A 144,179-nucleotide genomic window follows, 5' to 3' on the forward strand; every position below is an offset into this window, starting at 1 on the left:
TCTATTGCCATTTACATAAACCACAATAAATATCAATAACAAAACAAACCACTCAAGCACATCCACGCATTTACCATAGTATACACGATCAAACCGTATTCACAACCGATTAGTATTTTCAATCAAGCAGAATTTGCAGCCCAAACAGTAACCACATGCACACAATAAATCATAATCCTGCAGCACTCGTAACCATTTAATTATGAAAGTTATTTTCCATGCCACACGATTTTTCCCAAATACCATATATTTAATTAAAATCATCCTCGATCCAAAAATCTAACCATTTAGAAAATTATACCTAACTATACAAAAGTTTATACTGGAATTTAACCGGTTCAAAAATTAATTAAAAGGCTGCTATAACGTTTTCCCCTTACCTGCTCCTCAACTAAACGAAAACAAGACCTTGTATTCCAAAAATATCAACTTACTCAAATCTCAAAAAAACACTCATTTAATACTTTCTAGGTTCCATATATTTCAAAATAATAATAAAACCCTAAAATATCTCACTTACCCTGATTTTGGGATGGTTCCCAAGTACTCCAAACCGGAAATCTACTCCGCCTATGTTCTAGAGAATCTTCCCAAGAGTCTAGTGGTAGCTTCTGATCATCGAATCGGGGTAAATCCAGGCTGAATTTGAAGAAAATAGGTACGAAAATGGATACCCAAAGAGAGAAAATGAGAGAGGAGAGAGAATTTCGTAGAAAGAAGTGAAGGCCTATTTATAACCAAACCCTCGTCGACGAGACACGTGGATACATCGATGAGCTCAAGAAGAACATTCGTCACCGATGTCAAAATTGTTCATCGACGAAGCGTTTAAAAACCCAAATTTTCCCTACTCTTGGTAATTCCTCAACGACGAGACACATGTGCTCGTTGACGAAACCTAGAAGAATGTTTGTCAACGAGTAGAACTATTTCGTCAACGAGTCCCTACTCACTACCCGTTTTAAATCTCTTCCCTTCTCTTATTTTCTCTATTCTATTTATTATCTTCCTTATTATTTTAATAGTTATAATTTTTTTTTCCAGGTCGTTACATTCTCTCCTCCTTAAAAGATTTTCGTCGTTGAAATTCGTAAATTTCATATTTTCACAATCTTAGGAACTAGCTAACACATTCATACATTTTAATTAATTCAAATATATGTAGCATCAAATCACTCAAAGTCAAATAAGATTATTACTTATGCAAATGTAAACATATTACCTGCACCTTTAGCATTGTCTCCCTCTACTATACCCAGCATATAAACACATGTCAGACTACCACCGCCACGAGGCATCGGGTTATTCCTCCGATTTTGATATGGAACAAGTGCATTGTTCAGCGGTTCTCGACACTCCTGGGCCATATGGCCATATTTGCCACATCTATAGCACACAACACCCCTACTCTGGCATTCTCCCCAATGCCTTTGATTGCATCTAGAACAGTGGGAGTGTGACGAATCGCCTTGTCGTCCTTGATCATTTCTTTTTGACCCCTGACCTGCAGCATCTCTGTCTCCCCTCCATGACCCTTATCTGAAATTTTCTTGGGGACGAGGAGACACGGGTCTCCTTCTTTGTTCTAACGCCTCTACACCTCTCTGTAAACTCAACTTTGCAACAATGGCTTTTTTCACCAATTCTGTGAAATCCTGAATATGCAAACACACCATATGTTCATGAATCCTCTAATTTAGGGCTCTTTCAAACCACCTCGCCTTTTGGTATTCATCTAGAACCATGGAAGGTGCAAAGCAGGAAATTTCTAGGAACCTAGCAGCATACTGCTGAACACCCTTTCATTTTACAATACAAGCAAATTTTATATGCATGTGACAGATTATGCTTATTTGTTATATTTTTCATTTGACAAGGTATGACAGTGGGATTTGTGATATGAACCCTTTTTGAATGATTTGTTTCCTTTGGCTCTTAAGGGTTTATTATGATTATTCTTTTCATTTTCAGTTTTGATTATAACTCTAGAATAATCATCTGTTTCTTCCTCTAAATAGAAAGTTTTCAATATCTTTTCAATCTTTTTCTTTTCAAGGATGGCATAATGATCTTTTAATTCGTCTAATTGCTTTATTATCCTTTTATTCTCATTTTTCAAAAATGATTTTTTCTTAGATAACTTTGCTAGAAATTTATTCATTTTCAGTAAAGTCTTATCTAGCTTTTCATACAAAGGCATGCTTTCATTTTTCAATTCAGAACATGATTCATTACAAGATATATCACAATTATTATATGAATCATTGCATGCAATAACATCATCAGTGAAATTGGAATAGCTTCCTAAGAGGGGGGGTGAATTGGGATTTAAAAATTTTATTCCCTTTTGTCTTAGTTCTTTTGAGTTATAACAATAACCAAAACTTTAAACACAATCACAAAGTTTATCAAAATCAAAACAATATAATCAATCACTCAATCCTTGTAAGAACAACCCTGTATCAATATGAAAATTTGATGAACTTGTTATAAGCCCTGTATCACAATTATTATTCTTCCTAATGTTCAGCTTTTAAATAAACTTTCAGATTAATAAGTCAAGATGATCAACCAACGTAGTCCCTTTCGGTTTCCGCAATTAATGCTGATCATTCCAAAACAAATTACCTTCTGGTCTATTTAACAACCAAACATTTAGAATTGAATTTTAAAGCAACCACACAGATTATATCTTTTGCTGAACAATAAAGAGTAGGGAAGAGAAAGAAGAACGCAGGTTTTTTTACGAGGTTCGGCTTCAACACAGCCTACGCCCTCACCCTTGGAAAAACCACCAAAGGATTCACTATCACCGTTCCTTTACCAGGTGGAACAATACTAGTTACAACACTCCTTGAGTAAGGCTAGAGCCCGCCTTCTCCAAACAATATCCCCTTGTTTGGTCCAACGATTCAGCACTCGAACCGTCAATCAATCTGTTACAAAGATATAAAATAAGGTGTACAAGAACTTGCTCCTCAAAGAGCTAATTAGTACAAATTGAAAACTATGTACTTCAGTAAATTTAGAATATGAATTTCAGAATGAAGCTCTAGAAATTTATCATCGTAAGTATCTTTTAATGAATGAAAGAATCAACAATCGATGCACAAACTCAGTGAGAAACTCAGCAATACTTCAAAGATTTTCGTGAGTGATGAGAGCAATAGAGAGCTTTTAAAATTTCAGTAAGCTGTGAGAGAGTATGAGGGCTAAATTGATTTCTTGGTGTCTAAAACAATGATCCTTGAGGGTATTTATAGAGGTAGAAAGACTTCTTGCTTGTTCTCCAAGTTTACTTGGAGTAGGGTCCAAGTTTTAAATTTATTTAAGCTTCAAATAATTTAAATTTCAAAAATATGCCCGTTGGAAATTTTGAAATTTGTCGCAAGCCAGACAACTGTGAAGTCCTGGAAGTCGTCTGTCCATATATAACGTTCATATTTTTTCCAGACAAAAAGGTGTCAGTCGGCTGTCCTCATGTTGGCAGTCGTGTGTCACTTGAATAATTCAATTTTTAAAATAACTCAGGAGGGTGGCAGTCACCTGTCCTTAGTTTGGTAGTCGTATGTCACCAAAACAATTCAATTTTAAAAAAAAACTCAGAAGGGTGGCACTCGTCTGGCAGAACACACGCAAATGACTCATTTATTACTGGCAGTCGTCTGTCAATTGCTTGACAGTCGTCTGTTAGGCTTCTGACTTGTGCTTAAAGTGTTTTGAAAATATGCCAGTCGTCTGTCTATTTACAGACAGTCGTCTGTCAACTGGTTGTATGTCATTTTTGAATTCTCTCTCTTTTGTTTAATTAATCTTGGAATTTTAACTTGTTTTAACTTTTGAAAAACATGTTCCAAGACTTAAACTAAAGTTTTTAAGTTTGTATTTGCATAATGAGCTTCAATATGAAAATTCATATTTGAATAAACTTAGAAGTACTTACAAAGTTTGTTCTATAAACACATTTGACACATATTTGCTTTTAGTCCTTTCAATGTTGCTCTTCAATCTTTCAAACTTCTATGAGCTTTCATAATGGATCTCTGGCATTCATATGTGACTTTTCTTGTTCCTTGATCCTTGTAAGCTTTCATGTTAGGGTATGTGAAATTTGAGCAAATTCATCTTTGCCTGAAATAATATCACTTGAAAATTCATTAAATAAATTTACTTTGTTATCATCAAAACCAAGAGTTTGTACGCCTAACTAGGCCAACAATCAGAAACAATAGATGATTCATCATAGGTTATATCACAACATTTTTCATATGAATTATCACATGCATTATCAACGGAACTTTCATAAAATTCAATAGATGATTCATCATTTAACATATCATAACATTCAGCAACAGAATCATCTATAGAGGCTGAGATAGGAACATATACCTCTCTGTCTATTAATGCAATTGCCCTATTATTTACCACTTCCTAAGTGGTGGTCTCATTCTCCTAGGACTCTCCATATCTCTTTTCTAGCTCAACCCAGATCTCCTGTGCACTACTACATGCCATAATTTCATGAAGAATATCAATATCTAAAGCATAGTACAATAAGTCCATGGCATGTGAATTTGCATGCATTAAATTAATATTTTTTTCTATTGGCATACAAATTCCCTTATCAATCACCTGCCAAGCCCTCCAATTCATAGATTTTATAAATATGCCCAATCGAATTTTCCAGTGGGTGTAGTTTACACCACAAAACAATGGAGGACTGGAAGGTGATTGTCCCTCACCAAATGGGGATACACCAATGTGAGTCATCTCAATCTTTTAGTAAAAATGTTTAAGTCAATGTTACAAGGCTCTGATACCAATTGTTGGAATTGATGTATTCCCAAAAGAGGTAAATTATAGCCATTGGGGATACACATGGTATTATTAAATTTTTTTTAATATTCATTAAGAAAATTAACCATGTTTACTTAATTTTAACCACGGTAAAAAAAATGTCCAACCCGAGAGCACCGGTCGACTGGACGTGAGGTTCAGTTGACCAAGTGACAAAGTTCGATCTACCGGGAGAAATTTGAATTGAGAGTTCGGTCGACCAGGTGATTTTGAACTGTGAAGTTTGGTCGACCGAGTTGTTGGATTCTCCCACGTGGGGGTTCGGTCGACCAGGGCGTTGCCTTAAGGTTTTGGTCGGTCGACAGTGATATATTGACTAGGCAGGGTTCGGTCGACTGTGCTATGGTCAAACTTGTAACGTCCCTCAATTTCTTAACATAAAATGTCACATAATAGATCAAATGGTCAACCCGAACCCATGGGTAGCGGGGACACCTGTCAAACACAGCGGAATTCTCCGCAGCAGTAAACATAAAATCCAAACATCCATCCAAAAAGCATAATACCAGAGCTTTATATAACATTATAAAACTGTACTTCTATACATCCTCATATACATCAAAATATCTCTAGGGTTGAACACAAAATAACTCTGGCCCTATTACAATATCTTACCCTTCTCACAGGGTAATCTCACTAGCTCAACGGCGGCCTTGACCCGCCAGTCTCTCAGGGGCTCCTGAAAAATTAATTAAGTTTGGGGGTGAGACACTTCTCAGTAAGGGAAAATAAACTAAATACAATTGTGTGGCAACATGAATATTTAATGCAATTATACGTATACAGTACATTTCAGATTTCGTAAACATTCATCATATCATACTAAATAATCACATGTTTTCATATTTTCTAGTAAGTCATATCTTACATAAAACATCTATTATACCGGTAATACTGAAAACATATACCCAGGATGAATAGTTAGCTGGTGTCATGTATTACCCTCCATGACGGGTTGTGCAGCCCGAAGGTGAGACCCGACAATGGCTGGCCGACCACTGCCGAGTCAAATATGTCTGTAAGTACGATGAGCTAGCCACACCCTGGTCCGGACTGCCAGGTGGACATCCACACTCTACTAAAAGTCACATCGACTATCCATCTCCTATCCCCTCGTGGGATGGTTAGCACTAATCTGACGTAGATATCTGATCTATAATATAGCTGCGGTACCGAGCCCCTGAACTGAACTAAACTAATATCATGGTTGTGATAACATATAATACATGATTATATATATAACATCATTACGGCCTTGTGCCAAAAATATAGTAATTACGGCCTCGTGCTGAAATAATGCATAAATACGACCTCGCGCCGATATCATAAATACGACCTCATGCCGATAACATAAATACATGGCCTCGTGCCAAAATTGTTTCAGGTATATATATATATTCTAAAAATAAATCATTTATCATATATTCGTCAAATTCATCACAACATAACTCATCTTTTCATAATACCTGAAATCATACTTTGTTCGTAAAATCCTTCATATCATAATACATTTCACATAAAATAATATTCATGCCACACATATGCTGTTAAAAGTCATACTTAATATTCTAAAATTGTGATTTTCCGGCACCTCATACATACATATATATTTTAATCATCATAGTAGTATTTTCCCAATCGCACATTTCATTCATAATAAACAATATAGCATATGCTTTTCTGAAAATAAATTTACTCATAATTAATAATAATTTGTATGAAAAATAACTGCTTTAGTTTATTCCCTTACCTGGCTACTGAGAAATTCGTTAGGACCCAAATCCTACGCCCTTGGCGCCCGAAATTTAACTCCTACAATTTACATTTTCCACAGATTAATTAATCTATTTCTCCAAAATAATACTCATCTAGCCTTCCCTAAGCTCCATATACCTCAAATTAATATTTTAACTATTATTTAACATCCCCACTTAATTTTCTAAATTTTTCCTACGGGTCCCAAAATTACACCCGCAGCGCTCACCCAAGCCCTAAATTCTAGAAATCCTACTTCAATCCCAGATGTTTAATATTTTAGCATTTCTAAATTAATGCTAATTAATTAAAAATAAGCCCCTTAATAACCCCCGTACCCCAAATTTGGGGTTTTGGCCCAACACCCCCACGAGAATTCTGTCCCACTAAACTTGTAGAGAATCATCCCTAGATTCTTGTGGTGGTGTCCGTTCGTCAAGTGGACTTATATTTTGCAAGAAATTAAATAAAAAAAGGAAAATGGCTTACCCCAGGGAATACACCTACGCCGCTCCTACCACCGATTCGCTCCGGTAGAAATGACGGCAGCAGCAAATGGAGTCCAGTGGTATCTTTGGATTTTCGATCGGATGAAAATCCGTCACGAAATCGAGGAGAGAAGAAGAGAGAACGTAAGGAGAGAGAGAGAGAGGACCTGCGCTTCAGGAGAAAAGAAAAAGAAAAGAAGAAAGAAAGAAAGAAGAAGAAGAAGAAGGAAAGTAAAGTAAAAAAAAAAACAACCTCCTAAAGCTTTAAGGAAGCTTCAGGAAAGAAATAATAATAATAATAATAATAATAATAATAATAATAATAATAATAATAATAATAATAATATTTAATTAATATTAATAATAATATATTTTATTAATAAAATAAAAATTAATTTTAATTATTTTTTTCTTCTTTTTTTTTAAATCCGTTTAATTAATTTATTTTATTTTATTTTACTTTTTGGAAATCATTCCACTAATTTTTTATATCTCTTTTTGGGGTTTTTACAAAACTGTTGACCGCTGACTGGTTCGGTCTACTGACAGATTTACACTATGAAAGTATGATCGACCGAATATGCATTTTAAATGCATTTAGGTTCTATTTCCTTATGAAATCACCCTATCCACATAAGCATATATGTTTATGCATGCATGTGGATCCTAGGGTCATTCTAGGTCTTTTTGAAGACATCAAAAAAATCCGGCGTCGGTAGACCGAAGGGTGATCTCTAAGGTCCATTTATGGTCTTAAGCTTATAGTCCCTACCACGCATGTCATGCATTCATTATTACAAACCTTTGAATTTATTACAGACTCGAAATGAATAAAAGAAAATATACTAATACAACTGAAAATAAAAATCGGTTTTCATGCGCTACTCCTTTGCAATTCTATGGAAAATGCTGGGGTATGCTTGTTTAAGTGCTTCTCGACTTCCATTTCTTATTTGTCATCCGTGCTTAGAAAAATAAACCTGTTCAAATAATCAAAGCATACAGATGAGATACCGTAGTTTGTCATAATCAAAACAGGAGACAGAACCAAAAAGTCAACACATTGCTTAGACTTGGTTTATGTCTCCAATTGTTAGACGAAAGGCGGTCCCAATCTACTGTCCTAGGTGGATCAGCAGGTTATACTTTCATATTTATACTAAGTGGTGAATATTCTTCAAGGTAGATATTGTTGGACATGTGGCTCATATTGAGTGGAACGCGTGCGCCGAGAAAACTTCGTGAAGTAAAGAACAAGGAAGGAGGCTGCAAGAAGAAACCCTCAACGGTTAGGTCGACAGTTGCATCAGCAATTAACTCTTAAGAGATAACTATCAACGGTTTTGGTTAGGTTTCGGTCTTTTGGATTTCCCTCGATATTAAACTGTCGACTATATTGTTCGGCGTAGTGCACAATTTTTGAATCGAGAGAGCAATAGATTGAGAGATTTCAGAAGATGTTCCTTTAGGGATTTCTACAAGAGTGTTTTAGATACACTCTAAGTCTTCTGTGCATGTAGGATTGATATATAAACTATATTTTGTAACCCTTGACGTAAGCTTGACGAATTGATAGTGAAAATCAGCCAGTTGCTCCCTTCGACGTAGGAACATTTCCGAACCACGTAAATTCTTGTGTCTTTGATTATTTGATTTCCTTTATTCTCTTTGTGATTGCTTGTTTCGTATTGTTTATCGTTGCTTGCTTGCATTAATTATTATGATTCAATTTGTGGTTTTTTCTATGCATTGGCATTCAACCACTTTGCATCAATAGGTAAGAAGTTGAGCATCTTTTTTTAAGACCCATATGGGTCCCAAAATATTGCTCGAGTAACTTAAGTTGACTTTTTTGTCCACTAATTTTTATTTTTATATTTTTTTTAAAGTCGAGACGACTCTTGGTTGTAATAACACTCTCGACAACACACAAGTCCCCTTATGTTCATAAAATAGAAAAAATGCCAAAACTTATAAATCATTTTTCTATGTTGACTTAACATATATTTGTTGTTTTTTGTCCCACATTGGTAGAATAGCTTCACATTAGTATAAAAAGTTGTTTTGTATTTTTTGTATTATTTGTCCCACATTGGAGAGAAGTGTTTTTTGGACTTGAGGTTAAAGCTATATAAAGAGCTCAACTCTTCATTTGTAAAACACACCTCAAAGTTGTACTTTGTCAAAGAAGTAGTGGATTGATCGTCGGCACCCAAGGACGTAGGTAATTCTATATCGAACCTCGTTAATTTCTTGTCTTGTTCTTTTAACCATTTTATTATTAGTTTGTGCATTGCTTTAGTTTCTTATATATCCAATAGCAATAGTTGTAGTAATAGTGTTTGGCACAAGTGGGGTGCCAGGCATAACAATTGGTATCAGAGCTAGGTTGAATAGTATTGATACAGAGGTGTACCTCTATTAGGATCCTTAATTCCACGTTTGATGCCTAAGAAAGACCTTGTATAAGCGAGTGCTTAGAGACCATTGCGGCTCAGTCGCTCCCTAGAGGTCGGCCTAGTCAAAGTAGAATTTCATAAGATAAAACAGAGTAAACACAGTTGGTACGTACTATTCATCCTAGGCCTTTTTGCTTTGTTAGTTGCTATTTAATATATAAAATATGGCAGAAACTAGTGCAGCAGTAGAAGAAACTTTGTCCACATGAACTCCAACCCCTTCAGCTTTGACATCATCATCAAAGACGATAGCTTATGCTTGATTTGAGGTGGAGAAATTTGATAGTACTAGGAATTTTGGTTTGTGGCAATATGAGGTGATGGAGATCTTGTATCAGTAAGAACTAGATATTGCTTTAGATGATAAACCAGTAGATATGGATGACAGAGATTGGGAAAAGATTAATCGTCAGATATGTAGTACGATTCGTTTGTGTCTCACTAAAAATCAGAAATATTGTGTTATGAAGGAGACATCTGCAAAGAAATTGTGGAAGACGTTGGAAGATACATTTATGACCAACAGTCTAGAAAATCGGCTCTATTTGAAAAAGAAATTGTTTCACTTCCAGTATCAATCAGGTATTTCGATTAATGACCACATAAATGCTTTCAATAAAATTTTGGTCAATTTGTTAAATTTGGATGAAAAGGTGAAAGATGAGGATAAAGACATATTGTTACTGAATTCTCTCCCTGATGAGTATGAACATTTGACCACCACTTTATTGTATGGGAAATATAAAGTTACTTATGATGTTGTTTATACTACATTGATTAGTACTGGACGCAAAAAGAAGGGTCAGAAGGTCCATAAGGAAACAACATAAGCATTAACAATAAGGGGACGTTCTCAGAGTCATATGCCTGGAAGGAAGAGTAAATCTCATGGGAGGAGTAAATCTTGTGGGAGTCCTGCTAAAGATGAATGCACCTTTTATCGTAAGAGAGGGCATTGGAAGAAAGATTGCCCTAAATTACAGCAGAAGAATAAGGGCAAAATACATTCTAATGCCAATATAGCCAATGATAATGGAAGTGAGTCAGATTTTTCTTTTGTTGGAACATCTTCGTCACATTATTTTGGTGAGTGGATTTTTGAATTTTGGTTGTTCCTATCACGTGTCCCAATAGGGAATGATTTTTTAATTTTGAAAAATTAGATGGTAAGGTTGTTTTTACGGTAAATGATAATACTTGTAAAACAACTGGAATAAGATCAATACAATTGAAATGTCAAGATGAAACTATTAAAACTTTGACTGATGTGAGGTATGTTCCAAGCCTAAAGAAGAATCTGATTTTATTGGGTGCCTTAGAATCTAAAGGGTTCACTATAACTTTGAAAGATGGAACCTTAAAGATTAAATCAGGTGCGCTGTTGGTGATGAAAGGAATAAGGAAAAATAATTTGTATTATTTTCAAGGAAGTACAGTTATTGGCTCAGCAACTGTTGTTTCTGAGAAAGATGCAGGTTCTGATACAACCAGGTAATGACATATGCGATTAGCACATGCAGGAGAAAAATCTTTGCAACAATTAGCTAAGCGAGGTTTGTTAAAGGGTGTGAAGGTGTGCAAACTTGAATTTTGTGAGCATTGCATTCTGGGAAAACAGACTAGAGTGAAATTTAGCACTGCAATCCACCAAACTAAAGGTATTTTAGACTACATCCATACAGATGTATGGGGGCCACAAAAATGGCTTCGTTGGGTGGTATGTATTATTTTGTCACTTTTGTTGATGATTTTTCCAAAAGAGTTTGGATGTATTCTATGAAGCATAAAAATGAAGTGTGTGATATTTTCCTTAAGTGGAAAAAATTAGTTAAAACTCAAACTGGCAAAAAGATTAAACGGCTCAGATCAAATAATAGTGGTGAATACACAAGTGACCCGTTTATGAAGGTATGTCAGGATGAAGGTATTGCTCGACACTTCACAGTTCAAGATACACCATAGTAGAATGGGGTGGCTGAGCGCATGAATCAGACTTTGCTGGAGAAAGTTCGATGTATGTTGTCTAATGCTGGGTTAGACAAAAGGTTTTGGGTTGAGGCTGTTAGATATGTGTGTCATCTCATCAATCGTCTACCATCATCTGCAATAGGGGGGAAAACACCCTACGAGGTATGGTCTGGAAAGCCTGCTAGTGATTATGATTCTTTACATATATTTGGTACTATGACTTATTATCATGTTAAAGAATCTAAGTTGGATCCAAGAGCCAAGAAAGCAATATTCTTGGGGATAAGCGCAGCAGTCAAAGGATACCACCTTTGGTGTCTAGAGATGAAAAAAAAAATGATTTTAAGTAGGGATGTGACTTTTGATGAACTTGCGATGATGAAGAAAACAACAAGTAAGGAGTCACGAGTTGAAGAGAAGACCAGTGGTACTCAACAATAGGTGGAGGTTTAGACAATTTTGGGAAACCCAGTGAGAAATGAGTCTACACAAGATAACTCTACAGTTACGGTGGGGAATAGTTTACAAGAAGAGGAGGTTTCAATTCGAGAATCTTTACAGCAACAAGAATCAATTGTTTCTTAGAGGCCAAGACGAGAAATTCGAAAACCAACTCAGTATACTAATATGGTGGCCTATGCACTTCCAGTTGTGGATGATAATGTTCCTTACACTTTCAAAGAAGTAATGAGGAACTTTGAATTAGACAAGTGGAAAAGAGCGATGGATGAAGAAATGCAGTCTCTTCATCAGAATCAAACTTGGAAGCTAGCCCAACTGCCCAAGGGTAAGAAAGAAATTGGTTGCAAATGGGTTTATGTAAAGGAAGAAGGATTTTTAGATGCAAATAATGTTTGCTTCAAAGCTAGATTGGTAACTAAGGGCTACATACAGAAGGAAGGCATTGATTATAATGAGGTATTTTCTCCAGTTGTTAAACATTCTTCCATTCAAATTTTGTTGGCTTTGGTAGCACAATTTGATCTTGAACTAGTTCAGTTCGATGTAAAAATTACATTTTTACATGGTGATTTGGAAGAGGAAATCTATATGACTCAGCCAAATGGATTTTAGGTTGCTGGAAAAGAAAATTGGGTATGTAAACTGGGTAAATCGTTGTATGGTTTAAAACAGTCTCCAAGACAGTGGTACAAAAGATTTCATTAGTTTATGATGGGTTAGAAGTACATCAGAAATAAACATGATCATTGTGTTTATTTTCGCAAATTATAAAATGGATCTTTTATACATTTACTCTTGTATGTTGATGATATGTCGATAGCTTCAAAGAATAGGGAAGAAATCAACAAGTTGAAAAGTCAGCTAAATCAAGAGTTTGAGATGAAAGATCTTGATGAAACAAAGAAGATACTTTGCATGGAGATTCGCAGAGACAGAATGAGAGGAAGAGTTAGTTTGTCTCAGAAACAGTATTTGAAGAAGGTAGTACAAAGTTTTGGCATGTCTGAGCAATCAAAACCAGTAAGCACTCCTCTTGCTCCTCATTTCAAACTTAGTGCGGCTTTATCTCCTAAGTCAGATGAGGAACGTAAGTATATGTCACAGGTTCCTTATGCAAGTGTTGTTGGTAGTCTGATGTATGCAATGGTTTGTACTAGACCTGATATTTCACAAGCTATTAGTATGGTAAGCAGGTATGTGCATGATCCAGGTAAAGGACATTGGCAAGCTGTGAAATGGACTTTGAAATATATTATGAATACAATTAATGTTGGTATAGTATTTGAGAAAAATAATACTATTGATCAACGTATTGTTAGATATGTGGATTCTGATTTTGCAGGTGATTTGGATAAACGTCGATCAACTACTGGATATGTTTTTACATTTGCTAATGTTCCAGTGAGTTAGAAGTCTACCTTATAGTCTACCATTGTCTTGTCGACAACAGAAGCAGAGTACATGGCAGCTTTAGAGACTGTTAAGGAAGCTATTTGGTTACGGAGTTTACTTGAAAATTTGATAGTTGTTCAAAAGCACATTGTTGTATTCTGTGATAGTCAGAATGTTATTCATTTGGCAAAGAACCAAGTCTATCATGCAAGAACGAAGCATATCGATGTTCGGTTTCATTTTATTCATTTTATGCGAGATATTATTCATGGAGGCAAGATACTTCTTCAAAAGATTGCTACAACTGAAAATCCTACTTGTATGTTAACCAAGATTGTGACAACAATCAAATTCAAACATTGTTTGGACTTGATCAATATCCTGCAAGTCTAAATATTTTTTGAAGGCACCGATGATGTGGAATTTCAGAAAATGTTGGTGACTGAAAAATTTGTTGAATTTATCATCAAAGTAGAGATTTGTTGTTTTTTGTCCCACATTAGTATAAAAAATTGTTTTGAATTTTTTGTATTATTTGTCCCACATTGGAGAGAAGTGTTTTTTAGACTTGAGGTTGAAGCTATATAAAGAGTTCAACTCTTCATTTGTAAAACACACCTCAAAGTTGTACTTTGTCAAGAAGTAGTGGATTGATCGTCGGCGCCTGAGAATGTAGGTAATTTTATACCGAACCTCGTTAAATTCTTTTCTTGTTCTTTTTATAGTTTTATTATTAATTATTTACATTACTTTAATTTCTTATATATTCAATAACAATAGTTGTAGTATTGGTGTATGACACAAGTGGGGTGCCCGACACAACAATATTAAATAGAGAGTTGAAGTCCAACTTGCTAATTGAATTTGGATTACATTTAATAACCAACTTACTCACTTAACATCTTTTTTCATGTGAGTCTAAATGCTCAATAAATGTTACTCATTTAAGTTAGGTTGACTTTTAAGTCATAATATATTTTTCTATATACAAGTGTATATATTAAAATTGGGCTTGTCTTTTAAAAAACATTCTAGTAATTAAAACTTGTAATTTTTATATTAAAAGTTTTGAATTCAAATTTTTAGAAGTGTAAGGCTTTAGAAAGGGTCTAATTGTATGAGAGGGATAGGTTACCGCTTGTTTTGTAATTCATTAGAAGTGGGCTTTCCTTTTTTTATATTAAAAGTTTTGAATTCAAATTTTTGGAAGTCTAAGACTTTAGAAGGGGTATAATTGTATGAGTGGATAGGTTACCACTTGTTTTGTAGTTCAATTCCATTGCGAGTCTGTTTAAAAAAAAAAAAAGTGAGTGCAATTCAGTTTGATTCAGTTTCACAATAATAAGAAAATTTTAAATGATTCGAATTTTGAATTAAAAGAAAAAAAATGAAATTGAATTGTAAATTGTCCAAACCATAAATTCTTAAACCAACATTCACAATTTGGGTCGATTCAGATCCATAATTTAGACCTTAAATTTGAATATTAGGAGGCATTTTTTTTATGAACGGCCTTTGAAATTTTTCACTTATTTAGTCAACTTGTTAGAGATCAAAGTATTTGGTGCAATTCTAAATTTTCTAAAAATTGCATTGATAGAATCTGATATGAAAATGTGTTTGATTCAAAATCAAAGGTTTCTTTGTAATTTATCCCTTATAAAAAAAAATGATGAAAAGCCGAATATCCAAATGATCAAAATTAAAATAATAAAAGTACAACAATAAATTAAATTTTTATTTATAAAATATATTATATATGTTAAATTAAAAACTTTAGTTTATGCAATTGCTTATTAATTTTATCAAATATCTAACTCCTAAGCACTAAGAAGGTTAAAATTGAAAAATAACATATATTCTTATATTGTATACCAAATAGTTATAATTTGGATTTTAGATTTAGAGAGTGGTCTAGATTCAATTCAAAATTGATTCATAAAATTATATTTAAATTCAATATGCAAGGAATTAACACGAAATTCTCAAATCCTGTGAGAAAATCAAATAGAGAAAACACACACGATAAAGAAAAATAATCTCACGTACAAGACAGTATTTACGTGGTTTGACAATTTTTATTACGTCCATGGAATTGTAGAGATTTCACTATAATTAGGAAGAAAATACAGAGATTGCTGCAGTATAATCTTTTTCACTCATTCTCTCTCAAACTGCAACGGCTCAAACCCTAATCGCCAAAAAATAATAGTTTACATCTTGCGCACAAGATTCACTATGGGCTACAAAACGTACCCAAAATTTTTTTCCCGAGGGCCCATGAGTACGGCCTGGGCCGCTTAGTCTATGAGCATTGTGGCTTGGGCTTAGACTAAGCCTTAGGATTAAAATCTCTCATTAAAAACCACGCAACATTAATTTGGGTCGGGTCATCATCCACACACAACTAGGCTCCACAAAGCCTAACACAATATTTTGCACTTAACACTTAATTTTGCTAAACACTTATTAATTATATTGGACATGCAAAGCAATTCAATATTAAAGATAGAACACTCTACATAATACTCTATGGCCCAAATACACAAAACATTATAGTGTTCCTTATATAAAATACCAAAATAATTAATGTATATATTATTGTTTTGAAAATTTGAGTTGATTTTTGCATTTTTCAAACCGAAAGCCAAATTGAATCGTTGTTTTATTAAAAATTTTAGGTCAAAGCCAACCGAACCAATTGAATTGAACCAAAGTCATGATTCAGTCACTTTTCCGATTTGATTATTGTTTGTGTAGACACCCAAAACAGTGTGGACCTTATGTAACCAAAATAAAATGCATTTCATTTATTTCATGAAAAAATATAAATACAAAAAAAAAAAGAAAATAAAGGAAAAAAGATACAAGGAAAAGGGACATGCTGAGAGTCAAAATTTATATAACAAAAAGAGAAAAAATACAATAAAAAAGAATAAAGAGTAGATGGTGGGCAGTGATAGATTTATTTATTATATTGAAATTATTATTATTGATCGTTCATATAGGTCAAGGATAAGATAGACATCTTTATGAAGTGAATGCTATATTTTTATGTTGAAGTAAAATCTAATATGACATCTTGTGTACATTTTTTAAAATCTTAAAATGCGAATGAAATAAAAATAGCTCTATAGATCTAGTATCCCATTTCCTAAAATGATAGTTCAAAGAACGTTTTAAATTTTACAAATCAACGCTACCTAATTGTTACTAAATTTTGCAATTCATCCTTTGTGATGTCCAGTACTTTATGTGCATTTCAATTCAAAGTTTAAATCATGTCCAAACTTGCTGATTAAAGTTAGATTCTACTTGATATTGAATAGGATTTTAATGATCTATTAAACTTATGCTGTATTTTTTAGGTGTATAAGTTTTGGATTTTGGATAGATTTATTTAGGTTTGAGCGGAACACAATACAAATTTGCATTGAGTTCATTTACACAAATTCAAATTTAAGACTCAAAGTTCATGTTTCTTAGGAGAAATCTCAATAATCAAAACTTATGACATCTTTGCTGAAGGTCTTGAGTTCGAATATTGGGAATGATGGAAAGAAATATGAGATGGAGTTCGATGGGCTAGCTTGAAAAAATATTATAATTATTAAAATAAAATTAGAAATTTAATTGCATTGACCAAATAAACCTAAAAACTTTCAACCAAAGGCATATAAAGTAAAATTTGAGTCCATCATTCGAAATTCTTTTTGAGGTTCGTGTGAGTTTAACTTATATAAATGAAATGCATTGACATTTAAAATTCAACTCACACCCAACTTGATGGTTGATTTTATGTAATGGGGCAAGTCAAATTATATAGTGTTTAAGTGTATTAACTAAGGTATAAAATAAAATTTTAATTTAATATTTGAGATCTCTTTTTAGGTCTTGTACTCTTATGTGAGTATTGTAAATATTAGAAGTCTGACTTGTGTCCCTATGATTGAATTTTTGGATTCATTCAACATCTAACGAGACTAAATTGACTGATCAAACTTAGAGAACTTTAAATGTATTATAAATGAATAAAATAAATGCGAACTTTAGCTACATTGACAAGAATACAAAATAAATTTTAATTCAATTTACTCAATTTTGGACATTCTTCTCAATCTCACACAAATCATGTGAATATTATTCATACAGATCAACTTGAATTTTGCTTTTAACTCACATATGTACAAGTATCTATGATATGCTCATCAAATAATTCTTTTTTTTTTTTTTGTATTCAATTAAAAATTCATACTAAACCTCAATGAAAGTCTGATCCAATCCTCTTCCTACAACCATAAGATTCGTGTATGGACCTCTGACATAAAAGTCATATTCCTTTTAGTTAGCATCCTCACAAAATATCTAAAATATCTAAAATAAAGTTCTTACAAAGTAGACCTTTTTGATGATGAGCAACATGATTCATTCAGAATGATATTTGCTTTCCGTACTTATCGCGTATAAAATAGATTTATTCTCTTTGTTCCTCACATTATTCCATTGTTACTAATTGAATATTTGATAAATGAATAAATACAAATTTACTTTTTCTCTCTACACACTAATTGAATATTCCATCATGAACTCAATTGACCTAGTCAATTTTAAAAATTATTTAAAATAATCCAATGGAGGCTTAACTTTGTAACTAAAAAATCAGTAGTGTTTGAGAGTGTAGTTCAAATCTGCATAAATTTATAATAAATTCAATACAATTTTATATTATACTTTATTCAAATTCATGTAAATTCAAATCAAAAACATAAATTTCGTACTCTTTTTTCTTTTCTTTTTTTTATTACATAGGAACTTCAGCCACCAACAAGCCCTTCGGATCCCCCTGGTGCTGTACCAAACTTACGGATCAGCGTCCTCCCTTAGGTCTCGCTGATTAGCTAAAGTCTGGAATGCGAACACGGCTTTCGTGCATCAGTTAGACGTTCAGCCAACCCGACCCCTAAGACACATATCTATTACCATCCACAGTTTCCGCTGGCTCACAAAGAACTCTCACCATCCACGGTCCCCTCTGACTCACAGAGCGAACTCTCACCATCCACGATCCCCGCTGGCTCACAGAGTAAATTCTCACCATCCACAGGTATTGTTGGCTCCGTGAGTGTATCTACCTGGAATTGAACCTCCAATACTCCTTCTTACATGCTGATATCTTTCCACCGTGCCATGCCCGTGAGGGCCTAAATTTCATACTCTTAAATGTAGGGTTACTTGTCGACATGAAGCCTCCATTGAATTAAAAAAATAAAAGTAAAATTAGAAGGTTAACTAGGATACACTTGATGCATTCATATGATGTAAAAATAAATCGTAATCAGTGTTGGATGCCTTTTAGAACTCTTTTGGGTCATGTGAGGGTTTTTTTGGTAAAAAAAATTGACTTTCAAATATTTACAAAAGAAGAGATATGATTTAGAACTTCTTAATTAGAGAATGCCATGAATATCAATTTTAATGATTTGGGTTCTTACCATTTTAATGTTGATATAACATCTTGTAATTGGTGACTTTAAATTCAACGTGAAGAAACTACTCCTAATGAATATGTCTCTACAATAACATTCCACAATACACATATTCATAATATTTTTCACCTAATAATTCCAATTTTACCAAGTTTGACTTCATGTTTTGTAATGCTCATTTTACATATATCAAATTAAAATTTCAACTCATGTCTAACTTGCTAAATAAATTTGAATTCCATTCAATCTCCAATAAAAAATTAATTGATTCATTCTTAACTTAGGTAGTGTTTGGGAATACTAATTTTGAGCATTGAATTTTAAATTTCTTTGAATTTAAAAAATACTTAATATAATTTTATAATTTATTTTGTTTAAAATTTATACAAATTTAAATTTAAGATCTAAATTTTATGCTACTAAACATAAAATTAAAGTATTTTAAAAGTATCAAAAGTATCAAATTAAATTAAAACTGAAGTTGAACATTGCTTTTTAAGACCCATATGGGTCCAAAAAGTCAAGATACTCTTGGTCGTAATAACACTCCCCAACACACAAGTGCCCATAATATGTTCATAAAATAGAAAAAAAAAAAAGTTTCCAAAACTTATAAATCATTTTTCTTTGCTGACTTAGCATATATTAAATAGACAGTTGAACTCCAACTTGCAAATTGAATTTGGATTACATTTAATACCCAACTTGCTCACTTAACTTATTTTTTTTCATGTGATTCTAAATGCTCAATAAATGGTACTCATTTAAGTTAGGTTGACTTTTAAGTCGTAATATTTTTTTCCATATACAAGTGGATATATTAAAATTGGGCTGGTCTTTTAAAAGACATTCTAGTAATTAAAATTTGTAATTTTTATATTAAAAGTTTTGAATTCAAATGTTTAGTAATGTGAGACTTAAGAGGCTCAATTTTGAATTCAAATGTTTATTTAATTAATATGAAAATAATTGGTATATTTGTATGAGAGGGATAGGTTACCGCTCGTTTTGTAGTTCAATGGAATGAGCCTCTAGTTAAACTAAAAAGGAAAATAAAAAAAGAGGTGAGCACAATTAAGCTTGATTCAATTTCACAATAATAGCAACACCAAAATGATTGGAATTTTTAATTAAAAGAAAAAAAAGTGAAGTTGAATTGTAAATTGTTCAAACCATAAATTTTCAAACCAGCATTCACACTTGGGGTCAATTCGGATCCATAATTTAGACCTTAAAATTAAATTTTAGGAGGTATTTTTTTTTTTATCTAAATGACCTGTGAAATTGTTCACTTATTTAGTAAACTTGTTAGAGATCAAAGCATTTAGTGCAGTTCTAAATTTTCTTAAAATTGCTTTGATAGAATCACACATGAAAATGTGTTTGATTCAAATTCAAAGGTTTATTTCTAATTTTATCCCTCATAAAACAATAAAAATGATGAAAAATTGAATACCCAAATGATCGAAATTAAAATAATAAATCTATAACAATAAATTATATTTTCATTTATAATTATTAATTATATATATGACAAAAAAATATTATTTATATTAAATTTAAAACTTTAGTTTATGCAATTGCTTATTAATTTTATTAAATATCTAACTCCTAAGGACTAAGAAGGATAAATTTGAAAAATAACATATATTCTTTATTGGAGTAAGTGGATCATATTGAGTGGAACACATGCACAGGGAAAACATGTTCAAGAAAAATAAGGAAGCTGGGTTGCAAGAAGAAACAGTCAACGATTTAGCATCGGGAGGAAACCGTCGATGTTTTTCCTAAAACCATCAACAATTTTAGTCAGCGTAGTTTTTGAATTGGAAAGACCAGTAGGTTGGGGATTCAGAGGCAACCTCTGGGGATTAATACAAGGATGTTTTGGAAACTTTCTAATCCCTTTCTATGTATAGCGTTAACATATAAACAAATTTGTAACCCTTGGTTTGATGATTGATAGTGAAATTTTGCCGCTTACTCCCGTGGACATTGGCACATTGCCAAACCACGTAAATTTCTTGTGTCATTATTTATTTGTTTTCCTTATTATATGTGTGTGATTGTGTTTTCATATTGTTCATCGTTGGTTGCTGCATTGCACAAACCAAAAGATTTTCTCCCATGCATTGATTTGCACAAAAAAAAAAAATTATATTAGAGCTATTGGTTCTGGTGGCTGGGATTTCTTTTGTGCAATTCGACATTGTCAAGTTCGATGGATCAGGAAATTTGAAACTTTGGCAGATGAGGGTTAAGGACTTATTAGTGCAGTAGGGTATGGTGAAGGCATTATACAGAAGGCAACAGGAAGGCATGGATGACATGAGTTGAAAGGAATTGGAATCGAAGGTTGTAGCGACTATCAGGCTTTGTCTAATTGATGACGTGATGTATCACGTCATGGATGAGGAATCACCAGCGGCAATTTGGCTGAAAGTGGATAGTGGGTATATGTCTAAGTCATTGACGAACAATGTGTATCTTAGCAAAAACTATATAAGCTTAAGATGTTAGAGGGTTCGGATCTTAATCTACACATCAACGTATTCAATCAGATCATCAGTGATCTAAAGCAGGTCGATGGTAGGCTCGCCAACGCTTGGGTCCTTAACTACCAAAGATAAAATTTATAAAACCTAACTAATCCCAAGTTTAGTAGAACAAGGAGTGAGTTGGGTGTCGATCTCATGGACTCTAGTATAGCGGTTTACCAATTTAATCTAGTTTACTATGCTTAAATAATATGAAAGATGGAATTTGGGTTTTTCTATTAAACTACAAAAGCAATTAAATTGAATTAAAGTTCTTATGGAACGCAAGTCTCTAGTTATGAATCCACCCTAGTTGATACGCGATAACTAGGTTCGTTTAATTATCCATACGAGGGTTTTAAAGATAAGTAATTCACTAGAGTAGCATAGGGTAGTCGGGTTCGCACCAATAGTCCAAAGCACAATCGGGAGAAGACTATATACCCTATCTAACAAACACGAATTCCTTTTAGCGTAATCCGCTCGAGTGGCGTAGCGTAGCCAGGTTTGCACCAATCATCCAAAGCACAATCGGAAGAACGGGGTATACCCTGTCCAGCAAACACAGATTACTTTTTAGCAATCATACCCCATTATGCATAATTGACTGGATCCTAGCTATACTGTTCTAACCTAGGATTTCATCCCAACTAGAGAACTAAACAAGTTAGCTACTCATTGTGCATGAAAGTAAAGACAAGGCATTGAAAAATGAAATTGAAAGCATGGCTTTTATTGAAATTCGAAATTAAAATAAAGCAGGAATTGAAATACAATTGAACTTGAAACTTGAAATCAAACAAAGCAATGTAAACGGACAAGTAAAACTAATATAAATGACACCTAATGGCACTCAAGGTATGTCACTGGACCAAAGAGGAACCAAAGGGGAACCCTAATCACCTATTCAAAGTTTAATTTTATGCCTCGTAGGGTTTACACATGATTGAATTCAAATCAGGAAAGTTTCGCCCAAAATCTCGCACAGCAGATTTCTAAACTTGATAGCAATCGACTTGGTCGCACCCTGAATTCTCTTGGTCATGCCCTGGTTGAGACATTTTGGAAAATCTTCAATTTATTTTTTGTTCAGCTGATGGCATTGTTGACCTATTTGCACTTCCAAAGTCTCTTTGTTGCGCCCTAGTCGAGGCATTCTGTGAATCTTACTTATTAGCCAGCACTTTGTAGTTTTCTAGCTGGACTTGGTCACCCCTTATGATTACTTAGTCGCACAACATGATCAAATAGGGTCATGCTATTTTAGTTGAATCAAGGCCTTAGAGACCTAGTCGAGCACTTGGTCGAGCCTTGTGCTTCCAAGTTGCTTCCTTGACTCCTTGCACTGCTTAACTCCTTGATTTAAGCTCCAATTTCCTGAAACATGAGGCACAACATGTGAAACTCCAAACAATGATAAGAAGGGATAATTGCAACATAGATAAGAACATAGCATAAGTAAATAGGGGCCTAAAATAGCATATTTAAGGAACACATCACAATCCCCAACTTATACTTTGCTAGTCCCTGAGCAAAGAAAAACTAAGAAAAACCTACAAAATATAAATAAATTCCTAACTACCTTCTCTTTTGTAGGGAACACGATTGCATTTACCGTATGCAATAATGTTTTAAACACCTAGGTGACCCTAGTGGATGAGTTATAGTCTCATGAGGGTTTCTAGGGTGATACTCACAAACACCTATCCCAGTGAATGTCAATTAAAATCAAACAAGTAACACAGTCATACCACTTCACATACAGATATATGGCATCATTACAAATATGCTCCTCAACAAATAACTCCATTATAAAGACAACTCCAATGCAAATCACCCATACATGCCTCAACAAGATATAGCCATCAAGAAATCATAATCCTCAGAGAATCAATCAATAACTCATATTCAGAGTTAATAACATCATATAAATATTAGTATAAACAAGTATAATCACAAGGCACGTGTAAAGTAAATGATTCATTTCACTCGGATAATCCTAGTACACCTACAGAATGGTTGTCTTGACTCAGCCTCTCCGGTATACTCTCAAAAACACTCATGAAAATGGGTTCACTCTCGTATGTGAGGAAAAACATGCATAGTCAAACGTCTCACATACATCGAAGAACCAACAAAGAAATTGGAGTGAACTAGTCTCACGAGAATGGAATCCAGCCCAATATCGAGGTGTCGGGTCCTTCACCCGAGCACCTTCTCACCTATTCACCACATCCTACCAAGACCACCCTAGATTGATAATTCATAAACCAATGTGTGAATCCATTAATATGCATCGGAACACCCGAATACACTTGATACTTGTAGGAATGTGGTGTCCCTAGCTTGGCTATTCTATTTTTATCAACTTTCTTTTTTTATTTTGTTTTTAGAGCAGACATCTATATTTTTTTTCATCATTTTCTCTTTTTCTTTCTTTTCTGCTCATCAATTTTCTTTTCTTTATTTTTCTCTTTTCCATGGCTAGCAGGAACAACCAATACAATTTTATATTGTCCTAGTGCTACCGATAGGGAACTAAACTCTGAAAGAGAGTTCATGAATTATGCTCATCTCTAGGGGTGGCTTAATATTCACGACTTGAGTAAGTTACAAGACTTAGGTTTATATCTCTCCACTAGACATTCCCTCTTGGCTAGCAAATGAAAATACCGAGACTAGCATAAAAAGAATATCCTGAGAAGAATAGTTGAGTTTCGTAAACTTTAGAGTTCACGTAAATAACTCACAAAAAAAAAAAAAAAAAGGCTCAACAAAATCCTCACAAGGTGTTATAAACGCCACAGTTGTTCTCTCAGTGCTCACAAGGACATTTAAGTGAAACAAATCATGTGTAAGGATGACTAAGCCTTGTAATACACTATGTAAATACCAAAACTTATATAACAACATTAAAACTAATGAACAACAATTAACTCTCATTGAGTTGCCAAAAAGAAAAACTGGCTACACCTCATGAAACTATACGAACAACTCACTTCCTCGTTAGTGATCATAATAAAGCTATTTTAACATATACAACTTGAAGTTGTAACAAAAATGCTATATAAAAATATGTAAAAGCCGTAGGTGGTGTTAACATGAAATACTACATATATTGTTCACTAAAATTTTAAAAATATGTCATATGTGTGCCCTAAATGCAACACGTAGTGCCTTTCTAACCCTACAACCCCCAACTTAAGACTTCATGTCCCCACTTAAGTAAAGAAAGAAAGAAAACACTTGGAAGGCGGGGAAGGGAAGCATTGCATGAGGACAAGAAAAAAACATGTTTACATGCATATAAACGCACCCAGCATAAAACCAGAATACAGTAATGAAACATCAGTACACAAGGCACATAGATAGAAATAAAGTCACCATTCATTCTATTATGCTTCAGGTAGTATAGTCTGATATGAAATACAATGAAAAGCAACAATACAACCAAAATGATATGAAAGGTGACTAAAAACAAGCACGAACTAACAAATAGCACAGTTTAGTACAAAACAACAAAAATACAATGAAATATAAAATAGGGAAGCTGTGCAATCAAATGTCATCTTCAGTAGAACCGCCAGCAACATCATCAGAGTCACCAAGCCCCAAGTCTCCAGAATTATCACAAGGTGCGCGAGCATCGGCGACTTCGTCCTCAGACCCACTATCGGCATCAGGAGGTGCACTAGCAGAGTCCACATCGTCCTCATACTCACTAGCACCAAAAACAACAGGTGACTCGCTAGCGGCGAAAGAAAATGGTGGTGGGGTGGGTGTGGGCCGTGGAATGAAGCAGTGGAGAGGAGGTGCAGGCATGCACTGGGGAGTGACTGTGGTGGCAGTAGTAGGTACAGTGGTAAACTCTACCACCATGTTGCCTGTCATTCGATCAACTATGCGCTGAAGGGAAGAGATAATGGTGGTGTCGGTAGTGCTATAGCCAGAGGGCCAGAAGAATGGTCGGCAACATCGATAGGTATAATGAGCGCGGTCGTCAAAGCTAGGGTCATGGGAGGGTCTATAATGACGCTTTCCATTTTCGGAGGCGTTGTGGCAACAATCAGGGATGATGGAATAGAAGTTGGCTCTATGGGTGGCTCAACAGTGGGCGCAAGACGCCTCGTGGGGGACTCTGCCTCGCCCATAGAAGTAGCAGCTGGTGCGGTAGCCTCCTCAGTCGGAATCATCGTCTCACTTGCGCTGGATGTCTCTATAACCACAGGGCTCGCCGACGGGGTTTTCTGTAGAACAGGAGATGAAGGGGAAGGCTATGGAACTAACAACAGAGGGGCTGGAGAGGGTGAAGCCCCATGGGTAGCTACAATTGGAGATGGAGGGGCTGGAGAAGCTGAAGGCCCAGGGGTAGTGGCTACTGGGGCCTCAGTCGGCACACATGGGGAGACGATGGGTCTGCAAATCTTGGAAAAATGACTGAAGCTAAAGTGTGCAGGAAGTTATCCCCTGCCTGAGGCATAGTAGTGGGGAAAGCTAAAGGAGGAGGCGCCATCTCTGACGGGGCAGCACTAGATGTGGAGGGTGCATCAGCTGCCCTTTTCTTCTTATTGGGAGCTCTAGGAGGTGGTGGAACCAGATGATGTAATCGCTCCTCGGGCCCAGGGTAAAACTGGGGTACCTCAAACTTTGCCCCCAGGGTGCCCTTAACGGTTCTCACCTGTTAACCCGCAATCGCATTGTGGCCCCAGACTCAGACTCTCACCCCAAATTTTTTCATGGGTGACCCCTCTAAAAGTTGAGGTGTAGTTTAAGAGGGGATGAATTGGATTATTAAAATTCCTTTTAATTTCTTTTATGAATTTTTAATTTTTTGTTTATTTATTAAATACACAGCAAGTATTTAATTAATTATTTAAATCACAAACTAAAACTTTACAAAAGTAATCAACTCAAGTAAACCAAAATTTAAACAATCATTCAACCAATCCTTGACTTAAAGTAATCAACCACTTAATATAAATTGCAGCTCTTTAGCAATTTTAGCTTTTGCAAGAGCTTAAAATATTTGTTTGTTTACAGCCCTGTGAATATATGTAAGCCATGTGGTTAATTGATTTAATTTCTCAATTTGTTGCACAATCAACACTCTTTCCAAAAGTTTAGACTTTAAATAAACTTTCAATTAATATGTTTTGGGTATTGAATCAATTAACATACTCCCTTTCAGTTTCTAAAATCCCAAAAATAAATTAAACTTCAGTTTATTTAATTTCCAAATTACGTAATATTTATGATTAAAAAATTAAATCATCCATGCAGTATATAGGTATGCTGAAAAATAAAGAGAGTAAGGGAAAGAAAAGGAGGCCAAGGTTTTTACTAGGTTTGGCTCATCCCCAGCCTACGTCCTCACCTTAAGCAAACCACCTAATGATTCCACTATACATGTTCCTTTCCGAGAGAAAAAAAACCTTACACACTCCTTCAATAGGTTAGAGTAATCATCTCTCCAAGTGATACCCCACGCTTGGGCACTCCTTCAATAGGTTAGAGTAATCACCTCTCCAAGCGATACCCCACGCTTGATCAACGATCCAACAACCTGGAATTGTCTAAGGAACTACAAGAAACAAGTAATGATCACTGCATACAATAACACTCTCACATAGAGCAAATTAGTACAAATTCAACACTATATACTTCAGAATTAAAATATCAAGATGAAGCTCAAGTATAGAATTCACCAATTCCTTCTCTAGATGGATATCAGGAGTAGGAACTAGATTTGAGATTATCAGTACTTCTATTTCTCAGCAAGAGTATTGCAATGAGTGAGCGAGAGAGAGCTTTTCAAGAGCAAGTTGCTTTTAGCAGATTTTTCCATTCTTTCTTTCTTGGTGTAAATTTGATTTTAAAAACCATGTATTTATAGGCTTAGAAAAGTGTTTTTGTGATGCCCAAGTTTACTTGGAGTATCTTCCAAGTTTTTAGTACATGCAACCTTAATTTGAAATTTAAAACATTTAAAATTTCTAACCGTTAACAGTGTTCGGACGACTGAACTTTCAGGTTCATTCTTCTAAAGTTCCTTAATGCTTTAAAAAATTGAACTAGACACAGGATCAGACGTTTGAAGTGTAGGTTTAGACTTCTAAAGTTCCTGTTCAGACGACTGAACTGATCGTTCAGGCATATGAAGGTATTCTGTCTGTTTTGTGTTTCAAAAAAAAAAAATCTTCAAACTTCTGAATTAAATTTTCAGACTTTTGAAGAAATTCTTTAGGTGTTTGAAGTAAAACTTTAGTCGTCTAAGGTACTTCTTTATACTTCTGAGGATTCTCCTCAGTCATCTGGGCAGACCACTTTCAAAATTTTCATTTTACTTTTCTAAAATCTTTTTTGCTCTCTTGCTTTATTTTGTTATAAAACATTTTTCAAGTTTTGAAATTAGGTCTCTAAGTCAATATTTAAACCTAGAAGAGCTTCAAACATATTTCCATAAGATATTTAAAATATGAAGTACTTAAATAAAGACTTCTTAAGACTTTGACATTCTAAGTGCTTGAGTCTTCATGCTTGTCTTTCTTTGGCTCTCTTGTCTTCAAGCTTTAAGCTTTTAGCAAGTTTCTCTTTAGCATCCACACTCGCATGATCTTCAAGCTTTAACAAATATCATCTTTGAATTCATGCTTTAATGTTCTTTAAGCTTCGTTTGATCATCATTTTTTGGCGTATAAGCTGTCAATGATTCTTGTGAACAATCATCCTTGTATTCATATACTTGAATCCTGAAATATCATTACTCAACCAACTATGTTAAATTTCTTTTTTTTGTTATCATCAAAATAAGATTTTAAAACCTTGTAAGGCCAACACTCTCCAATCTAAATGTGCACGTCAGGGTCGCTCAAGTTGATCTTCTTTAACATCAGAGTAGCCATGAACAACTGGTCGTATGGAATGAGGGGCTTGGGCTCCCTGGCTGGTTGGCCTTGCACCGACCTTGGCTATGGCCTCTTCAACTCGTAGAATGTGAGCATGTCCTCCAATATTAGTTGTGGGATGTCAATATATATATCCCGATAGACGGCATAAAGCACCTGCATGTGGACACCCCGTCGCTTTGAGTGGTGCCTAAATACACAGATGTTGCACTATAGAATCAGATCAAGCAATAACAGGTAATCCGGCAAGCGATTCCGAGCCGTGCATATCCCCTTATGATAATCACCAACATCATAATACGATCCATGTAACATATGGTGGATAATGTGGTGGACGTTGACGGAATTGATAGTTGGCCATGGGATGTCATCTACCTCATCGTACGACCAAAACTTATTAATCAAGCCGCCATCAACTCAAACAGGATTCCCTGAACCTTAATGGTCCAAATTTCGATGTCAGGATCATGATGCAAGTGTATATACAAATCTCACACCAACTGCGGATTATAGAAGTTGGCCAACAGGGTCATGTTGTGATCAAATTTCCTCTTCTCTAGGATTTGGATGCAACATTTCTTTCTAGGATGGGTTCAGGTCTCCTTGAGCCAGAATGTGTACATCATCTTGAAGTCGTAATCAGCCAGAGTCATTCGCTGGACCCACTTGCCCTTTCCTTTCTTGGCATGCTCTTTCTACGCCACCTAATCCCTTTTTTGGGCTGGATTGGTGGATTCCGACCAGAATCGAAAGTATACTCTTCCTTGGGTTGATCCTCAACCCGCTTTTGCTTAGCGGGGCAAGGGAATACTGGGGCTACATAGAAGCTGTTTGGGAATCAGTACGATGTATCATGGTTCGAAGCTTCTCAGAAGATGATGATAATGGTGCAACGGTGGTGGAAGATGAAGAGACGAGGCTGCTCTGACAAGGCACTTGGCACGTAGGTGAGTAAAATGATGAGCAGGGATGGCTTGGGCAAGCTAGAGAAGGTCGTCGAAGGTGGAAAAGATGCCGGCGAGGATCGCCAGAGGTGATTGGAGGTGGGGAAGACTTCGGCAACCTAGTATAGAGGTGGAGCGACGAACGAGGATGCTGAGAAGCAAGAGAGAAAGTGTTATGGCTTCATAGGAAGAAGGGGATTTAAAATATTTTTAAAAGTTTCGACCAGGTCGCACTAGCTTGGAGCTAATCGCGCCCTTGGTCGACCCCCAACTTAAGATGGAAAATGGGTTGTCGACTAGGTCATGCCAGAGTGGAGTGCTGGTTGCACCTTGGTTGAACTCTTTTAGAATTTAGAAGGTGAACAAGCACTCAGAGACTCAACCAGGTCGCACCTAGTAGAGGTGATGGTCCCTCGATGGTCGAACCCTTCTGGAAAATTTTGGGATTCTAAAGGTTTTAGGATCCAGAATGGCAACCTAGTCGCACCTGGTGGGCTTGCTAGTTGAGCCATGGTTGACCTATTCTATGAAGAAGGCCACATTTCCCTAATTAAAGACCATGAGGGGCGGACCTGGTCACACCCACTGAAGCCCTAGTCACACCTTTAAATGAGACACTAACCTAAGATCTACTCTAAGGACTCTGGACTCTAACATACCCTACAATGTACAACCTAAAGACTCAAAAAAAGAGAAAAACAATAAAAACAAGTAGGTTGCCTCCCTGAAGCGTTAAGTTTATCATCTTCAACCAGACGCAATGAATGCTCATTTCGAACTCACCCGAGTTTGATAATAGGAATCTCCTCCACTAGTCCCTCACTAACCCTCTTCTCATATGTCCAAAGCCTTCTCTTTAGCCTAGAGGTCAAGTCATAAATAGCAGAGATATACTCATACAGGCCCTCTAGACCTAAGAAGGAGGGGTGATCAAGTTGCAGCATAGCCTTAAGGGGATCCTTCAAAAGAATCAATGGGGCAACCTCCTCAATACATTCGTCAATCATGTCCACGTCCATAGATTGGACATCATAGGATGGGTGTTAGGAGGCGTGAAACACATTCATCTGAAGCTTCATATTGCCGAAGGATACATCCATGATCCCGGTCTGACAATGGATACAAGCATTAGTCATAGCTAAGAATGGTCGACCTATAAGGATAGGGATCGGATTTTTGGTCGAGCTAGTAGGTTCCATATCTAAGACAATAAAGTCAACTGGGTAATAGAACCTATCAAACTTTACTAGGACATCCTCAACAACACCCTGGGGCCTTTTCACAAATTGGTCAATGAAACTCAGAGTGACCGAGGTGGGCTTAAGTTCTCCTAAACCGAATTTTTTGTAGATCGAGTAGTTCACACTCGCTCCCAAATCTAAAAGGGCCCTATTGATATTGTAATCATCGATTACACTTGAGATGGTGTGTAGTGACCCAAAAAAATTTATACTACTATAAATATAAAAATGCTCTAATACCAAACTATACTAACCCGAACCCGAAGTGGGGTATCAAGGACATACTTGTCCATAAATACATACTAACAATACAGTAGAATCATAATATACATAATCCTCATATACAATACCAGAGTTCTAATGTTACCATAAATACATACACATTTCCTAAAAAATCCCTAATGCATCCCGAGAAATACAAAACATATCCCTATCTCAAATCACTTACCCTGAACTACAGTACCTAGGCCTCCTCTATCGACTGCCTAGATTTCCTGAAATGTTTAGGTTATTGGGAGACACCTCTCAGTAAGAATGAATAGATTATTATCAGTGTGTGACAACATGAATTTTAATGTAGTAAGAAAACATCCATTAAATACTTAACTTTAACTGGTAAATCATGTAAATTTGAACTCACACTTATGTATATATATATTTGAAAACACATATTTCCTTTTCAAAACATGTCATATTATAATACATAGTTCTCTGCACTAATTAAATCATTATATATATATATATATACACACACACACACACACACACAAGGAATTTTCCTCTGAATGGACGTTCATATATCATCATGTAATAACCCCATATGATCGAGTTCTGCGGCCAAAAGGCGGGACTTAGCCATGGCTGGCCCACCACCAGGCTAATTCAAATTTAACACATCTGTAGTACAATTTGCCTACTGCAGCTTGGTCCAAACCCAGAGGTGGTCAACATCTTTTCGCAGGCCAAATCGACTTCCGTTACCAATACTCTCCCCAAGTAGTGTGGTTGCACTAACTATCATCATAGCTGCGATACTGTGCTCTCAGTCTGAACCAATCTGAGTCAGTCCATCAGAGTTCTACTACCATATAGTACGATTCATATAATATAACCGTATAAAATTTGACATGTTCTCAATTTATTTTGTATAAAATCATATCATATCATATCATATCTTGGCATGAAGCCAACTGAACTCGACGCACAACCATCAATAATCATATCTTAATTCCATAATTTTTACAACATTTTCTAAAATCGATATATACTTATGCCACATAATTTGAGTAATAAATCATAATTTAATAATTGTCTGGAAAATATATACATTTCGCTGAAAATTAAATGAATCATCATCTTTTAGGGTTTAATCAATTCAATGTACCCATTTTCCTGAGAATATACTTATAATAATTATAATTCAGACCCCTCATTTCCATATACCAGAATATCCAGAAAAAACATATAAATAATTTTTGTAACCACATATTATAATTTAATCAGTTAAATTTCTAAAAATACCTAACATAATCTATTCCCCTTACTTTAGCCGGCGTGGGACCTACGACGTCTTAACGATGAATCCACTCCGGTTAAAATATTCAAAAGCGAACCTAGGACCCAGATATGGTGTTTATTTTCGATTCAGCCAGGAAACGGAGGAGAAAGCTAGAGAGAGAAAGAGGGTATGAGGAGAGAGAGAGAGAGAGAGAGAGAGAGAGAGAGAGAGCGTTCACTGGGAAGGGCGGTTTCAAATTGAATCCTGAAGTTGGTAAGCTTCAAGATTCATTATATATGTAAAGATAATATATTATAATATTATATTATTGTATTATATTATATTATATTAATATATTATTATATTATATTATTTGATTAATAATAAATATTATTTAATTAATAATAATTATTTCATTTTTCATTTTTTTTATTTTTTTAGGATCACTACATCTTCCCCTCATAAAAATTTCGTACTCGAAATTTGCTAACTTAAGCTAGAGAGAGAGAGAGAGAGAGAGAGAGAGAGAGAGAGAGAGAGAGAGAGAGAGAGAGAGAGAGCGTTCACTGAGAAGGGGGGTTTCAAATTGAATCTTGAAGCTAGGAAGCTTGAAGATTCATTATATATGTAAAGATAATATATTATAATATTATATTATATTATATTAATATATTAATATATTATACTATATTATTTAATAATAAATAGTATTTAATTAATAATTATTATTTTATTTATTTATTTATTTTTATTTTATTTTATTTTTTTAGGATCACTACACCCTCCCCTCCTTATAAAAATTTCGTACTAGAAATTTGCTAACTTACACTTATCACAACCTCCACTAGGAATTACTGAAATGTTCACCCGACTCTAGGAAGAGTCGGCGGCCACCCACATAGTGGGCCCATCCCAAATTTTATTAATAATCCTCACTTATGGCAGAGGAATACCGTGATTACATGAACGACTCTAGGAGATTACAAATAGCCCAAACAAAAGCTCTCCCAAAAACCACTCAACATAAAAAACCATCACATTTATATTTACAATTAATTACACTCAATTAATTAACCTGCATAAAACCCGCTAACATACAAACGAATACTTACCTGATCCATTACATTTTCTAACTAATGTCGGGCCCCACTGAATAAATATGGGTATCTCTAACGCATTTCCTCCTCTAACTCCCATGAGGCTTCCTCAACTGCGTGGTTCCTTCAAAGTACTTTTACTAACAGAATTTTCTTAGTGCGCAATTCTTGCTCTTTTTGTTCTAGGATCTAAATTGGCACTTCATCATAAGATAAAGTATCTCCAAACTTCAGTGCCTCATAACTTATTACATGTGACGGATATGGGACGTACTTATTCAACATAGACACATGAAATACGTCGTGGATCCTAGATAATGCTAGGGGTAACGCTAATTTGTAGGCAATTGGACCGATTCTTTCTAGTACCTCGAATGGCCCAACATACCTAGGGTTTAGTTTACCCTTCCTTCCGAATCTCATAACTCCTTTCATTGGTGCAATTCTCAAGAATACATTATCTTTTACACCAAACTCCAACTTTCATCGGCGGTTATCTGCATAACTTTTCTGTCGACTTTGGGTTGTAGGTATTGAATCCAACTACCCTTAAAATCCACCACACAAGCTCGCACCATCTCTTCCAGTATTTGAATGGTCCTCTCTGTCTATCCATCGATTTCAAGGTGAAATGTCGAGCTAAAAGTCATTTAGGACCCAAGACTCTCTATAAGTTCTTCTATAACTAAGATGAGAACCATGGGTCTCGGTATGATACGATGGACACAGGTACTCCAGAAAGTCTAACTATCTGCTGGATAGATGGTTGATAGTAGTAGTTAGAGCTGGTGAGACACCAGTTATCATATTTTGTTATTTTGGGTTGTATTATTTTGACAGAAAGATAATATGTGTTTTTGGAGACAAATAGAACTCTAGTAATGTAATTGAGGTGTTTTCTTCCATTGTATGGTTTTATTTTTAGTTATGACAGGACCACCCAGGTTTCTTATGTTAGAGTAGGTGGAGTAATTATGGTATCAGAGAGTTTATTTTAGTACTTTTATTTTAACTAGCACCTCGAGCCCTATGATAGAGTATGCAAAGTAATTATGGTATCAGAGAGTTTATTTTAGTACTATTATTTTAACTAGCACCTCGAGCTCCACTTTCGGCTTCGGGGCATTACAAGTGGTATCAGAGTCTAGGTTACTAGGTTCTGTAGACTATGTCAGATGATATTTCCAGAGTATATGTTTAAATTAGGATGAGGATAGGAATGGGTAGAATAGGGATTTTGAGTTTGTTTCGTAAGCCTGAGGCAGAAATCCCTTGACGGACTTCTGTGTTTTTTTGAATCAGTTGATGGGTTTAGAAAACCATGGCAATCCATCAATGATTTTGTTTCCGAGCAGAGGAGCAGGAACTTGAAAACTAGAACAGGAATATGAAATTGGCAGAGTATGTCGTCATTTAAGGGACATGATTTAGGCCGGTACTTGAAATTTACTAAAGTGAGTCTTTTAGTATTATAATAGCACCAAACATGTAGGATATTAAAATCTAAAATCATCTCGGTTATCTCTTCAGGATGGATCCCAAGGATAATAATACAAACGCCGATGGAAGTAGTAACAAGGGCATGTCGAATAAGGACGACAATGACTCTACATTGGCGATTCAAGACTTTGCCCAGCAGTTCATGACCGAGGTCATGTGGAGTTCCATAGGGTAGGACCATCCCATCACTGAGCTAGGGCGTACCATCGATTAGTTCACTCATATGAATCCTCCCACATTCGTGGGAAGCGTCGACTGGATCATTACTGAGAATTGGGTGTGGGAAATCAAAAAGATCTTGGTCATACTACATTGCACAGATGAGTAAAAGGTACTCTATGCCACATTCAAGTTGACTGGAGAGGCTGAGAGATGGTGGTAGGTGGTACAACTGCTAGAGGAGTAGAAACTGGTAATCAAAAGTGATGGCTTGGAGTCGCTTCAGAGAGATTTTCTTTGACCGATATTTTTCAACTTCCGTTAGAAACACTAAGGTGGAAGAGTTCCTGAATCTAACTCAAGGATAGCAAATTGTTCAGCAATACGTCACTCGATTTGTGGAGTTGTCACGTTTTGCTCCCTATATGGTACCTGACGAGTCTAGGAAGGCTTGGAGGTTCAAGAGGGGTCTAAGGTAGGAGATCTTGAAGTAGGTGGTTGTGTTGCAGGTGCAAGATTTCTCTACACTAGTGGATAAGGCCACCGTGGCAGAGACGAGCCTACAAGGAGATGCAGGAATTCCCAAAGAAGAGGCCTATGTCTTCTAGTTCTCACACGAGTGCAAGGCAAGGCCCTTGGAGGAGGTATGGTAACAGCGGAGGCCACCGATGGAAGATAGGCGGTGAAGCATTCCAGGGTAACTCATCTTACCCTGCTTGCCCTATATGTGGCAAGAGGCATCTGGGGGAGTGCAAGGGAGGATCAGGTGGCTGCTTCTGGTGCGGTAGGCCTAGACATATGGTGCGAGATTGTCATGTGATGTTGCACAACGCACCTTCACAGCATCACTATCGGGGAGGTAACCAAGCACAGTGCAGGAGCTACCAAAGGGGCACGGCCCAGGTGTGGGTGTATTCGTTGACTCCTGGCGACGCCAAGAATGCAAGATATGTGGTAAAAGGTAAAATTTATGTGCTTTCAAATAGAGCTATTGTATTGTTTGACTCAGGAGCAACGCACTCTTTCGTATCTCAAGGATTCATCAAATTATGCGAGGTAGAGACACAGTTGTTAGATGCCAAGTTAGATGTGGCCACACCGACAGGGTCTGTGGTAGTGTGTAGCAAAGTGATTAAAGACTACCTAGTGGTGATTCATAGGAGAATACTACCTGCTAGCTTGATTTTTTTTGACATGCATGGTTTTTATGTCATTCTGGGAATGGACTGGTTAGCATCCCATTTCACAAGTATTGACTGCCACAGGAAGGAGGTAGCATTCAAACCTCCTGGGAAGCAGGAGTTTAAATTCATCAAGTCATATGTGCGCTCTGCACCATGGATTCTTCCAGCCCTTCAGGCAAGGAAGCTACTTCTGGAGGGATGTCAGGGGTACCTAGTGGTCATGGAAGAAGTATCGAGGGAAGAAATTAAACCGAAGGATATCTCCGTGGTAAGGGAGTTCTCGAACGTCTTTCCTAAGGACTTACCAAGATTGCCTCTTGATCGTGAGGTGGAGTTTGTCATTGATTTGATTCCAGGAACGGCACCGATTTCTAAAGCTCCATACCAAATGGCTCCAGCTGAACTAAAGGAGTTGAAGAAGCAGCTATAGGAACTACTTGACAAAGGGTTTATTAGACCGAGCGTATCACCATGGGTAGCATGGGTGTTGTTCATAAAGAAGAAAGATGGGTCGATGAAGATGCGCATCGACTACAAGGAAATTAATAAAGTGAAAGTAAAGAATAAGTACACGTTACCTCGTGTTAAGAATTTGTTCGACTAGTTACACGGCACATAGATCTTCTCCAAGATCGATTTGCGATCTGGGTATCATCAGGTGAAGGTTAAAATGGAGGTTGTACCAAAGACAGATTTTTGTACTAGGTATGACCATTATGAATTTTTGATTATGCCTTTCAGATTGACAATGCTCCTGCGGCATTCATGGACCTAGTGAATAGGGTGTTCCACGTGTACTTAGATCAGTACGTGGTTGTTTTCATCGATGACATCCTGGTTTATTCAAGGATCCATAATGAGCATGTGACTCATTTGATATTGGTACTTCATGTACTTAGAGGAAATAAGTTGTTTGCTAAATTCAAGATATGCAAATTCTGGCAGGAACAAGTTGCATTTCTGGGACATCTAGTGTCCAAGGAAGGTGTTATAGTGGACCCGAACAAAGTAGAGGCGGTAGTTGATTGGGCAAGATCGAGGAATGTGCTTGAGGTTAGAAGTTTCTTGGGTTTGGCAGGATATTTCTGCCAATTTGTAGAGGGATTTTCTAGACTATCAGGTCCTTTGACACAGCTTACAAGGAAGAACATGAAGTTTAAGTGGACTGGTGAGTGCGAGTACAATTTTTAGGAATTGAAACAATGACTAGTCACTGCCCCAATATTGATCATTCCATTAGGAGATGGTAGATTCCTAATCTACAATGATGCATCTCAGAAAGGACTCGAGTGTGTCTTAATGCAGCAGGGAAAAGTCATCGCGTATGCTTCTCGCCAACTCAAGGAGTATGAGAAGAACTATCCCACGCATGACATGGAATTGGCAGTAATAGTTTATGCATTAAAGATCTGGAGGCACTACCTATATGGTGAAAGGTGTGAGATCTTTACTGATCATAAGAGTTTTAAGTACTTTTTCACCTAGAAGGAGTTGAACATGAGGTAGTGGATATGGCTTGAGTTGATAAAGGACTACGACTGTACCATCAGTTACCACCAAGGAAAGGCTAATGTGGTAGCTGATGCTTTGAGTCAGAAATCAGTGGATGCGTTAGTCTTAGCAATGGCAGTTCAGCATTGAATCATGATGGACTTGGAAAGCTTGGATGTGGAATTAGTGGAAGGAAATCACCAGGTGTTTATTGCTAGCCTAGTAGTTCAACTAACCTTATGGAAAAGAATTCGAGCAGCTCAGATAAAAGATACAGAGCCGGTAGAGATTGTGAACGATGTACAAAATGGTTCGAGGAAAGATTTTAATGCCTCGGAAAATGGGGTGTTGAGGTTGCACGCCAAGATATGTGTACCAAATGATTCAAAAATTAAATGAACCATTATGGAAGAGGCACATCGCTCCCTCTATACTGTGCATCCGGGAAGTACTAAGATATACAGGGATTTGAGAGAATCATTCTAGTGGAATAAAATGAAAAGAGAGATCGCCCGTTTTATAGAGCAGTGCCTAACATGTCAACAGGTGAAGGCGAGCATTAGAGATCAGCAGGCCCGTTGCAACCACTTCTCATTCCTGAGTAAAAGTGGGAGCACATTTCCATGGACTTTGTCACGGGTTTGCTATCAACACATCATGGACAGAATGCTATCTGGGTAGTGGTTGACCAAATGATGAAGACTACCCATTTCGTTCCGATTGAAGTCAGTTAGTCCATGAATAGGGTGGCAAAGCTCTATGTTCAGGTGATAGTCAGAATGCACGAGGTGCTAGTGTCCATCGTTTTAGATAGGGATCCGCATTTCACTTCGAGATTTTGAAAAGAGTCTATAGGAAGCATTAGGATCTCAACTCACTTTCAGTACTACATTTCACCCACAAACCAATAGACAATCCAAGAGGATCATTTAGATTTTAAAAGATATGCTATGGGCGTGTGTTTAGGATTTCGGGGGTAGTTGGATTCAATATCTATTGTTAGTTAAGTTTACATACAATAATAGTCACCAGGCTAGTATCGAAATGGCGTTGTATGAGGCATTGTATAGTCGCAGGTGCCGATCTTTGTTGTATTGGGATGAGATTGGTGAGCGGCAATTTTTGGGGCCGGAACTTGTTTAGCAGACCTCTGAGAAGGTCAAGCTCATCAGGGAAAGGATTAAAGAAGCATAGAGTCGGAAGAAGAGCTATTCAAATACACACCGGCGAGAACTAGAGTTCGAGATAGGTGATGTAATATTTATAAGGATTGCTCCGATGAAATGAGTGATTAGATTTGGAAATAGGGGTAAGCTAAGCCTTAGATACATCAAGCCATTCGAGATTATGGAAAGAGTTGGTGGACCAGCGAACAAGATAGTATTACCCCAAGCATTGTCTAGGATCCACGACGTGTTCCACGTGTCCATGCTGAGGAAGTACGTCCCAGATCCTTTGCATGTGATCAGTTATGAGTCCCTAGAGATTAGGGACACCTTAGCATATAATGAAATACCAATTCAGATTCTAGACCATATGAAACAAGAGTTACGTACTAAGAAAATTCTACTTGTGAAGGTACTTTGGTGTAATCATGCAATCGAAGAAGTTTCATGGGAATTACAGAAAAAAATACGTCAGAAGCATCCACAGCTTTTTTGAGAGGCTCAGCGCTACACAAGTCAATATGGCAGCACAGGTAAGTACTTGGTTTTGTATATAGGTTGCTTAGAGTAGGTTTGTTTAGTTTTATTGGTTTGTTTATGGTTTTAGTATATGGGTGGTCTTTGGGAGAATTTTTTATGGGTATTGTAATCTCCCAAGACATTATGTGTAACCACGGTATTCCTCCGTCATAAGTGAGGGTAATTGATAAACTTGGGATGGAGCTGCTATGTGGGTGGCCACCCGCTCTTCCTAGAGTCAAATCAGCAGATCAGTGATAATCCAATGGATGTGATGAAAGTCAGTTAAGTTAGCAAATTTCGAGAACGAAATTTTTGTAAGGAGGGGAGAATGTAGTAACCAAAATCAATAAAATAAGAAATAAATAAAAGAAAAGGGAAAGGGGAAGAAAATAGGGAAATTTGGTTTGGCATAGGACCAAACTGTCAACGGTTTCAAAGAGTTTTAGAAAAACCGTTGACAGTTTTCCTACAGGGCTAACTACCTAGAGCATTACGCGAGAAAATAGGTTTGGTAAGTGGCCAAATCGTCGATGGTTTCAGGAAAACTGTCGACGGTTTCCTGCGGGGGCAGAGTCTAAAAGTTATGTTCTTATATTATTTTTTCATTCCATTCTCACTCAGTCTCTTGCTCTCTCTAACCTTGGGTTTTTGGAAGCTCTCTCTCTATCTCATCACTCTTCTCTCTTAAGCCTCCTGGATCACTTACGAGTACTCTGAAATCCTCTCTCCCTCCTCCCAACATGTAGGTCATTGATCCTCGACAAATTTGAATGATTAGGTTTTGTGATTTCAAAGGTTTTAGGCAGTTTCTTTAGGAACAGATAGGGGGATTAGATTGTGTCAGTTATTTTTAAAATATGGATTGATTAAATTGCAGTATGTGTTTATAGAAATGGTACATATGATTTTCTGGACAAATCAGGCATATGAAAATGGTTGTTTTGACTTTTATACATTTTTTGGGGAAAACTAAAATGAATGGTTTGAACATCTCCTATTTTCAGTAAAATATATAGTTTGAGTTAAATTAAACCCTAGAGATGCTCATACCCCTGTCTTCAGCAACTTGTATGTTTTCTAGATAGTTTATTATATTTATGATTTATCAGATAAAAATTATGTGGCATGAAAATAGTTTAAAATGGCATAAACAAACAAAAAATTTATACAGTTATGATACAGCATGATATGACGACAATATGTCGAGATGTGATATGACGGTTATATGCCGAGATGTGATAGGACGGTTGTAAGCCAATATGTGATATGACGGCTAGATGCCAAGTTTTGATATGCCGGTTTTATACTAAGACAGTATATGATAGGTATTTTACAGAATTATAAACAGCGTATGTTTTATACAGTTTTATGAAAATGAATTCATAACTACAGTTTTTAGTACGTAAATTGTCATATATGATTTAAGAACCCTAAGAATGAGATGTGATATTATAAGCACGGCACTGTAGTTATGTTTTATCCAGTGAGTGCAATCACACGGGGATGGAAATGTGATGCAGGAGAGTCGATTTGTGGCCGAGGTACAATATTACTCCTGATGTAGCTCCGAGGGACCCCTTTCGATGTAGTTCCAGGTGACCCTCCCGATGCAGTTCCAGGTATCGAGTAGGCACAATCATACTTACTACCTTTTTCTGACTTGGCTATGGTCGGCTGACCATATGCTTCGTCCAGTCTTCGAGCCGCACAACCCGTCATAAGGGGAAACTTGTCGATGGGAAAGCATGATGATGTTACTTCAGCAGTACAAGATGTTTTCTTTTATGCATATATAGGAAAATTTACTATAAAGGGGCTATATTGAGCCAATAGTATATTATTCAAAAATTATATATTTTTCGTATTACAAATCAGTACAGTTTTAAAATGTCATTTCAGATACAGTTAAATAATGGAAGTTTTATATTTACAGGAAAACTCATGTTAGCCACACACTGATGATAGTCTAATCTGCCTTACTAAGAAGTGTCTCACCCTATTATCCATCTCATTTTCAGGTCCTACAGGGAACCGTGCCTAGCTTACCCTGGGGCTAGGATTAGACGGTTGATAGTAATAGTCAGAGCTGGTGAGACACCACTTATCACATTTTGTTATTTTGGGTTGTATTATGTTGACAGAAAGATAATATGTGTTTTTTGGGACAGATAGAACTCTGGTAATGTAATTGAGGTGTTTTCTTCCACTGTATGGTTTTATTTTCAATTATAACAGGACCACCCTGTTTTCCCATATTAGGGTGGGTGGAGGTATTATGGTATCAAAGAGTTTATTTTAGTACTTTTATTTTAACTAGCATCTCGGTCCCCTCCCTTGGGTTCAGGGCGCTACATAGGATCTCAAAAAGAATCCAAGTTTGTGAGGAAAGTACCTCCACATGATCCATCGACCATGGATCTCTCATGCTCAGCTAGCCCCTCATAGAATGTTTGAACTAATTTCCACCTAGGAACTTAATGGTGTGGTAATTTACGCAAAAGGTCCCTAAAATGCTCTCACATGTCAAAAAATTGCTCAACATTTTTCTATGAGAAACTAGTGATAGCCTTCCTAAGCTAGTTAGTCATCCCGATGGGGAAGTACTTTTTGAGGAATTCATGCTACATGGTGGCTCAGGTGGTCACCAAGTTCGGCTCTAAAAAATTTAGCCAATAATTGGCTTTATCCTTTAGAGAGAACAAAAATAGCCTAAAGCAGAGGGCATCATCACCAAAGTTGGGTATGCGGATGGTGGAGCAATTTTTAAGGAACTCATCCAGATGCTTATATGGATTTTCATTTGACTTCCCATAAAAGTTAGGAAGCATCGAGATGGTGGAAGTCTTGATTTCAAATTGCACTGCCTCAACATCCAGGAACCAGATGCAAGACGACGAGGTGTATGCATTAGGGGTGAAATAGTCCCTAAAGAGCTGAAGAGGTTGCTTCTCCACTGCAAATCAACAAGGAGTGAGAGGTTCTGAGTTTTTGTTTTGATTATGGAAAGAGGTACCGGTTGGTGTTTGGCCATGGCTTTAGAATTAGAGAACTTGGCTAACTCTGGACTAGAAGTAGATTTCCTAACCGACTGACAGGATCTCTCAATCTCAAGGTCTATAGGCACTAATTCGGGATCCAGAAATCTCAAACCCAATATATAACAATTTAGCACAAAATCAAGCCTTCAAATAGAAAATAAAAATTAAAACAGAAGAAAATAAAAATCACGTAGTAAACTACACTAAGATTTGGCTAACTACCATAATTAAGTCCCTAGCAATGACGCAAAAATTTGGTAGGCTCGCCAAGACTTGGATCCTTAACTACCAAAGATAAAATTTACAAAACCTAACTAATCCCAAATTCAATAGAACAAAGAGTGAGTCGGGCATCGATCTCAGGGACTTTAGTGCAGCAGTTTACCAATTTGATCTAGTTTACTATGCTTAAACAATATGAAAGATGGAATTTGGGTTTTTCTATTAAACTACAAAAGCTATTAAATTGAATTAAAGTCCTATGGAAAGTAAGTCTCTAGTTATGAATCCACCCTGGTTGATATCCATACGTGGGTTTTAAAGATAAGTAATTCGCTCGAGTAGCATAGAGTAGCCAAGGTTGCATCAATTGTTCGAAGCACGATCGAGAGAACGAGGCATACCCTATCTAGCGAACACGAATTCCTTTCTAGTGTAATTCAATTGAGGGGCATAGCATAGTCGGGTTCACACCAATCGTATGGGGCACAATTGGGAGAGCGTGGTATACCCTATTCAACGAACACAGATTACTTTTTAGCAATCATACCCTATTATGCACAATTGACTGAATCCTAGCTATGTTGTTCTAACCTAGAGTTTCATCCTAACCAGAGAACTAAACAAGTTAGCTACTTATTGTGCATGAAATTAAAGACAATGTATTGAAAAACAGAATTGAAAGCATGACTTTTATTGAAATTCGTAATTGAAAAAAAAAGCAGGAATTGAAATACAATTGAACTTGAAACTTGAAATTAAAAAAAAAAAAAAAAAGCAATGTAAATGGACAAGTAAAACTAATCTAAATGGCACCCAATGGCACTCAAGGTATGTCACTAGACCAAATAGGAACCAAATGGGTTCCTAATAACCTATTCAAAGTTTAATTTTATAACCCATAGTGTTTACACATGATTGAATTCAAATTAGGAAAGTTTCACACAAAATCTCGCATAACAGATTTCTGAACTCGATAGCAGTCGTCCTGGTCGCACCCTAAATTCTCTTGGTCACGCCCTAGTTAAGAAACTTTGTAAAATCTTCAATTTCTTTTTTGTTTAGCTGATGGCATCGTCGACTTGTTCACACTTCCAAAGTGTCCTGGTCGCGCCCTGGTCGAGGCATTCCGTGAATTTTGCTTGTTAGCTAGTACTTTGGATTCTTCTAACTAGACCTGGTCGCCCCTTATGATTACTTAGTCGCACCACATGGTCGAATAGGGTCATGCTGCTTTAATTGAATCAAGGCTTTAGAGACCTGGTCGGGCACTTGGTCAAGCCTTGTGCTTCCAAGTTGCTTCCTTGACTCCTTGCACTGCTTAACTCCTTGATTTAAGCTCCAACTTCTTGAACCATGAGACACACCATGTGTAAATTCGAACAATGAAAAGAAGAGATAATTACAACATAAATAAAAACATCGCATAGGTAAATGGGGGACTAAAATAGCATATTTTAGGAACAGTATTTTAGGAACACATATGTTGATGTGAAGTTAGAAGAAGAAAACAAGGCGTTGATGTTACTGAATTCCCTATCTACATCTCCTACATATGAAAACTTGATTATGACCCTAACATAGGGAAAAGAGACTCTGGAATTGGAGGATATCATGAGTTCTCTTTTGATTTATCATCAGAGGAAGAAAGCCAGTGATAAGAATTCACAAGGTGAAAGGCTTGTGGTGAAGGGTAACCAGGATCGTGGGAGAAACGAGTTCTAGAGCAAACCGAGTAACAATGAGGCTCGCTCCAATTCCATGAAAAGGGAGGACGTACGGTGTTTTAAGTGCAAAAAAAAGGAGCACATAAAACCATATTGTCCGTAGAGGAAGAAGGAGAATACAGAAAATAAATAGGGTTTATCAAAATTTGCGAATGTAGTGAAGAAGGAGACTCGGAGAATAATGATGGTGATATGGTTTTGGTTTAATCTAGTTCATATGGTCTCGTGGATTATTGGATTTTAGATTTGGCGTGCTCCTATCACATAACAGCAAACAAAGATTGGTTCACCACTTATAGGTTGGTAAATTCTGGTTCTATTTTGATGGGAAACGATGCTTCATGAAAAATTTTCAGAATAGGGAATATCAAAATCAAAAATGTTTGTTGGTGTTGTGAGAACGTTATGTGATGTTAGGCATATACTAGAGTTAAGGAAGAATTTGATTTCATTAGACACTTTAGACTGTAATGGATTTAGTTACAAGTTTGCAAGTGGGGTAGTCAAGGTAAGTAAGGGCGTTCTGACTGTGATGAAGGGGCAGAAAGTACTAGGAAATATCTATACACTGCTAGGAACCACAGTTGTAGGTAGAGTTGCAGTTGCAGAGTCTGAGTTAGATAATATTGTCTTGTGGCATATGCGGTTAGGGCATATGGGTAAGTGTGGGATGATCGAGCTTCATAAGAGAAATCTTTTGAAGGGTATCAAAACATGCAAACTAAATTTTTACGGGTATTGTGTCCTTGGAAAACAAAATAAGGTGCAATTCATGACAACCACACACAAGATAGAGGGAATCCTTGACTACATTCATTCAGATGTTTGGGGGCCGATAAGGGTAGCATAACGAGGAGGACATATGTACTTCATGAGTTTTATATATGATTACTCATGGAAGGTTTGGGTGTACTTCATGAGGCACAAATCAGATACGTTTGCCAAGTTCAAATTATGGAAAGCTGAAGTGGAAAACCAGACCAGGAGGCAATCAAATGCCTCAGGTCAAATAATGGAACTGAGTACACTGACTCGAGGTTCATGGAGTTGTGCGAGCAGCATGGCATTAGGAGACATTTCACAGTACGCAAGACACCACAACTAAATGGTGTGGTGGAAAGGATGAACCAAACCATAACTAAAAGGGCTCAGTGTCTCAAGTTGAATGCAAGGCTTGCAAAGAACTTTTGGACAGAGGTAGTAAATATGGCGTGTTTCTTGATTAACAGATCACCAAAGGTGACACTAGATGGGAAAGTTGCATAGGAGGTGTGACAGGTAGCATGGTAAACTACTATGGATTGAGAGTATTTGGGTGTCCAACCTATGTGCATGTTTCTAGTGAAAAAAGATCGAAGCTTGATGAAAAGTATAGACAGTGCATCTTTCTAGGGTATCATAAAGGGTTTCAATGGTTCAAGCTATGGAATTTGAAGGCAACCTGGACAAGAACACTTTGCCTGAAATTGAGGAAAACACTTTATGGGTTGAAGCAGTCTCTGAGGCAGTGGTACAAGCTGTTTGACTCAAACAATTGGCTAGAGGAGATGTGAGTGTGATTACTGCATGTATGTGAAGAGTCTAGATTATGATTCACTTATTTTTTTTCTGTTACTTTATGTGGATGACTTTTTGATGGCTACGAGGAGTTTGACTAAGGTTAACAATTTAAAAACCTTGTTGAGTAAAGTGTTTGACATAAAAGATTTGGGTGCGACCAAGAAGATTCTTGGGATGGAGATTCGCAAAGATAGAGCTTCAGAGAGATTGTGGTTATCTCAGGGTAGCTATGTCAAGAGGGTGTTGGAGAGGTTTAGCATAGACAATGCAAAATCGGTGAGCACACCGTTGGCGAATCAGTTTAGGTTGTCTACGACTCAGTGCCCAAAGACATACGATGACGTTTGTGACATGTCAAATGTCTCATATGCCAATGTAGTGGGGTGTTTGATGTATGCTATGGTTTGTACAAGACCGGATCTAGCATAAGTTGTTAGTGTGGTAAGCAATTTTATTTCAAATTCAGGTCGATGGAATTGGGATGCAGTCAGGTGGATTTTCATATACTTGAGGAGTACTATAGACTATGGCATCATGTTTAGTAGACAACAGAGTGATCCTCCAATGGTAGGTCATATGGATGCAAACTATGCAAGGGACTTGGATGACAAGAAGTCTACCACGGGGTATGTATTCACCCTTGTGGGAGGGCCTATTTGTTGGAGGTTCATGGTATAGTCACTTGTTGCTTTATCTACTACTAAATCGGAGTATATGGTAGTGGCTGAGACTACTAAGGAAGTGTTGTGGCTTATAGGATTAGTCAAGGAACTGGATATTCAGCAAAGTGGAGTTCAGCTGCACTGTGATAGTCAAAGTGTCATTTATTTGGCGAAGAACCAAGTGTACCATGTGAGGACCAAGCACACAGATGTGCGGTTTCACATGATCAGAGAATTGGTTGCTTCTAATGAACTATTGCTTGAGAAAGTTCACATGTCAGAGAATGCAGCATATATGTTGACAAAGCCTATTAGCACGGACAAGTTCAAGCATTGCTTGGACTTGATCAACATCTCCAATTGCTATATGGGTGGCATCCCAACCTACTGTCCCATGTGAAGCTACAGGTTATGCTTTCATATTTCTCCTACGAGGTAAATATTTGCCAAGATGGAGATGTTAGAGTATGTGGATCATATTGAGTGGAACACATGTATAGGGAAAACATGCTGAGGAAAAACAAGGAAGCTGGGCTACAGGAAGAAACAGTCAACGATTACATCGACGGTTAAGCCTCAGCAGGAAACATTCGATGTTTTTCCTGAAATCGTCAACGATTTTAGTCAGCACAGATTTCAAATTTTGTATTAGGAAGATCAGTAGGTTGGGGATTCGAAGGTATAACCCTTGGGGATTGATGCAGAGGTGTTTTGAAAACTTCATAATCCCTATGTACGTGTAGGGTTGGCATATAAACAAATATTTAACCCTTAGTTTGATGATTGATAGTGAAATTCAACCACTTTCTCCAGTAGACGTAGACACATTGTCAAATCACATAAATTTCTTGTGTCATTATTTATTTTCTTTCCTTATTATCTGTGTATGATTGTGTTTACGTATATCTCATCGTTGGTTGCTGCATTGCACGATCTAAACAGTTTTCCGTTGCGCATTGACTTGCACAACATTTTGATATTATATATGAAATAGTTATAATTCATATTTTAGATTTAAAGAATGGTTCAAATTCAATTCAAAATTGATTCATTAAATCATGTTTAAATTCAATATTCCGCCATTAATACTTAATTTTTCTAATGCTTATTAATTATATTAGACATGCAAAGCAATTCAATATAAAAGATAGAACACTCTACATAATACTCTATGACCAAATACACAAAAACATTATAGTGTTCCTTACATAAAATACAAAAATAATTAATGTATATATAGGTGTTATTTTGGAAATTTGAGTTGATTTTTGCATATTTCAAACTGAAAGCCAAATTGAACTATTGTTTTATTAAAAATTTTAGGTCAAAACCAAACTAACAAATCAAATTGAACCAAAGTCATGATTCAATCACTTTGCTGATTTGATTATTGTTTGATCAGGTACCTTTTACGTGATGATGTAGATTTAAATGAATAAATGGTAACTGGTGGATAGTTGTGAATGAACTCATTATATTAATTCTCATCAAAAGTGCAAATATAGGGATCAAGAATGGTAGAAAATGTAGGAGAGAAAAAAATAAAAAGACTAATATTAGGATAGATAACGAGAGATAGAGTGGGAAGATATTAAGAAGAGAAATTGAGAGAGAAAGAGATATAGAGAAAAAAGGATAAAAGACACTGAGATTTGTTTGGTATTGGACTATTGTTTTATATTTTTTGAATTAAGTTGAAAATGTTTACAAGATAAGTCACCTATTTATATCTATTCTAAGTCAAACTTAGAATTACAATGAAAATCCAAATTGTGCCTAAATCATTGCTACCCTGAAATTGTATGGTTATAACTTATAAATTCAAGTCATTAATCATAATAATAAATTCAATCTATTTCTAAACTTTAAAACCTTACTGTAATTGATAAAACCTTATTATCATTAACATGCTTGACCGATACTTGTTCATTTTGTCACTTAATGATTTAACGATCTTCGTTTGATGACTAGGCGACCATTATCGTCTGATGAATACGTAATTATTTCAATTATTGTTTTCTAATATGCCTCATATAAAATTATAAGAGACACTTAACTTTGGTTTTTTTGATCTCTTTAAAACTTGATATTTCTAACTTTTTCTAACTAAAGCCTCAAAGATCTTTTCAGCCAAATTTTCTTTTTATTTTCCTAGTTTTTTTATCTGAGATTTTTGTTTTGATGGATTTTGAGTTGTTTCCTGCAATAACTCCAAAAATTGGACAAATCAAGAGAAAAGTGTGAGAGCTTTGTTTCCTGGCTCTCTCTCTCTCTCTAAATGTTACATTCAAGCTCTCTTCCCTCTCATCTCACCGTGAAAGCTTTGTTCTTACGAGTACATTCTCCTTATTGGTGTCGAAGCAAAAGAAGAAAATGAGGAGTCTACGTACTCTAAATTCCACCTTCCCCTAGACATACAAGCAAGCACAAAAGTCAAATATCACACATGAAACATTGGAGTCCAAATTAATCCAAAATGATAAGTCCTCAAACCACCTAACCTAAGCTAATGGCACTCCTATTCCCAATCGAGGCCAATTGGACATCAGTTCTTCAAAACCAAACCCAAATCATTCCAAGTTCCCAAATTGAGGCAGAATTACTTCTTTTAACTCCTCTAATCCTATGATAAAGTATTGGATTCGAATATGATAATATATAAAATCATAATGAAATTTATCTAAATCTATCCAAATTCAAATTTAAGGTCTGAAATTCATGCTTGCAAATGTTGATGAGTTTAATTGCTCTCCACCTCTCAAATTTAGGCTCAACTGAATAACATTCATCAAACTAAGCTCAACTGCTCTCCAATTCCCAAATTAAGGCTCAATTCAACCTCAATTATTCAAAACCAGCCTAATTGCTCTCTGATTCTCAAAATGAGAAACATGATTGAACCTCAATTCTATTCTACCATATTAGATCCACCATTAAACCCCAAGCCTATGCTTAATCACAACTAATGAATTGCATTATCTGTTTTCCTAATATTAGGATTCTTGAAATAAAAGAAAAAGAATAAACGAGAGAGAAATAACAAATGGTCACTCATCCAATGGCAGATTCACTCCCACTTCAAACAAAAAATAATAATTTGGGATGAATGTGATCTCTGTAGTCTACAATAGATTCCTAGCAAGTTCAAATAATGCCCACAATAGGGTGCCAATGACGGCGTCTCTAAACAAATTTTTGACAAGGGTAGCAATCCATCCATCAGAGCTGCCACCAGATGGCTTTCTTCCTACAAGATCTCGAAACCGCAGGTTCCCCTGGTCTGAAACAAGTGCATATATCACCCCATTCATGTGGCCTTTTCCAATTATCCCAACCACTCTCCTACTGTTATTTACAGCTTTGCTCCGCTTTAAAGACCACGCAAGATACTGCAAATAAGAAGAAGAAGAAGAAGATCAATTTAGTTTTGAGGGCTGCTACAGGCTAAGAAACAGCATGTGGCCTGTAATATTTGAGCCATCGCAATGAAATTGGTTGCATTTCTGAAAAATGGAAATCAAAGGTATGAAGTAGCCGACATGCATTCAGTCGTCACAATAACATTGTTTTAGAGGATTCTTTTATCTAAATTTGGACAGGAAGTATTTACCAAAAGAAAGAGGGAGTTTTTGGGGGGGTGGGGGGGGGTGTGTGGAATTTTTAGGTGATGTTGGATTTTCTCGAGGGAGATGTCCTTACTGTGTCGCGCTCATGTATAAGAGGCTGCAGGAGGGAAGGATACGAAAAACTTAGCTTCTTGTAGAGCTGAAAGGCATCATCATCCGTACTTGATTCCTGTAAAAAATTATGAATGATTATGGATGAGTTCAGGATTCTAATAAAGATATGCAAACACAGCATATAAAATCTTGAAGTTATGATCAACTTTGAGTCCTCATTCTGAAATCATCTTTCACCCGTGTAATGGCTATTCTCCTCATTTCAATATGACACAGAAAATGCCCAAAACTTCCCCTACCCTACATAAACAGGCATTGAAACTTACATGCCATGATCTTATGCAGAGAGCAAGAATTGGAAAATCAAATAGCATTTTGGTTTCAGAGTTTATGGAAGAGTTTCAAAAGAACAAAATTTTAATTTATATATGTTAAATGGATCACGAATGCCTACACAAACCTTGCCTCCCAACAAGCCGACATGGCTCACATTTTACTTTTAATTTCAAAAGCAAGGTTACAGTGATTATCGTGACATTTTAACCTGGTACTCTCAAAATACAACGTAGTCAGCATCAAGCATTAGGAAATAACATCAGATGATGATGTTATTTTCAGTAGAAAAGGAGGGAGTTTGGCATTAGAAGCCACTCCTCGCCCTTCCTTTCAGCTTTAACAGATCATCTGCAACTCACGAATATATAGAACAAAATTTGGATCTGTATGTAGATGATATGTAAGCATCAATAGAATAAAAACCTTCAGATTTATCCTAGATGCATCAGATGACAAAGTTATTCCACGAACAACTGACATTACTAAGCTGAGTTTTTCATTCCATTTTAGAGATGTCCAAGCCCTTTCAAGCTGCAAGAAACACATCAAAAAAAATCTTTATCACATTAAGACACAACAATTATGATTAAAAAAATTTCATCCATACTGTTATTTCAATTGGCCGATCCCCCAAAACTATCTGAGCCCCAACTTCTTCAGATGCTTTCCGAGCAGCACGGAACTGCAAATGAGGGAACAGAAGTTTCCTTCAATTATGATTGAATGAATAAACACATTTTCCAGTTTCTTTTACATCAGCGCACCCCAAAAACTAAGTATTTCAAGTCAACTACCTCATCCCCAAAAGGGCGGTTGATATCCGAAGAGATTTTGGACGAAAAAATTGCCAAAAGAATGCGTAATGCTAGAGCACTTTGCCCTCCTGCCGTTCAGAAGAACAATAAGTTAATTGCTCTGCTTCACCAATCAGCACATGACGATGTGCAAATATTTTGTAATTACCTAAGTCAATGCTTCGACCAATTGAACCAAAAAACCCCGTCCCACTCAAAGAGAACATATTTGATCCTAACTGCCGATGATTCGCACCATCATCTGAGATGTACATAATCCCAGCTCTGAAGATGAACTCTGCAGAAATTGAAGTTAAGCTGTGGATTGAAGATAAACAAGTTTGACATCTACTGAATCCCGTTTTCCAATCTAACAAGCATGTTCATTAACCAAATCCAGGTTGCAATACTAATCTCATTTACATATAGGGTTTTTGTTACTGCATTTTGAATGTACAAAAGTCAATTACACAAGGCATAGGATGATCTATATGTACCCAGGTGTGGGCTAACAACCCAACTTCTCAGTAACGATAATTCCATTGTAACATTACAATATGATATTACAACCTATTAAAAATATTTGAAGCTGCCCCCACTCAATTTAACATTATGGAGGTCAAACACATTTAATTAAATGTGTTATAACTTTCTAGGAGCTTAAAAAGTTGAAAAGTAGAAAATTTGGATTTTTTTGCTCTTAATGGAAATAACCTTATCTCTACTTTTAACAAGCAAAAGTTTTATCTCTTAGAATTTTCTCCAGTGAATCCCATGGCACTCAATACTTAACTTGAGTTTCACATCATCAATATGCATAATAGCACTAAAATTTTAAATTTGAGGGATTGATAGTCTTGTACGGAAGTTGGCTTGCACACACACAAATATATATATATAAATAAATAAAAATCTTGTCTATATTATGTTGTAAAAAAGAAATGTAATTGGATGCAAATAAGAGAATGATATAAAGAACAATATGCCCCTTGTCTCAATGCAAAAGGTATTTGATGACCACCCCCTTAGATACAACAGCCCTTGCACACTCATCAATGATCTCGTGGTAGCAATATGTGTGTGTATGGAGAAGGGGGAAGGGGGGGGGGGGGGAGCGGGAAGTAAATGATGAAACAATAATAACTAGCTACCAACGGCTAATTAATAATGGTTGATTGATGGCAACAATCAAAGAGAATGCTGTAAAGAACATTATGCCCCTTGTCTTAATGCGAAAGGTATTTGATGACCACCACCAAGATACAGCAGCCCTTCCCATTGTGCGCACATTCATCAATGATCTCGTGGTAGCAATATGTGTGTGTGGTGGGGGGGGGGGGGGGGGGCTGGTTGTGGGGGAGCTGGAAGTAAATGATGAATCAATAACAACTAGCTACCAATGGCTAATTAATAATGGTTGATTGATGGCAAGAATCAAAGAGGTGATTGGTGGTTGCCATAGAGGGAATAAGTCAAGGCAATGATTAATTACCTTTAGAAGGTCAAGACGAGTCCTAGAGAATCCAAAATCAAGAAAGGTAAAATATGGGATGGATTTAGGCCCACTTGCAAGGCATGGAACAAAGGATTTGGACATCCTTGCACGCAATGAATGCCTGCGTTGCGCCTAGTTAACCTATTTCCAATTCCATATCAAGCTCCTTCAAAATGAATGGGTCGCACATTGCCTTATGCGCATGCGGAGATTCTTAGTATTTGTTAAATTCACGAAGTCCAAGTAGCATCTCATATTTAGTGATTCTAAGAAAACTAATAATCAATGCGGGAAAACTATACAACACCGCAAGCCAAGTGTGAGGAGAAAGTGCATGGCTAAGTCTCTTGAAATTCAAGTTCAACATTCAAAACCAGCAATCCACCATAAGTTCAAAAGGCTGAAGGAATGTCTAGATTAATCAATTAGAAGATACTGCATTGTGTATCATGCCCTTCGGGCAGACCCAGAATGATAAAAAGTTGTGACCCGCAAGACTTAAGATTAGATATTAAATCTCTATGAACAATAGTTCCCTATTGTTATCCATCGAGCTTACCATCCACATAAGCTTTTCAAGTCTAATTGTTCAACATGGCCTTGCCGTGATTTCATGAGCACTTTAGCAATCATGTCTAAAATCACATAGGAACAGCTCCACTCCCCACTTATACAGGTGAATCCATCAATTGTGCATCTCAAATAAACCACCATCCATAAGCGATGTACTATTAATTAAGAACCTCACACGTTGCAGTTTTGCAGTCCACACCACATGAATCTGCAAAATAAGAATGAATGACAGTGCATGACTTGTTATTAACCATATGAATCTACTTCACAGAATCTCCAATCACATAGGTTACATCACCTCTTTTTTGACCTTTGGTCATAAGCATAAGTTTTATTCCCATCAATGAATCACACACTAGTTTTCTACCTAATGGTTTAGTCAAAAGATCAAACAAATTCATCTCTAACTGCGCATAAGCTAGGATATTATGCCATCAACAAGTAGTTGTTTTACAATATGTCTTAAAGTGTACGCCTATTTTTCCCACTACAAGTTTTATTCTTCGCATAGGATATTACAACCTAGCAATCACAATGCATTGACCCAAATGGTACAGGTCCCAACTCTCACATATAAATGGATATCAGCTAAGAAATTTCTTAGACACTTATCGCTAGTTCCTGACATCTCTAAGGCAATAAACTCATATTACAAGGTGCATAGCTATAAATGTTTTTTTGGCAGATTTCCAAGACGCAACACCCTCTTTTTACGGTGAAAACATAACCACTAGTGGATTTCTTGTAATTTGAATCAGAAATTCGGTTTGCATTGTTGCATTTTTTTAGCACAACAAGAAATCCACTATACATGATGTCATAATCCATGGCACTTCTTAAGTATCTTACTAATCTTTTTAAAGCATTCTGATGGTCATGGTCAGGATTTTGATTATATCTACTTAGTCTACTAACGACATATGCTGAATCAGGACGAGTATAGTTCACTAAATGCTTCAAGCTACCAATTATCTTGGCATATTCAGATTACGATACACTATCAACTCTATTCTTCTTTAATTTTGTATTAGCATTTGTGGAAACACATCTCTGGTCAAAGCAATCAAATATTTTAAGTTTTCTTTCTACGTAAGATTCTCACGATAGCATTATGTTATTATCTGCTATAGTAATCTTTACACCCAATATTTCATTATTGTCTCCTAGATCTCTTGTATCAAACTATGAAACTAGAAAACATTTAGGGCCTTTGTGAAAAACAATTTTATTTTCTATCTCCAGTTTGAAATAAAATTACAAAAATGCCACCATATTTTCCAATTTTCTAAGATTTGTATAGAACGTTGGAAAACATTTTTTTAATTGTTTTCCAACTTTCCACAAGAGAAAAATTAAAAAATGGCTTCATATATATTGTTGGTCAATAACCTAACAACTTAAGCTTTTAGTCAAGTGGTAATCTAACATTTTACTAGAGCCATGGTTGCTAGGAGGTCCTAGGTTCTACTATTGTTGCCCACATTTAATGTAAGCTTGTTAAAAGTCTACCATGTTCCCAATGTAGGTGTCACTCATTGTGTGTTTATCTCTCCACATGCAATTGAGTTGCACGTGCAGGGGAGTGTTAATGCTTCATATACATTGTTAGCCCACAACCTAACAGTTGAAGCTTTTAGGTAAAGTGATATTCTAACAATGTGTAATTTTTACCAACTAATCTTGCCTTAAATTTATCGATTGACTCGTTAGGTTAAAATTTATTTAAAATATTCACTTACACACTCTATGTGTTTATTACGAAGAGGCAAATCTAGTAATTCCCAATAACAGCTATACATGATTAATTCATTCTTGTTGTTTCTAGCCTCTTCCCAAAAAAGTCCATCAAGTGAGATTGTAGCATCATGGTAAGTGAGAGGATCATTATCAACTAAGTGTAGTATTGGTCTCCAAAGTTAATATCTTCCCTCTTATCTTTTACTTCTCCCTAATTCTATTCTAAAATTTTCAATTTCAAATTCAATATTAGGTGTGCAAGCAATTATTTCTTGATTCTCAACCTATGTTCAAAAAATTTTGCATTTTTGGTTTCTATTATCATGCTCTCACCCAACAAACCACATTTAAGAGCTAAGAACTCATAGGCAGCAGTATGTTCTGCACATCCAATAAACATACAGTCAACGGTTCTAGATCCAAATCTTTCTACTTTTAGGTTTTGACAGCATTAACTTAGACAAATATCCCCCTTTAAAGTATTTAAAATTAGGATGCCTCCAAGTTTTTAAAAAGAGATACTAGTTTGCATATGACAAGGAGAAAGTATCCCCCCCCCCCCCCCCCAACAAAAGGGGAAAAAAAAATTGTTGGGTGTGGTGGAGCATATTAGCAAAAAGTTCATCATTTCTTTCCAAAGTTCTATTTTTATTTCTAAAACATTAAATTCAAGTGAATATGGAGGTGACTTCATGTAATTCCTTTTTCACATATTTCAAGGTCCATATTCATATTCTCCTCCTCTATTAGACATAGGCCTTTTAACTTTCATCTTTAGTTGGTTCTAAAAGTGCATTCTTATATTTAAAGATACATATATATATTTAGAATACTTCAACTGCCTCATCTTTATCTCTTATAAGGGCATACAGTAATGTAGTTGGAATAGTTTCAATAAAATTTTCATGGTATCACTTTCCTTCTTTAGTCATAGTTTCTTCTAGTCACCTGAATATGCATGAATTCAATTCAATAATTTAGTCAATCTACTGATTTACACTTTTTTAAGCTTCAACACAGATTTCACATTAATGCATACCTCAAGCAAAATAAAGAAACCAAAACAGTTTCTTTCATTTCTTTACACGTGATAAGCTAATATGTCCTAACCTACCATGCCATAAATCAATACAATCAATTAAATAAGCAAAAGAAATAGGTGCATTTTCCTTCACAGTTTTGAGTATACTTAAAAAATAAAGATCTTGACTATAATAACCCTTCCGCACAAAGACATTGTTGTTAGCCAGCACAAGCTAATCATATTCAAGCGAGAACTTCACTTCAACCTTCCCAAGAAGTGACATGTAAGATGCACTCAAATATCAGGAACATGAAATACATTAGTGATATGATTTTCCCATAATAAGTGTGATGTAAGACAAGAAGCCAGACCATGGGCGGACCCTTGTTGGAGACTCATTCAAAAGAATTGAGTCAAGGACGGTTGGAGGCCTATGAGCATTTGGAAGTTTGTAATATTTGTGTAATTTAGGGGTTGTTTTCTAGTTTCATGTAGTTTTAGGGGTAAATGTGTAATTTTCTGTGTCATTAGCTTTCTTATAAATAGTGTGTGAAAGACATGCAGGAGCAGGTTTTTGATGAATTTGAATTGAAGTGAACGCGTTATTTTCCCCCTTGTAGCTACTACCTTCTCTTCCTTCTTCCTTCTTCCTTCTTCCTTCTTCCTTCCCTCTACTTTCCTATCTCTCCCACATTTTCTCATCATGGCTGCAGATCCTTGATGCTGTCCTGCACCATTTGTTCTTTGTTCTGGTTTTCTTGTTCTCTGCTGTTCTGCACTTCTTTAAAAATTAAAGTCGTGCCCCTGGTTTCAAAACCCTAGGACCTGTCTAGTATTATTATTGTTTTTTGTTTTCTATTTTTAATTCTAGGCAATGATGAAACGGATAATAAAAATTTGTTTAGTGCCCGTGTGGTATTGTTGCTGTTTTTTGTTTTCTATTACTATTTCTCCAGAGTGAAACAGATTATAAAAACGCGTTAGTTTATGTTGTCAATTTTCTGTTTTTGTTGCCGGTTTTCAGCTTTTTGCCAAAAAACTGAAAAACCAAATTTTATGATTTTCAATTGTTTTGGCAATCTGTTGCTAGAAATTTTAATATCTAGAAATAGTTTTTTGAATTAAACTATTTGTTTTATATACTTTTAAATTAAAATCGAAATTCAATGATCATATGAATTTAAATATAATTAAAATAAAAATATACATAAATTTCAAAAAATAGTTATAAAGCCAATTACAAAATAGTTTTACTATTTTTTAATTGTCATGTCCAGTAAATTTTTTATTGTAAAGCAAAATTTGAAAGTCAAACAATTAAGTAAAAAAATTATAATAAATTTTATTTTATTATAGTAATTTTTTTAATGTGCAATATTTGTAATTTTATCATTTTAATCAATTTTTATAACATTATTTGATTTAAAGATGAAAATGAGCATTTTTTAATTATGTTTTTAATTTGTATTAGTTTTATAAATATTAACCAAAATAGTTGCTGGTTTCTAATTTTCAGTTTCTATTTCTGGTTTTTAGTTTTCGTTTATGGCTTTCGTTTCTCTAATTTTTGAAAATGATACCAAACGGCCCCTTAGGTTGTCAGTTTTTTGTTTCTACTGTGGATTTTCAATTGTTTGTGAAAAAAAAAACTGAAAACCAAGTTTATGGTTTTCAATTGTTTTTGCAACCAGTGGCCAGAATATTTCAAAATCCAAAATTAACTTCTTTGAATTACATAATTTATTTTATACATAATTTTCAATTAAAATTAAAATTAAAATTAAATGATCATATCAATATAAATTATATTAAAATAAAAATGTCCACAAAATTACAAGAAAATTTTTTAAAAAATAATAAAAACCATTTACAATATGCTTCAACTATTTTCAATTGTCATGTACAACAAAATTATTCTAGTAAAGTGAATCTTGAAATATAATAAATAAGTCAAATTATCATGATTTATTATAATAATTTCTTATTTTTGTTATAGTATTTTTAATTTGCATTATTTTGTATTTTTAATATTTTAATCATATTTTTAAAATTGTTAATTGATTCAAGGACAAAAATGAGCATTTGTTTTATTAAATTTTAATTTATTTTATTTTTATAAATATTAACAAAACAGGTTGCTAATTTTCAGTTTTCAGTTTATGTTTCTGATTTTCAGTTTTCATTTTTATAATATTTGACAATGATTCCAAATGGCCCCCTAATTTCCAGACATCATCTTGCAACAGCACCCATACCATTGAAAACAGAACCACCCAAAACCATCTCCCTTGAAATTTCATCACCATCCAATCACTTATGAAGTCCCGCGCACTGGCCAAAAGTTTCCAGCAATCGGCCCCTCTGAAATCCCTAATTTCCTGGGATTATTTCTGCACATCACCACCACTATTGCAATCCCCACCCCCTGATCTACCTTCACCTGAAATTTCATTAGCAGAGGACCCTCGCCGAAGGCTCACACATCCCACATGCCAGCAACGCATGTGAAGAAACCTACCAGTCTGTCCTGTATATTTCAGTTTCACAAGGTATTGCTCCAGCAACAATATATGGATTTTTTTCATGATATTTTCATCTGCAGCATGATATTTTGGTTGCAGACATGATATATTGCAAGCAAGCATGAATTTTGATACGAAACACTACAAAATTGTCACTGCTAGCAGAAAAAATCAGGTTTTATCACTGCACTTTGTGAGTTTTCTAAGTGAATTTGTTTCATTTCAGCACGACAATCAAGACTATCAAGCCATTCCATACCTTCTTAAGCATGGAGAAAATGTTTACAAATTCACCATTGACAGGACCTATGAATGTGGTTTCTAGAAATGGAGGCACTCATATGCAACTTCATCTGGAACCCCACCCAAAGCCTTATGACATATCTTGGGTTAATAACACTACTTTGCATGTTTGTGAAAGGGGTCTGGTTCCTATTCAAATGGGTGACCATTTTGATAATGTTCAGTGTGATACCATACCTATGAATATTAGTCATGTACTCCTTGGTTCTCCTTGAAAATGATTTGGGTTTGACTCAAGGACATGAGAGCATGTACATTTTCCAATATAACAGTAAGATCATTTTGAAATCTACTCTACCAACCAAATAGACAATGAATTTGAGATTATTGATCATGTAAAAGTTACTCAACTTGATGACACTACAAGCAAGGAAATTCATGAGCTTGAAGACATCCAAAGTCTTTTAAACATTCCTATTGTTGAGTTTGTCATTCCCAATGTGTTTATTGATGTCAATTCTCAATTCAAGTCTATAGTGCTACCATGCTACCAGTGGAACGTGGTTTCTTGCATCACTCAAACTACAGCTTTCGAGGAGTCCAAGTTTGTATCTTACTTTTGATCCTCCGACATTTGAAAACTCGAGGCCAATTTTTTTCCCAAAATATTTAATGCAAGACAAGAAGCTCGACCATGGGCATGGTCCAACCCTTGTTAGAGACTCGTTCAAAAGAACTAGGTCGAGGATTCTTGGGTTTAGTTAATAGTTGATTACAATGTTTTAAAAGGCGGGGCGCTCTAACCCTTAAGAGGTGAGGCGTAAGCCTTAAGGCGTTGGGGCATAAGCCCTAAGGTGTTGGGGCGTAAGCCTTTTGAGATTTTTTTTTTTTTAGATAAAAATATGTAAACAAGTTATATATTTTGAGAATAAAGAAAAAATTAAGAAAATCACAAATATAATGTAAAAAGAAAAATCAAATATAATTTGCAAACTACTTGTTGGCCACTCAAAAAAAATTGCTAACTTAAATTCATTACATAAATCATGACAAGAGATAGCTATAACATTACAAAGTTCAAATTATTTTTCAAGATCTAAGATACAACTCAATTTTTTTGAAAAGATTGAGGTTCAAGAGTTTAAGAAATCAACTCATATTATGACATTCCTTTTATATAAACATGGAATCAATATTTTCTAGCCAAATCTTACTTGAAAGTTGCACACCCAAAATGCGTAAGTCTCAAGTAAAAAGATGCAAAAGGCGTGCATTTTGTACAAATGCATAAGCTTCGACATGTAATGCATTAGCTTTTTTGGGATTTGATATTTTAGATTGAGCCTCAAGGCGAGCCTTGATTAAGCCTTTTAAAACATTGGTTTATTATGCAATTTAATTAGACTAGGATTTTGTTTTGGGGGCTTGTTTGTAATATTTGTGTAATTAACAGGTTTGTTTGGTGTTTCATGTAGTTTTAGGGGTAAACGTGTAATTTCTTGTGTTATTGGCTTTCATAAATAGCATGTGAAAGCCATATAGGAGCAGGTTGTTGATGAGTTTGAACTAAAGTGAACATGTGATTTCCTCACTATATCTCCTTCCTTCTCTTCCTTCTTCCATATTCTTTTTCTTACCCTCCTCTCCTCTATATCTTCCACATTCTCTCATTGCTGCAGATCCATGATATTATCTTGTGTCATGATCCCACATCAAATGTGTACTAGGGAGATCTGGGGCTCATAAGGATGGTTCAGGCCCTAACTACATAAGGCATCTCTTATAGGACAAAATTGTGAGGCTAATGGGTCAAAGCTGACAATATCTCACCTCAAGATTGTTACATTTGGTATCAAAACCACCTTGGGGGGCACTATCATGTGGGTGGATACACAAAGGTGTGTGTGCCACTTTGACGAGGGTGCTAGAGATCAGACAGGCGAGCATGTCACGGTCCCACATCAAATGTGTACTAGGGAGATTTTGAGCTTATAAGGATCGTTCGGGTCCTAACTATGTGAGGCACGTTTTATAGGACAAAACTGTGAGGCTAGTGAGCCAAAGCAGACAATACCCAACCTAAGAGTATAAGACCATTAGATCCTAACTCAAACTGTGGGCCTATAATCGCCCATGAATTTACATTCTTTCCCACCCTCTACAAGTGGCTCGTAGCACTAGTCTACCACCTAGAGCATCCAGTTTGCAACCATGTTCACTTGAGAGATGACAACATCTGCTACATTCAAACAAGGTTTGCACTTGGTTTGTCAAGGTTGTCATTCCTCTTCACGTGTCTACATTGAGAACCATGATGTCCTAGTATTCTATATATGAAACAACTCTTTTTATTCTTGAAAGTTGTAGGTCTTGGGTTTGAAGTCAAGTCTGCAATTCCTTTTGTTGTTGCGTTTGAAGTTTCCATTTTGAAATTCAGGCTTTGAATGAACTAGTAGGTTGGCCTTGGAGAATAACCTCTTAGCCTTTGCCACCTTGATCTAAAGTTTGTTTTGTCCTCTATAATAATGTGCGCAATAACATCCTCTAAGGATATGAGTTTCCTCATGTGTTTCAATTACTAATTCTGGCTACTGCAGGACTGAATAACACCTTATTGGCATTGCTCCCACCGCTTAAGGTTTTTCTTAATGCCATCTGTCCCTTCCTTAGGTTTAGATATGTTAGGGCAACGCCAGTCCTAGGAGATCCAAGGCATAGAGCTTCCTCTCTTTCCATCATTTGAAGTGTGTACTGTTAAACCTCTCAGTTTTGCATGTGTTAGGAAAACATTTGGTTGGAAAAAGTGCAACATCCATAATATTCTACCCTAAAATTGTTATTAAAACAAATATAGACTGATGCAATAAAGAGATAAAGTGATTTGAAGAGACTAAATGATCAATGTGAGACAACTCTACAATACAACAAGCCAAGTGCTTATGTAAGGCTTGTGGAATTCAAGTTGAAGCTGTTCATTACTCGCAACCAACAATTTTTTTGTAAAATTTCCATTGATCTTTCCTATTTCTACTGCAACTGTGAAAAGAGCATTTTCTGCAATGAACTTGGTGGAAAAAAAAAATCAGTAACTTTTCTTTGGATACAATAAAAACTTCACTGGTACTGCTTCTACAGAATATTATTTTCAGATTTATTTGAAAATTGAGAAAAATTTTGAAGACAATTGAAAATTTTTAATCAATCAATGCAATTCAAACCCATTTCCATGTTTCCTTTTTTTCTTTTTCTTTTTTCCTTTCCCTAGGGTGAATCAGCACTTCCATTTTAAACACAGAAATCTGAGTTTACACTATCCAAATCTCCAATGATGAATAAATTTTTTGGAATACCGACAATATTCCTGAACAACAAACGATTCCCAAGTCAATAACAGGCACATGAACATGAAATATAAATTAATTTCAGGATGTGTATGTAGAGCAGCCCGATGGTTCTGAGGACACTAATTTCTTGAAAGTTTCTCACCCTTCACGAAACAGAGAGTACGGTACATAAACTTGTGCCCATATTTTCAAATTTTGAGAAAATTCAGTTAGTATATATACAAAAACTTAGGCCACATATCCAATAAATAAATTTCAAAACCAAGGAAAAATAAAATTAAATAAAATTAAAGTCTCCTATTAGCATTAGGACTTATGTGTTTGAGTCCATGACTGACATGGAATTGGAATTTTTGAAAGTAATCTCACATGACCATGATTATTTGAAAACTAATTGACATAATTGATTGAGTCCTCACATATAGTGGGGTACAATCGATGATGTTCATTGTGGAGAAACAGATTGAATAATAAAATGAATTTTATGGTCATGTAAATTGTTCTAGATTGCAATTGGCAATGGCAATTCCATGATTGATGATCATACCTTCTCGATTGTCATTGATTGTGAAGTTTCTAGTTAGGACAAAGAAAGTGAATTGGGTTTTATAACAAAACAACAACAAAACCAAGCCTTAGTCCCACTAAGTGGGGTCAGCTATATGAATCATTTTCCGTCAATTTATGCGATCATGGACCATTTCTTTTGATAGATTCAAGGATATTAAATCCTTACTCACTATATCCTCCCAAATTATTTTAGGTCTACCCCTACCCCTTCTACTGCCCCCCACAGTAACTAAGTCACTCTTCCTCACAGGTGCAATATAAGGCTTACGTTGCAAGTGTCCATACCATCTGAGTCGTCCCTCCCTTATCTTATCTTCTATAAGAGCTACACCTAACTTACCACGAATATGTTTATTCCTTAATTTATCTTTCAATGTTTTACCACTCATCCATCTAAGCATTCTCATCTCAACAACTTTTATATTTTGGATATTATGTTTCTTCGTCGCCCAACATTCCAATCCATATAGCATAGCTGATCTTATAGCTGTCCTATAAAACTTCCCTTTCAATACAATTGAAGATTCAGATACCCTACCAATAGCTGAATTGGGTATTATACATTTGAAGATTCAGATACCCTATCAATATTGAATTTTGAGTTGTATAATATATGATTACTTTCCTTTGCCACGAAATGGATTGTTTTAACATTATAATTCGGGATTCTTAGGCTGGACTACAATGACTAGGGGGTTTGGCATGTGCCCCACATTTGAATAGACAAAGAGAAAATTATGTGTATAGCATGATATTATTATTTTTTTTCTAGCATAATGAATGTATTCACTTACTATCTCCTCAGTTGATCTGCCTCTACAATTGTCTGTCACCAAAACATTGTTTGGGACCAATTTAAAGACTGGATTGAGTCTCTTAGGTTCCTTCTCACCATTATGAATGTGGATTTGGCATTGAGAGTAGATGAGCCTGTGAAAAACCGAATGAGACTACTTCAGCCAGTGAGAGGGCTTATTATGAAAAATGAAAACACTCAAATCAAGTGTATCTTATGCTTATAAAGCATTCCATGGAGAATTCCATTAGGAAAAGTGTTCCTGAGATAGGGACTGAGCATATGAAGTTATGAACGCTGCCACAGCTCCGAAAAACTCGCAAAGAAGCCTTCACAAACCTTGAACAGAAATTAACGGAATGCCACGAGCGCATAGTCAGAAAAGGTTAAATTTTTTAGCAAAAAATTGATCTAACAGCTTGATAATATGGTCTAGAGAAGGAATCAGAGCATGACAGAGGAAAAAAAAGAAAAAAGTGGCTGGAAATTCACTCACACGCCAACGAGTGGGGTTGGCCCTGCCAGCATTTGACCAGCATGTGGGGGCACGTGGGGGGTCCTCCAGCAATGGGGTTTTGTGGGGTGAGTCGTCAGGGGGGGTCTATCTATGGGTGTAAGGTTGGTTTTGCGAAATAATATGGGATGGAGATAAATCTAGGAAGGACAACCGCAGGAATGGTGTTTTCTGGCAATGGTTGAGGAGAATAGGATTTAGTTTGGCTCACGCTCTGATACCATGTTGAGTAATTGGGTAAAATGGAAGACCTAAACTCAATGATAGGTCTCTCTCTCTATTTATAATATGTTGAGTAATTGGGTAAAATGGAAGACCTAAACTCAATGATAGGTCTCTCCCTCTATTTATAATATATGTAAGTACAATATGAATGACCACAATACCCTTACTAACTCACACTTATTACTAACAAAACTCTAACACATAATAATAATGCTAAACAACTAAATAACCATTAACATTAGGAAAATATTTTATTATGATAATATTAGCAATTTGATATTTATATTCTATATTTTTCAACTTCAACATTCTTTTCTAGTTATCGTATATTTTTAATATTCATATGTCTTATGTGTCTAATAGATTAATAGAATGTATAATGTATTTTGTTTTATTAATTAATTTATCACACAAGAATTTATCATGCATAAGAATGATGAGAAAGTATAAATACACACACACACACACACACACACGTAATATTTCTATCAATGGTGATTTAAAACAAATGTAAATTTTTTGCCCTTACCAAACAACTTAGTTAGTTGAACTAAAGAATCCAAACTATACTAAAACTCTTTCTAGGAAGGATTAAAAGCTTAAAACATGCATATACACTAATATACACAAGGTTGTGCATGCTTGAAAAAAAGTCACAGCTGTAACACCTCTTCCCATTATGTAACATCCGCAACTCCCGCTTCCCATTACCGTTACATTACACTACCCGCTACTCTGATTTAAAACCATGAGTTGCATAGATGATAGGAAATCCAAGTCCGGTTATGTTTTTATGATGACAGAAGGAGTTGTATCTTGGAAGAGTGTTAAACAAACACTTACAGCTTCCTCGACTATGGAGGCAAAGTTCATTGCCTGTTATGAGGCGACTTGTCAGGCTTTGTGATTGCGGGATTTTATCACAGGACTCCCTTCGCATGGTTGATTCCATTATGAAACAATTATTGGTATGCAGTGATAATACTATGTTGTTAGCTTCTCTCAAAACAATAAGAGTTCTTAACAATCAAAGCACATAGATATCAAGTACTTTTTTTTAGATGGAAAATCCAAGATAGACGAACTCATATTGAGCATATAGCCACAGGCCCACAGAGCAAATAATTGCAGATCCTCTAACTAAGGGATTGACTCCTAAAGCTTTTCAGAACATGAAACTAGCATTGGTGCTGTTAAAACCCTTTAATGTTTTAAGCTAGAGGGAGTGCGTAATAATGATAGATGCTAATTAGGTTTTGATGATTATAATATTCTTGAGAATTATGTAAATTGATCAATTTAATTGTTGCTTATTATGATCACTTATGTGAATTTCGATTATGGCCATATTATGGATTGCATATGCTGAGGCATTTTGTTTGGTCTCATTTATGGAATATTGAGATTGTTGTCTTGTTATAATGTATTTAAAGACATTCTGAAATTAATTTCAATTGATATTTTGATGTAGCCTCATTTGTGAAACATAGACACATTATGATTCGATCTTATCATAATATGTTTTAGAGATATTTTGGTATTGGTCTCGATTGATGCCTGTGAGGAGCATATGCATCTTGATGGATGCTGAGGCTAGTGGAGACATTTAGACCCAATTTCATTATATGATATACCAAGATTTTTTTTTTTTTGTCTCGATGAGCTTCTTTGAAGCTGGAAAAATCTTTGGCAAATGTTTGGACCGTATACAAAACAAGCATGTTGATCGCATTTTGCCATGCTGTTGCATTTTTCCGTGCTTGTTTTGACCATACTCCTATGTTGCACCTACAGTCATGATATTGTGTATGTTTTGATAGTGTAATGTTAGATTTGCATGATTTCATTCTTGACCTATGTGTATGGTCATGAGGTTATGTGTGTTTTGAGTCTTTTGACCTACATGATGTTAATATATATTCTCACCTCGGATATGACTTTTTGCACAGTTGGAAATGCATGATCTCATTATGGACTATTATGTTAGATGGTGTTTGCTCACATTTAATATTTTTTGTTGTGACTAAGTCCTGTGTATTTTAGTCCGAAGATTTTTTTATTATTTTTTAGCAAAACTTTGGCTATGTAGTCCATGTGGAAGATTGTTAGAATTCTTTTTGGACTTACATGGCCTGCTTTATAAAATTCGAACTAGATGAATATCGGACATTTTGGGAGCATAGAATTAATGAGTCTTATGGTAAGTCATAATCGTATCATGTTTATGGGCCTAGGGGCAGATTTACATTTCGATGTGTGGCCTATAGCCCCCACTCAATTAATAAAAAAATAATTATAATATATAATGGGATTAAAATAATAGTATTTTTAAGAATTGCACCCACTCAACACAGGGTAGAAGTTCAAATAAACAAAATTTGGGGACTAATTCACACATTTAGGAAGGAAAAAAGATTGTGCGCTCTCTTCAAACTCCACAAAACTCTTCGGATCCCAACAATAGAGTCCCTGGTGCAAAGTACAAATCTTGAAATTAATTTATGTTTTACACTCATGATTGATTTGGGAATCGTTCATTGTTCGGTAATATTGTTGGTACTGTTCTGAAAAATTTATTCATCATCCAAATCACCACACTATTGAGCACATACTATCCACACATAAACTAATTTCAATCAAAACCTGAAAATGAGCCACACTTGCCTGCTTCTGCAGAGTTCCACCACCACATTATCCGGCTTCACCGCGCGCACAACCCGCTCAACATCGGCCGCCGATGCCCGCGACATATGCGTAGTCCCAACCAACCAAATCGCCTCCGGCTCCACGAACTCAGTCCTCCACGGCGGCACCGGCCCGAATTGGCTCTTCCTGACGAGAACCAGGCCCCCATTGTCGGACAAATCGAGCAGCTCGGGATGGGTTTGAGCAATTGCGGCTCGAGAATCACTCAGTATTTCTGATCTGAAATCGAATTCTGGCGGCGGAGGCTTGATTGAAGCCCTTAAGGATTTGATCGGTCTGCGGCTGTGAAGCTTGGGATGGTGAATTCTGAATGAGAAATGGTGGAGATGAGGGTTATTGGTGGTGAAAGAAGGGCAAACTTTGGGCTCAAGAATTCCCATGGAGAGAGAGAGAGAGAGAGAGAGAGAGAGAGAGAGAGAGAGCAAGCGTGAGAGTGTGTGTGCGCGCGCGTGTTTGTTCATAATTCGGATAAGAGAAGCCAACACAGATGAGTTTTTCCACCGTTTATTATTATTTTAAAATAATATATTAAATAATACCCTATTTAAAAAAAATATTTCACAAAATGATACTCACATAATCTTGCTACTTCATCCAGCGAGATTTAAACATATCTTACTAAATCAAGTAGCAAGATTTGCCACAAGCACAGCTTCTGGTGATGACGTGTGGCATTTGTTTTCCTGCAAATCTAACAAAACGAAATAGCGAGTTTTGCTTCGAAAATAATCTGTAAGCTGATGAGTGGCAAATCTCGCTGGACCATCTTGCAAGATTTGCTTCGGCCCTTCAACAATCCTTTCTGTTTCACTTTTGTATGTGAACAGAGAGAAGAGGGCAACACAGACGCAGAGAGACCGTAGAGGATTGCAAGTGATCATTGCTGAGGGCAGATTGCAGAGGCTGGACTTGTGGCAGGTGACTGTTGCTCGTCTAACGGTTTTTGTGAACGTTGATGAGTATCTATATAAACAGAGGAGATAGGGTAAGTTAAAATGTATACTGTTTGCTCATTTATTTTTAAATTGAAATTCATTTTTTTTATTGAAGAGTTTGTTAGTTTAATTGATCAAATTGTTAGTGGGCCTTATAAATTACTACGTAGCTCCTTCAATTTGCTAATTGAAGGCTTCGTTTGGAAACGTCCAAATTTAAGGTTAGGGTTTTTCTTGATTTATTTCATATGTTATGTGTTATATGAAATTTAATTTTTAGTATATTGTAATGTAGTTTTATTAAGATAAGTTTTTCTTTTCTGGATGTTGTAATGTAGTTTTATTAAGATAAGTTTTTCTTATCTGTATGTTGTAATGTAGTTTTCTTAGTTTCTTTCGTATACGGTATGTGTAGAAACCCGAACCAAAAAAATAAGGAAATAAATAAAGAAAAAGAAGAAAGGAAAATTTGAAAAAGGGCAAATAGTAGGGCTCGTCGACGAATCCCCTACTTTCATCAATAAATGTCCTTCTACAGTTCACCGACGAAATTCAGGCGTCGCCGACGAAGAATTACCAAAATAAATTTCAGGTATATTGTTTGTCGACGAACCCTTTCTTTCGTTAACGAATGTTCTTCTATGGTTTGTCGACGAAGGTCCCATTTTGTCGACAAATTGTGTCGAGTCAAAGGGCTATAAATAGATTTTTAGGTTACTTCTTCATCAAGAAATTTAATTTTTCTCTATCTCTCTGTCTCTCTCTCTAAACCTGCGCCCCTCACTCTCTCTCTTCGATTTCTCGTCGTTCGACACCTGAATCGATGATCGGAAGTTATCACAAGGATCTAGGAACATTTCTCTACAAGTCTAGCGGAACGAATTTTTGAACTGGGCTTTCTATGCACCACTCCAAAACCAGGGTAAGTAGTGTATTTTAGGGTTTTATTATTAATTTGGAATATATGAGGCTTAGGAAATGCTTAATGAGAAATATTATGTGAATTGAGTTGATTAATTTGGGAAAAATGTAATTTCAAGGTTTTGATCTTCGAACGCCGTAGGATGTGGATTTAGGATTCCCAGTAAGCCAAGTAAGGGGATTTTATTATGTCAGTTGATTTTGAAATATGGACCGATTAAATTGTAATATACGATTTTCTGAACGAATCGGGTATATAAAAAAGGATGGTTTTGACTGTTATATGTTTTAGGGAAAATTTACGTAATTGGTTTGAAATCTCCTATTTTCTATAAAATAAATAGTTTAAGTTAAATAAAACTTTAGAGATGCTCAGACCCTATTTTCAGCAATTTATGTCTTTCCTCATCAGTTTATTTTATTTATGATTTATCAGATAAAAATTGTGTGACATGAGAATAGTTTTTAAATTGTATATATGAGCAGAATGATTTTTCTAATATTATATAGATATGATGGTCGGGGGCCGAGATTTAATATGATGGCCAAGGGCCGAGATTTAATATGATGGCCGAGGGCCGAGATTTAATATGACAGTCGGGGGCCAAGAGTTAATAAATGACAGGTTTTATATGTAACATCCTCAAATTTTTCACAATTTTTTTTTTTAATAAATTACTCCAATACCTGCATATAATGGGCACTCCTATGCAACAGAAAAACATAAATCACATAACCACCAAATCATGTATATACAATACCAGAATTCAGTATTTTCAACCATAGCTACATAATACATTTCTTGTTCCAGTGTCAACTACTCAAGATACAAAACCCTACACAAAACTTACCCTATAACTATGGTGACCAAGTGATCTCTATCCACGAGCTTGATCTGCTCGCCTAACTGGCTCACCTGAAAAATGGTAAAGTAATAGGGTGAGTTGACGCTCAGTAAGTGGAAATATGATATTACTAGTATGTGGCAACCGAGTCCTAAATTATAATAATAATATTTAAAACTGCATGATTTGGCAAATCTATAAAACACATGTATAAAAGCTTAAAACATTTGTATCATCTAAGCTTTCTATCATTCATACTGCTATAACATACCATATACAATGAGAACTATAAGTTTGTATACGTGTATATATATAACTATTGTAAGAACCCGAACCGGGATAATGGGTTTATATATATATATATAAAGAGAAAGATATTTTGGTAAAAGAGCAGGTTCGTCGACGAAGCCGGATTTCGTCAACGAAGCCTTTGTTCTTCTTGTCGACGAAATTCAGAGCCTCCTCGACGAGGAGAAGCCGAGGAGTTTCAGAAATCGGGAAATATCAGGATTCATCGACGAGGCCATCGATTCGTTGACGAATTCAGTGAAAGATTCGTCGACGAAGGTACCATTTCGTCGACGAAATTGGCCAGGTCAAAGGGTTATAAAAGGAAATTCTCATTACTTCACCATTAAGAATCAATTATATATATATCTCTCTCTCTCTCTAAACCTCTCCCTACTCCTTCTCTCTAGATTTCTTCACCGATCGTTGCTAGAATCGGGAAACGGAAGTTACCACGAGAATCGTGGAAGGATTCTCCACAACTTCTACAGATCGAAATCTCGTTTCGAGCGTTTTCGGGTTTCGGGCTAAAATCGAGGTAAGGCTCGGTTGTTGTTTCTGATTCAATATATGTGTAGAAGTACGGATTGTAAGTATGTATTGTACTGTGGTTTTTAGGTTTTGGAGTCTCGGTTCGTAGTTTTGAGGACCGTAAAGTTCGTAGTTGGAATTCGGGTTAAGGTAAGGGGATTCTGTTTATATTAGTTCATTTTCGAAATCGAGATTGGTAAGCTTGTAGGCTACGATCGTATGTATGTTTTGACTACTTATTTTGGAAAATCTATTGGGTAAAAATGCAGGATTTTTGGGTTACAGTTTTCGTGAAAATTGGGGATTTCGAATATCATCTCTACTTTGATTGGAAAACTGTTTGTTACGTTGAAACTGTATTATTGAGGTGACCGTAATCTATATTTGCATAAACTGTATACTTGAAATTGTAAATGATATGACTTTCCATAAACCAAATAAGTGTGGTATGTATGGTTGTATGTATTTGTTCCAGGTAATTGTAAAACAACTATATGGCGGCTAATTACCGTACGCGCTGAAATGTATAAGGATGTGAGTTCCAAAATGAATCTAGGGGTTTGTAAAACAACCATGTATCAGTTAACTACAGTGGGCGAGAGTGGTCGACTCTATATCCGGGGTGTGAAATATCACCAGTATGTTGCGACTGGTCACCGAAGGGTATGTTCTACACCGTATGTAGTAATGTAATCACTATTGGGCCTAGGTCATCGCCGCGTAGTTGTGCATATGGCAATGTAATCATGGTGAGACTAGGTGACCTTGTGTAGTTGCGTATGTGACAATGTAATCACTGTGGGCCTGGGTCGTCGCTTCGTAGTTGCGTGTGTAGTAATGTAATCGCTGTGAGACTAGGTGACCTTATGTAGTTGCGTATGTAGCAATGTAATCACTATTGGGCCTGAGTTGTCGCATTGTAGTTGCGTGTGTAGCAATGTAATCGATGTGAGACTAGGTGACCTTGTGTAGTTGCGTATGGATCAATGTAATCACTATTGGGCCTTGATCGTCGCAGCATAGTTGCGTATGTAGCAATGTAATCGCTGTGAGACGAGGTGACCTTGTGTAGTTGCAAACTAGTGTGATGAAACTGACCGTATGTATGTATGTATGTATGTATGTATGTTTTGGTATCATATGAACTGGAATGGTTTTCTGAAAATACTGGAACTGTATGGAATTGTATGAAATTGTATGAATTGTTTCAAACTGCATCGTATGTATAGTGTTATGAAGTATGTAAAATGACACTGGTATGCCACACATTGATATAAATTGTTTTCTTCCTTACAGATAGGTGTCTCACCCTGAATGTACGTACAATGTTTTTCAGGTCCTTCAGGTAGCGGTAAGTAGCATCCTAGTGTCCGGAAGCAAGGGGTGTCGTAGCTACTGCTAGTACCTTTTAGGTACGAGTTTAGGTATCCAGGTTGTCAGGATAGTTTGTAGACACCTGGGGTACGTGTTGTAATTATGGAAATGTATGTCCTAGTTTGTATAGACTTTGGTATGATCTTGATTATGTATAAAAGATCGTATTTCGCTGCGTATTTGATGAGTATGGATTGGTATGAGTATGTATATAGGGCAACCGTATACCCCACAAGGTCGGACCCTTTTATTTGTATTGTATCATGTATGTTTAAATTGATATAGAGACAGGTTAGGTTACTTAAATTCACCCTCGGGTCCCATTTTCGGGTTCAGGGCGTGACAACTTGGTATTAGAGTTAACCAGGTTGTTAGGTCTTGTAGACTTGGTTAGGAGTATTGATGTGTAGATACCAAAGTATAGGATGTAGGAAATGGGTAGTGTTGGTCGAGGGTTGTTTAGTTGCTAGATCGAGATATGTCGGCGGTATTCCGTGTTTTTTTCCTGGAATGACGATTCCAGTAAAGGCAGGGCAGACCATTGATGGATTCGTATCGGTATGACGGGACAGGCTTAGACCAGTGGGAGTAATAGTTGACATGATTAGGTTTATGATTGTATTAACTGCGTACGATATAGGAATTCTAACCGATTTCTATTCTATTTTCAGAATGGAGCCCAAGGATAATAACTTGGAAAGTGGCTCCGAGGGGATGGCAAGCGATGAGTCTCCTTCTGTGTCTCGTGGTTTGGCGAGACAGGTGATCTGAGAGATTGGGCGGAGTGTTAGGAGATGCGAGAGCTCTCTTACTGATGCGGGGTGTACCATCGAGAGGTTCACACGCATGCACCCTTCGATATTTATGGGAGGACTTGACTCGATAGTGGCGGAGGACTAGATTGAGAAAACAGAGAGGATTTTGGAAGTCCTCCACTACACTGAGAAGCAGAAGGTCTTGTACACTACCTTCCAGTTGACTGGGGAAGCAGGGCGATGGTGGACAGCGGTGAGCCTTCTTGAGAGGCAGAGAGCTGGTCCATTTGATATGATGTGGGGCTGCTTCGAAGAGGTATTTTTTGAGAGATACTTTTCTGTCTCCACTCGGGATGCGAAGGCCGATGAGTTTTCGGGCCTAACACAGGGAACTTTGACGGTGTAGAGGTATACTGCCAGATATATCGAGTTATCTTGATTTGCGCCATACTTAGTTCCGAATGAGCATGAGAAGTCTCGAAGGTTTGAGAGAGGTCTAAGGAAAGACATCCGCCGTCTTTTGGGGATGCTGCAGATCCGTGAGTTCTTTGTCCTAGTGGATAAAGCCACCATAGTTGAGATTGACCTTCGGGGAGATGAGATAGTGCAAGTTCAAGGGAACAGGCTAGTATCTTTTGGTCCTCAGAGTGGTCCTCAACAAAGTAAGTGGAAGAAGAAGAAGAATTACAGCTCTGGTTATCGGCAGAACACCGAGCGGCTGAGTTATCAAGGGGATCCATCCTCCGCACCATGCGCCAAATGTCGTAAATGGCACGATGGTGAATGTCAGCCATTCTTGGGTGTTTGCTACAACTATGGCAAGTTGGGCCACATGGCGAAGAGCTGTCAGGAATAGAGGAGGATTATGCCTGTATAGAGCCAAAATCATGGGAGTAATCAGATGCCTCGAGGGAACTACCAGGCAACCACGGCTCCGGCAAGAGTATATTCACTTACTCCAGCAGATGCGAAACACATTGGGAAAGTGGTGATAGGTACCATGTTATTGCTTTCGAATAGAGTTGTTGTTTTATTTGATTCGGGGGCAACTCATTCGTTCATATCTTCTAGTTTTGTGAAGTTATGTGAGGCGGAAACCTGTATAATGAATGAGATGTTGGGAGTGTAACAATTTGTAGTAAGATGTTAGGAAACTACCCAGTTGTGATTCAAGAGAGACTACTACCGGCAAATCTTGTGGTATACGACATGTCGGGTTTCAACGTCATACTGGGAATGGATTGGTTGTTCTCCAGCTATACGGTGATTGATTGTCGTAAGAAGGTAGTAGTGTTCAGACCCCTTGGGGAGCAAGAGTATGAATTTGTGGGATCGTGTGTGCACTCGACGCCACAGATTCTGTCGGCACTACAGGCGAGGAGGTTACTCTTGGATGGTTGTCAGGGGTACCTAGCTTGCGTGAAGGAACCACCGTGGGATGAGTTGAGACTCAGGGACATTCGGGTGGTCGACAAGTTTCTAGATGTGTTTCCAAACGACTTACCCAGTTTACCTCCAGATCGTGAGATGGAGTTTATGATTCAGTTGCTGCCTGGTAAGGCATCGATCTCTAAAGCTCTGTACCAGATGGCTCCAGCAGAACTTCGAGAGTTGAAGGAGCAGTTGCAGGAACTACTGGACTAGGGTTTTATTCGACCGAGTGTTTCGCCCTAGGGAGCTCCAATATTATTTGTAAAGAAGAAGGATGGGTCGATGCGTATGTGTATTGACTACCGAGAGATCAACAAAGTGACGATGAAGAACCGTTACCCTTTGCCTCATATAAATGATCTTTTTTACCATCTGTAGGGAACTCAGGTCTTTTCGAAGATCGACCTACGGTCGGGGTATCATCAGGTGAGGGTTAGATCTGAGAATGTAGCAAAAACCGCTTTCCAAACCAGATACGGTCACTATGAGTTTTTGGTCATGCCTTTTGGGTTGACAAATGCTCCGAAGGTGTTCATGGATCTGATGAACAGGGTCTTCCATGAGTACCTAGATCGATTCATAGTAGTTCATTAATAACATTCTGGTATACTCGAGGAGTACGGAAGAGCATGTGGAACATTTGGGGTTAGTATTACAGATTATGCGAGAGAAGAAGTTGTATGCTAAGTTGAAGAAGTGTGAGTTCTGGTTGAATCAGGTCGCGTTCTTAGGCCATGTTGTGTCTGAGGGAGGTATCTCGGTTGATCCTAGCAAGATCGAAGCTGTGGTTGACTAGGTTAGACCGAAGAATGTGCAGGAGGTTCAGAGTTTTCTGGGACTGGCGGGTTACTATCATCGGTTTGTGGAGGGATTCTCTAAATTGTCTGGACCTCTGACACGGTTGACTAAGAAAGGAGTGAAGTTTGACTGGACTAGTGATTGCGAGCAGTGTTTTATCGAGTTGAAGCACCGGCTGGTTACTGCTCCAGTATTGACCATTCCTACGGGGGATGGGGATTTTGTGATTTATAGCGACGCGTCCCTTAAGGGTTTGGGGTGTGTGTTTATGCAACGGGGTAAGGTGGTAGTTTATGCTTTGCGACAACTTAAGGAGTATGAGAAGAATTACTTTATGCATGATTTAGAATCGGCTGTTGTTGTTTATGCCCTTAAGATCTGGCGACACTACATGTATGGTGTTTAGTGTGAGATTTTCACTGACCACAAGAGCCTCAGGTACTTTTTCACGCAGAAGGAGCTGAATATGAGGCAAAGGCGGTGGCTGGAGTTGATTAAGGATTACGAGTGCACGATTAGTTATCACCCGGGAAAGGCTAATGTGGTAGTAGATGCGTTGAGTCGGAAGTCAGAACATGCAGCAGTATCTGCAGTTGTAGCTCAACATTATATCAAACGAGATTTGGAAAGCCTTGGCATGGAGTTGGTCTCTAGTGATCATCAGGATTTTGTTGCTAGTTTGGTGGTCCAACTGACCTTATTTAAGCGTATTAAAGCCATGCAGGCTAATGATGCGAAGTTAGCGGAGATTGTAAAGAAAGTGCAGTAGGGTTTAGCTGCGAATTTTAACATCTCTGACAGAAGCGTGTTGAGGTTTGGGACCAGGCTGTGTGTTCCAAATGACGATGATATCAAAAGGACGATTCTAGAGGAAGCGCATCGTTCTTTGTATACGGTACATCCAAGTAGTACGAAGATGTATCGGGATTTGCGCGAGTCCTTCTGGTGGTCTAGTATGAAGAGGGAAATTGCCCTATTTATGGAGCAGTGTCTGACGTGTCAGCAGGTGAAAGCTGAACATCAGAGGCCGGCAGCGCCGTTGCAGCCTTTGCCTATTCCGATGTGGAAATGGGAGCATATTTCCATGGACTTTGTTACTAGTTTGCCGCCAGTGCTTCATAGGAAGAATGTTATTTGGGTAATTGTGGACAGTTAACGAAATCTGCTCACTTTGTACCAACGAAGGTTAGCTACCCTTTGAGTAGGCTAGCTGATATGTACGTGCATGAGATTGTGAGAATGCACGGGGTACCGGTGTCCATTGTTTCAGATTGGGATCCGAGGTTTACTTCTCAATTTTGGAAGAGCTTACAGGAAGCACTAGGGACGAAGCTTACTTTCAGTACAACGTTCCACCCCCAAACTGATGGACAGTCTGAGAGGACAATACAAACCTTGGAGGATATATTACAGGCTTGTGTATTGGACTTCGGTGGTAGTTGGATTCAGTTTCTGCCACTAGTGAAGTTTGCCTATAACAATAGCTTCCAGGCTAGTATAGGGATGGCACCGTTCAAGGCTTTGTATGGTCGGAGGTGTCAATCTCCTTTGTATTGGGATGAGGTCGGTGAAGGTCAAGTTTTAGGACCTGAACTCGTGCAGCAGGCGTCTGAGAAGGTAGGTTTGATCCGGGAGAGGATTAAATTGGCTTAGAGTCGGCAGAAGAGTTATGCGGATGTTCGCCGCCGTGAGTTGGAATTCGAGGTAGGGGGTAAAGTATTCCTTAGAATCGCTCAGATGAAGGGAGTAATGAGATTTGGAAGGAAGAGCAAGTTGAGCCCGAGGTATATCAGACCATTCGAGGTACTTGAGCGAGTGGGTCCGATAGCCTACAGAGTTGCATTACCTCCAGCACTTTCAAGGGTCCATGATGTGTTTCACTTATCCATGTTGAGGAGGTACGTGTTGGATCCTTCACATATTATTAGTTATGATGAGTTGGAAATTGGGGATACTTTAGCGTATGAGGAGATATTTGTTCAGGTTATGGACCGTAAAGTTCAAAAGCTTCATACGCGAAACCACGAGGTTGAGGAAGCTTCTTGGGCATTGGAAACGGAAATACGCCGGAAGTATTCGTAGTTATTCTGAGTAGTAGTTGGATAGCAGTGTGGTATGAGTATGTATGTATATATGTAATCCTCTGTTATCGTATTATATTTGGTGGTTAGTCTCTAGGAGAGTCTTGTTGTATTGTAAGCTCCTGAGACCGTGTATGTATGTGACCACGGTATTCCTCCGCCATAAGTGAGGGAATGTATGTACGTATCGTAACGAGGCTGCGTATAAATGGTCGTCGTATTCTCTAGAGTATGTATGTATTTATTGTAACGAGGCTGCGTATAAATGGCTGCCGTATTCTCTAGAGGGAGTTTCTATGTATCGTAGAGGGACTGCGTATAGATAGTCATCGTTTCACCTCAGAGTAGGTATGTATGTAGTAGTATGAATGTGGATGTAAAGAGAGATTGCAAATTTCGAGGACGAAATTTTTATAAGGAGGGGAGGTTGTAAGAACCCGAATCGTGATAATGGGTTTATATATATAAAGAGAGGGATATTTTGGTAAAAGAGCAGGTTCGTCAATGAAGCCGGATTTCATCAACGAAGCCTTTGTTCTTCTCGTCGACGAAATTCAGAGCCTCGTCAACAAGGAGAAGCCGAGGAGTTTTAGAAATCGGGAAATATCAGGATTCTTCGACAAGGCCATCGATTTGTCGACGAATTCAGTGAAAGATTCATCGACGAAGGTACCATTTCGTCGACGAAATTGGCCGGATCAAAGGGCTATAAAAGGAAATTCTCATTACTTCACCATTAAGAAATCTCAATTATATATATATATATATATATCTCTCTCTCTAAACCTCTCCCTACTCCTTCTCTCTATATTTCTTTGCTGATCGTTGCTAGAATCGGGAAACGGAAGTTACCACGAGGATCGTGGAAGGATTCTCTACAACTTCTACGGATCGAAATCTCGTTTCGAGCATTTTCGGGTTTCGAGCTAAAATCGAGGTAAGGCTCGGTTGTTGTTTCTGATTCAGTATATGTGTAGAGGTACGGATTGTATGTATGTATTGTACTGTGGTTTGTAGGTTTTAGAGTCTCGGTTCGTAGTTTTGAGGACCATAAAGTTTGTAATTGGAATTCGGGTTAAGGTAAGGGGATTCTGTAATCAGTTCATTTTTGAAATCGGGATCGGTAAGCTTGTAGGCTACGATCGTATGTATGTTTTGACTACTTATTTGGGAAAATCTATCGAGTAAAAATGCGGGATTTTTGGGTTACAGTTTTCGGGAAAATTGGGGATTTCTAGTTTCATGTCTACTTTGATTGGAAAATTGTTTGTTACGTTGAAACTGTATTATTGAGGTGATCGTAAACCATATTTGCATAAACTGTATAGTTAAAATTATAAATGATATGATTTGTCGTAAACCAAATAAGTGTGGTATGTATGGTTGTATGTATTTGTTCTAGGTATTTGCAAAACAGCTATGTGGCGGCTAATTACCGTACGTTGAAATGTATAGGGACGTGAGTTCCAAAATGATTCTAGGGGTTTGTAAAACAGCCATGTATCGGTTAACTACCGTGGGCGAGAGTGGTCGATTCTATATCCAGGGTGTGAAATATCACCAGTATGTTCCGGCTGGTCACCGAAGGGTGTGTTCTACATCGTATGTAGCAATGTAATCACTATTGGGCCTAGGTCGTCGTAGCGTAGTTGTGCATGTGGCAATGTAATCGTGGTGAGATTAGGTGACTTTGTGTAGTTGCGTATGTGGCAATGTAATCACTATGGGCCTGGGTCGTCGCTTCGTAGTTGCGTGTGTAGTAATGTAATCGCTGTGAGACTAGGTGACCTTGTGTAGTTGTGTATGGAGCAATGTAATCACTATTTGGCCTTGATCGTCATAGCGTAGTTGCGTATGTAGCAATGTAATCGCTGTGAGACGAGGTGACCTTGTGTAGTTGTGAACTAATGTGACGTGACCGTATGTATGTATGTATGTATGTATGTTTTGGTATCTTATGAACTGGAATGGTTTTCTGAAAATACTGAAACTGTATGGAATTGTATGAAATTGTACGAATTGTTTCATACTGCATCGTATGTATAGTGTTATGAAGTATGAAAAATGAAACTAGTATGCCACACACTAATATAAATTATTTTCTTCCTTACTGAGAGGTGTCTCACCCCGAATGTACGAACAATATTTTTCAGGTCCTTCAGGTAGCGGTAAGTAGCATCCTAGCGTTCGAAAGCAAGGGGTGTCGTAGCTACTGCTAGTACCTTTTATGTAACGACCTAGAAAAAATTGATATTCAAATATTAAAAAGAGGGAAAAAATGGAAACAAGAACAGAAGGAGGCAGTAGACTTCATCGACGAATACAGGGTTTCGTCGATGAGTACATAAGGAAACTCGTCGACAAATACAGGGCATTGTTGACGAGTACAGAAGAGAATTCGTCGACGAAGCTACGTCTCGTCGATGAGAAAATACCGAGAGGAGTTCTGGGGCAGCCTGAATTTCTTCGACGAATACAGGGCTTCTTCAACAAAATTAATGAAGGACTTATCAATGAGGTGGCGTGTCTCGTCGACGAATCTGGAAGTATAAATCTTTGAAAACTAGGATTTTTTATCCATTTACCAGTGCCTCTCTCTCTCTCTCTCTCTCTCCTCTATCTCTCTCTACGAATCCTCTCCCTTTTCTCTTCAATTTCGTCCCCACCATTCGCTGGATCAACGATCCAAAGCTACCACGACGCTCCTCGCGGAATTCTCTACAAGTTTGTCGGAGCGGATCGTCAGGAAAACGAAGTTAGATTTCAGCCCAAATTCAGGGTAAGGTCTTTTATTCAGTTTTTGACTTCCTGACAGTTATAGGAAATGATGTAGACTAAGAAATACTGATATTTTGTTCTGGGGGATTGCGTTTTCAGGATGTTGGGTTAGGAACTCTACGGGTATAGAGCTAGAATTTTATAGGGGTTTTTCAAAGTTAAGTTAAGGGAAATATGCTATGCTATTAGTTTTAATAAAGTTAACAGCGATTTTATAGATGTATATTTATGCCAGTTTATTATGAGCTTAAATGATTGTGTGGCCTAAGTGATTTTCATGAGATGAAGTAATCTATATAGCTCTTATGATATATATCATACTATACGGAATGCATGGAAGTAGACAGTATGTACAGTTTATATGGTTCTTCTCAGTATTCTTATGAACAATTTCATGAAACAGATAGATACATATATATTTATACACGCATACAGTTTTATTCAGATCAGTATTTATATTATAGCTTTATACAGAACAGTACACACAGAGTTTTAGCATGCCATGTTCCTATTACCATAACATACAGAGTATACAGATAGAGTATATATACAGAATATATAGACAGAGATACAAAGGTAGCATCAAGATGCTATGGATGTAGTATACAGTTTTACAATATATATACAGTACATAAAGATAGCATTATGGTAATTTTGGAACATGGCGAAAACAGTAAAAGAATATATATATATATATATATATATATATGTATGTATGTATGTATATAGTATCAGATCCCTGTGGAAAGATTTTAGACAGACACAGTACAGAGACAGTTTACAAAGTACAGTACCGTTGCTATATTCAGATAAGGTGCAACCACACATCTCAGATAGTGTGTGGGTACCGTCTAACTATGCTCAGAGAGGATGCAGCTCCCCAGTACGCTAGGTAGAGGGGGCCGGTTAGACGAGATAGCAGCCAGTCCCGCGCCTAGGAGAGAATGCAGTTTGGCCGGGCTAAGGTAGTGTAGAGTATATTGACTTATCTGGAGGGCCGACTAGATAGAGTCCCGCCTACGAGCCGCACAACTCTGTCATGAGGGGTCAAATCATGACGTACAGAGTCCTAGGAAATAAGTACAGTTATATCTATATGTATACAGTTTTACAGTAAATGATGAATATAGTATGATATTATCAGTATGAAAAGTAGAAAATACAGACGATACAGTACATTTTTAAATTGAGCAAGAAAGATATGTTTTACAAATTATTTATTGCATTACAGTTCAGTTGCTATTTTTAAGTATTCTTAACTTAGTTGACATACACTAGTAACAGAATATTTCCACTTACTGAACGTCGACTCACCCTATTACTCTAACATTTTTCAGGTGAGCCAGTGAGGCGAGCAGATCAGGCTCTCGAATAGAGTATAGCTCAGATCACCCTGGTTATAGGGTGAGTTTTTGTCAGAGTGGTGTATGTTTTTGGATAGATGACACTAGAGAAACATTTTCGTATGGTCTGTATATTCTGGATTCTGGTATTGTACAGTTTATGTATAAATGGTTTTATGATTTATGTTTTCGCTGCGTAGGAATGTTTATTGTATATTTATGGAAAAAAAAATGGTATAAATTTTGAGGGTGTTACATTTTGGTATGAGTTTTGGTATCCAGGTTGTCAGGATAGTTTGTAGACACCTGGGGTACGTGTTGTATGATGGGGATCAACATTCCCCAAACATAACATTTGCAAAGATGGTGTCACGTGGATGCATTCGCTGGGATGAAGGCAACTGCGCACCTGTATAAGAAAATGCATAACTTCATCTACAGAGGCCCAAATAAAACGATTCCAATTGGGCTGGAAAGAAGACTCCCATACCTTTCTTTGGGTATAGGTAAAACCATGTAATTCAAATTTTGCACGGATTGGCAGCCCAATAACAGTAGGCATTCTTCCAGAAATTCTGCATCACATGGACAGCTGCACACCTCTCACCAAATATGCCATAACTTTCCCAAGAAAAGTCCAAATGGAGTGGTTCAAAGTGTGTTGCAAAGAAGACTTCCATATATTTAATTTGGTATATGTTAGGTAAACTAATTCAAAGTATGGAACATCTAGAAGGCTGAAGAATGAGACTACTTTTTTTGAAAATTTTACATTTTTGACTTTTTGGTGTCATTTTATCATTTTCCATTCAAAGCTTGTTATATTTTATTTACTTATGGTTGGAGGGTTGTTCCAACACCTCTATATATAGCTGGGCATGTAAGTTATTAGGGACATCAAGTATTTGAATTGAATCAAGATTTATTGCCTTGTGTTTAAGCTTTAAGCTTGTTCCCTCTTTGTGAGTGAGTGGTGAGAGACCACATCCCTTCTCCTTTGGAGATTGAGTGGTGAGAGGCCACGAGATTATCATTATACATTTTACATATTACCATTCCAATACTTATTTTGTGAGATTAGTACTTCAACAGTCAAGCAGATCAATCACAACCCCAAGAAAGTCGAGAATCACCATTCGAGATATCGAGCACGGTTCGAGTGTGTTGTGATCATCATTCCGAATAATTTCAGTAAGCTCATTTCAATTACTTCCAAAATAACTCCTAGATAGCCAATATGATATTTACCTTCCATTAGTCTTTCAAAATATCCATTGCATGTCTTTGAATAATATCTGCAGACAAACTCTTCAAAGTTCAAAAGATTTTCATACTTGAATGCTTGATTGTGTCTTATTCTAAGGATATATAATTTGCATGTTTAGGCTTAATTCTAAGGCTTGAATTTACCATCTTTCAAGTAATTATCTTATCCTACTTGATTAGGTCCTTAAGGACTAGTCTTCATGAATCCTATAACTTTTTGAATTTTCCACGACCTGAAGTTCTCGCATATAATTTATATTGGTCATTGCGGTTAATTAAATTCCCATCTTAAAGTGTATCTGGTGTGTGCATTTGTGAGAGGGTCTTTGGTAGGACTAGGGTTCCTAGGATTGTCCTACATCATTGTAATTATGGGAATGTATGTCTTAGTTTGTATAGACTTTGGTATGATATTGATTATGTATAAAAGACTGTATTCCGCTGCGTATCTGATGAGTAAGGATTGGTATGAGTATGTATATAGGGCAACCGTGTGCCCCACGGGGTCAGACCCTCTTATTTGTATTGTATCATGTATGTTTAAATTGATACAGAGGCAGGTTAGGTTACTTAAATTCACCCCCGAGTCCCATTTTTGGTTCGGGGCGTGACAACTGTGTTATTTTCCCGGGACTCTGTATGTCATGATTTGACCCCTCATGACAAGGTTGTGCGGCCTGTAGGCGGGACTTAACCTAGTCAGCCCTCCAGGTAAGTCATCATACTCTACACTACCTCAGTCCGGCCAAATTGCATCCACTTCTAAGCACGGTACTGGCTACTACCTCGTCTAACTGGCCCCCTCTACCCAGAGTACTGGGGAGCTGCATCCTCTCTGAGCACGGTTAGACGGTACCCACACACTATCTGAGATATGTGGTTGCACTCTATCTGTATATAGCAACGGTACTGTGCTCTATAAACTGTATCTCTCTATACTATTTCCACATGGATCTGATACTATATAAGTACATATATATATACCTCTACTGTTTTCATTATATTTTCAAAATAACCATAACGCTATAGTTCTGTACTGTAAATACTGAAAAGTTTGAATAACTGTAGCATCTCGATGCTATAACTGTATAATCTATCTTTATAAACTGTGTGTTATGGTATTTAGGAAAACGTAGCATTCTGTATAAACTATGATGTACTGAGCTAAGTAAAACCTATATAATCTGTCTGTTAATCATTTATGAATAACTATATATACATGCTATATAACATAATATGTTGAACTACTGTATAAATTTTACATCAAGTAAATATCTATTCAAGCCACACAACATTAAAACATTCGTTCTGTAAAAACTGCATAATAACTAGTATATATTTATCTATGAAAACTCTGTTAATATTCTTAAAATCCTAGCATAGCATATTTCCCTTACTTGGTTGCTACTAAAATCCCCTTTCTATAACGGGTCCTACACTCCTAGGGTTCTTCACTCAACACCCTGAAAACCACATTTGTCAAAACAAAATATCAATATTTCTTGGTTTACATCATTTCCTACAACTGTCAGAAGGTCAAAAACTAAATAAAAGACCTTACCCTAGATTTGGGATGAATTCCAACTTCGTTTCACCAACAATCTGCTCTAGCAGACTTGCAGAGAACTTCGCTAGGAGCGTCGTGGTGGCCTTAGATCGCCGATCTGGTGACTGACGGGGCCGAAATCGAAGAAAGAAGGAGAAGGAGCCGTGGAGGAGAGAGAGAGGGTTTCGGCTGAAATTTCTGCGTAAAAATCTGAGTTTGCACTATATATAGGGCCAGATTTGTCGACGAGTCCTTTAGTAAATTCGTCGACGAACCTTACCATTCATCGATAAAATTCAGAATAGCCTAAAATCCTCGCTTAGTATTTTCTCATTGACGAAACGAGACCTCTTCGACGAGATCGTGAAGACATTCGTCGACGAATCCCTGCATTCTTCGATGATCCCTAGAAATTCTTGAAATTATTTTCTCCACAATGCAATTTCGTTGACGAACGCGGAGCGTTCGTTGACGAAGTCTACTGCCTCCTTCTGTTACTGATTCCATTTCTCTCCCTCTTTATTATTTAAATACCATTATTCCTTGGGTCGTTACATTATATGAAATGAGATATAATACAGTTTTATTAAGTAAATTGTCATATATGATTCTAGAACCTTGTGGATATGAAATGTGATGTTATGAGCATGGTACCGTAACTATATGTTGGTAGGGAGTGCAATCACACCGGGATGATAGTGTGATGAAGGATAGACGATTGGTGACCTGGGCATAATACTCCCCCAAGGAAAGTGTCGGGGGGGCCCATCCGATGTAGTTCCAGATGACCATAGGTAGGCACAATCATACTTACTACCTTTTCTGACTCAGCTATTGTCGGCCGGCCATATGCTGAGTCCAGACTTTGGGCCGCACAACCTGTCATAAGGGAAGCATGTCGTATGAGTTTATGATAGTATGACAACACTAATACAGCAATACTGGTTGTATCTTTTATGCATATATGAACAAATTCACTATAAAAGGGTTATATTGAGCCGACAGTTTATTATTCAAAAATTATGTATTTTCATATATACAATGTAGTACAGTTTTAAATGTCATTTCATATACAGTTAAATAATGAAAGTTTTATATTCACACAATAACTCATGCTAGCCATACAGGGATATTAATACAATCCATCTTATTGAGAAATGCCTCACCCTATTATACAAATTAATTTTCAGGTCCTTTAGGGAACTTGTAAGAACCCGAACCGTAATATATGGATTAAATATTTGAAAGAATGGTAAAGTGGTAATTTGGGCAAGCTTCGTCGACAAAGCCAAGGTTCGTCAACGAAGTCCCTCTTGTTCTCGGCGATGAAATTCAGTGTCTCGTCAATGAGGAGATCTCGAGGGATTTTGGAAAATCTGGAACCTCGGGCTCATCAACGAGGCCACCACCTCATTGACGAAGGTAATGGCGGACTCATCGACGAGGACGTCATCTCGTTGACGAAGGCGGTTGAGTCAAAGGGCTATAAATATCTAATTGAGTTGCTTCCAAGTTAAGTTAGCTAAATATCCTCTCTCTCTCTCTCTCTCTAGAACTCGAAGCTCTCTCTCTCTCTCTATCTATTGATTTCCTCTCCGTTTGTCGCCTGATTCATAAATCCGACGTTATTGCGAGGATCAGGGAAGGATTCTTTACGTTTCTAGCGGATCGGAATCTCGTTTCGAGCCAAAATCGAGGTAAGGCTTGATTTTCTTTTCTGATTCGAAATATGTATAGTAGTATGAGTTGTAAGCTTGTATTGTACTGTGGTTTATCGGTTTTGGAGTCTCGATTCGTAGTTTTGGGGACCGTAGAGTTCGTAGTTGGAATTTGGGTTAAAGTAAGGGAATTTTGTTTATATCAGTTTATTTTCGAAATCGGGATAGGTAAGCTTGTAGGCTACGATCGTATGTATGTTTTGATTACTTATTTGGGAAAATCTATCGGGTAAAATATGGGATTTTCGGGTTACAGTTTTTGAAAAAATTTGGAGATTTTGGGTATCATCTCTGCTTTGTCTGGAAAACTGTTTGTTTTGTTTAAATTGTATTATTGAGATGACTGTTATCCATATTTGTATAAAACTGTATACTTGAATTGGAAAATGATATAATTTTTCGTAAACCAAATAAGAGTGGAATGTATGGTTGTATGTAATTGTTTCAGGTATTTGTAAAACAGCTAGTGGCAGCATATGTATAGGAGTGTGAGCTCCAAAATGATTCTAGGTTTTGTGAAATCGGCTAGTGGCGGCTAAATACCGTACGCTAAAATAGCTATGTGGTGGCTAATTACCGTACGCTGTGTCATGTACCGGTGTCAAAACTGTGGGCGAGAGTGTCCGGCTCTATATCCGAGGGTGTGAAATATCACTTGTGTGTTCTAGCTGGTCACCGAGGGGTGTGAGTTACACCATATTGGCAACGTAATCGCTGTGAAGTTTTGGGTTTCATAGAGTAGTTGTGTATTAGTGTGACAACACTGATCGAATGTTTGGGTATCATATGTACTAGAATGGATTTGTGAAAATATTGGAACTGTATGGAAATGTTTTCGAACTGTATCGTATTGTATGGTCTTATGTTTTACGTAAAATAACACCGGTATGCCACACACTGATATAACCTGTTTTTTTCCTTATTGAGAGGTGTCTCGCCCCGAATGTACGTACAAATTTTTTCAGGTACTTTGGGTAGCCGAAACTAGCATCCTAGCATCCAGAAGCTGGGGTGTCATTTAGCTACATATAGTGCTTGAGTAGGTACGAGTTTTGTAACGGGGTTGTCGTGATGGTTTTTGTAGACACCCGAAGTATGTATTGTAATTATGGGATTGTGTATCTTAGTGTTGTATGGGATTGCATATCCTAGTGTTGTATAGATTCTGGTATGGTTTGTTATATGGATAGATGAAACATTTCCCGCTGCGTACGTTGATGAGTATGGATGTTTATGTGTTTGTGTATAGGGCATCTTAGTACCCCACAGGGTCGGACCCTCTTATTGTATTGTATCATGTATGTTTTAATTGATACAGAGATAGGTTAGGTTACTATTTTCACACTTGGGACCTATCTGCGGGTTCGGGGCATGACAGAACCATACCTAGCTTACCTCGGGGCTGGGATTAGACTTCTAGGAGGTATTATCAGAATTGGTGAGATACCAGATATCTTATTCTGTTATTTTGGGATTGTAATATGTAGACAAATAGTAGAGTGTATATATTTGGGAACAGGTAGAACTCTGGTAAAATGTTTGGATGTTTTACAAATCTCCCACTGGATGGTTTAATTACAGTAATGGCAGGTGCACTCAGGATTCCCTGGTTAGGGCAGATTGCATTTATATATTCTACAGGTAGTATCAATATATATATGTTTTACTAGCACTTCGGGCCCACGTGGTGCGTCGGGGCACTACAAATGGTATTAGAGCATAAGTTGCTAAGTTCTGCAGACTAGATCAGATGATCTTACCAGAGTATAAGTTTAAATAGGACAAGGATAGCAATGGGTAGAATAGGAATTTTGAGTTTTGCTTCATAAGCCTGGAGACAGAAATTCCTTGACGGACTTCTGTACTTTTCTAGATCAGTCAACAGGTTCAGAAAACCACGTCAATCCATCGACGGTTTTGTTTCCAAGCGGAAGGGCAGGAACTTGAAAACTAGAACGGGAATATGAAATTGGTAAAGTATGTCATAATCAGGGGAGAAGATTTAAGTCGGTATTGGAGTTTATTTAAAGTGAATATTTTAGTGTTATAATTGCACCAGACGTGGTAGGATATTACGATTCTAAATTCGTTTTGGTTATGTCTACAAGATGGATCCCAGGGACAGTAACACTTTCGCTAGAGGTAGTGGCAGTGAGGGAGCTGCCCATGAGGGTGGCAGCGATTCTACAATGATGCTTCGGGATTTTGCCAAGCAGTTTATGGCCAAGCATATGCGGAGCTCTCGGGGGCAAGATCGTCCCACTACTGAGATAGGAGATTCTATTGAGAAGTTCACTTGCCTAAAGCCTCCTACTTTCACGGGAAGTACCAACCTGATCCTTGCAGAAGGTGTTATATGCTACATTTAAACTGACTGGAGAGGTCGAGAGATGGTGGGAAGTGATAAAGCTGCTAGAGGAGCAAAGACTGGCACCAGTGGCGATGACGTGGATTCATTTAAACACATGGCTTGTTTTGAAAATTCAATTGACAATGAATAGAGGTAAGGATTTGTTTGGTATTATTTCTATTTTCTGTTTTTTATTTTTGCTTCTCCACAGAAAAGAAACAAATTATAAAACGTGTTTGTTTATGATTTTCAATTGTTTTGACAACCTCTTACCAAAAATTTTAATATCCAGAAATAGTTTTTTTGGATTAAATTATTTATTTTCTACACTTTTAAATTAAAATCAAAATTAAATGATCATAAGAATTTAAATCTAATTTAAAGAAAAATATACATAAATTTTAAAAAATAATAATAAAGTCAATTACAAAATACTTTCACTATTTTTCAATTGTCTTGTCCAATAAAATTTTTTATTGTAAAGTAAAATTTGAAAGTAGAACAATTAAGTAAAATAATTATAATAAATTTTATTTTTATTATGGTAATTTTTTTAATGTATATTATTTGTAATTTTATTATCTTAATCATATTTTATAATATTATTTGATTTAAAGATGAAAATGAGCATTTTTTAATTTGTATTAGTTTTATAAATACTAACCAAACACATAGTTGATTCCTAGTTTTTAGTTTTTATTTTTGCATTTTGATTTTCGTTTTTGGTTTTCATTTCTCTAATTTTTAATTTGATAATGATATCAAATGGCTCCTAAGAGAGTGGGTAAGTTTATGGAATTGTGAAGTAAAAATGATTATTCAGAGAGTTTAATTTTTTTCAAATTTACTCAAAACCAAATTTTCCAAACAATGTCTCGAAAATGAGCATTTAAAACTCAAGAATTCCTCTGAAATCCCCCAAACAGACCCGAGTGTTTGATCTGAATCCAAGAAGATAGACCTAAAAAATCTAAATACCCATAATGTGAACCTAGATTCAGACATTCGAATCCAATGTGCGTTTTCTCCGGACGATCAGATTATTGTCATGTCTGCGATCAATGTCAAGTTATGTACGCTCATCAGTTTTTTTCATGTAACGAGTAACTTCCACCTCCAAATTCTTAAAAAATAAAAAATATATATCCCATACCACCATGTATTGCCACCGGAGGCTGACACCTCATAGCCCCTCTGCCCTTTTCCCGAAATGGGTCAACTCAGGTTGACCAAGTTCAAATCGATTAAACCAATCTAACCTTCCTAGACCATCCGTTTTTTTATTTATTTTTATTAATTTTTTTAATTCAAAAAAATTAGGGAAAATAGTAAAAATCAAGAAAATTTTAGAAATAAAAAAATCAGAAAATATAAATAAATAATTCCTTGAGTCGTTTTTGACTTGAGAACCCAAAAAAGTTGTAAAAAATAAAATATAAAAAATAAATAAAAAAGAGAAAACTCTTTTAAAATCCCGAAAAATTGTAGAAAAATCTTGAAAAAATCTTGAAAAAATTTTTAAAGTCTGAAAATGTTTTAAAGATCCTTTTTGCTTGAATTTGATGCATTTACATGATCATTTTACCTGCTTAATACTTGTATATATCATATTTTGTGTGAGTGTGCATATGTGAGTTTCGATGATAAAACAAATGATAAAGAGATATTTCAGATCTCACCCACATTAGTTCTGAGGAGGGTTTATCTAATAAGATCACCTCCTTTGGAGATCTTATTAGACGTTCTTAAATCGCACTGAATTTTACATTTTCTTTCCAATATTTAATGTTTATTAGTATGTTTAGGAGTTAATTAAGGACTATTTAATTTAACTTGGGATAATTTATAGTTAGGTACCATTCATAGAATGAGTGCATAGGGGGCTAATACCTTCCACTCAAATAATTGTACTCTCGATCTCAACTTTATTAAAAGTAGGTGAAGACTACTGGTTCTTTGGTTTAAGATTAGTCTAAAAACCAATTAACTGGTAGTTATTAGATGAACTAATCACACCTAGGAAAAAAGATAGGTTAGTGGCAGCTCCATTGAATTTTTTATTTTATTATTACCCCTCGCTATTCTGGACCCTTTTCTATGACGTTTTTATAGCACTCATGATAGTACCCCCAAGGCAGATCCACTCACTTGATAGTACCCCTAGGGTGGCTCTGATACCAAATGCAACGGTCTTGGACCCAACTTCGGTGAGGTATTGTCTGCTTTGGCCCACTGGCCTCACGAGTTTATCCTATAAAAGACATTACACTTAGTTAAAACTCAAGCCCTCCTTATAAGTCCAAAATCTCCCAAGGACACATTCGATGTGAAATCATGACACTAATCAATACACGTGTGGAAGGAATTTTCCACTCTAGTGGTACTTTTTTGTTGAAATATCTTTGTTTAAATTTTGATTAATTAGAAAGTTAATTAAAAACCATTAGAGGCTATTAATTGTGTAAAAAAAATTTATTTTTTTATTTTTGACATTTACTCAAAAAATTTATAAACATCTTTCTATGTTTTTTTCTTTTTACATTTTCATATAATTGTTGAAAAAAAAATTAATAAGGTTATGCATTTTTTGTATTTTTAAGAAAATAAAAAAATATATTTTTCATAATTAAACAAGCCCTCAAGTATCTTACAACTATTTCATAATTACATGTAATTCTATTTTTGTCATCTATACTTTTTAAGATCCTAAAATATGTCTATATAAAACTTGCATTTTAATTAAAAGCATTCAAACTGCATTTGAAACATAAACTCCAAACCATAAATTTAAATTTAAATGGATTTGAACAAATTTAAATACAAATTTTGTATTAATCTTATCCAAATATAATACAATTTTAAAGTCTCCAAACATAGGATTCAGTGTTACTCTCAGCCAAATTTCCCCAACTTACAATAATTTACCATTAGGAAGAAAGTAATATTTATAAATATAAAGGAGATGTTCAATTAATAAAAGGAGAAAATGAAATATAAGGAATTAATTCTTTTGTTGAGATTTTCTCATATAGAGAGACGCATGCAAAATAAAATCATGGCAAACTCTAGGAAAAGGGGGTAAGAGGTGAGGCTGCCACTGTGACAAACTAGAGGCTATTTCATTAAGCCATTTTCTCGGCAAAATCAATCATACCAGCAAGAAAGTTGTAGAAATCATGTATAAAGCCATTCCAATCGAGCTCAGCTCATGCTTGCTTTCACTCGGGGGAAGGGGGAGGGGAGGGGAGAGGAACTCAGTATTTTCTCGGAAAAATTAGTCATATCAGCAAGAAAATTGAAGTAAACATTTATATATATAAATGCCATTCCAAGCAGGCACAACCCATGCTAATTTTCACTCCGGGAGGCTCCCCTTTCTTGGTGTTATAGAGCTGATAATAAAATCTCTAACCCTGCAAAACTTCGTTGCATCCAAAAAAATACCAAGCCTACACTATTACAATATTCTTACATTATAATTTACTTGAATGGAAAACGGTTCCCACATTTGTGTCGGAGCTAAATTTTGATATTGAAATAATCTGGATCGAAGTGATGTAATCTTACATAACCATCTTCACCTCCGCTTGAGAAGCTAGAAAAGGAAAAACGATTGAAAATGCTATGTCAGTGAAAATTTGAGTTCAAACAAATTTCCCCAAAAAAAAGTGCAACTATTTTGGAGTTCAAAGAAAGTAGACATGGAAAAAGTAAAAATCCTGAATCAGAAGATTTCAAGATATGTAGAACTGAACATAAATACATGACACAATTTCTGTAATTCCTGGAGTAATAAACAAGTTCAAACTTCAAAGAGATGATAAAATAGTAGATTTCATTCCCTTGGATCATTTATTCATGAAGCAGGGGAACTGAAGAAAATGGCAAGCCAGATATTAAAGAAAGTTTGTCAAGATAGAGAATCGCATTAGGTGTTCTCAATGGTAAAATACCCCTAAATTTGCACAGGACAGTTATCAGCAGCTTTTTCATGCAGATAGGAATGTTGAAAGACTAAAACTAACGCATGCAAGATTATTACGACTGAAATAAGAATGCTAAGATCGATGATTGAATTAAAAGATCAGTAAAAATGAACACTAATGAAGTAAAAATATTAAGATTTGTTGGACATTTGAAATATAATCAGATAGGGCACAGTTATAAGAGTGATTTGATCGAGGTTAGAGACGATCTTTTGTCATGGAGGGGGAGATTGCTCTAGAGAAACTTGGGTCAAGGTAATATACAAGGATTTGATGATCCATGACAAGCATTTTTGAGTTGGTAACCCGGTTTGAGTAGAATATATAAAAGGACATGGTCCTATGCTGACCCCAACAGGAATAGACAAACGTTTTACATTTCAGTCACAAAACTAACTTGTGTGTGAGTGAAACAATGGGAAAAATGTCAACAGAGGTTGATCATAGACAGAAAATTGCTGTATAAATAATTTTTGGATGGACTCCAACTTGTGTAGCAAAAGCATAACGATCCCATAACAGGTAAAATAACAGGGATCTCTAGCATGCAAAAAATCATTCAAGTTATAACTAAAATGGTGCTAAAATTTCATCCAATAATAAATCATAATCACATCCATATAACTACCAAATTTACTCTAGACTCATCTCCCCATTTTGTGTTCAAAGCCACATCACTGCCCTCACAATTGCTAGACCCAATCACTAAATTATACTCCCTCCCCACCAGTGAAAACCTCCTGTCACCAGTGCTTTTGATAAACTTCATATACGTCACTCCAAATCCCTGTTCTTTTCCCAAGAATTTTGTGCTTCTGATTACTTGATGGAATCACCTGCATCAGAGCACGCTTCTTAAAATTACAGCCTTAGATTTTGTCCCTCCATCACCCTGCCACAAAGCATGGGAAACCCAGAAACTCTTACCTGCTGTATATCAATCTTCTTTGACAAATACCCTCACTTTTTCCTGAATTTCCCTCAAATCATCTCAGTTTTCCTCTTTCCGTGAAGATGCCACCTGTACCAAAAAAGATAAATGTATTCGTTGTTGCCAAAGTTCAGATGCTCTTGCTTGTTGAAATTCCCCACAGCCACCAGCATGCCTCGCTGTATGCTGTACAGGTGAATCATGACATGGTGTCGTCCTTAACATGTCATATGTGGTTTTGTCTGTGCCAGGTCTCTAAAGTTCCTGAGGTGTTTGGTTAGTAGGATCTTTCAGCGTTGCTGGGAATCTGATAGCCATGGCAGCCCATTCCTACATTTCTCGGGGGTAGAAAAGTGACATGAAGGTAATCTCACATTCCCTGAGAGAGAAGGATTCCCACAAAACATGGAAATCCTATGCCATGCTCTCCCACAGGCATGTTTCATGGAAATCCCATTCCTCCATCAGCATCCTAATTTTGAAACTAAAGTGACCTAACTATTTTGGTCAGTACGATATTAAAGCCCCATAATAATGTAATTTAATATCATTGCATGATATGATTATAACTATCACAATAAATTATCATAATACTTGCATATAGAAATCAATAAAAATGAAATCATAATTGAGTTGGATTTTTTTTTTCAATATTTATGATGGTTGAGATTTTTAGGATATGGATAAAATTTGGTACATTCTTAGCTTTTGCAGGAAAAATAGAATTGTTGTTCAAGGTATGATGGCAATTGAAATGGTGTGCTAGAATACCCATGCTGAACCAAACACAGTCATCCTGATTGCATTCCCTGGAATCTTGTAGCACAAAATAAACAAAAATATTCCTGCAAACACCAAAAGGCACCTAAGCCTCCTACCAACATTGTTGTTTTCCTTCTCAATCCACTTCCTAACAGCTATGGCTGCACCAATTTAATTTGGCAATCTTTGGCAGCAATACTGATCAACCCAGGTCCACTCCAAAGCATAGCTGAGTGTACTTCAGGCTCCACCCCCAAAATCCCCCTCCATCCTCTCCTTCCTCCTGCAGTAAACTACAGACACCTCACATCCACTGCACCATTTCCAGGCCCCCACCACTTTGCACATCCGGAATGCAACACAAACCAAACTTAGAGATCAGTCACTACATTGTTCCATTCTTTATTTCCAACTCTCAAATCACCTCACATTCAGAAAGTGGAACTACTACAGCTCCATCATACTGACAGCTAATTCAAGAACACCCCAAGGAAACAACCCCAGTGATCTCCCTTCCTACAACAAGAACATAAATCAAAGATCCTTTCCCATTCAAACACAACCCAACATCAAATAATGTGTCCCTTCAAGTAGATCTAACAGCCACCCAATAATTGAACCTCCAAAAACTCCTACAAACAGGATGAATCAACCAACCAAACTCAGAGAAAGCAATTGTAGATTCATTGTGCCACCCTCAACAAAACACTACTCTAATGTTCGCAAACCAGATTCTTCTCTAATAAACAGAACACCATCCTCCTACCTTCTCCAACCAAAGATCACAAGTCTTACCTTCAAATCTGATTTCTAGAGATTACCCTCAGCCATGCCATTCAACGGACATAAATTCCATAGGAGAGATAACAAACAGTATGAACAGGGGTGTGTGTGTGTGTGTGTGTGTGAGAGAGAGAGAGAGAGAGAGAGAGAGAGAGAGAGAGAGGAAGAGGAGTGACTCGACATGAAAGAACAATACAAAAAGAATTAGGAACGGAGAGCACTGCTCCACCCAAGAAGTTTTTAGTTTACAATAAGATGCAAAGACAAGAAACTTATACCTTTTTCCATCAGGGTTGAATGCTAGAGCATTTATGGGTCCAAAGTGTCCTTTCACACCTCCAATTTCTTCTTGAAGGATCTAATGAAGCACAAGGGGAGCAAAATTAAATAGAGTTCATACATTTGTGAAACTTGGCCTAATCTAGAAATATGTTATACCTTGTCAAAGAATTTGGCCTCAAATTTTCCAGCACGATGGTCAGTTGTCGTGACAGCTGATGCATCCTGACCACCTCCAAGCACCACCTATAAAACACAACAGAATCATAGGTCGAGCCAAACACAAGGTTTTAAGTTTTGATTTACACTAAAACTTCAAGCCTCCAAATATTAAGAAATTATTATACAAATTTTTAAAATTTTTATTTTTAGTTTTTTTTAAAATAACAAAACCAGTAGTAAAATGTGGGCCAAAACTTTTTGAAACTTCAGACTGTTAATAAACATAATAGAGAATATTTTAGGATCAAAACATTGTAAAAAAATGCATAATGTGACGGAAAAGGTGCAATAAGTGTAGAATGATATCAAAGATCCTCAATCAATTTAAAAGCAATTCACAAAACCAAATACTACATTCATATTCAAATACAACCCATTAAGACATAAAAGATGTTACCATATTAGTTCAATAATATATAAATTTACGAAGCTTACATCTATCATTCCCATCTTGTTTTCTTATAAAAGAAGATTGGTTAATAGAAAGAGTATCTAATAATCAACTGGCTTCATGCCAAGAACCAATTTATAACAAAATTCTAATATGCACATATTATTAAATAAGAGGTGAATCACAACTCGATGTGAAGTGCAAAATGAATAAGCACATTTGAACATAAAACTTAAAATAAAGCCATTGTTTGCTTGGGATTGCTTACTATATATATTGAAGATTTTCCCAATGCTTTGTTCAAAGTTCAAATACTAAAATTCCATTTAAAGGAAAATAAGTATTTCCATTAGTGTTTCGTAAAAAGCACCACATCAGGTTTCAATGTTAGATTTTTTGAAACTTCAAACTTTCTATAATTTTGATCCAAAATCAATTTTTTTAATGATTTGTAGAAATTTCAATGGAAAAAGTTTTTTTTTCAATTTCAAGGTTGTGAAAAGTGGAAATGTCAACAGTGATGTGGAAACTTAAAGCAACAGACAAAATTATGTAAATGTAATAATAATAATAATAATAATAATAATAATATAAACACAAAACACATATATGAACCAAAATGAGTACTGTTCAAAATGAACTTAAAATTCAGAATCTGGTACAATCTAAAATTGATTAATTAGTTTATCCAAAATTCCCAACAATCTGCAGTGGTAACATGACCCTATGTCCCCTGGGATGGTAGTAACACAGAGGAATCAATGCATGAAATAGACTCATATTTCATACAAAATTCAATCATTTCATAACGAGCATTCCTCACATGAACATCATCACTTGCAGCACCAATGGGAGAAGCAAGAAAGACTGCAACACAAATACATTATTATAACGAAATACAAACAAATTATCCAACACATACATGATCAAGAAGTGGAGACATAGCAACAGCATTCACTGGGCGTTCAGTCACATATGTCTTGATCAATGTCAACGATCTGATGTCCCAAAGCTGAAAGATTCATGTAAAGGAAATAATAAGAGCAGGAGAAAATGAAATTATAAAGATTTCAAAACTACAAAAGCTATGGCAATTGTTACCTTTGCAGATTTATCCAGGGAACCGGTGAGGAAATGTGAACCATCTGCAGATTTTGAAAGCGATGTAATTGTTTTCTTATGGCCAGTTTCTTTGTCTGCCTCTTTAAGCAGTTTTCCAGTCTGCATGTTCAAGAGCGATGTTCAACACAACTTAAATTTCAGGACTGTCAATAATGTTCCAGTAATGAACAGCGGAGAGATTACCAATTAAAAAACAATGAAAATTGGTAAACAAGCCTGCATAAACATCTCAACAATGACACATGTGGGCAGAGATGGCATGATTATGTCTCATCTGCAGTTCAGTGGTAAAAAGATTCTCTTCTAGTGGGATGATAGCAGGTCATGAGCCAGTTTCAGGGCTTAAGATTAATTTCAGTGTGTGTGGCCATGCTGCTATAAATTTGAGGCCTGAAGTGACTTCTAGATTGGTTGCGCTTGTTGCATTCATAAAATTGCAGTGGCCTTTGTCATACCTAGGAGTCCCTCTAGGTGGGATCATGGAAACCACCACAATAGCAACATCTTGACAGATGGAAGGATACGCTCTTTCACCAAAGTAGACCCATTACTTCCACCCAGGAGTGTCTTCCTCCAACCTCTTTGTTTTTTCTTTCTTTGTCTAAGATTTCCATGGGAGTGACTTCTGCACTTGAAAAGATTATGAGGGACTTTCTTTGGTCAGAGGTGGATGAAAAGAGGGATCATCTAGTGAGGTGAGGATTAGTTAGAAGGCCTAAGGTGGGAGGCCAGGGTCTCGGCAATTAGGTATCTAAAAACATAGCTTTGATGGGCAAATTGATCAACAGCTTCCTTTGGAAATTAATTTGGCATAGGGATATTACAAGTAAATTTGGTTTGCAGGAAAATGGGTGGAATCACCTAAAAGAATACAAAAGAAGGAAAACAAGATGTCCAATCCTCCAAGGGACAAAACAAAAGAAACAGAAAACAATACTGCTGCCTTCCAATCCCTCACAACATCAGGCAGTGGTACACCCCAGAAAAGACCAAAGAAATGAGCCCAGAAAGATGCCAAGAGGATCTTCCCACAGTGAACAGGGCAAAGTTGCGCAATCCTTGAAAGTTCTCACATCCCTCTCAATCCATAAGGTCCGCAAAATAGCAAAAACCACATTGCACCATAAAAATTTTCCCTTCCTACTCTTTCCGAAGGCTGCACCCAAGCTTTGCTGAAACAAGAGAAGAGACCATTCCAAAGATGGGTTGCCATCTTGCAATGGAGGAAGAGGCAAGTATTCATTTCATTGAACTCATGGCACATCACCCACACGTCTGGGTTAAGGATCTTGCAGGGCCTTCTAATCTTTAGCAAACGATGTTTGTTAATAATGTTCAAAGTCACAATGGGCAGGATGCCAATACTATAGATAGAGTTTCACATGTAAACCATTGGAAATTCATCGCGCAGGTAACTTCTTTTCTCTTCCTTTCATCAAACATAATGGGATATGGGTGTAGGGTTCGGTTCTGCAAGGATATTTGGATTGAGAATGTTTTCTTTTCTCTTGCATTTCCTTCCATTTTTTTGGCTCTCATTGCATCCTGATGCTCTTATCCCGTCCTTTCTTGTTTGGGATGGCTCTAAGGTTACTTCATATTTTCAGTTTAGTTGTAAACTAATGTGAGGATCATGTCTCCTCTGCAGTTTGCGGATGATATGATCCTTTTTTCGTTGGATGATAGGAGCTCTTTCCATAATATTCTCAACTCATTTGCAGGTCTTTTGAGTTAGTTTTAGGGTTTAAAATCAATTTCATAAGTGTGAGCATGCTGCTATCAGTTTGAAGCTTGAAGTGACTTCTAGATTGTCTGCACTTGTTGCGTGCATGAGTTTGCGGAGACTTTTTCCATACCTAGGAGTCCCCCCAGGTGGGAACACAAAAACCTCTGGCTAGGTTTTGGGATCTGGCAATCGCTAAAATATCCAAACATCTTGACATATGGAAAAATGGGTTCTTTTCTCCAAGGGGATGCATTACTTCAATCCAGGCAACCATACAAGGCTTTATCCCCATATATGTATTATGGCAGTAATAAGGATCACACTCATTTATTCTTGCCTTGCACTGTAGCTTGATCTCCGGTGTGCCCTTATTCTTTGGAGGCTTTCTTGATGGCTGATTTTAGAGGTTTTGGAAAGCATAAAAACGTCACGAGTCAGGACCTTGCGGCATTGTACAATTTTTGCTGTTATTAGGGTTACTTGGTTCAAGATCATGGGTTTTCTATTAATTTAGTCCTGGTTATCTTCTTGTATTAGCTTCTTCTGTTTCTTTTATGCCCTTGGAAGATGTCTTATCCTATTTGTACATTCTTATTTCTTACTATACCTATTTTCCTATAAAAATGAAAATCAATGACATAGAAAAGTCCACCTCAAAGAAGGCACGAAAAAGTCATCTTGCAATGGTGAAAAGGATCTATAACACAATTGACGGTCTTCAATTTCCAAATAAACAGCCAAATTTCAAGAACTCCAATAAATTTAGCTGGGATTTCAAAAACTCCAATAAAATTTTGAGGGGCTTTTTAATTATGAAAAACAGTTTTCATATTTCACTTCAGTTTTCAAAAAGAAACTTGGAAAACACCTTTTTGATAGTTTCCAAGTTATTCATATAGACTTTAATTACTTGGAAAAAAAGGTGGCATTTTTGCAATTGTTTGGAAATTGGGAAAGGGGAAAAAATGTTTTCTATAACTAAGTAGGCATTAAGAATTTTGAAAATTTTGCAACTTCATCATTAACTGCCCCAAAAAATATAAATAAATAAATGCCACTGATATTGTAAGTTATTTCAGAATTTTCTACTTCATTTAAAAATTATAAATATTCAATTTGAACACATAATTTAACCAATAATATTTTATTTGGAGTATTCATTTTATAGCATTAGCAATGTCTATGTGAATAATCTTAAGCACTAAATTTAGATAATCTCTATTACAATTTCAATTTTTTAAAACACATTGATAATACATTGTCATAATTAAGCACGAAGTTATAGATATGGATGCTACAAGTTATTTATAAAAACAATATTTTATCTGGAGCTAATAAACATAGACATTTGGCATTGCAAAGGGGCCCCACAAATAAATGTCATAGCACACACAAATTAAAATTATACAATATCAAAAAAAGAAAAATCTAATACATACATATGCATCTTCTTCTTCTTCCTTTTTTATTAGTAAAAATACTTCACATATAAATTCTTCCATTGGTAATGTTAATTAGTTTATTGTAGGTTTTTGAAAAGCCCAAAGTTGTAAAGCTTTAATGTACTTATTATTGTCATTTTGAATAAAATAATTCATATAACAGTGCCATAATTAAATTCCTAAATCATGTTTTAAAATGTTTAAGGAATATCCAAGGACTATCAAGAAGTGCTAACATTAAAAATTGTTAGATGTTATTTATGTCTTTTAGCATTAATTTTATTAAGTGTGTTAGTATGTTAATTAGTGAGAGTTAGTAAGGGTATTAATTTCATTAGAATGTATTTAATATGTATTACAAATAGAGGGAAAGATCTATCTTCAAGTTAGGTCATTCATCTTAATCAAAATCTCAACATGGTATCAAAGCGTGATCCAACCTAAGCTTTATTCTTCTCAGCCATCGCCAGATAAGTCATTCCCACAGTTGTCCTTCTCAAATCCACCTCCACCCCTCATTATTCACAAAACCAACCATATAGCCAAACAACGAACCCTCCGAAGCCTAACCCCACAAAACCCCATCACTGGAGGAGCTCCCATGCGCCGCCACGCTCCGGTCAAATGCTGACAGTGCCAACCTCACACACCGACGCATGAGTGAGTTTCCCGCCACCTTTTTCTTTTTCATTTTCTTTTTTCCTCTTCCATGTTCTGATTCCTTCTCTAGACAATATATCAAGCTGTTGGGCCTGTTTTGTGCTAAAAAATCAACCTTTTTCAACCATGCACTCACGATACTCAGTTAATCTATGTTCGGGGTTTGTGAAGGCTTCTTTGCAAGTTTCTTAGAGTAGTGGCAGTGTTCATATGTCCAGTTGTGAGGCTGTGGCAGTGCTATATCCATTGGTGAGACGTTCACCTCATCCGTGGTTGTGTCGGTGCTTCACATAGTTTGGAATTGTCCCGATTAGTTTTGATTGTTCTTCTTGTTTGACATTGGTGTGATTGCTGGCTTGTAAGTGTTGGAATGGAATCTATGAATCCCACAAATTTGTTTCCTACATTGCTGCCACAGATAACAACTCAAAAGTTGGATTGAAAGAACTATGTTCAATGGTCTAATGGTCTAAAGCTGTTCAGGTTTATTTAGCAGGATTAGGAAAATTTGACCACTTGCTCCAATCCAACCTTTTTCAACCATGCACTCACGGTACTCAGTTAATCTCTACTCGGGGTTTGTGAAGGTTTCTTTGAGAGTTTATTATAGTAGTAGCGGTGTTCGTATTTCCAATTGGGAGGCTGTGGCAGTGCTATATCCATCAGTGAGACATTCACCTCGTTCGTGGTTGTGCCCATGCTTCACATAGTTTGTGATTGTCTCGATTAGTTTTGATTGTTCTTCCTGTTTGACATTGGTGTGGTTGCTGGTCTGAGAGTGTTGGGATGGAATCTATGAATCCCACAAATGTGTTTCCTACATTGCTGCCACAGATAACAACTCAAAATTTGGATGGAAATAACTATGTTCGATGGTCTAATGGTCTAAAGCTGTTTGGGTTTATTTAGCAAGATTAGGAAAATATGACCACTTACTCCAATCCAATCCTTCTGATGAGAAGAGAAAAGAAGTGTAGGTTCAAGAAGATGCCTTGATTGTGTCCCTCTTATGGAATTCGATGGAGCACGCATCTAGATATGTGCAAGGATATTTGGGATTATGCCAAGCTCCTATGCTCTAGTGACATCACACGTATGTATGATTTACCCCAAGAGTTCTTTCAGTTACAACAAGGAGATAGGAGCACGGCAGATTATTTTGGAGAGATGAAGCGTATTCATAAGGAGCTTAACGTTGTGCAACCTATAACTGTCGACGTTTGTGAGATGCAAAAGCAGAGGGAGCAGATGACAGTCCTTTGTGTTCTAGCGAGCTTAAGACCCAATCCTGTCCCAGATACTTAGTAGTGTCGTCATCATTTGTCGATGTTTACTCTCATGTCCTTCATGCTTCCTTTAGCAAGCATTCTCCTTCTCTTGCATCTGGCTCTAAGAGGACAACCTTTGCTACACAGGATGATTCTAGTTCTCTACCAAACAACCACAAAAGTTATCAAGGTGGTTCGAGTGGTAGTGGTGGTAGAGACTGATGAGGTATACGTACTCCTCGCAAGTGCACTCATTATGGACGGATTAATCATACTATTGAGCAATGTACGAATCTCCACAGTAGACCTTTCACGTGTGGCCAATGCAGCCACCACTGACTTCACACCTTTGGGGACAGCCAATGCAGTCACCACCTACTCCTCACCTTTGGGGCCGGGTGGGGGGCAACATACTATATCCTTGTCATAGTAAGAGTATTCCAAGTTCCAACAGTATCAAGCGTCACAACAAGCTTCTCTTCCCATTGCATCTCTTTGCCCAAACAGGCAATCCTACTACATGCATGTCATCCAACACTTCTCGTCTTAGTCCTTGGGTCACAGACTCCGCTGCCATTGATCATATCATAGGTATACCTAGCTTCTTCTCCACTCTTCAATACTATGCAAATTTACCTTGTGTTACTCTTGCTGATGGATCCACCACTTCAGTCAAGGGAATTGAGACTGTAAATCCCACTTCTTCTAGTTCTCTTTCTTCGGTTTTGTATACTCCCAAATTTCCTTTCAATCTTATGTCCGCTAGCAAGACTAAATCCATGAATTGTTCAGCGACATTCTTCCCTGATTTTGTGGTTATTCAGGATTTGAAGACGAGGAAAATGATTGGCGGAAGGCGTGAAGCTGGCGAACTCTATCACTTGAGCATTATCTTCTTCTACTTCTTGCAATGCTACTACCAAACCTTTCCAAATTCATTGTCGCCTTGGTCATCCTTCATTACAAAAGTTAAAATGTCTTGTTCCTAGTTTGAGTTTTGTGTCTAATCTTGATTGTGAGTCTTGTCAATTGGGAAAGCATCATCATGCCCCTTTCGCTTCCTGAATCAATAAACAATTTGCAAACTCTTTTATGTTAGTCCATTCTGATGTTTGGAGTCCTAGTAAAGTTGTGTACAAGTTGGGTTTCCAGTACTTTGTAACCTTTGTGGATGATTATTCATGAATGAATTGGTTATTTAATAAAAGATCATTTCGAGTTATTTCATGCATTTTGTGCCTTTTGTTCTAAAATAAAGATTCAATTTGGTTTACTCATTCGAATACTTCAAAGTGATAATGCTAAAGAGTATTTCAGTGCACAATTCACTACTTATATAACTCAATTTGGTATTATACATCAATCATCATGTACCCACACTTCTTAACAAAAATGGGGTTGCAGAAAGGAAAAATAGACATATTCTTGAAATCACTCGCACCTTACTTTATCAAATGCATGTACCTAAAGTATTTTGAAATGATGTTGTATTTACTGCTTGTTATCTGATCAACTGTATGCCACCCTCTTTTCTTAGTGGTAAAATTCCCTACTCCATTATTTTTCTAATTCACCTTTACTCTCTCCCTTCTCATATATTTGGGTGTGTGTCCTTTGTTCATTAACTAACTCCTGTGGTGGATAAGTTAGATCCCATGCTATAAAATGTGTTTTTCTGGGCTACTCATATACTCAAAAGGGATATCGTTGTTATAGTCCCATGTTGCATCACTTCTTTGTTTTTACTAATGTTACCTTCTTTGAGTCTACACCTTACTACACCCAATCCCTAAGTGCTTCTGAGCTCAATGAGTCCCTTCCTTCGCCTAATCTTCCATATTCTACTTTGCTATCCTTGCCCAACCAACCATTTGAGTCTCCATGTAGTTCGAGTCCTTCTCATCGTCTTGATCATCCTAATTTGCAGTTGTATTCACGACGGCGGCTCCAAGGAAGAGAGTCCCCTCTAGATTCTACTACCATGCCATTAGTTTCCTCTCCTAATGATCATATTCCCCATGATGTTGATCCTCCTATTGCTATTCGAAAAGGTAAAAGCACATGTACTCAGCATCCCATGTCCAACTATGTTTGTTATGACTCTTTATCACCCTCCTATTATTGTTTTGTTACTACTCTATCATCTACTACCCTTCCTAAATCTGTTTCAGCAGCCTTAGCCCATTCTGGGTGAAGGAATGCTATGATTGAAGAGATGAATGCTTTGCATGACAATGGCACTTGAGGCTTGGTACCTCTTCCTCCTGACAAGGTTGTAGTTGGTTGTCGCTGAGTTTACACTGTGAAAGTCAACCCTGATGGTTCTATGGCTCGTCTAAAGGCTTGTCTTGTTGCTAAGGGATATACTCAGGTGTATGGTCTAAATTCTTTTGATACTTTTTCTCTAGTTTCCAAACTTACGTCTATATGTCTATTCATCTCCTTGGCTACTAGTTGTCACCGGCCTCTGCATCAATTAGATGTGAAGAATGTCTTCTTGCATGGTGACCTTGAGGAGGAAGTTTATGTGGAGCAACCACCTAAATTTGTTGCTCAAGGGGAGTCAAGCTTAGTGTGTTGGCTCAAGAAGGCTCTATATGGTTTAAAATAGTCTCTCAAAGCATGATTTGGTCCTTTCAGTGTTGTAGTACTTGAGCTTGGTCTTCGACGATGTACAGTAGATCATTCCGTGTTCTATCGTCATACTTCATTGAGTAGGATCCTTCTTGTTTATATAGATGATGTTGTTATTACAAGTGAGGATGATAAAGGTATTCAAACTTTTTCTACAGACTAAGTTTCAAACCAAAGATTTGGGATCATTGAAATACTTCTTGAATATAGAAGTATCTAGATCTCATAGGGAACTATTTTGTCACAGAGGAAGTATGTTCTTGATCTATTGGATTAAACTTGATTGTTGAGATCTAAACCAGTTAATACACTCATGGATCCTAAAAGCAAGTTAATGTCGAATATGGGTGGTTTTCTACCTAATCTTGGACAAAACCAGAGACTTGTTGGAAAGTTGAATTATCTCACAGTCCCCCGACCGAATATATCTTTTGCAACAAGTGTTGTGAGTCAATTTCTATATTCTCCAAGGAAAAGTCATTGTGATGCAATAATTTGCATCTTGAGATATCTCAAAGGTGCACCCCAGAGAGGTCTTTTATATCATGATCAAAGTCACCACAAAGTCGCACTTATATCCATGGATATATAGATGCAGATTGTGCTCGCTCGCCTTCCAACCAGAGATCCACAACCGGATACTATATCTTGGTTGGTGATAATTTGGTTTCTAGGATGAGTACAAAACAAATTGTGGTGGCCAGGTCAAGTGTTGAATCAAAATATAGAGTTATGTTTCACACTACTAGTGAACTTGTCTAGTTAAAGAACATGTTGGAAGAATTGGCCATTTCGCATTCTCATCCTATGAAGTTGATGTGTGACAATCAAGCTGCTATTCATATTGCCTCCAACCTAGTCCTTCATGAGCGGACAAAGGACATTGAATTTGGTTGTCACTTTGTTCAGGAGAAACTTGTACAGAAGCTCAGTATTACCGCTTATGTGAAGTCTAATATGCAGCTTGCTGATTTGTTTACCAAAGCATTGGGCAGTGCCCATGTTAAATTTATTTGTAACAAGCTAGGAGCATATGACATTTATGCTCCATCTTGAGGAGGAGTGTTAGAGGTTATTTATGTCTTTTAGTATCATTACTATTAAGTGTGTTAGTATGTTAGCTAGTGAGAGTTAGTAAGGTATTATTGTATTAGAATGTTTTTAATTTGTATTATAAATAGAGGGAGATTCATTATAATCAAAATATCTACGAGTATAAATAATAGTTATGTGAAAGACGTGCCTAAGGTGGTTTCAAGTTTCAACAAGCTCTGGAAATGAACATATTTGTATTTTTTTTATTTTTGAGATTTTGTAGTTATTTAACTTATTAACTATAAAAGAAACATGCGGCTGCATGTGAAATTTCCCATATATGAGAATTAATTTTTACCCTTTTGTATAGGCAATATGAAATTTAATGTTCTGAATAAAATTTCTATCATAGGAACCATATGAACTCTTTGTATAGCATGAATCAATTTTTTGATTTACAGAATATTGAAATAATATTCAGTTTACGTTCTGAAGTGATACAAGAGAGACACTGGAAAATTTAATAGTTTAGTGCACAATTCCTATAAGTATCAATAGTCAAACATTTATATGAACTGTGACTCGTTAACTAAAAATATTTATCATTATTATTATGCAAATTAGTGAGTTCTGGTTGCAAATAAATTTCACTACAGTCATCCTGAGGGCACTTCAAAATCTATGAGTTTTTTCCTAAAATTTATCTTTCAGAAGTTGGGTGATTGTTATTTGAAAGACATTAATTTTAGAGCATGCCACCTAGTCTATATATTTAGTCAAGATATACCTTCTTTATTTAGCATTTATAAAATTGTTACTTTCATTTTCTTTTTTAACCAAAATACTAAATGGACTTTTCTAGATCCAATCCTTAAACTATCAGTGCAATTTTATACCAAATGGACTTTTCTAGATAACCATTAAATTATTGATGTAATTTTATCTAATTTCGGTTGAACTTAATTCTTTCTAGAAATTCTTTGTCTTACTTCCACATGATGACAATTTGTTTCACAAAATGATTTGCACTTTTTGCACTAAAATATATAACATTGAATCATAAGGTTTTGCAAAATCAGTAACTAAAGTTACTAGTTCATCAGTATTTCATATTTTTTATTTCATTAACCAAATTACTAATGACATGCACACACATTAGAAATTTATAAACTGCTATTCATAATTCTTATTTTGTTAAAATAAATTAGCAAGGCTTTTCTCTAGGATTTTTGCTAGTTCATTAATGTGGCTTTAACTATAAATAGTTTAATATCCAACCAATTTATCACTATCTAAGGGTACAAACAACAGCTTAAGGCTCTTGGAATTTATGGAATATTGAACTTATGGACTAGAGCAACTTCTTATTTAGACTTTTTCTGAAAAAATGGATTGCTCTTTAATAAAAGGGCTGCATAATGCATGAGGCTCTCTCCAAAAATAGGTTTATGCACAGCCTTATCCCTAAGTGGAAAGAGGCTGTTTAATCCTTGATGCATAGGTCCGGCAAGAGGAGCATCGCTAATGTTACAGATTGAATTTGAATATAAAACAATATTTGGTTTTTGAATTAAATCTTTTAATAATTGATTGTTTTATGATTTTCTTGAAGGATATATAGCTATTGCACCTTATATATCACATACTTGTGCCATGTACATATTTTATATAATATATTTAATGTTTTGACCTGCAATATTAACTCTATTAACATTTCTCAAAGTTATGTGAAAAAATCTCAGTACTTACTATAGCAAATTCTAAAATTCCAAATTCTTGAAGATCCAAAATTATTAAGACCTTGACACCACTTAACTATGTCATCTAAAACCAAAAGAAACTACACACACATTGCATCTGTTTACCTCAGAATCCCAAATGCGAATTATAGCATCTTCACCAGCACTAATAATAGTTCTGTTCAAAGGTCCCCAAACAGCTCTATTTATTCTTCCTTGAGGGCCCTTGATTATAAGCACAGATTCACCCTTCTCTGCAAAACAATGTCATTGGTGAATTTTAAACATGGAATTATGATAATTTTTAAATAAAAATGCAGCCTAATCTACAAAGGGAGGCATAAGCATTAATTAGTTATCACAGGTTTGGTCACCATAGTATATCTCAAAACATGTGGATAAAACAGACTGAATAAAGTAATGGATTCAAAAGAATAGAATGATTAATAACAATTTACCATTAATCAGCAATGTCAAACAAGTACAATAAATCCATGGATATCAAGTATGATAATGGCATCAAGGACTCAGAAGTACAACTCATCTAAAATCTAATCCGACATCCCTACATATGTATGTATGTCCACCACAGGGAGTTCAGAAAACTCCTTCAACTAATTAGCCAATATAACCACCAATTCTCAATCATATACTAGATTTAAAGAACTTATGTTTACAATTCTTTATTACCTGAATCATGTCTTTAGAGCTGCATCAAAGATCATTACTTGCATACCAAAACAGTTAAAACAAAATGCAGATAACTTTTCAGAATTGATGCCTGAATGACCAAGCCCCCATTTGGAACGTCTTAAAAGATAAGTACTTATTAGGAAAAGTACTTAAGTATTTGTGTCAATAAGCCTCAAATCTATCACAAGCCACAACTAATAACCCCTTGAACCTTGATTCACTAATACACTGATATGAATCAATACTACTGAAACTAGTGATATCAGGATTGAAGTGGTCATAATTGATGAATCTCTAATCCACAAGAAGATGTCTGCAAGCTCGTGAATATAATCCTCTGGGCAGTCAAAATATTATTGTAGAACGGATTAGATGAATGAGCACAGCTAAACTTCACTCAGAAAAAGAAGACCATGTCTTTATCAACTTTAGGCTCATACAAACATTCAGGACTATATAGCAGTACTTGCAGGATGGAAACAAGTTCCTTAATCTTTATAAATCAAACTGCAGAATCCAATACTTCCTAAAAGCAAAAAATAATTAGGCAATGCAATTTATGGCAAATTCAACGTAAATAAATTAAAATTAAAATTAAAAAATGGATTTTGTGGGTTTTTTACGTTCACTGGGGTCATGAGCAATGCGTTTCACATGAATTGCTGAAGACAACTCCATGAAGGGATCAGTAGTGATCACAGCAAGCTTGTCCCCAACTGCCAAGTCCACAGCCCTAGCAGGTGAGTCAAAATTGAATGAATACAGCTGAGCCCCATTCTGAACGTTCCATAGCTTTGCAGTCTGATCTGCACTTCCAGTAATGAGGCGCATTGAATCCCCTGGAAAAAGTCCACGGCCTTTCTTTATGAGTCGGTATAATATTGCAACTAAAAGACTATCAAAGAGAAAAATTCAAGAGAGGAAGGATGAGCAGTGTCTGCAATATATATATATATATATATATATATATATATATATTTATTTATATATCAATAGAGAGAGAGAGAGAGAGAGAGAGAGGGAGAGGAACTTGCTTGAGACATCGCAACACCATACAGCACCATTATGGCCCCGATAAGTGCCCAAACGCTCGCCATTATCAGCAAACCAAACAGTTGGGGTGTGGTCCTTGGCACAAGAGAAAAGGAGGTCGCCATCTCTGTTGTACTTCAAGAAGGTTAGAGGCCTCTCATGGCCTTTCATCAGAATTGGCCTCATGCTTGCTTTCTGAACAAGATGGATCAAAAGGAGATAGCATCAATCAAGTTTAATATATAAACATATATATGTATATGCGCATGCGCGCGCGCGCGCGTATATATATATTAGTAAATATGTCACAAGCATTGCACATGATTGCAAGTGAACAATTTTTTTTTTTTTTTATTAAAAATATACTCCGCTACTTCTAATATAATTTATAGATTTTCTAAAAACAAACTGGTAGCTTATCATCATAATCAAGTTAATATTAACATAAAAAAAAATAAGGAAACAAAAACCAAAAACAAAAATTAAAAACTAGAAACTCTCAACATTCTATCGCTGAAACTGAAAACAAAATAGAGAAAACATGTCTCTCTATTTGTTTAAATTTACTCAATTTCTTGAAATTCTAATAATGCCTTATAGTAAAACCTGAGAAAGCATCATTATATAATAATAACATGATCTTTGGAGTTAGCCTCCTTAGCTGGGTGTGATAGTTTAGAGGGGCCCTTAACTTATTCATGAGTTCCTTTGGAGGAAAATCCTATGTAAGTTGGGTTTTGGGATCCAGTTGTAAAAATGGTATCTAAGCATTTAGATGGGTGGAAGGGTGCTTTGTTTTCTATAGGTGGTTGTATTCATTCAAACTTGCCTTTCTACTATCCCTTTGTATTACTTGTCAATTTTTAGAATTACAGCGGGGGTTGCTAGCAAGGTTATTAAAATCGGGATTCTAAGTGGGATCATTGGAGGGGTCTGCAGGATTGAATCGTAGAATCAGATCGAGAACCGTAAGATTCTGCTTTTAATGTAAAATAAATATTAAAAAATTATACGTGGAACTTTATGACGAGTCTCAAAACTAAAAACTTGGTTTGTAACTTAAAAGTTTAAGAAGTAAAAAGTACAATGAAAATTCAAACAATAAAAAGAAAAAAAAAAAAAAGCAGAGAAAGAAAAGGAGAAGGAGAGAAACAGTGCTCAATATTGAGTCTTTTCAAAAAGCAAATCTGTTTCAAAGCATACCTCTGTAGCTCTGCTGGGCCTGCTGGATTGGCTCTTTTCTTGGCTGCTGTTGATCTAACAAGAACTCTGTGTTGAAGAGGACTGACGTCTTCATGTTGATCACCAAAGAAGGAAGGGGAATGAGGACTGAGTTCCTGTTGAACCCCAAGAACTCTGGTTGTTGAACACCAAAGAATTGTTGATCAAACAGCAAGACTACTAGCTGCTGCTGATTAAACACTAGTCACCAGATGGAGGGCTCTCTGGTTGTCAAACAGGAGAGAAATTCGGGTGCTGGGCTGCCGAATTTCAATGAATAAAGAATTGAGGTGTCGAACTCTAGGGAAGTCAGATGCAGATTCTGCTGAATCTGTTCATTGATGGGAGGCTGGGGGCCATTGGACCAAACATAAACCTTTTGGGGCCTTTGGGCAAATAAAAACATGTATTGGACCACATTATTGAAGCCCAAAAAGGGGAAAAAAATCCCAATCCAGGTAACAAAGTAGGATCTGTACGATTCTATGATTCCGATTCTATGATTCTACCACGATTCTACTTGATTCTGATTTTTGCTGCAACTTGGATCGTTTGGGTGAATCTGGATCATAGAATCATAAGATCCTAGTATCCAAATCGCGATTTTAATAACCATGGTTGCTAGTAAAATAGAGAAAGTAATGAGATCTTGCCTTGGTTGGGTGTAGGGGAAAAGAGGGATCATTTGGTTAGATGGGAGACTGTGTGTAAAAGCAAGGAGGAGGGAGTTTGTGTCTTGGTAATTTCGTATGTAAAAACACGACTTTATTGGGCAAATGGCTGTGAAGGTTTCCCTCAGTGGAGAACCCCCCTTGGCATAAAGTTTAAAAAAATAAATTTGGTTTGCAGGCTAAAGGCTGGGAAGCTACCTTGGGTAATGGATGCTGTGGTGGGAGCCATTGGAAGTGTACTGCCCAGATCTATTCTTTGTTTTCTCCTTATATCAATTAAGTTGTGGGCAATGGGTTTTGGATTCATTTTTTAGAGGATTCTTGGGTGGGGAATGTTTCACTCCCATCTCTTCTCTTGGAGCATATTGTCTCGCCTTAGCATGTAATGTCTCACTGCTCCCTCTCTTACTTCAAATGGGTCACCTAGATCTTGGGATTTTCATTTTCATACACCTCTAAATGAGAGGGAGGCGAGGAAACTCTCTCTTTTGTTGTAATTATTCAAGAGAAGTTATCTTTTGATTGGGAGATATGGACAGGTTTAGCTTTTGGATTCTTGAGGAGACTATTATTCTAAATCTTTTTCTTTTTTTCAGCATTTGATTAGAGCTTATAACTTCTTTCCCTTTCATCCTACCATCTAGAAAGCTAAAGTCTTCTCTAAGATAAAGGCTTTTGTTTGGTTGGTTGTTCTTAATAGAGTTAACACCAACAATCTCTTGCAGAGTAGGAGAACTTTGAAGACATTATCTCCAAATGCTTCTCTGTTGTGTTTCTCTCAGAATCTGCATCTCATTTTTTTGCATCGCTCTTAATCTTGGAGGATTTGAAATAGTCAGCTTGCTTCGTTTGGGGAGAATCGGGTGTGTCCAGGATCAGTGGAAGATTTATTGAATATTTCATTTATCAGCTTTGGAAGAGTGCAGATGGTTCGGTCTTATGAACTTTTTGGATCTTTGAAATTTTATAGGGCATATGATTGTAAAGGAACATCAAATTTTTTTTAGGGAAGGGGGGGGGGGGGAGACAGAATACCACTTGTCCTTCGCTGTGGGAAAGGATTCAATATTTTGCTTCTCTCTGGTACTTTGCAGCAGGCTACTTTTAAGGAGTATCTGTTTTGGATATTCAGCAGCCAAAGGCTGTCTGTGGGTAAGGATTCAATATTTGGCTTCTCTCTGCTGCTTTGCAGGAGGCAATTTTTAAGGGTTATCTGTTTTGGAAATTAAGTGGTCGAAGGCTGTCTTATTATGGTCGTAATTTTTTCATTTTTATTTTATTTTTCCATAGGAGGATGCTCTATTCTCCTTTAAGAATATTCTTTTTTACTTTAATGAAAATTATTGAGATGGATGCCACTATTACCAGAAAAAATGACAAATACATAAAAGATGACATAAAATTCCAAAAATAATATCCAAAATAATTTCAAGTTCATTAAAAATAACCAAAAAAACATTATCATGCAACTTCCATTATACATCCAAATGCATTGTGCTGGATTGACAGACCCCAATTATTCAAAAGCATTGATGTAAAATTTAAAATAAATAAATAAATAATGGCTGGACAGAAATTTTGCAACTGTTTTTCACTTTTAAGAGTCATGTGAATCCATTGTAAATTCAAACAAGAAAAGTATAGCATAAATAACAAGGAAAGAAAACTCAATACTGCTACGTGAACTTTAATAATGAGGGAATAATGTTAAAATCCAAAAATAATGGGGAAAATATATGGCAAAATTTTCAGAATACATAACATATGATGGGTATTTTATTGAATCTGCTATTATACAATATGGTCTAGCATGAAGCGGGAAAATGGCTCTGCCCCTCCATGCATAGCCATCCCTACTTATCATTTGTGTCGGGAAAAAAAAGCACCTAACCGTCTAATGGAGTCCATCTAATGCATATAGTATTCTATCCATCAGCTTGTTCTCCCAACAGTGCCACAAGTGAATTTGGGCCATGTCAACAAGGACCCTGCCCTTGACTACAAAGCTAGGTGTTGGGTTCCTTGGGAGCTGCAGCTCCCCAGTCATGGGGGATTACTTCAACGGTTCGAACGTTGGGCATTTTGCATTAAATATTTGTTATTCAAGGATGTGATCCCAAAAAACAATAACCAGTTTCGATCAAGTATATTTATCATCGATGTAGATCTAATTCCAAAAAACAAAAATCAGTGTGGAGCGAAACTCACCTGTTGTCTATTAACTGGATGAAGATGGATGAGTCTTGAGACAACAACCCGGAAGATCGGCGCCGGAAGTAACCGGCAGTAGCAGCTTCAGATGGTGGCTCCGGCCGAAATGGGACTCTGGGTGCTGCTGCGCGAAGACGACGCTGAGAAGCCCTAGCCAGGATGGGCACAAATAAATGACCACCCAAAAATATGCAAAACGAACCTTAGGGGATTCGAACGCCGGACCCGTGCGTGAGGTTTTCATTAGAGAAAAAATAAATAAAATAAAATAAAGCCACTTTACCTATTTAATTTATTAGTAAAGAAAAAATAAATAAAAAATAGAAATAAAAACAAACCAATTTTAAATCATGATACTCTTTCATCACATGTTTGTGAGTTATTCTTTTGATCCATAAAATATTGAAATAATGTTTAATTTACGTGTTAAGGTAGTGCAAAGTGAGCAAAACTTAATAATTTTTGACAAAAAAAATCTATGTATATTAGTAGCTAATATTTATATAATTGTAATTTATAGACTAAATTTTTATAGCCCATTACGTTTTTTATTGGATATTTAATTAAAGAGCTTCTTCTATTTTTCAATAAATAAATATTTTTTTTGTTATTTGGGGGTATTATTGTCGGTTCATGATTTTATTTTCAATATATATATTGAAGAAGTTAGGTTATTAATTACCTTAATGATATAAATATACTTTATAATAGATAGATGTCTATGAATTTATGTGCTATATATTTTATTTTAAGATAATTTTTCTGAGTATTTTCTTATTGTTATTTTTGTTTTATTATTTGGCTGAATTGAGATAGCTTATAGTTGGTATTTTATATTTATACACTCAGGAGTTTTGTGCACCGGACTTCCCTTTAATAAAATATTTCTAAAAATTTTGAGAGATTTGTAATCTAAATGGTATTATTTTGGTTTATGATTTTTACGTACAAATTGATATCAATTTTGTTGTTTTTTGTCCCATATTGGTAGAATAGTTTCACATTGGTATAAAAAGTTGTTTTGAATTTTTTGTATTATTTGTCCCACATTGGGAAAAAGTGTTTTTTGGACTTGAGATTAAAGCTATATAAAGAGCTCAACTCTTCATTTGTAAAACACACATCAAGGTTGTATTTTGTCAAGAAGTAGTGGATTCATCGTCGGCACCCGAGGACGTAAGTAATATTGTACCAAATCTCATCAAATTCTTGTCTTGTTCTTTTTACTGTTTTATTATTAGTTTCTACATTGCTTTAGTTTTTTATATATTCAATAGTATTAGTTATAGTATTGGTGTTTGGCATAAGTGGGGTGCCCAGCACAATAATTGGTATCGGAGTTAGGTTGAATAGTGTCGATACGGAGGTGTTCCTCTGTTAGGATCCTTGATTCCCCATTTGATGCCTAAGAAAGACCTTATCTAAGCGAGTGCTCAAAGACCATTACGGCTCAGTCGCTCCCTGGAGGTCAGCCTAGTCAAAGTGGAATTTCATAGGATAAAACAAAGTAGACACAGTCGGTACGTACTATTCATCTTAAGTCTTTTGCTTTGTTGGTTGCTATTGAATATATAGAAGATGGCAGAAACTAGTGCAGCAATAGAAGAAACCCCGTCCACACGAACTCCAACCCCTTCAGCTTCGACATCATCGCCAAAGACGATAGCTAATGCTCAGTTTGAGGTAGAGAATTTTGATGGTACTAATAATTTTGGTATGTGGCAATGTGAGATGATGGACATCCTGTATCAATAAGAATTAGATATTACTTTCAATGATAAACCAGTAGATATGGGTGACAAAGATTGGAAAAAAAGTCAATCATCAGACATGTGATACAATTCGTTTGTGTCTCACTAAAAATCAGAAATATTGTGTTATGAGGGAGACATCTGCAAAGAAATTGTGGAAGACATTGGAAAATGCATTTATAACCAAGAGTCTAGAAATTCGGCTTTATTTGAAAAAGAAATTGTTTCGCTTCCAGTATCAACCAGGTATTTCGATTAATGACCACATAAATGTTTTCAATAAAATTTTGGCCGATTTGTTAAATTTGGATGAAAAGGTGAAAGATGAAGATAAAGTCATATTGTTACTAAATTCTCTTCCTGATGATTATGAACATCTGACCACACTTTATTGTATGGGAAAGATAAAGTTACTTATGATGCTATTTGTACTGCATTAATTAGTACTGAATGCAGAAAGAATGATCAGAGGGTCCATAAGGAAACAATAGAAGTACTAACAATAAGGGGACGTTCTCAGAGTCATATGCTTGGAAGGAGGAGTAAATCTCATGGGAGACCTGCTAAAGATGAATGCGCCTTTTGTCTTGAGAGAGGGCATTGGAAGAAAGATTACCCTAAATTACAGTAGAATAATAAGGGCAAAGCACATTCTAATGCCAATATAGCCAATGATGATGGAAGTAAGTCAGAATTTTCTCTTGTTGGAACATCTTCGTCACATTATTTTGGTGAGTGGATTTAGATTCTAGTTGTTCCTATCACATGTGTCCCTATAGGGAATGATTTTCTAATTTTGAAGAATTAGATGGTGAGGTTGTTTTTATGGGAAATGATAATACTTGTAAAACAACTAGAATAGGATCAATACAGTTAAAATGTCAAAATGGAACTTTTAAAACCTTAACTGATGTTAGGTATGTTCCAAGCCTAAAGAAGAATCTGATTTCATTGGGTGCCTTAAAATCTAAAGGGTTCACTATCACTTTGAAAGATGGAACCTTAAAGATTAAATCAAATGCGCTGGTGGTGATGAAAGGAATAAGGAAAAATAACTTGTATTATTTACAAGGTAGTACAATTATAGGCTCAGCAGTTGTTGTTTCTAAGAAAGATGCGGGTTTCGATACAACCAGGTTATGGCATATGCGATTAGCACATGCAAGAGAAAAATCTTTGTAATAATTAGCTAAACGAGGTTTGTTAAAGGGTGCAAAGGTGTGCAAACTTGAATTTTGTGAGCATTGCATTCTGAGAAAATAGACTAGAGTGAAATTTGGCACTGCAATCCACCAAACTAAAGGTATTTTAGACTACATCCATACAGATGTATAGGGGCCCACAAAAATGGCTTCGTTGGGTGGTATGCATTATTTTGTCACTTTTGTTGATGATTTTTCTAGAAGATTTTGGGTGTATTCAATGAAGCATAAAAATGAAGTGTGTGATATTTTCCTTAAGTGGAAAAAATTAGTTGAAACTTAAACTGGCAGAAAGATTAAAAAGCTCAGATCAAATAATGGTGGTGAATACATGAGTGACCCATTTATGAAGGTATGTTAGGATGAAGGTATTGCTCGACACTTCACAGTTCGAGATACACCACAGCAGAATGGGGTGGTAGAGTGCATGAATCAGACTTTGTTAGAGAAAGTTTGATGTATGTTGTCTAATGCTGGATTAGACAAAAGGTTTTGGGCTGAGGCTATTAGATATGCTTGTCATCTCATCAATTGTCTACCATCATCTGCAATAGGGGAAAAACACCCTATGAGGTATGGTCTGGAAAGCATACTAGTGATTATGATTCATTACATGTATTTGGTACTATGGCTTATTATCATATTAAAGAATCTAAGTTGGATCCAAGAGCCAAGAAAGTAATATTCTTGGGGATAAGTGCAGGAGTCAAAGGATACCATCTTTGGTGTCTAGAGACAAAAAAAATAATTTTAAGCAGGGATGTGACTTTTGATGAACTTGCGATGATGAAGAAAACAATATGCAAGGAGTCACGAGTTGAAGAGAAGACCAGTGGTACTCAACAACGGGCGGAGGTTGAGACAATTTTGGGAAACCTAGTGAAAAATGAGACTATACGAGGTAACTCTCTAGTTACAGTGGGGAATCATGTGCAAGAAGAGGAGATTTCAATTTGAGAATCTTCACAACAACAAGAATCATTTGTTTCTCAGAGGCCAAGACGAGGAATTCGAAAACCTACTCGGTATACTGATATGGTGGCCTATGCACTTCCAGTTGTGGATGATAATGTTCCTTACACTTTTAAAGAAGTGGTGAGGCTAAATCAGACAAGTGGAAAAAAGTAATGGATGAAGAAATGTAGTCTCTTCATCAGAATTAGACTTGGGAGCTAGTGTAACGACCTTCCTAATTTACCACATAAATCAACCATATTAATTATCATTAACTTAAAACATAACAAAGTCAACCCAAACTCGTGGGTAACGGGGACACACCTGTAATACACAACGGAAACCTAAGCAGCAGTAAACATAAATTTCATTCATCAAACCATAGAATACAATATACCAGAGTTACCTACAATCCACCATATACTGTGTAAATATACAATCCTCGAAACCACCAAAAGATAAAACTAGGATCTAATACCAAAAACCAGCTGATCCTAACTCAAAACTTCCCCTCCTAGTGGGGTAGTAAAAACTGCTTCAACAGTGGGCTCAGTCCGCCTGTCTTTCTAAATTCCCTAAAATGGTTTAAGCTGAGGTGAGACACCTCGCAGTAAGAAAAATAAACTAAATACAGTTGTGTGACAATATGAATATTTAGTGCTATAATAAATACATTGTACATGTCACATGCTTGAAAACATTGATACTAACATAACTGAGTAAACATACAATTTCATGGTTTACTAAATCATACTATATTTCACTGTTCATAAAATCATCTGATATAACTAGTAATTCTGAAATTTACCTAAGATGAATAGTTAGCTGATGTCATATATTACCCCCCATGACGGGTTGTGCAGCCCAAATGCGGGACGCGACAATGGCTGGCCGACCACTACCGAGTCAAAAATGTTTGTAAATACGATGAGCCCGCCACACCCTAGTCCAGACTATCAGGTGGACGTCTACAACTTTATACTAAAAGCCACATCGACTATCCATCTCCCACCCTCTCTACTAGCAGGGGCGATTAGCACAAGTTTGAACTGAATTGAACTGTATAGCTACAGTACCGTGCTCCTGATAACTGATTTAAACTATAATCCGGGTTCTAATAAAATATACTACATGGTAATATACTATTTTAACATAAATAGATTAATAGCATTTTCTGAATTTTGTAATAACATAATTAATTACGGCCTTGCGTCGAATACATTCATAATTGCAGCCTTGCGCCGAAAACATGTATAACTACGACGTTGCATCGGCTATAAATCACGACCTTGCGCCGAACATATCATACATACTAATCTGAATAAATGTACTGTTTGTCGTATATTCTGAAATCATAGTTTACTGTATTATCATGTTATTCCTGAAAATAACTGCAAACATGCTTTTTCTGTAAAATTGACTTAACATAAAACAATATGCGTAAAATAATATTCATGCTACACAGAGTGAATAAAATCATGAATTTTGTTTTGAAATCACATTTCCTGACATTTCATACTAAAAATATATATTCCTGTATAACAGCAGTATTTTTCCAAATATACATTTTCACAAATATGCTCATATATAATACATGCCTTCTGAAAATTAATCTGCTATTAAATAATAATAATAATAATAATAATAATAATAATAATAATAATTTTCATGAAAAATTATTGATTTAGTTTACTCCCTTACCTGATTACTAAAAAGCCCCTACAATGACTAGTTCTACACTCGCAGGGTTCGTTGTTCAACATCCTAAAAATAACATCTCCCTGAACAAAACTTTAGTATTTTTTCGAGTACTACATTTTTTACAACTGTAAGAAAGCCAAATACTAAATAAAAAATCTTACCCTGAATTTTAGAAGGAGTCCAAGTTAACCCCACCAGCGATCCACTCCGATAGACTTGAAGAGAAACTTCCCAGGAGTGTCATGGTAGCCTCGGATTGTCGAACTGGTAAGAAACTGGTCCAAAATCTTAGAGATAAAGGAGAGGGGACGAACAGGAGAGAGAGAGAGAGAGAGAGAGAGAGGGAGGGAGTGAGGTTTTCATGTGATTTCTAAAAGAAAAATCAAGTTTAGGCTATTTATACACGCACTCGTCGATGAGCCACGTCACTTCGTCGACGAGGCCACGAAGGAAGTTCGTCGGCGAATGCTTATTCCTCGTCGATGAAATTCAGAGCTAAAAATAGCCTCTTGGTAACTTCTTGTCGACAAGACATGTGTCCCTGTCGATGATCCCATCAAGCGTGTTCGTCAACGATCGTGTTGCGTCCGTCGACGAGACCCCTATTGAATTCCAAATTCAATTTACCTTTCTCTCTCCTTTCCTTTATTATTTAATTATTATAATTTCTTCGGGTCTCAACATTCTTCCCTCCTTATAAAAATTTCGTCCTCAATATTTACTATTCATATGATTCACCGTCCTTTAAAGATAAACAATCTACTTATTTTATTACTTATCCTCACTTATGGCGGAGGAATACCGTGGTTACATTCAGAGTTCTGGGAGATTACATATGCAAAATAAAATTCTCCCAAAACCAAAATATTACTTACTAACTAAACTATTACATACATTGACCAACTTGCAAAAGAAACATTACATAACTATTACACTTTTCTAATTATAACTGAACTCCATTGAACAACTATGGATATTTCTACCTTATTTGTTCCTCAAGCTCCCAAGAAACTTCTTCTATTAAGTGATTTCTCCACAGGACTTCTACTAGAGAAATCTTCTTATTACGTAATTCATGTTCTTTCCTGTCCAAAATCAACATTGGTACCTGCTCATAAGCTAGTGAATCACTAAACTCTAATTCACCATAACTGATTATGTGAGAAGGGTCTGGGACGTATTTCCTCAACATAGAGACATGGAATACGTCGTGTATCCTGGAAAACACAGGTGGTAAAGCTAACCTGTAGGCAATCGGCCCCACTTTCTCTAGAATCTCAAACGGGCCAATGAACCTAGGGCTAAGTTTACCTTTCCTTCCAAATTTCATAACCTTTTTTAACGAAACTATTTTCAAAAATACATGATCGCTAATATCAAACTCAAATTTCTTATGCGATTATCAGTGTAACTCTTCTGTCGATTCTGAGCTGCACTGATTCTATCTCTAATAAGCCGAACCTTATCATATACTTGCTGCATTAATTCCAGTCCCACAACTTGCTGTTCACCCATCTCGTCCCAATATAAAGGAGAATGACATCTTATACTGTAAAGTGCCTCAAACGGTGTCATACCAATGCTGGCCTGATAACTATTATTATACACAAACTCCACTAGAGGCATGAACTGAGTCCAACTACCCCCAAAATCCAGCACACATGCTCGAAGCATATCTTTTGATATCTGAATTGTCCTCTCAGTCTATCCGTCTGACTGAGGATGGAACACTGTGCTGAAAGATAACTGAGACCCTAGAGCCTCCTACAAGCTCTTCCAAAATTGTGACATGAAACGCGGGTCTCGATCTGACAATATAAATACAGGTACATTATAAGAACGGACTATCTCCTGAATATACATCTCTCCTAGTTTATTAATGGAGTAGCTAATCTTGATAGGAAGGAAATGGGTAATCTTAGTCAAACGATATACAATCACCCAGATTGCATTTTGACCAAGCAATGTTGACGCTAGTCCTGAAACAAAATCCATAGATATATGATCTCATTTCCACTCTGGAATAAAAAGTGGCTGCAACTGGCCTGCCAACCACTGGTGCTCAGCTTTTACTTGCTGGCACGTCAAATACAGTGCTACATACTCGGCAATCTCTTTCTTCATCACTCCACCAATAAACACTCTCGCAAATCCCTATACATTTTCGTGCTGCCAGGATGGACTGTGTATAAAGATCAGTAAGTCTCTTCTAAAATGGTCTTCCTGATATCAACATTAGGAGGAACACATAATCTAAAACGGAACCACAAAGTTCCATCATCTGTAATACAAAACTCCTCTCCTTGACCACTTTGTACTCTGATCATTACCTCTGCTAATTCTAGATCCTCTTTCTGAGCAACTTTAATCCTCTCTTATAGAGTAAGTTGCACCAATAAACTGGCAATACATGCCCGAGGATCACTTTCAACCAACTCTATGCCGAGTCTCTCTAGATCCATCATGATCAGATACTGAATCTCCATAACTGCTAGCACTGGTCCCACAAACTTCCTGCTCAACGCATCAACTACTACGTTTGCTTTTCCTAGGTGATAACTGATAGTACAATCAAAATCTTTAATAAGCTCCAACCACCTTCTCTGCCTCATGTTCAGTTCCTTCTAAGTGAAAAAGTACTTTAAACTTTTATGGTCAAAGAAGATTTCGCATCACTCACCATATAAGTAATGCCTCCAAATCTTCAATGCATGTACTACTGCAGCTAATTCAAGATCATGAGTAGTGTAGTTCTTTTCATACTCTTTTAACTGCCTGGAAGCATTTGCTCCTACCATGTTGCATCAATACACAACCAAGTCCCTTCAAGGACGCATTACTGTAGATAACATAACCCTCACCCCTTGACGGGATGATCAATACTGGTGTCATGACAAACCTTTGCTTCAATTCCTGGAAGCTCTGCTCATAGCTGTCATCCCATTCAAACCTAACGTTCTTCCTAATCAATCATGTAAGAGGCCCTAATAACCCTCAACAAAATGATAGTAATAACCATCCAGCCTTAAGAAACTCTTGATCTCCTGGACGTTCCTCGGTAAAGCCCAATTCACTACCGTATCAATTTTATTAGGATCCACAGAAATTTCATCCCCTGAGATAACATGCCCAAAACACACGACCTTCCCGAGCCAGAATTCACATTTACTAAACTTGGCACACAACTTATTTTCTATGAGCGTCTGTAAGACCTGCCTTAAATGCGTCTCATGCTCCTTATAGCTCCTCAAATAAACCAGTACATCATTAATAAAAACAACAACAAGCAAGTCTAAGTATGGGTGGAAGATTCTATTCATCAAATACATGAATATTGAAGGAGCATTCGTCAAACCAAAAGGCATAACAAGAAACTCATAATGCCCATACTTGGACCCGAAGGTCGTCTTCAATACATCTTCCACCCTTACCTTTACTTGATGATAGTTTGACTTGAGATCAATCTTAAAATACACCCGTGTACCCTGGAACTGGTTAAATAAATCATTTATACGAGGTAAATGATACTTATTCTTGATTGTCACCTTATTAATTTCCTTATAATCTATACACATCCTCATGGACCCGATTTTCTTCTTCACAAATAACACTGGAGCTCCCCACAGAGATACATTAGGTTATATAAAACCCTTATCAAGCAAATCTTGTAACTGATTCTTTAATTCTGCTAACTCTTTTGGCACCATTCAGTACGGTGCTTTAGTGATCAGCACTGTACTTGGAAGCAGATCAATAGGAAAATCTAACTCACGATCAGGTGGCAAGCCTGGTAGCTCATCTGGAAACACATTTGTAAACTTTTTTACTACCAGCATACTAGTGAGCTTCAATTCATTCCCTGACATTTCCTTCACAAAGGCCACGAAGCCCTAACAACCACTCAAGAGAAGTCTTCTTGCTTGAATATCTGAAACTAATTGAGGCGAGGATTGCACTCGCGACCCTAAAAACCTGAATTCTAGTCTTCCTAGATGTCTGAATATCACTTCTCTTGAACAGCAATCAATACTGGCAAAGTTAGCTACTAGTCAATCTATGTCGAATATTACATCAAACTCGTGCATGTCTAGCACTATCAAATCAGTAGGCAAGACCTTCCCCGAGATATCAACTGAACAGTCTCGAAGCACCCTACTACACCTCACTACTGACCCATTCGATGTAGTTACTAATAGTTCAGTGTCTAATAACTGTGTTTCAGCCCCCACATAATTTAGTGCACTCCATAGACACAAACGATTGTGTAGCTCCTGAATCAAATAATACAATAACTTTAAATGAAAGCATGCTAACCATACCTGTCACCACGTCGCCGACTATCTCAGCATCACTCGACATCAAAGCAAAAACTCTGGCTGGAGTCATATTCCTCTATTGGCCTCTACGTGGCACCTGATAGCTTCCCTGAACAGGTCTAAGAGTGGGAGCAGCTCCAATCCAAGCCTAACAGTCCCTCATCATATGCCCTGGTTCCCCACATCAGTAGCAGATACCTCGCCCGACACGACATTCGCCTGGATGTCTCTTCCCACAAGTTGAGCAAGTTGGAAAAGACTGCATACCTTGAAACCAATGATTCCCTGTCTCCTGCCTTTGATCCCTATAGTAGCCACCTCTCTCCCATGAACCATGACTGAACCCCTACTGGGAATTAGAAGGCATGGATCTCTTCCTTTGTCTCTGCTCCTCAGCCTCTAATCGCTCTCCAGCTTCTGCCATAGTTGCCCTGTCTACCAGCTCAGCAAAATCTTGCAATTTTAGTATCGACACTTGCTCATATAATTCTCTTCTCAGACCTCTTTCAAACTGCCTTACCTTCTTCGTCTTGCCTAGAATAATGTACGGGGCAAAGCGAGATAACTCAATGAACCTCGCCGTGTACTGCTGCACTGTCTGCTGTCCCTGCTTCAGATTCAGGAACTTCTCAATCTTGGTTTCTCAAGACAAGGCTGGAAAATATCTATCGAAAAATATCTCCTTAAATCAATCCCATGTCATCTCTATAGACATTGTCCTCTGCTGTTCCAAAAGTTTCACTGTCGTCCACCATCTTTCGACCTCTCCAGTCAATTTATACATAGCAAATAGCACCCTTTGCTCCTCAGTATACCGCAGCACTGCAAACACTTTTTCAATCTCCTGCACCCAGTTTTCAGCGACCGTAGGATCAGTTCCTCCTGAGAAAGCCGAAGGATTCATCTTAATAAACTTCTTAATCAAACTGTCGTGACTTGCAGACGGACCACCCTGCTCTTAGTAGTTCCTTGCAATTTCAGCCATGACTTGCTGAGCCACACTGGGCAGTACTGCGTCTGAATCACCACTCGCAGCGCCAGAAGGCCCAACACCCTCATTACGACTAGCATGGGCACTAATACCTCCAGGGTTCATCCTGAAAAGACAATAAACTTAGCTTCGGACCCTATTATCATAACATATCATCTAACTAGTATATTATATCCTTAACTAATTCATCACCCTTAATCTTAATTCAAGGTTCAATCCTGCAACCTAGATACACAACCCGTTAATGGTTTACCATGGCTTTCCTAAAATCGTCACTTCAGGAAAGACACATAAACCATCACGGAAGTCCTGCATCTAGACTAAAAAACCCAACCTCAAATTCCCTTATGTTATACTTTGGTATTGTTATTGCTGCATTCTAGAGTTTACAGAACCTAAAATCCTAGGCACTGATACCAAATTGTAACGACCTATCTAATTTACTACATAATCAACCATTTAATTATTATGAACTTAAAACATAACAAAGTCAACTCAAACCCATGGGTAACAGGGACACACCTGTCATACGTAGTGGAAACCTAAGCAGCAGTAAACATAAATTTCATTCACCCAACCATAGAATACAATATACTAGAGTTACCTATAATCCACCATATACTGTGTAAATATACAATCCTCAAAACCACCAAAAGATAAAACTAGGATCTAATACCAAAAACCAGTTGATCCTAACTCAAAACTTACCCTCTTAGGGGGTAGTAAAAACTGCCTCAACGGCAGGCTCAGACTGCCTGTCTTTCTAGGTTCCCTGAAATGGTTTAAGCTAGGGTGAGACACCTCTCAATAAGGAAAATAAACTAAATATAGTTGTGTGGCAACATGAATATTTAGTGCTATAATAAATATACTGTACATGTCACATACTTGAGAACACTGATAATAACATAACTGAGTAAACATACAATTTCATGGTTTACTAAGTCATACTGTATTTCACTGTTCGTAAAATCATCTGATATAACTAGTAATTCTGAAATTTACTTAGGATGAATAGCTAGCTGATGTCATGTATTACCCCCCCTGATTTGTTGTGTAGGCTGAAGGCAGGACCCGACAATGGCTGGTCGACCACTGCTGAGTCAAAAATGTCTGTAAGTACGATGGGCCCACCACACTCTAGTCCGAACTACTAGGTGGACGTCTACAACTCTACACTGAAATCCACATCGACTATCCATCTCCCACCCCCTCTACTAGCAGGGGTGGTTAGCACAAGTTTGAACTGTATAGCTACTATAGTGACCCAAAGAATAATAGCATTTTTAAATATTAAAGAGGGAGAGAAAATAGAAAAGGAAACAGAAGGCCGTAGACTTCGTCGATGACATTGCATTTTGGAGATAATATTAAATAATCATAATTTCAAAAAAATTGCCAAATTTCGTCGATTAACACAGGGTCTCGTCGACGAAGGTCTTTAGAATTTCGTCGACGAACACAAGGCTTCGTCGATGAAAAACTACCGAGAGACGGTTCGAGCTGCTCTAAATTTCGTCGATGAACACAGGGCCTCGTCGACGAATTTTGTGAAGGGCTCGTCGACGAGGTGACGTGTCTCATGGATGAATCTATCCCTATAAATAGTGGAAACCTGGGATATTTCTCATTTCTCTCACCGCTCTCTCTCTCCTACGACTCCCTCTCCCTTCTCTCTTCGATTCCAGCCCCACCAGTCGCCGAATCGACCATCCAAAGCTACCACAACACTCCTGGCGGAGTCCTCTGCGAAGCTGTCAAAGCGGATCGTCGAGAAAACAGAGTTGGAATTCATCCCAAATTTAGGGTAAGGTCTTTTATCTAGTTTTTGACTTCCTAACAGTTATAGGAAATGATATAGGCAGAAAAATACTGATGTTATGTTTTGACATATGTTGGTTTCAGGGTGTCTTGTAGAAAGCCCTGCGGGTGTTAGGCTTGTATTCCCTAGGGGCTTTTCAAAATTAAGGTAAGGGAAATATGCTATGCTAGGAAATTTCTAAATATTATACAGTGTATTTATTTAAGAAAATTATGTATTAAAGTATGGTGTGGCTGTGAATATGTATGTAGTACGGGGATATGTTTTACGAATTGTAGTTTCATGATTTTTATGAATTTCAGTACCATGATTTTATGGATTCAAGTACAATGATTATGTGAACTTCAGTGCCATGATTATACGAATTCTAGTATTATGAATATATAGTTCCATGTTACAATTATTCAGATTTCAGTACGTTATGCAGCATCATGGTGATAATGACTACTTCAGAATCATGGTAAATCAGATAGATATATATAGAAATATATTATATGATATCAAACCCTGTTGGACTTGCAGCTACAGAGCACGGTATCGTTGCTACAGATATTATGTTACATATTTAGTGCAACCACCTATTCAGATAATACGTGGTAAGGTCGACCACCTAGGCCCTTGAAGAGGTTAGGCTCCCCATCCAGATATGGGTTGAGGTGGGTAGGTCGACTGACGGAGTTCAGTGATTTATTCCTGGTTCGCCAGCCTGGGTAAATCTAGCCTACGGGCCGCACAACCTTGTCATGAGGGGCATGTCATGACACAGATAGCCACAGGGAACAGTTTCAGTTACTATTACTTACGTATTGATTTACAGAAACAGGGATCCTACTTATATACACTAGAAGTATTTTGAATTATAACCATAATATTGATATGTTAAGCAATAGGGAAAAGGGGTGGTGTACTTTATTATTTGCATTGTACTTTTGTACTCAGTTATTCATGTTTATATGAAACAGATTTCATGATATATATAGTAGCTCATTTGCCACACACTAGTAATAGTATATTTCTTCTTACTGAGCGTTGGCTCATCCCAGTGTTGAAACAATTTTTCAGGTGATCCAGGTAGGCGAGCAGATCAGGCTCGCAAATAGAGGGGCGTCTATAGTGCCCTGCCAGAGAGTGAAATCATTTTTGGGAGCATTTTTGTATAGCCCTCACCAGTTATTTTGGAAAATTCAGATATATGTGTATATGGGGAAAACATGTAGTACTCTAGTATTGGGTGATATTGGTTCTATATTGTATATAATAGTTATGGTTATGTTTATATGATTTTGCTTCTTGCTGCTTAGGTTAATATTGTGGTATCAGAGTATATTAATTGTTACAGTGTTTAAAAAATAAAAAACCCATTTAATTAAGCAGGTTGTTACAGCTACGGTACCATGCTCCTGATAACTGATCTGAACTATCATCCGGGTTCTGATAATATATAATACATGGTAATATACTATTTTAACATAAATAGATTGATAGCATTTTCTGAATTCTATAATAACATAATTAATTACGGCCTTGCGCCGAATACATTCATAACTGCGGTCTTGCGCCGAAAACATGTATAACTATAACCTTACATTGACTATCAATCACGGCCTTGCACCGAACATATCATACATACTGATCTGAATAAATGTATTGTTTATCATATATTCTGAAATCATAGTTTACTATATTATCATGTCATTCCTGAAAATAACTGCAAACATGCTTTTTCTGTAAAATTAACTTAACATAAAACAATATGCATAAAATAATATTCATGTCGCACAGATTGAATAAAATCATGAATTTTGTTATGAAATCACATTTCCTGACATTTCATACTAAAAATATATATTCTTATATAACAACAGTTTTTTTCCAAATATACATTTTCACAAATATGCTCATATATAATACATGCCTTCTGAAAATTAATCTGCTATTAAATAATAATAATAATTTTCATGAAATATTACTGCTTTAGTTTACTTTTCTACCTAACTACTGAAAAACCCCTACAATGACTAGTCCTACACCCACAGGGTTCCCCATTCAACATCCTAAAAACAACATCTCCCTTAACAAAAGTTCAATATTTCTTCGAGTACTACATTTTTTACAACTGTAGGAAAGTCGAGTACTAAATAAAAAGCCTTACCTTGAACTTGGGATCACCAGCGATCCACTCCGGCAAACTTGAAGAGAAACTTCCCAAGAGTGTCGTGGCAGCCTCAAATCATCGAACCGGCAAGAAATCGACCCAAAATCTTAGAGAGAATGGAGAGGGTACGAACAGGAGAGAGAGAGAAAGAGAAAGAGAGAGAGAGAGAGAGAGAGAGAGAGGTTTTCGCGTGATTTTTGAGAGAAAAATAAAGTTTAGGCTATTTATACACCTGCACTCGTCGACGAGCCACGTCACTTCATCGACGAGGCGACGACTATTTATTCCTCATCGACGAAATTCAGAGCTGAAAATAGCCTCTTGGTAACTTCTCGTCGATGAGACATGTGTCCCCGTTGACGATCCCATCAAGCGTGTTCATTGACGAACGTGTTGCGTTTGTCGATGAGACCCCTGTTGAATTCCAAATTCAATTTACCTTTCTCTCTCCTTTCCCTTATTATTTAATTATTATAACTTCTTTGGGTCTCTACAGTTAGCCCAACAGCCTAACGGTAAGAAAGCAATTGGTTGCAAATGGGTTTATGTAAAGAAAGAAGGATTTCCAGATGCAAATAATGTTCGCTTCAAAGCTAGATTGGTAGCTACGGGCTACGCACAGAAGGAAGGCATTGATTATAATGAGGTATTTTCTCCAGTTGTTAAATATTCTTCCATTCGAATTTTGTTGGCTTTGGTAGCACAATTTGATCTTGAATTAGTTCAGCTCGATGTAAAAACTGCATTTTTACATGGTGATTTGGAAGAGGAAATCTATATGACTCAGCCAGATGGATTTCAGGTTACTGGAAAAGAAAATTGGGTATGTAAGCTGGGTAAATAGTTGTATGGTTTAAAATAATCTCCAAGATAGTGGTACAAACGATTTCATCAGTTTATGATAGGTCAGAAGTACATCTGAAATAAACATGATCATTATGTTTATTTTCGCAGACTACAAAATAGATCTTTAATATATATTTACTTTTGTATGTTGATAATATGTTGATAGCTTCAAAGAATATGGAAGAAATCAACAAGTTGAAAAGTTAGTTAAATCAAGAGTTTGAGATGAAAGATCTTAGTGAAGCAATAAAGTTACTTGGCATAGAGATTCGCAGAGACGAAATGAGAGGAAGAGTTAGTTTGTCTCAGAAACAGTATTTTAAGAAGGTAGTACAGAGTTTTGGCATGTCTGAGTAGTGAAGACTAGTAAGCACGCCTCTTGCTTCTCATTTCAAACTTAGTGTGATTTTATCTCCTAAATCAACTAAGGAATGTAAGTATATGTCACAGGTTCCTTATGCAAGTGTTGTTGGTAGTCTGATGTATGCAATGGTTTGTACTAGACCTAATATTTCACAAGCTATTAGTATGGTGAGCAGGTATATGCATGATCCGGGTAAAGGACATTGGCAAGCTGTAAAATGGATTTTGAGATATATTATGAATAAGATTGATGTTGGTATAGTATTTGAGAAAAATAATACTATTGATCAACATGTTGTTGGATATGTGGATTCTAATTTTGCAGGTGATTTGGATAAACATCGATCAACTACTATATATGTTTTTACATTTTCTAGTGGTCCAGTGAGTTAGAGGTCTACCTTACAGTCTACCATTGCTTTGTTTGCAACAGAAGCAAAGTATATGGCAGTTTCAAAGGCTATTAAGGAAGCTATTTGGTTATAGGGTTTACTTGAAAATTTGGGAGTTGTTCAAAAGCACATTGTTGTATTTTGTGATAGCCAGAGTGCTATTCATTTGGCAAAGAACCAAGTTTACCATGCACGAACGAAGCACATAGATGTTCGGATTCATTTTGTGCAGGATATTATTAATGGTAGAGAATTGCCCAGTGGTAATTTAGGGAAGGTTGCTACCAATGAATTTGGTAGTATACGACATGTACGAGTTTGATGTTATACCGGGGATGGATTGGTTATCCTCTAGTTTTGTTGTGATTGACTATCATAGGAAAATGGTGGTGTTCAAACTTTCTAGGGAAACGAAGTATGAGTTCATAGAATCATGTGTGCATTCGACGCCATAGATTCTGTCGGCTATGCAGGTGAGAAGGTTACTCTTGGACAGTTGTTAGGGGTACCTAGCTTGTGTGAAGGAACCACCTAGGGATGATCTGAAACTCGAAGATATCCGAGTGGTTAACGAATTTCCAGATGTATTCTTGGAAGACTTACCCGATTTACCTCCTAATCAGGAGGTGGAGTTTGCTATTGAATTGTTGCTAGGCAATGCACCGATTTCTAAAGCTCCATACCGGATGGCTCCAACTGAACTTAGAGAGTTAAAGGAGCAGTTGAGGGAATTACTAGATAAGGGCTTAATTAGACCTAGTGTTTCACCTTGGGGAGCTCCAATATTGTTCGTGAAGAAGAAGGACTAGTCAATGAGAATGTGCATTGACTACGTGAAATCAATAAGGTAACAGTTGAAATACCGACTGGTCACTGCTTTGGTTTTAACCATCCCATCTGGGGACGGTGGTTTTGTGATTTATAGCGACGCGTCTCTGAAGGGTTTGGGATGTGTGCTAATGCAACAGGGGAAAGTAATTGCTTATGCTTCTCGGAAACTTAAGGAGTACGAGAAGAATTACCCCACACATAATTTGGAGTTGGCGGCAGTGGTGTATGTGCTGAAAATCTGGAGACACTACTTGTACGGTGAATAGTGTGAGATCTTCACGGACCACAAGAGTCTCAAATACTTTTTCACATAGAAGGAGTTGAACATGAGGTAGAGGAGGTGGCTGGAACTGATCAAGGACTACGATTGTACCATTAGCTATCACTCGGGGAAGGCTAATGTGGTAGCTAATGCATTGAGTCGGAAGTCAAAGCATGCAATAGTATCTACAGTGATAGCTCAGCATCATATCAGACGGGATCTTGAAAGCCTTGGCGTGGAATTGGTGGACGGAAATCATCAGGCTTTCATTGCTAGCTTGGTGATCCAGCTGACATTATTAGAGAGGATTAAAGTCGCACAGGCTAATGATGAAGAGTTAGTTGAGGTTGTGGAGAAGGTGTAGCAAGGGTTGGCTGCAGATTTTAACATCTCCAGGGGAGGTGAATTGAGGTTTGGAATTAGACTGTGTGTTCCAAATGACGACGGGATGAGGAGGACGATTCTGGATTAGGCGCATCGTTCTTTGTATACGGTACATCCAGGTAGCATAAAGATGTATCGGGATTTGCATGAATCTTTTTGGTGGAGTGGCATGAAAAGGGAGATTGCTCGATTTGTGGAGCAATGTATGACGTGTCAACAAGTAAAAGCTGAACATTAGAGGTCGGCATGGTCGTTGTAGCCATTGAGCATTTCGGAGTGGAAATGGGAGCACATCTCCATGGACTTTGTCATCGGGTTACCAATAGTAGTTCATGGGTAGAATACAATTTGGGTGATCATGGATAGGTTGACTAAATCTGCTCACTTTGTACCGATGAAGGTTAGTTACTCTTTAAGTAGGCTAGCAGACCTATACGTGCAGGAGATAGTCCGAATGCACGGAGTACCGGTGTCCGTTGTTTCAGATCAAGACCCGAGATTCACTTCTCGATTCTGGAAGAGCTTACAGGAAGCACTGGGGACGAAGCTTGCTTTCAGTATAGCATTCCATCCTCAGATTGACGGACGGTCATAGAGGATGATATAGATCTTGGAGGATATGTTACAGGTGCGTGTGTTAGACTTCGGCAATAGTTGGATGCAGTTCCTATTGTTAGTGGAGTTCACCTATAATAATAGCTTACAAGCTAGTATTGGTAGACATCGTTCGAGGCATTGTATGGTCAGAGGTGTCGATCTCCTCTGTACTAGGATGAGGTCATTGAATGGAAGATATTGGGTCCCAAGCTCGTACAACAGGCTTTTGAGAAGGTCAGGTTGATCAGGAATAGAATTAGATCAGCTAAGAGTCGGCAGAAGAGTTATGTGGATGTTTGCCGTTGTGAGTTGGAATTCGAGGTGGGGGGTAAGATATTCATGAGAATCGCTCCGATGAAAGGGGTGATGAGATTCAAGAAGAAGGTAAAGCTGAGCTCGAGGTATATTGGACCATTCGAGGTACTTGAACGAGTGGGTCCGGTAGCCCACAGAATTGCACTACCCTCAGCGCTTTCTCGGATCAACGATGTATTCCACGTATCCATGTTGAGAAGGTACATTCCGGATCCATCAGATGTGATTATTTACGAATCCTTAGAGATTGGGGATGCTTTGGCGTATGAGGAGATAACCATTCAGATTCTAGACCTGAAAGTTTAGAAGCTGCGTACCAAGGAGATACTGTTAGTGAAAGTGCTATGGCGGAATCACGCGATTGAGGAAGCTTCTTGGGAATTAGAGACAGAAATACACCGGAAATTTTGAGGAGTGATATTTACAGGAACAGTTTAGGTAAGTATGTGATGTATTTGTTGTTTAGAGGGTTAATGTGTGGTTAGTCTCTGGGAAGGTTTTGTGATAAATGTGAACTCCCAAGAACCTGTGTATGTAACCACGAATATTCCTCCGCCATAAGCGAGGGTATGTTATATATTTGGGACGGGACTGCTATGTGGGTGGCCACTGGCTCTTCCTAGAGTTGGGTGTGTGTTTGGTTATATTGTTGAGTTATCGAGTGAGAGATTGCAAATTTTGAGGATGAAATTTTGTAAGGAGAGGAGGTTGTAAGAACCCGACTTGAGAATTTTGAATTAAATAAATAAGAAATTTTAAAAAGGGAAAATAAGCAGGGCTCATTGATGAGGCTCCTTCTCTCATCGACGAAGTCCTTTTTGTAGCTTGGCGACGAAAGTCATAGGTTCGTCGATGAGGCAACTTTGTCATCGACGAACTCCCTTCTTATGCTCATCGACTAGGATGTTGTCTCGGCGATGAGGCTGGCCGGGTCAACTAAGTTATAAATATCTATTTCATTACTTAATGAAGAAGAAACTCAAATACTCTCTCTCACTCTTTAGAACTCGAACCAGCTCTCTCTCTCTCTCTCTCTCTCTCTCTCTTTCTCTCTCTCTCTCTCTCTCTCTCTCTCTCTATCTCTAAGAATGGGGCTATTTGTTACCCGAATTGACGATCTGACTTTACTACGTGGATTAGGGGAGGAATCTCTATGGTTATAGTTGATCGGATCTTATTTTTTAGGATTCTCGAGTTTTGTCCTAAAATCGAGGTAAGGGTCTGATTTCGTTTTTTGTTCGGTAGATATGTAGTAAATAGAATTATATTGAAGTTGTGTTCTTTGATTTTTAGGTTTTGAGAACTCGGTTTGCTGTTTTGGAGTTATTTAGTTCGTGATTTGGTTTTTGGGGAAAGGTAAGGGGTTTCTGTTTATATTAGTTATTTTGTAATCTAAATTGGTAAAACTGTGGTTTACGATTATACGAATGTTTCGGCTACTTATTTGGGAAAATCTATATGGTGAAATTACGGGATTTTTGGGTTTACAGTTTTTGGGAAAATTAGGGGTTTCGGGTATAATCTCTGTTTCTATTGGAAAACTACATATTTGGTTAAACTGTACTATAGAGATGACCGTACCTTTGATTATTTTAAATTGTATTTTCGGAATATCTGATATGAGATTGTTTGTTTACCTAAATAAGTGTGGAATGAGCTGATATATATTGAATGATGTGTTTTGTGAAAAAGCATGCTGGTTAACTATCGTAGGCTATAAATGATGTATTTTGTTAAAAAGCGCGCCGGTTAACTACCGTAGGCTGTGTGTAATTGAAATGAGATATAGGAACATAAGTTCCAAATTGTTCCAAGTTTTGTGGAAATGCCGAGTCGGTATAAAACCGAAGGCCTAGAACAATCAAAGTGTGTCGATTAACAACCGAAGGTTGAGATATGAGGTATGCCGGAATAATATCATAGGCAGCCGAGTCGGTTAACAACCGTAGGCTCAGATATCCAGCTTGAGGCTGAGGGTGTGAAATACCACCTATGATTCTGGTTTGTCACCGAAGGGTATAAGTTTGTACCATGTTTGCATCGGTTGAATGCTGTGGGGCTTAGGCTACGCCAAGTTACCGGGGGCACCATGTCATGCGGCCGACTTAGGCCGAAGAGAGTGACGACACTAGACTGAGGTGTTTGGTGAGATGTATACTAGAACTATATTGTGGAAATACTAGAATTGTGAAATGTTAATGTTTTACTGTTGAAATAACACTTATGTATCTACACACTGATATAACCTGTTTCTCCCTTAATGAGAGGTGTCTCACCCCTATCATACAAATGTTTTTCAGGTCCTTTGAGTAGTTGACCCTAGCGTTCTAGCGTGGCAGGAGCGCGGGTGTTTGTTAACACTGTCTAGGTACTTGTGTAAGTACTAAACCGTGGTCGGGGTGTCATTTTGAGTTATGTGGATACTCGAGGATTATGTTTTGTATTGTGAGACTAGATCCTAATGTTGTATAGACTTTGGTATGGTTTTTGAATGTATTAGGTTGAATTTTTTACTGCATATGTTTATTATGTATGGGATGATGGATAGGGTATACGTGAACCCTACGAGGTTAGACCCATATATTGTGTAGTATCATGGATGTTGTATGATACAGGGATAGGTTAGGTTACTAAATCACACCCAAGGTCCCATTTCCGGGTTCGGGGTGTGACAGTAAATATGCTCAGTGCTAATAGTGTGCTAAACACTCAATCTAATGTGAATATATAATCAAGATCTAGAGTGTATTTTCAAGCAAACTTTGAAACAATTAATCAAAGTGAATCAATCACCACAAGTTTCAAAGTGTTTCAATACGAATATTTAAAATATCTCAAATAAGATTTTTCTCAAAATAATAGCTCAAAAGCTATTTGAAAAGTGTAAGCTTGTGAAAAAGTATTTTTCAAGTCAAAACATAAAAGCTTGATGAGTCTTGCAACCAAGATGCAAAGACTCACTAGCTACAAGGGGTTTCCCACACAAAGATTTATTGATTAAATCAGGGGAAGAACCCTAGCTAAAAACTCTCAATAAAAACAAATAACCAATTTATAACCGGGAGAGTTTTAGCAACTAGAAACACTCAATAACACTCATAGGAAGTTGGATTTCTCAAAGGAATAGCAAAGAGTGATTGTATAAGCTTAGTATGTGAAAGATATGATCTTTAACAAACAGAGGATTTTTGGCTAATCAAGTATGCTAATCTCTCTTAAATTTTGTAAATGAACCCATATATATAGAGAAGACAAGATTTATGACCATTGGGGACATCAGGGGTATTATTAAATTTTTTTAAAAAATGTTTAGGAAAATTAACCCTGTTTTACCACTTTTAATTGCGGTAAAGAATTGAACAACCCAAGAGTTTCGAGTGCCCGTCCCTTGGTTTAGTCACGCGAAAAGACACAATAGGAAAAGTGATTTTTGAAGTTCAGGTGCCTGAATTTAGGTTCGATTTGCTGACCAAAGGAGATTTCTATTCTGTCCAAGGTTCGGTCATCTAAACCATAGTTCAGCTTACCGAACTACCAAGTTCGGTCACCCGAGGGTAAAATGAATTGTAAGTTTGGGCTGCCGAGGATGAGGGAAAAGTACAAGGTGCAAGTTTAGTCAACGTTGGACACTCAAGTCATTTTGAGTTCGGTCACCCGAATCCAGGTCAACTTTTTTGACTATTTCACGGTTCGGTCGATCAAGGAAATTTGACTTTCCAGGTTTGGTCGCCCGAAGCCTCATGATTTTAACCTAAGGTCCATTCTTTGGTTTTAATTTAACCTTTGAGAACATGTGAAGTATAGTAGAGCTTTGTGCACTAAGTGTTGGAACCTAAGGTCTATCTAAGGTCATTCTAAGCATATTGTCATACTATGCATGATGCAGATTATTACAGACCATATAGTGTTACAGTCCAACCAAAATTTGAGTGCAAATACAATATCAAATAGGTCTTCATTCTTTCGCTTCTTTAGTTGCCATATACATGAAGCATGATCTTTGCCATCCATATGACCTCCTTGAGTTCCTACCGTTAGTGCATGTTAAGGATGAACCTGTTCAAGAAACTCAATGCACAGGTGAGAAACATTGGTTTTGTCATAATCAAAACGGGATCAGGCCCATAGAGTCAACAAAACTCTCTATTTCAAAATGATATTTGCTAATAAATATGCAAGAGAGTATATAAAAAATATGCTTGGAATATTGAGTATATAGCAAAAGAAGTATAAAAGATTTGAGAGAAATTTTGCTAATTACTCTTTCTAATCTACTAGCTAATCACGGCAAATGAGGGGGTATATATAGATATCCCTCAAATTTTGACCATTGGGGACCTATTGGGGATTTTGAAAAAGTTTAATTAAAAATTAACCTAGTTACCCTTAATTAACCATGGTAAAAATAAGGCAACCCGAGAGTTTCGGTCGCCTAGTTCTTAGGGCCGGTTGCTTGATCAGACACAGAGAAAAGTTACTTTTTCAAGTTCGACTGCCCGAGAGAAAGTTCGGGTGGCTGGGCCAAGGAGATTTTCCAAACACTCGAGGTTCGGTCACCCATTGAACGGTTTGGTCTACCGAACTTCATAATTCGATCACCCGGGGTGATTTTGAACTGAGAGTTTGGGCTCTAGAGGACAGTGGAAAAGTGGATTTTAAGCGTTTGGTCGACTGTGGACAATTAGTTTGAATTAGGTTTGATCACCCGGGCCTTGGTCAACTGTTGACCTCCAGCTAATTCAGTCGACCGAGGCATTTCATATTGCCTAGGTCTCGGTTGACCGAGACCAATTAATAATGTGCGTTTAAGTCCACTTTGGCCTCTGTGATACATCAACCCTATGTGAATAATCATGTGTCATTTAAGTTTGAGAGGTGATGGTTCCTATGGTCATTCTAAGGTGTCTTGAGTATAAATACCTATTATGCATGATATGCAGATTATTACAGATCATATGATTATTACATACCCAAGGAAAATAGAACACAATACAATACAACTTGAAAGAAAAACAAAAGAACTTCATGCTCTGCTCCTTTGCAATAGCATGGATTGCGTCGAATGATGTGCTCGTTTAAGTGCTTCTCGACTTCCATTTCTCATCTGTCATTCGTGCTTAGAAAAGTAAACCTGTTCATACACTTAGCACACATATATTGTGGTTTTTCATAATCAAAACAGGGATCGGACTTAAAAAGTCAACAATCTCCCCCTTTTTGATGATGACAAACACATGAGAAAAAACAAGGCTTCCCTTAACAATATGCATTAAAAGAATGATATTCAATAAAGTTCACATACAAGCATGAAGATTTCATAATTTTTGAAGCTGTGCATTTAAGTACAGCTATCATTTTTCATTTTGAGTAACAAAAGTTTAGGGAAAAAGAACTAATTTTGCTCTCATAAAACATCTCCCCCTTTTGTCATCAGTAAAAGGGCAAAAACAAATATCTTCTCTTCTTCAAGAGGACCACAAACAGCAGAGCCCAAAAAATTTATAAATTTCATGACAAAAAATATAATTTTTTGAACATAAGTCATGAATGCTTTGAAACTTATACACTAGTAGTAAAAGATAAAGCTTATATACTGAGTTATGTTTCCTACCCTTTGCTGTCTGAAAAGTATGACATTGTGAAACAATCCTTACAACATCTCTCTTCCGACTAGGCCAGTAGAACCTATCCTCAATCATAACTATGGTCTTATCTCTACTGAAGTGACTCACAGCACCTCCAGCATGTGAACCCCAAATCAACTGGTCACGTAGAGATGTGGATGGGATATAAAGTCTAGCTCCTCTAAAAAGAAATCCATCATGAATCACGAAGTCTAGGTGAGGTCTAGGAGCTCCTTGCTGCAAATCAGAAAAGATATCATAGAAGTCTTTACACTGGGAGTACTGTTGCTTGATGCTATCGAAGCCAACGACTTTCACTTGAAGAGTTTGTGTGGTGGCTAACTCTCAACTTGAAGCATCAACAACCTTATTCTCAACACCATCTTGGTGTTTGAGTATAAAGGTGTACTGTTGTATGTATTCGACCCATTTCATATGTCTATGCCCTAGCTTATTTCGAGTATGTAAATACCTAAGGGCTTGATGGTCTAAATACAAGACAAACTCCTAAGGAAGGAGGTAGTGTCTCCAGTGTCACAGTGACTCTATTACAGCATAAAATTCCTTGTCATAGGTAGAATACCGTTGTTTTGCCTCATTTAACTTCTCACTAAAGAAGGCTATGAGGTGTCCCTCCTAACTAAGTACTCCTCCAATGCCTACACCAGAGACATCACATGCAACCTCAAATAATTTCTAGAAATCTAGGAGGTGTATCAAGGGTGCCTTAGTCATAAAATCTTTTACATCAAAAAAGGCTTTGTTGTAGATTTTGACTATGTATATTCTCCTTTCTTGAGGCAGTTTGTAATGGATGCCATGATGGTGCTAAAGTTCCTAATGAACCTCTTATAGAATGTGGCTAACCCATGAAAACTCCTTGCATCATGTATGTTCTGGGGGAGTAGACCAATCTCTAATAGCTTTGACCTTATCGGGGTCAACATAAATACCATGCTCAGACACAACAAAACCAAGGAAGATGGTGTATGTAGTAATGAAAGTACACTTCTTTAAATTGGCATACAAATTTTGCTCCCTCAAAACCTCAAACACTCTCCTCAAATGGACAAGGTGCTCCTTCCTAGTCTGGCTATAGATCAATATATCATCAAAGTAAACTACAAGGAAGTGTCCAATGAAGGGCTTTAATATGTAAGTCATAACTCCCATGAAAGTGCTCGGTGCATTAGTTAGCTTGAGTGGCATGACTAATCGTTCATATAACCCATCCTTCATCTTGAAGGCAGTTTTCCACTCATCTCCCAATCTGATCCTAATCTAATGGTATCCACTTTTAAGGTCTATCTTTGAAAAAATCTTGGATCCTACCATCTGATCAAGCATATCATCTAGTCTAAGTGTGGGAAACCTATACTTGACGGTGATCTTGTTGATTGCTCTACTATCGATGCACATCCTCCAAGTGCCATCTTTCTTGGGAGTGAGGAGAGCAGGGTAGGCACATGAACTCATGCTCTCCTGAATAAAACCCTTCTCCCTCAGTTCATTCACTTGTTTCATCAACTCCTCATGTTCTCTCAAGTTTATTGTATAAGGTGATAAATAAGGTAGAGATGAACCAAGAACAAGGTCAATGACATGTTGAATGTCTCTCATGGGTCCTAGGTGTGAATATAATAACCTAACATGTCTCTGTATCAATTAAAACATACATGACACTACAATGAATGAGGGTTTGACCCCGTGGAGTACATGTACACCCTATACACATTCACATACATATCCATACTGATCAAATACACAGCGGAATTGTTCTTTCTATACATAAATCATACCATACCGAAGTCTATACATAAATTGTCACACCTCGAACCCAGTAAAGGGACCCAAGGGTGATTAAGTAATCTAACATGTCCTTGTATAATATAAATCATCAATGACACAGCACAATGAATGAGTGTCCGACCCCGTGGGGTTCCTATACACCCTACACACATTTATATACATTACAAATACACAACGGAAAAAGGTCTTTCTATACATATACTGTACCATACCTGAGTCTATACAAAAGGAATCAAGGTTCCATAATACAAAACATAAACCTAGGTGCCAACCATACCCCAAAATGACAACCCGATAAAGTCCTACCACTTACACAAGAGCTATCCATAGTACACCGACCACTACGCTTCCAACACAAGGACGCTAGTTCCGGTTACTCGAAGGACCTTAAAAATATGTACGTACAGTAGGGGTGAGACACCTCTCAATAAGGCAGGTCTCGGTTATATCGGTGTGTGACGTTTGAGTGTTATAATGACGCAAAACATACACAGTTAAATTCAATTCCAGTATTTTCACAAAACAGTTCTAGTACAGTGCATTCACGCACACACACATGATCAAGTAACCCGGTGTCGTCACACCCTTTGGCCCAAAGTCGACTCGCATTATACAGCGTCCCCGGTATATGGCATAGCCCCAGGATCCCATGGCAATGTACCGGTACAATTGGTGGATCCACAACCTTTAGTGATCAGCCGGTAAAGCTCACACCCTCAGATATAGAGCTGGACACTTTTGCCAAACATGGCAGGTGATATTTCACACCTTTGGATATAGAGTTGGATACTCTTTTAGTACGTGGAACAATTCGGAACTCTACTCCTATTACATTTCAGCAAAACAAAACCATGCATGCTCATATAACCAAACAAACTGCATCCATTTGGTAATCTAAAATCAAGATTTTCCAAGCATATACAATTTAAACAAGTTAGGGCACGACCATCCCTATAACACAATATATATCACAATATATTTACAATTTTCCAACAAAACCAGAGATGCCACCCAATGCCCCCTTTTCCCAAAACTGTAACATGAAAAACCCATAGTTTGCCTCGTTAGATTCTCCCAAATGAGTAACCAAAACATACACAGGACTGCGAACAACAATTCTACCGAGTTCGATTTTGAAAATAACCGACATAAATAGAATCCCCTTACCTTTCCCGGAAAATCTAATCCTGAACTCTACGGCTCCTAAACAGCGAACCGAGTTCCCAAAACCTATAAACCATAGTACAGAAAGTACTCACAATTCCAATCCTTACAAAACTATCGGAACAGAAATGAAAACCGAGCCCTACCTCGATTTTAAGCCAAAACCCGAAAATGCCCGAAATGAAGATCCGATCCACAAATCTTGTAGAGAATCCTTCCCTAATCCTCGTGGTAACGTCGGATCTATGATTTCAGCAACAATCGACGAAGAAATCTAGAGAGAGAGAGTGTGTCTTTCGAGCTCCTAGAGAGAGAGAGAGAGAGAGAGAGAGAGAGAGTTTTTCTTGATTTCTTAGTGATTAAGCAACCCACATGGATATTTATAGCCCTTTGACTCGACCAACCTCATCGACGAGATGGCGTCTTTGTCGATGAGTCACTGATGACAGTTCGTTGACGAGACGGTGGCTTCGTCGACGGGTTTGTGATTCCCAATTTCCCGAAACCTTTCAGCTTTTCCTCGTCGACGAGCCTCTAAAATATGTTGCTGAACATCATAAGGCCTTCATCGACGAACTCTGACTTTCGTTGACAAAGCCTACTTAATTTACAATTTTACCCTTCTCTTTATTAATTCATTATATATGTCATGATTCGGGTTCTTACAACCTCCCTTCCTTACAAAAATTTCGTCCTCTAAATTTGCAATCTCTTATTCACGAACTGATTCACACAATCGAACACACACTCGACTCTAGAAAGAACCGGTGATTACTACACCACAACCCCATCACAATATATATATACCCTCATTTATGGCAGAGGAATACCGTGGTTACATACATTAACCGTCTCAAGAGTTCACAATACACACACTCCCCAAGACTAACCACATATTCCAATACAGTAGGGTAATGCATACACATACTTAGAAAAATTGTGGATACTTATGGCGCATCTCTGCTTCTAATTCCCAAGAAGCTTTCTTAACCTCATGATTCTACCATAATACCTTCACTAATGGTATATCCTTGGTACGTAACTTCTGAACTTTACGGTCCAGAATATGAACGGGTACCTCTTCGTATGCTAAAGTATCCTCAATCTCCAAGTCCTTATAACTAACAACATGCGATGGATCCAACACGTACCTCCTCAACATAGATACGTGAAACACATCGCGGATCTTCGAGAGTGCTGAGGGTAGTGCAATCTTGTAGGCTACCGGACCCACTCGCCCAAGAACCTCGAATGGTCCGATATACCTCGGGCCCAACTTGCCCTTCTTCTCGAATCTCATCACCCCTTTCATCAGAGTGATCCTCAGAAATACTTTACCCCCCAATTCGAATTCCAACTCACGGCGGTGAACATCCGTGTAACTCTTTTGCCAACTCTGAGCCAATTTAATCCTATCCCGAATCAAACCCACCTTTTCAGATGCCTGCTGCACGAGTTCAGGTCCTAACACCTGACATTCACCAACCTCATCCCAATATAGAGGAGACCAACACCTCCAACCATACAGAGCCTCGAACGATGCCATCCCGATACTAGTTTGGAAGCTATTGTTATAGGCGAACTCTACCAATGGCATAAACTATATCCAGCTACCATCGAAGTCTAACACACAAGCGTGTAACATATCCTCCAAGATATGTATTGTTCTTTCCGACTGTCCATCAGTCTGGGGTTGGAACGCTATACTGAAAGTAAGCTTCATCCCTAGTGCTTCCTGCAAGCTCTTCTAGAAACGAGAGGTAAACCTCGGGTCTCGATCTGACACAATGGACATTGGTACCTCATGCATTCTAACTATCTCATGCACGTACAAGTCTGCTAGCCTACTCAAAGGGTGGCTAATCTTCATCGCTAAAAAGTGTGCAAATTTCGTCAACCTGTCCACGATCACCCAAATGGCATTCTTCCCGTGAAGTGCTAACGGTAATCCAATCACAAAATCCATGGAAATATGCTCCCATTTCCACTCCGGAATAGCTAAGGGTCGTAACAGCCCTACCAGCCTCTGATGTTCAACTTTCACCTGCTGACACATCAGACACTACTCCACGAACTAAGCAATCTGCCTTTTCATACCACTCCACCATAAGGTCTCCCGCAAATCCCGATATATCTTCGTACTACCAGGATGTACCGTATACAAAGAACGATGTGCTTCCTCCATAATCATCCTTCTAATCTCGTCGTCATTCGGAACACATAACCTAGTCCCAAACCTTAATACACCTCCCTTAGAGATGTTAAATTTTACAGCTAACCCCTGCTACACTTTCTTCATAATCTCACCCAACTTCTCATCACTAGCCTGTGTGGTTTTAATACGCTCAAATAAAGTCGACTGGATCACCAAACTAGCAATGAAAGCCCGATGATCACCAGACACCAACTTTATACCAAGGCTTTCCAAATCCCGTCTGATATGATGCTGAGCTATAACTGTAGATATCGCCGCATGCTCTGACTTTCGACTCAACGCATCAACCACCACATTGGCTTTCCCTGGGTGATAGCTGATGGTGCAATCGTAGTCCTTGATCAGCTTAAGCCACCTCCACTGCCTCATGTTCAACTCCTTCTGCGTGAAAAAGTACCCGAGGCTTTTGTGATAAGTGAAAATCTCGCACTGCACACCATACAAGTAGTGTCGCCAGATCTTCAGTGCATAAATAACAGCAGCTAATTTCATATCATACGTAGGGTAATTTTTCTCGTATTCCTTCAGTTGTCGAGAAGCATACGCTATTACCTTACCCAACTGCATAAGCACACATCCTAGACCCTTTAGAGACGCGTCGCTATAAATCACAAAATTGCCATCCCCAGAAGGAATGGTCAAGATCGGAGTAGTGACTAGTCGGTGCTTCAACTCCTAGAAACACTGCTCGCAATCCTCAATCTAGTCAAACTTCACCCTTTTTTTGGTCAAACGTGTCAGAGGCCCAGATAATTTAGTTAATCCCTCTACGAACCGACGATAGTAACCCGCCAATCCTAGAAAACTCCGAACCTCCTGCACACTCTTCGGTCTCACCCAGTCGACCACAACTTCGATCTTGCTAGGATCAACTGAGATACTGCCTTTAGATGCCACATGGCCTAAAAACGCGACCTAATTCAACCAGAACTCACACTTCTTCAGCTTGGCATACAACTTCCTCTCCCGCAGAATTTGTAACACCATCCTTAGATGGTTTTCATGCTCTTTTGAACTCCTCGAATATACCAGAATGTCATCGATGAACACCACTACAAACTGGTCCAGGTACTTATGGAAAACCCTGTTCATTAGATCAATGAACACCGCTGGAGCATTCGTCAACCCAAAAGGCATGACTAAAAACTCATAGGGGCCATATCTGGTTCAAAAAGCAGTCTTCATAACATCTTCAGATCGAATCCTCACCTGATGATACCCTGACTGTAGATCGATCTTCGAAAAGACCTCAGTCCCCTGCAGCTCGTCAAAGAGATCATTAATACGAGGCAAAGGATAACGATTCTTCACAGTCACCTTGTTGATCTCATGATAATCAATGCACATGCGCATCAACCCGTCCTTCTTCTTTACAAAGAAGACTGGAGCTCCCCAGGGTGAAACACTAGGTCGAATGAAGCCCTTGTCCAGTAATTCCTGCAACTGCTCCTTCAATTCCTAAAGTTCTACTGGAGCCATCTGGTATGAAGCTTTAGAGATCGGTGCCTTACCAGGCAACAACTCTATCGCGAACTCCACCTTACGATTCAGAGGTAAACTGGGTAAATCTTCTGGAAACACATCTGGGAACTTGCTGACTACCCAAATATCCTTGAGCCTCAACTCATCCCGCGACGATTCCCTCACACAAGCCAAGTACCCTTGACATCCGTCCAAGAGTAACCTCCTCACCTGTAGTGCTGATAGAACCTATGGCGTCGAATGCACACACGATCTTACAAACTCATACTCTTGCTCCCCAAGAGGTCTAAACACTGACAATCGATCACAGCATAACTAGAAAATAACCAATCCATCCATAGTATGACATCAAACCTCGA

At 37.0% G+C, this 144,179-nt stretch overlaps 2 protein-coding genes, 1 long non-coding RNA gene and 1 other non-coding gene across 5 annotated transcripts; 1 reads left to right on the top strand and 3 right to left on the bottom strand.

The window, feature by feature from the left end:
• Positions 1 to 41,583: 41,583 nt before the first annotated feature.
• LOC131147010 (small nucleolar RNA R71) lies at positions 41,584 to 41,689 on the top strand. Its single transcript, XR_009134544.1, has one exon. It is a non-coding gene; the product is annotated as a small nucleolar RNA R71 (small nucleolar RNA).
• A 7,705-nt stretch (positions 41,690 to 49,394) lies between these two features.
• Positions 49,395 to 67,337, bottom strand: LOC131146817 (uncharacterized). 2 transcript variants are annotated; one of them, XM_058096612.1, is made up of 7 exons: positions 66,835 to 67,337; positions 51,297 to 51,425; positions 51,128 to 51,216; positions 50,941 to 51,015; positions 50,757 to 50,864; positions 50,017 to 50,112; positions 49,395 to 49,706 (listed from the first exon to the last, which is right to left on the bottom strand). In XM_058096612.1, exons 1-7 carry the CDS (start codon positions 66,860 to 66,862, stop codon positions 49,440 to 49,442), a joined length of 792 nt encoding a protein of 263 aa, XP_057952595.1. In that variant the 5' UTR covers positions 66,863 to 67,337; the 3' UTR covers positions 49,395 to 49,439. The 2 variants fall into 2 exon arrangements, with proteins under 2 accessions (XP_057952595.1, XP_057952593.1); XM_058096610.1 differs by having other exon boundaries at positions 51,297 to 51,412; positions 66,835 to 67,320.
• A 23,782-nt stretch (positions 67,338 to 91,119) lies between these two features.
• LOC131145986 (eukaryotic translation initiation factor 3 subunit I-like) lies at positions 91,120 to 112,858 on the bottom strand. The gene is made up of 9 exons (XM_058095189.1): positions 112,642 to 112,858; positions 108,544 to 108,736; positions 108,133 to 108,348; positions 106,943 to 107,070; positions 96,292 to 96,411; positions 96,113 to 96,202; positions 94,737 to 94,823; positions 94,577 to 94,656; positions 91,120 to 91,431 (listed from the first exon to the last, which is right to left on the bottom strand). The coding sequence occupies exons 2-9, from the start codon at positions 108,725 to 108,727 to the stop codon at positions 91,356 to 91,358; spliced, it is 981 nt and encodes a 326-aa protein (XP_057951172.1). The 5' UTR covers positions 108,728 to 108,736; positions 112,642 to 112,858; the 3' UTR covers positions 91,120 to 91,355.
• LOC131145987 (uncharacterized) lies at positions 92,267 to 94,526 on the bottom strand. Its single transcript, XR_009134204.1, has 2 exons — positions 92,750 to 94,526; positions 92,267 to 92,658 (listed from the first exon to the last, which is right to left on the bottom strand). It is a non-coding gene; the product is annotated as an uncharacterized LOC131145987 (long non-coding RNA).
• Positions 112,859 to 144,179: the final 31,321 nt, after the last annotated feature.

Source organism: Malania oleifera, chromosome 13 (assembly GCF_029873635.1).
Source record: "Malania oleifera isolate guangnan ecotype guangnan chromosome 13, ASM2987363v1, whole genome shotgun sequence".
In the NCBI taxonomy this organism is placed as follows: domain Eukaryota; kingdom Viridiplantae; phylum Streptophyta; class Magnoliopsida; order Santalales; family Ximeniaceae; genus Malania; species Malania oleifera.

Excerpts from the sequence above, each read along its gene's own strand:
- LOC131146817 (XM_058096610.1), bottom strand. The coding sequence starts at position 67,256 with ATGGGAATTCTTGAGCCCAAAGTTTGCCCTTCTTTCACCACCAATAAC. Across the intron at positions 51,217-51,296 it reads TGGTCGAAGCATTGACTTAG|GAGGGCAAAGTGCTCTAGCA; the intron begins GTAATTACAAAA and ends TCTGAACGGCAG. Across the intron at positions 50,865-50,940 it reads ATCGGCCAATTGAAATAACA|CTTGAAAGGGCTTGGACATC; the intron begins GTATGGATGAAA and ends TGTTTCTTGCAG.
- LOC131145986 (XM_058095189.1), bottom strand. The coding sequence starts at position 108,727 with ATGAGGCCAATTCTGATGAAAGGCCATGAGAGGCCTCTAACCTTCTTG. Across the intron at positions 96,412-106,942 it reads TTCGCATTTGGGATTCTGAG|ACTGGAAAACTGCTTAAAGA; the intron begins GTAAACAGATGC and ends TTGAACATGCAG. Across the intron at positions 94,824-96,112 it reads TGTCTCCACTTCTTGATCAT|GTGGTGCTTGGAGGTGGTCA; the intron begins GTATGTGTTGGA and ends TGTGTTTTATAG.